Source organism: Nuphar pumila, chromosome 7, assembly GCF_984573655.1.
Source record: "Nuphar pumila chromosome 7, dmNupPumi1.hap1.1, whole genome shotgun sequence".
NCBI lineage: Eukaryota > Viridiplantae > Streptophyta > Magnoliopsida > Nymphaeales > Nymphaeaceae > Nuphar > Nuphar pumila.
In genome coordinates this window covers 90,511,752-90,655,930 of record NC_143255.1, presented here as the reverse complement: position 1 = coordinate 90,655,930, position 144,179 = coordinate 90,511,752, and the positions used below count along the sequence as shown (strand labels likewise).

The following is a 144,179-nucleotide window of genomic DNA, read 5'->3' as shown; positions in this document are numbered from 1 at the left end:
AATTGATTGATTTCATTGATTAAATTGAGATATATATTGCTACTTTACATGAATGTAATTGATTGGTTTGTCATGTATGTGTGAAACATGTACAAAATTCATTGCAATTGATTGATTTTATTGATTAAATTATTGATATACATATTCTATATATGAATGCAATTGATTAGTTTGTCATGTATGTGTGAAACGTGTAGAAATTCATTGTAATTGATTGATTTCATTGACTATATATATATATATATATATATATATATATATATATATATATATGTATGTATGTTTTGCTATTGTTCATGAATGCAATTGATTGATTTCATTAATTAAATTGAGATATAGATATATACATTGCTACTATACATAAATTCATTAAAATTAACTAATTTGAGTAAAATTAATTTAGATTGCATGATTCTCAGTCAATTGATTTAGAAGAGCCAACATCCTATATGCATCGGTTTTATTGGAACCAAGCATACTAATGGTTTTTAACACTGACGGAGGAAGCAAAGGAGTTGTTGGATCGAATGCATTTTTATAAATTCTTGGAGATCACACTATGGAACATCAGTCACCCTCTCTTAAAGGTCGTTATGTAGTTTTGAATTTCTTCAACCAACACATTCCAGTTTAGAGATCTTGAGATGACCAACACGTTGGAGGATGTAGCATGAATCACGAGACTAAAGTGCCATGGAGAGCCAGTGAGTGGCACGAGATGGAGTAATTTCAAGCTGTTATGTGATATTTAGTTGCAAACTGATAATGATGCGTCTGAAGCAGATAAGATCAAGTTTTCATGGCTTAAGAGCAGTTATGACCTCAGTAATGTGAGGAGGATGAAGGCAAAACTACTATGTATTGGTGAAAAGGACAGTAGTAGGGTGGACAAGATTGTGAGAGCATTCATGGTATACTTTTTTGGCTCATGCTTATTCATTGACATTGGTGAGAAGTCGGTTCATGCATCATACATCGAACTATTGGAAGACCTGGATCGTGTCGATCAATACGCTTGGAGAGCAACCGCACTTGCACACCTCTGTATGCAATAAAAAATGTTGGGATATTAGTCGTGTTGGAGGTATTTATTTCTTCATTATACCTAAGCATTTGATTTATAGTTATTCTTATACTTATATATTGTGTTTTAATACTTATTGTGCATTAATCATTATTATGCAGGTTTGGATATGAAAACACATATCCATAAAAAAACCTCAAATGTGTGACAGTGTCCATAAATTTTCACATGCCATAATGTAGAGTCTGTCATGCAACAAAGAGGATCGTGATCGAAGATTGGTGGGTCCTTGCATGTCACGTGCCGACTGTGCTGCATCACTTTGCAGGCTGACTAGGGCAAACATAAGTGTTGTTGATATTTTATATATTTATTTTACTAAATGCATGTATGTAAGCCAAATCATAAAAATATATATATAGGTAAATTGGTGCCCCTATGAAGACGTGTTGGAAGAGCAGCAGAATGCTAATGTGGTTGTGGGGGCGAAGGACTTCACCATGAAGGAGATTTGGATGCATAATATGAATGAAGTTAAGCACCAAATGACTAGCTAAGTTGTTTAATTGTTTGGGTTTGTTCAGCAACCAGTCAGTCATTTTCGCATTGTTAGCAAATTTATATTGCATGTCATGAAGGATTATCCCACGTTATTCCTCTCTAAACTTTAAGGCTGACATGAGGGCGATGAAGACATCGGTTTGTCATTTATGGAATGTGTCACCAATGATAATTTTATAGCTGCCCAGCAGGTTGTATGTTCTTCAATGATAAAGAGGGTCTTTCAGGCGGAGAAAAAAGTTGGAGAGAAGCACATAAAGAGTGTAAGTGGATCATAGGCATAGTTGACTCTTGCACTTGAAGAAATCTGCATGTTGAAAAATATGGTACATACTCAAGAAGATATGATACGCATTCAAACTGACCATCTGTAGAAGGCAAATAAGGTCATCGAGAAACTACAATCGTGGCAATAACAACATCCTCAACCATAGAAACTCATTTGATTATTTTTTATTTTTTGTATATATTCGAATATCAATATTGTAACTCATTGATTTGTATATAATGTCACTTAAATGTTTCTATGAATGAATTTTTATATAAAGTTATTTGTTTTGTCATTGATTTATATAATGTCATTGCTTTAATGTTTAAATAATTTGAAAGCAGTTGAATGTTTAAATTGAAAGCATTGTTAAATGTTTAAATGATTTGAATGTTCAAACTAAAAGCATTGTTGAATTATTTGTATATAATGTCATTGTTTATATGGTTATATTTTTTTAAATCATTTGAATATTTAAATAATTTAAATATTTATTTACTTACATTCATTGTTATTTGGGTTGTTATATGTGAAAATCTATTTAAAAAATTGAAACTACTAAAATCACAAATATTGTATAAATCTGCTTAAACATGTGTACTTAAACTGAAACCACTAAAATTACATATATCATTCTTTTTTACATATTGATTCACAAATTTATAAAAAATTATTTGCAAAAATCCTATTGTTTCTCATAACCACTGAAATAACTAAAATCATAAATAACAAATTCATTTTTAAAAAAGAAGGATTTCTGTAAAACAATAAAATTTTCGTAAATATGTTTATGCACAATTGTAAATTATATGTGAAAAGTGTGATTTATGTGAAACATTAAGATTTTAGGGGCTTTAGTATAAGTGGAGTTTTGCAAATATTTTTATATGAAATATTGATGTATATGCAAAAGAGTAGGATATTTTTTATTATGGTGGTTTCATTTTCACCAAAAAAATTCAAATAAATTAATGTGAGTTCATGAAATCTAAGTTTCTACATCAAAAACTATGATTTTGAATTTAAGTGAAAGTTGAAACTAGCCGACAGACGATACAATTTTATTGCAATAAGGCAAAAATTTGTAATTGTGAAAGGTAAAAACGTCCTAACGATGTCGAATATTTATGATTTTGAACATAAAAAAAAATACAAATTATAGATATTTTAGAGAATCAGGTCAAATTATCCATACAGTACGATCATTTTCCAAAATCTATAATTGTCTCACCAGAGACAAGACTAAGGATGGGCTTATTTCAATTAAACTCTCTCTCTCACACACTCTCTCTCTCTCTCTCACTATTGAGGCAAGGCAAAGCGTTGCACCATTTATGAAGAAAGGTGCAAGTATCGAGGGGATGATGCTTAAGTATCATCACATATAATTAAAATATATTAGAAATAAAATAATAAAGAAAACAGACAAACAATTTTTTTACTCGTTCTTATTTATTTTTGTGGAAGACAGTATTAAGAAATGAATTTTCTTAGTATATTATCAGTTGTCTTGTGCATGATTTGTTCCTATGTTGACTCCACAAGTTTAATTGCATTTACACTAACTGATTTTTAATACTAACGTCCACCATGAGCTACAATAAGATTTTTTATAAAAAAATTGAAAATTTAGTTTAGAGACAAAGGCTAGGTTTGCAGTACAAACAAATTATAAAAATAGAGAAGCAAAAACATGAAGAAATTCCAATACTGTGTTCATAAATTATATGTCAAATTGTAACTGTTCTTCAGATAAAAAAAGAAAGGGTTATCTTCGTTTAATATAGGCCTCTCCCCATGATTCCAGACATAACTAAGGGATCCCATAAGGAACAGATTAGTCGAGCAACCATCAAATTCTTTACCGATATGGTTATGAAATTCATATGCTAAATCACATAGACTACATAAAGCATGCTACGAAATCAATTATTTATCCCATAAAGAAATTCAAGACACCATTGATTATATGTAACAGAAAGTTTTTTGACAGAGAAAGCTGGGGTTAGGCATGCAGACTCCTGCCACTTATACAACCATACCGTTTAGGGGTCCAACTTGGAGCGTTCCAACACAAGGTAACACACTAATCAATCAAGAATTAATATAATCTGACAATTAAAAAAAAATTCAAAAAAAAACAATTATAATGATGATGATAGAAATATGAAATTCAAAAAGATATCCACTTCAAACACACTTAGATTTGTCAAATCATAATGGGGCATGTGGTGTTATAGTGCAAGTCCTCACAAATTTGACCAATCACTATAAAAAGATACTCTTGTTTTGTAACGCCCCAAAATTTCAACTTGTAATTTTAAAAATATTTAGAGAAAACCTTTCAAAGCTCAGAATTTTGATCTTTCAAATTGTAAGCGGAAGCAATTTTCATTTAGAGAGAAAAACAAGTTGACAATTATGGGCATGTTAGCCTACAAATCAATCTTACTTACAGAGAATAGCCAGAATGTCAGCAGAAAGAAGGGAAAATCTCGAGCCATATTGCATCGTGTCATCGGTCGCCTGTAAAGTCCTACTCGCCACCTGCTCATGAAATAGGTCAATTTCATAACAAACTGGTAGGTGCACCAATAAATAATGTATAATAAATAAAGTAGGACATCACGAGATAAACAATTTATTTTATTGAAAGCAGTAATAGCATTTGTAATTGCGAGAAATTAAATCTGAGCAACATATGCAAAGAACATATAAAACTGAAGGAAATAGACAACACAAGATATAAACAACATTGTGTGTAGTTAACTAGCATAGTTGGATAATTAATAAAAGTAAAGGAAAAGCCATCATTAGTCATATTCATCTACATGTACTGTGACGCCCCAAACCCCGACCTTGAAAAAACCTTTGGCTTTTTAGCAATTTTTTTTTATAGATAGTGTTAAATCAAACAACAAAAATATAAAAGAAAGGGATTAGCAAAGGCCGCAAGTCTGAGCGGGCCACAGAAGTGATACATACCACAAGTTAAGTCCAAATATATATACAATGCCATAATGTTTCAAAATTATAAAATGAGACATTATACATCAATTCAAAAAGTCTCTCAAAACAAGAGGAAAACTCCCCTCAAACCCCAAAACAAGAAGCCAAGATCTGCAGACTAAGTGTGGGTCACAAGCCTCCAACCGTGCACCGTCGCATCGCCACTGAACCTATTCATCACCTGTATCCCTATAAAACGTGGTCAAAACTCTTGTGAGTTGGTAAGATAAAACATTCATACAATATCATTTTAAAGGGGAAGCATCCAGTATAAAGCACGATACAAATATGACACAACTCAAAAACTACGAGTAACAGACTATAGCTAACATGATGGCACAATTAGAAACATTTAAATTAAAGTACATGTGTGTGTGTCAGGTAAGTGCTCATGCTACAAGTCTAAGCAACAAGGAAAGTAATAAGTGTAACAGGCTACTACGAATAGAACAAGAGCAGTACCAAAGCAAGCAAACAACTAAAGTATGTCAGTTTGTTTGGTTAGTATTTTATGTTCTTCTGATTACTCCTTCGGGTACGCAAAGAAACCTCGCATTCTGTGAGACATTCCTCCGGCGTCTGTTATTCAAATTCTAGTGTGGTAACCAAGGATGCTATAGACCGAGTAACCTCCAGCGGGCAGCGCGTAACTGGGAGAAACCTTTCGCAGAGGTGAAGGATTGCAATCTGTACTACTGCAGTAGTAAAGGTTCCTTAAAAAGGTAATCTCGACCTCCCTAACTCTGAGTGACTGGAGGTCCAAGGATGCTACAACTCCTACAAAAAGTGTTGTAGTAACAACGTGTCACTCAGGGTTGTCATCCACCCTCTCTCTGGGTGAATCATTTTATGAATGGGGCGTGGTGGTTTATCTTTCTTAGACTGGTTTGATACTCACACCTCCTTTCGAGGTGTATATGCCTCGTGGTCCCCGCGGGGTACACAAACGAAGACTTGGCCTACCCATTCACATGCTCGGCCTCACACGGCCAATAAAAGAGCACATTGTCGGTGAAGGCGATCACAACACCATTTTTATCCATTACTAGGGTATCACAATATGTAAGCTCTCTCACGAACATGGGGTCATTGCCCAAAGACTCTAGTAGAGTCGCAAACCTCAATAGGTGTTATGTGTTAATACCCTTACGGTGTTCAAGTCTCAATCATTATATCAACTGTGTAATGTGCACTTGGTGCACTTTTCAATGTCTCGAGCATGAGACTAAGGTGTACCACTCGAGGTACGTACTAAACAGTACAAGTGTCAAAATATGCCAATGTGTATGTGTGAAGCAATATTATACATGAATTCAGTCTTTCGCACAAGTCTCGTAATTGAAACAATGACACTTACGCATATTTCTAAAACACGTTTCAATACATGAGAATGTGCAAGTGAGTGTATCATTCAACATTCGTATGCGATACAATATTCAAATATGCATAATTGAATCATGATTGCATGTACGTTAATCGCACACTTTAAACACGAGTCATGATTGCAATTTCCAAGGAGGTGTATTTGTGATATCTTACATTAGGCGAATATGCATATCGCAGCCACAAGCATGTGGGTTTTGCAATATCAGTACACATACAAGCATTGAGATTGAATATAAAACATTCCCGCACGTATGGGAATTATATTGGCATTCCCAAGTGGGTCGCCGCATTTTGTCAAACTATTGATGCAAGAACGACAAAATTTGATGAAACAGCCAACGGAAGTAGGGACGTACACGTGAGCATAACACTAGCCATTTGCTCAACACTTCGCTGCCATGACGGATAGCGAAGCACGAGGCATCAAACACCCACTATGTAACTTTCTTTTTCAATTAATTTTCCTTTTTCGTATTTGAAGTTGTTACTTTGCTTTGCAGGTGGGTGTCAAGGAGAAGGAGTTGTAGCGGCTTGCCGAGCTCCTAAGGGGAGCTCAGCTAGGTCTGGTCCCAGTGGGATCAGACCCAGTTGGGCTCACCCATACTCTGGTCTGATTCCGGGGTGGTCCGGACCAGGTGGGTGCCGCACAAAGAAAGAACTGGCTGGTGGTGTTCCAGTCGATCCAAAGACCGTAAGGTCTGGTCCAGACCTCACATGGTCTGAAAGAAACCAAGCCTGAGCCCGAAAATGGCTCAAACCATGGGCTGCTAACTGGGTGCAGCTTAGCCCAAAGGCTGCAAACGGGGAAGCAAGACTGCCCGGGTGCTCTAGCACCTGACGCCTCCACTGCGCCAAGGTGAAATTGAGGACAAGGTGGGGTCTGGTCTTAGGGACCAGATTGTGAGCTTGTCACCACCCTGGTCTGAACCAAGTGTTCAGACCAAGTGTTGCACTTAGCAGCAGACCCTCAGTACGGCACCCAGGCCGGTTGGTTACCCGGGTGTTGTGCTGAGGTGGACGCGGCTAGGGCATCGCTCGGGTGAGCTGGGCAAAAAAGGGCTAGCTTGGTCTGGTCCATGATGGACCAGACCTAGCTGGGTCAATAGTGGTAACCCTGGTCTGAACCAGGGTTGCAGGCCACGACCTGCACCCATGGAGTGCACCAAGCTAACAGTCTGGGTGCAGCCTACACCCGGTTGATGTTTAATGAGGGGGCCAAAGGGAGTGTGCCCCAACCGAGTCCCTGCTCGGTGAGGGACACCCTGGAAAGTTTGAACTGAGGGTGGTTCAGACCAGACAGGCTGATCAAGAGAAGGAGTCGTAGCGAACCCCCGGACTAGGGTGCTGCGGTGGTTCGGTAAAGGGCGCAACAAGGGAGTAAGGCAAGAGGGGGCCCCAACCGAAAGACTGACGAATCTGGGATATTTGTGCACAATTTCAGCCATGGTTCTGAACATGAAAAGTGTGGAGCTACATGTTATCTTTCTACATAAATAGAAAAATCAGGTTTTCATGGAGAGAGCCGGAAAATATTTTGAAAATATCAGACATTGTCCGGGACATTCTGGACTGCTGACAAAAAACTGGTTGTCCGCCATTGATAGGGATTTTTGATGGCTCTGCGGGCCGAACTAGGAATAATCCTCAACTACAAAGTTAAAGGACTATGTCTAAGCTTTCCATAATGTTTAAGAACACCTTGATCTGATCTGTAGCCATGGAGATACAGTCATTTTGTCAGAGGTGTCTCTGACAACTCGATGAATCAGAAAAACGAAAGAGTCATTTCATGCAAAAACACGTAGTGCATGTGTGAGCATGCTAGTGTGCATAACATTGGTTCACAACACTCATCTTACTAGCTAAATCCACGGATAAACCCCTTGCATACGACGGATGCAAGGTGGTCTCAGGCTTCATGCCCATCAAAATGCGAAAAGCTTCAAAAGGATGCCATATGAATCGAAAATCTCACCTTGCTCGATTCGGGAAGGAGGTAGAAGAAGGTGTGCTTCTTGTGCTTGGGATGGGGATTCACCACACACACTTACACACTCACTCACTCACTCTCACACTTAGGAAAAATCAGTGGAATGAAATGCATAGAAAGAGTGGAAGAGAGAAGAACTTTCTCTCTCCTCCCCCTTTCTCAAACTTAAATAGGGATAAATGAGAAATGGTGGGCTGATAATTGGAGAGGGAGATGGATGGTTCTCCCATCCCATCCCCCCCCCCCCCTCCCTAGTCCTCTCTAGGTTTGACTCAAAGGCCAACCACTCCCAACTACTCACTACCCACTCCCCTTGATTTAAGGGCTCTTGTTCCCTTACCTTTTTTACTTTTCAAAAATCCATTTTTAATGCCTTTTTAATTCATTTTTTTTTCCTTGAAGTAGCATGGGTTGGACCCATGCCAACTACTTTGCTTAAACCCCTCCCAAATTTTGGGGCTCAAGTCTTTACTTTTTGCCTTTTTTCAAAATCATTCATTTTTTTTAGTCAATATTAATTTAGCATGGGCTGCACCCTAGAGTGCGCCCAAGCTCTTTGAAAAATCATTGGCTCATGCCAACTACTTTTTAAAATTTCTAAAACCAACCTCCTTTTCAAAATTTTTGGAAACCTTCCATTGATTTTGTAAAATTCAAATTCGGCACTTTTTCAAAAAATCTAATTGTTTTTCATTTTAAAGTTAGGCTTTAATTTTTTAATGCATTATTTCTAACTTACATTTTATGAAATTAAACTTAAGTTTTAAATTCATTTCTTAAGTGTCTGACATTATTAAATCATTTTAAAAAGAAACTCTTTTAATAAAATCAATTCTTAAAAGATTTCAAGGGTTTACAATTAATCAAATATATATATATATATATATATATATATATATATATATATATATATATATATGTGTGTGTGTGTGTGTGTGTGTGTGTGTGTGTGTGTGCTCTAGGCTTACACATACGTATACATATATTTTTATGTTCGCATTCATATATGTATATCGACATATAGGCTCATACATGAAATTTGGAATTTTCATTATAATTTGAATATTTTTCTCAGAAAATTCACGGATCTTACATCCTACCCTCATTAAAAAGTATTTCGTTTACGAAATCACAAACATCAGTAAACAAAAAGATCAGGGTATTTCTCCCTCATGCCCGCTTCAAGCTCCCATGTGCATTCTTCGATGCCATAGTGTTGCCAACGTACTTTAACCAATAGAATGGTTTTAGTATGCAAAACTTGATCTCGGCGATCAACGAGCTCGATAGGCTTCTCGGGTATCGTTAAATCTTCTTGCACTTCTACGTCTTCGTATCGGATGATGTGTGATGGATCAGAAATGCACTTCTTCAACATCGATACATGAAAAATATTATAAATCTGGGCATATTGCTGAGGTAGTTCAACCCGATAACTTGCTCTTTCGATTCTCTCGAGAATCTTGAACGATCCGACGTATCTAGGACTCAACTTTCCTTTTTTTTGAAACGAAAGACACTCTTCGTTGGTGACACCTTCACGAAAATCTTGTCGCTAACATTAAAATGAAGCTCTCGTCACCCCTTATCGGCATAACTTTTTTGTCTATCTTGAGCTGCCTTTAAACACTCTCGAATCTTCTGCACTTGCAGAGTGTAGTGCTAAAGATTAATCGATGATTCGTTGGATCTATCGCTGATATCATCCCAATATGACAGTAATCGGCAAGGTCTTCCGTACAATGTTTCCTACGGAGCCATCCTGATACTAGCGTGATAATTGTTGTAGGCAAACTCGACCAAACATAAGTGTGTATCTCATTCACCCTTCCAATCGAGCATACAAGCTCGTAACATATTTTCTAATGTCTGAATCATTGTTTCTGATTGACCATCAGTTTGAGGGTGAAAGGCAGTACTAAACTTCAACCTTGTTCCCAAAACTGATTGTAACTGTCCCCCATAATCGCAACGTGAATATGGGATCACGATCCAAAATAATAGACATTGGTACACTATGTAACCGTACGAACTCTCGGATGTACAAGTCGGCTAAACTTTCAAGTGATTGACTAATCCGAATAGGTAAGAAATGAGCAAACTTGGTGAGTTTGTCCACAATTACTCAAATCGCATTGTGCTTTCGTCGGGTTCGTGGTAAACCTACCATGAAATCCATAGTAATATCTTCTCATTTCCATTAAGGAATCTCGATCCTCTGCATGGAACCTCCGGGACATTGGTACTCGATCTTGATTTGTTGACAAGTCAAATACCTTGATACATATGCTGCTACTTCTCACTTCATCTCGTTCCACCAATACTTTCGTTGAAGATCTTTGAACATCTTAGTACCACCAGGATGAATTGTTTACTTCGATAGATGTGCCTCATCAAGGATCTCTTTCTTCAACTCAGGGTCATCTGGCACCCAAAGTCGATGCTTCATACAGATACTACTGTCATCATCAACATAAAAAAATGAGCCCTCTTCCCGAGCTCGATCTACGAACTTCTTATAATGTGTGTTTTGCTTCTGTGCCTCAAAGATCTTAGGCAAAAATTCTGATTGAATGGTCAAACCAGACAATCTGATAGTTTTGCCTCCAATCAAAAACTGTTTCCAAGCTACAAAATTTTTAATCAACTTCTGGCTTCATACGAGACTAGCTAGAACACTGCTCGATTTGTGACTAAGCGCATCTGTTACGACGTTCGCCTTACCAGGGTGGTAAGACAACGTAAATTCGTAATCCTTGGTAAACTTGAGTCAATGACATTGTCTCATATTTAATTCTTTTTGGAAAAATAAATATTTGAGACTCTTGTGGTCAGAAAAAACCTTGAATGTATCTTCATACAGATAATGTCGTCATGACTTCAAGGCGAACACTACAGCTGTTAACTCCAAGTCGTGAGTTGGATAATTCCTCTCATGAATCTTCAGCTGTCTCAATGCATACTTAATAACTTGGCTATGCTATATTAGCACGCATCTCAATCTTGTTACTAAGGTGTCTATGTACACCACAAAACCACCTCTGCTAGAAGGTAAAGCTAACACCGGAGAGGTAATCAGTTTTGTCTTCAAAATCTGAAAGCTCTCTTCACATGAGTCAGTCCATTCAAACTTGATTCTCTTACGCAAAAGCTTCGTCAACGGTAGTGTAATTCTGGAGAAATCCTGAATGAAACGCTGGTAATACCCAGTTAATCCAAGAAAACTGCGGATATCGGTAACAGACTAAGGCTGCTTCCAATCTAACACGACTTCAATTTTCGCTGGATCAACTGACACTCCATCACTCGATATCACATGACCTAGAAACATGACTCGCTCGAGCCAAAACTCACATTTGGAACTTGGCAAACAATCTGGGCTCTCGAAGTACTCCCAAATGATATGCAAATGCTCTTGATGCTGCTCAGAATTCTCTGAGTAGATCAAGATGTCACCAATGAATATGATCACAAAAGTATTCACGTACGGACGGAATATACGATTCATCAAATCCATGAATGTTGCTGGAGCATTTGTGAGCCCAAAAGGCATCACAACGAACTCATACAACCTGTATCTAGTCCGAAATGTTGTCTTCAAAACATCTTTCTCTTTGATCCAGAGTTGATGATAACCCAATCTGAGGTCGATCTTCGAGAATATATTCGCTCTCTGCAACTGATCGAAGAGATCTTCGATTCTCGGTAACGGATATTTGTTCTTAATCATTGCTTGGTTGAGCATTTTGTAATCAATGCACAACCTCATGGACTGTCTTTCTTCTTTATGAACAAAACAGTTTCACCCCATGGAGATGCACTATTTTTTATGAATCCTTGCTCCATCAACTCTTCCAACAGACGCTTCAGTTCTTCGAGTTCTGCTGGATCCATACGATATGGTGCCTTCAAAATCAGAATCGTTTCAGGCAATAACTCGATACAAAACTCGATCTCACGCTTTGGAGGTAATCTGGGCAATTCCTTAGGAAACACATCAGAAAACTCCCGAACTACGTCTAAGTTCTTGATAGAAACTATCTCTGGTTCAACTGGGGTGATACTGACTAAGAATGCAGTATCCTCATTTTGCAAGTACTTATGCGCCTTGAATGATGAAATCAAACGACTGTCTCGAATAGGCCGAGAGAGTCTGATCTTCAAATGGGACGATCAGGAGGGTATAAAATCACCTTGCCTTCTCTGCACAAGACTTGAGCGTGATACTCAAACAACCAATCTATGCCTAGAATGACATCAAACTCAATCATGTCTTGCAGGATTACATCAGCTAGCAAGTTTTGTCCTGCCATTGACACATCAATGCTCAGAATATACGAAACACACAAAGATTGATCATCAGTCAGAGTACAAACTTCCAATGGGTAATTCAATTATTCAATAGTCATAGGTAATGTTCTAACAAATCTAAAAGCAATAAACGAATGAGAAGCACCACAATCAAATAGAGTGGAAGTCATTTGTTCAGTGACTGGAATAGTACCTTGGACCAATTCTCCCTTGGTCACTTGCTCCAGAGTGGCCGCATAGGCTCGCTCTGCCACTGTTCTTTGATTACCCGCCTTCTGCTGATAGGATTGCTGCTACTGCTGCTGAGGTGGTCGTTGATACGCTGACTGAGATGTTCTTAGAACATTCATCTTCAAATCGTCTGATTGCTTCTTCCAGCAGTCCTTGATGTAGTGGTTCATCTTGCCACAATAAAGACATCCTTCGGTGTCACAAGGACACGGTCGGCCAGGATGGTCAGTGAGACACTTTGGACAACCTGGGGTTGCCACTATCTGCTTCTACAGTTGCTGGTATGGCTGAGGCTGATAGTACTGTTGTCGCTGATGGTTGTTGTTGTTGTTGCCTTGATGTCGGTTTCTCTTTGCTGGTGGAGTGAATTTTTTTCTATCAGGATTCTTCTGGAAATGTCTCTTTTTAGGCCAACTCTTTTGGCCAGAATGCTAATTTCCTCTGAAAGATTGCATCTTCTGTGACTCAGACCAATCCTGCTCTAAAAGAGTAGCAGTCTCTAAGGCCTCATCAAGAGTCATAGGGGCACGAGTGTACATCCTGATACAGAGAGCAGGCTTTAATCCGTGAGCAAATTTTATCGCACGATTCTTCTTGATGACATAGACATTAGGACAATAGTGCTCCAGGCTTCGGAACTTCGAAACATATTCAGCCATAGTAGAGTTCCCTTGCTGAAGGTCAATGAACTCTTGCATCTTACGGCTTCGCTCATGCATTAGTAAGTATGCAGCATAGAAGCCTTCCATGAAATGTTCCCACATAACTGCTCCATCTGCGAATTTGACTTCTAAGGTGGTCGCCCACCACCTTTCAGCATCTTTACTGAGTCGATATGTTTCAAAGTCCACCTTGCGATCGTCATTGACTTATAGCACACGAAAGATTCGCTCGATCTCCCAAACCCAATCTTCGACTGCTTCGGGAGTAGACCTTCCATCGAAGGATGGAGGGTTCATGCTCATGAACTGTTTATATGGTACCATCATAACTAGAGCTGGAGTAGGAGTCTTGCGTCCCTCGATGGCTTGCTAAAGGTTGTCACCCATGGCGCGCATTGTCTTTGCTTATCGACCAACAACCTCTGCCAGGTTGTTGAGGGTATCCATAATGTTGTTGTAACGTTCTTGCCAAGCCTTCTTAAACATAAAAAGATTCGTATAAGCGAAAGAACAAGTCTATAACACGATTTCCTTGCACAAAACAAAAGATTCATACATTTTAGTACATATCAAGCCAAAATTCCCACTTTACTATAACAGGGTTACACAAAGCATATCGAACCGCATTGGAAAACTAAAAATGAACACTGACTCAGTGTTCCAACAAAATGTTCACATTAAGCAGTCATCTTTACTTCCTACTAGTGTAGAGGTCGCGGTAATCGTTCCAGTTTCCACACCATCTCTGCTTCGGATGAGGAGGAGATACAGGTGTGTACTCAGAGGAACTCGGAGCTTGAGATAACGGAGGTGAAACTTGCACGTTCTGAGGGAAAACAGAACGTGAGTAGGAAGCTGGCGTGTACTCGGGAGAATCTGGCGAAGTGTGTGAATCTTCCATAGGGTCAACTGCTATCTGTGCCTGGCCGATCTCAGAAGCCACGTCTTCCACGATCTCAGCATTACCCTTCGCAAGTTCATCACCCAGTTTACGCTGGCACTCGATCTCGATATGCCCTCTAAGGCCACAATAGGGGAAATCACTCAATGCACATGGGAAAATTTGTCCCACATGATACAACTTACATCTCCCACACGGAGGTGTTGGATATGCAATCACTTGTGCACTCCACACTATCTGTTGAACGACTTGATCTAGCGCTTCTACGCCACAAACCAAGTCGAGTAGGGCATAAAGAATTCTTTCATGTCTCAGATCCAATGGCATCTAACAAGTCATATGTCTAATTATGCATGCAGAACTAATTAAAACAGTAATCAGCATTAATTAGCGAAATTCACTAAGTAAGATGTACTTATATTGCGATGGACGATACACGTTGAAGTCTTGGATCACACTTAACACAACTCTAATACCAATCTCTGTGATGCCCCAAACCCCGACCTTAGAAAAACCTTTGGTTTTTGAGAAAATTTTTTTTGATAAATAGTGTTAAATCAAATAGCGGAAATACAAAAGAAAGGGTACGCAAAGGCCCCAAGTCTGAGAGGGCCACAGAAGTGATACATACCACATGTTAAGTCCAAATATATATACAATGTCATAATGTTTCAAAATTATAAAATAAGACATTATACATCAATTCAAACAGTCTCTCAAAATGAGAGAAAAACTCCCCTCAAACCCCAAAACAAGAAGCCAGGATCTGCAGACTAAGTGTGGGTCCCAAGCCCCCAACCGTACACCGTCGTATTGCCACTGAACCTATTCATCACCTGTGTCCCTATAAAACGTGGTCAAAACTCTTGCGAGTTGGTGAGATAAAACATTCATACAATATCATTTTAAAGGGGAAGCATCCAGTATGAAGCATGATACAAATATGACACAACTCAAAAACTACGAGTAACAGACTATAGCTAACATGATGGCACAGTTAGAAATATTTAAATTAAAGTACATGTGCATGTGTCAGGTAAGTGCTCGTGCTACAAGTCTAAGCAACAAGGAAAGTAATAAGCGTAACAAGCTACTGCAAAAAGAACAAGAGCAGTATCAAAGCAAGCAAACAACTAAAGTATGTTAGTCTGTTTGGTTAGTAATTTATGTTCTTCTGATTACTCCTTCGGGTACGCAAAGAAACCTCGTATTCTGTGAGACATTCTCCCGGTGTCTGTTATTCAAATTCTAGTGTGGTAACCGGGGATGCTACAGACTGAGTAACCTCTTGCGGGCAGCGCGCAACTGGGAGAAATCTTTCGCAAAGGTGAAGGATTGCAATCCGTACTACTGCAGTTGTAAAGGTTTCTTAAAAAGGTAACCTCGAGCTCCCTAACTTTGAGTGACTGGAGGTCTAAGGATGCTACAGATCCTACAAAAAGTATCATAGAAACGATGTGTCACTCAAGGTTGTACCATCCACCATCTCCGTAGGTGAACCATTTTATGAATGGGGCGCAACAGTTTATCTTTCTTAGGCTGGTTTGAAACTCACACATCCTTCCGAGGTGTATATGTTCCATGGTCCTAGCAGAATACGCAAACGAGGACTTGGCCTGCCCATTCATGTGCTCGGCTTCACACGACCAACAAAAGAGCACATCGCTGGTGAAGACGATCATAACACCATTTTTTTTTCATTTTCATTACTAGGGTATCACAATACGTGAGCTCTCTCGCGAACATGGGGCCATTGTTTAAAGACTTCAGTAGAGTCGCAAACCTCAACAGGTGTTTTGTGCTAATACCCTTATGGTGTTCAAGTCTCAAACATTATATCAACTGTGTAATGTGCACTTGGTTCACATTTCAATGTCTCAAGCACGAGACCACGGTGTACCACTCGAGGTACGTATTGAACAGTACAAGTGTCAAAATATGTCAATGTGTACGTGTGAAGCAATATTACACGCAATTTTAGTCTTTCGCACAAGTCTCGTAATTGAAACAATGACACTTACGCATATTTCTAAAACACGTTCTAATACATGATAATGTGCACGTGAGTGTATCAATCAACATTCGTATGCGATACAATATTCAAATATGCATGATTGAATCATGATTGCATGTACGTTAATCGCATACTTTGAACACGGCCATGATTGCAATTTCCAAGGAAGTGCATTTGTGATATCTTACATTAGGCAAATATGCATATCGCGGCCACAAGCATGTGGGTTTCGCAATATCAATACACATACAAGCATTGAGAATGAATGTAAAACATTTCCGCACGTATGGAAATTATATTGGCATTCCCAAGTGGGTCGTCGCATTTTGTCAAAACTATTAATGCAAGAACAATAATATTTGATGAAACGGCCAACGAAAGTAGGGACGTACACGTGAGCATAACACTTGCCATTTGCTCAACACTTTTTTGCCATGACAGACAGCGAAGCACGGGGCATCAAATGCCCACTATGTAACTTTCTTTTTCTTTAATTAATTTCCCTTTTTATTTTTGAAGCTATTTACTTTGCTTTGCAGGTGGGCGGCAAGGAGAAGGAGTTGTAGCGGCCTGCTGAGCTCCTAAGGGGAGCTCGGCTAGGTCTGGTCCCAATGGGATCAGACCCAGTTGGGCGCAGCCATACCCTAGTCTGATCCAGGGGTGGTTCGGACGAAGTGGGTGCCGCACAAAGTAGGAACCGACTGGTGGTGTTCCAGCCTATCCAAAGACCATAAGGTCTGGTCCAGACCTCACATGGTCTGAAAGAAACCAGGTCTAAGCCCGAAAATGGCTCAGACCAAGGGCTGCTAACTGGGTGCAGCTCAGCCCAAAGGCTGCAAACGAGGCAGCAAGACCGCCCGGGTGCTCTAGCACCCGGCGCCACCACTGCGCCAAGGTAAAACCGAGGAGAAGGTGGGGTCTGGTCCTCAAGACCAGACTGTGAGCATGTCACCACCCTGGTCTGAACTGAGTGTTAAGACCATGTGTTGCACTTAGCAGCAGGCCCTCAGCACGGCACCCAGACCAGTTGGCTACCAGGGTGTTTTGCCGAGGTGGGCGTGGCTAGAGCATCGCCCGGATGAGCTGGGCAAAAACGGTCCAGCTTGGTCTGGTCCATGATGGACCAGACCAAGCTGGGTCAATGGTGGTTACCCTGATATGAACCTAGGGGGTTTGGACTAGGGTTGCAGGCCACGGCCTGCACCCATGTAGTGCACCAAGCTAACAGTCTGGGTGCAGCCTGCACCCGATTGTTGTTTAATGAGGGGACCAAAGGGGGTGTGCCCCAATCGAGTCCCTGCTCAGTTAGGGACACCCTGGCAGGTCTAAACCCAAGGTGGTTCATACCATCCAGGATGATCAAGAGAAGGAGTCGCAGTGAACCCCTGGATTGGGGTGCTGCGGTGGTTCGATGAAGGACAAGGGAGTAAGGCAAGAGGGGGTCCCAACCGAAACACTGATGAATCTGGGATAGTTGCGCACAATTTCAGCTATGATGCTGAACATGAAAAGTGTGGAGCTACGTGTTAGCTTTCCACAAAAATAGAAAAATTAGGTTTTCATGGAAAGAGCCGGAAAATATCTCAAAAATACTGAACACTATCCGGGACATTCTGGACTGCTGACAAAAATCTGATTATCCGCCAAGGACACAAATTTTTGATAGCTCTGCGTGCCGAACTAGGGAAAATCTTCAACTGAAAAGTTAAAGGACTATATCTAAGTTTTCCAGAATGTCCAAGAACACCTTGACTCGATTTGTATCCAGGCAGATACAATCATTTTGTTAGAGGTGTCTTTGACAACTCGGCGAATCAGAAAAACGAAAGAGAGTCATTTCATGCAAAAACACGTAGTGCGTGTGTGAGCATGCTAGTGTGCATAACATTGGTTCACAACAGTCATCTTACTAGCTAAATCTGCCAATAAACACCTTGCATACGATGAATGCAAGGTGGTCTCGGGCTTCATACCCTCCGAAATGTGAAAACCTTTAAAAGGATGTCATATGGATCGAAAATCTCACCTTGCTCGATTCAGGAAGGAGGTAGGAGAAGGTGTGTTTATTGTGCTTGGGTTGGGGCTTCACCACACACACTTACACACTCACTCACTCACTCTCACACTTAAGAAAAATCGGTGGAAGGAAATGGAGAGAAAGAGTGGAGGAGATGAGAGAATAGAAGAACTTTCTCTCTCCTCCCCCTTTCTCAAACTTAAATAGGGATGATTAAGAGATGGAGGGATGATAATTGGAGAGGGAGATGGATGGTTCTCCCATCCCATGCCCCCCCTAGTCCTCTCTAGGTTTGACTTCAAGGCCAATCACTCCCAACTACTCACTACCCACTCCCCTTGATTTAAGGGCTCTTGTTCCCTTACCTTTTTTACTTTTCAAAAATCCATTTTTAATGCCTTTTTGAATTCATTTTTTTTCCTTAAAGTAGCATGGGCTGGACCCATGCTCATGTGAGCCCCATGCCAACTACTCTCCTTAAACCCCTCCCTATATTTCGGGGCTCAAGTCTTTACTTTTTGACTTTTTTCAAAATCATTCATTTTTTTTAGTCAATATTAATTTAGCATGGGTTGCACCCTCAAGTGCGCCCAAGCTCTTTGAAAAATCGTTCGCTCATGCCAACTACTTTTTAGAATTCCTAAAACCAACCTCCTTTTCAAAAATTTCCAAAACCTTCCATTGATTTTGTAAAATTCCAATTTGGCACTTTTCCAAAAAACCTTATTATTTTTCATTTTAAAGTCAGGCTTTAATTTTTTGAATGCATTATTTTTAACTTACTTTTTATGAAAATTAAACTTAAGTTTTAAATTCATTTCTTAAGTTTCTAACATTATTAAATCATTTTAAAAAGAAACTCTTTTAATAAAATCAATTCTTAAAAGATTTCAAGGGTTTACAATTAATCGAATATATATATATATATATATATATATATATATTCTAGGATTACACCTACGTATACATATATTTTTACGTTGGCATTCATATATGTATATCGACATATAGGCTCATACATGAAATTTGAAATTTTTATTATAATTTGAATATTTTTCTCAAAAAATTCGCGGATCTTACATGTACGCATGCATAAAAATACCAGTTGTTCTTATCTCAAGATTCAACTACTTTATTTAATTCATCCAGAGTCCTCGTGCAACTTTCTCCTACCTCGGGAGGTTGCGTCGCTGAATGCACCTACGAGTGTCGGTGATGCGGAGCTCGGGCCGTAGAGCACAAGCGGGACTTGTCATGCAATCTGCGTAAACGAGGAACATTTAGTAGGCCAGCAAACGAAAAAGAAAAGGTAGGGCATTGCCCTTGCCCGCCAATCCACAAGGAGAGAGGGAGCAGGGTTGCACCCCTACCTGCTATAAACAGGCGCAATAAGGGCCAGCCTCCTACCTGACGGTAGGTCACATCGACAGAGAAGACAAATGGTTGCAGGGGCTAAATCCCCTGTCAACCTTCTATTATCGCAAACAAGGGTAGGGGCTTGGCCCCTGCTGACCTTCCAGAAAGGCAGAAAAATGGCAAGGCTTGACCCTTGCTATCTCGATGGCGAACATAGAAGGCGACAAGGGCTCAACCCCTACCGATCTACCAAGAAACGCAGAGTGGCAGGGGCTTGTCCCCTGCCGACCTACCGCATGAAAGAAGGTGGCAGCGATGGTAGGGGCATCGCTCCTACAAGCGCACAGGTCAAGGAGAAACAAGGGGTGTCGACCCCACGCAGTGGAAGTAGGGTGCGGCATGTGTGGGCTCGGCAACCAGGCGAGCCCAGACCTGCTCGGCTAACCTGAAGGATGAGGTTAAGCAAACCCTCACCAGCTATACAACCATACCATTTAGAATTTGAACTTGCAGCGTCCCAACATAAGGTGATAGTGCACTAATTGTATCTGCCAGACAAGTGAAAACCTTGTTAGTCTTACCGAAAAGGGGGATCTGGCAAGGGCATCGCCCCTGCCTATCGGCCAGAACAGAGAGGTGGCAGAGAGGGGGAGGGCACGGCAGGTGGCCGTCGGCCTCCTGCCAGCCCTCCAGCAACAAAAGAGAGAGGGAAGGCACGACAAGGGCCGACGGCCTCTGTCGGCCTTCCGGCAAGCTCAAAGGGGAAGGAAAAGTTGCGGCAGGAGCCGCCAGTCCCCTATCGACCTAATAGACAGCCACAGAGAGAGTAGGAGAGCACGTCATGGATTGCCAGCCTCGTGTTGGCCCTCCGACAGCAGAGGGAAACAAAGAAGGAGAGAAAGAAGATGGAGGAAGAAGAAAACATAGATCGAGAGAGAGAGATGTAGGCGTACCTATGAGGTTGTCGATGATGGCGGCGCTGAGCGCAATGAGAGGGAGGAGGTGACGCTGGAGTTACGGTCACACACAGGGAATTGGTGCCTTTGGGGCTCGTCGGAGGTGCAGCAGAGAGGGGGACGTGAGAGGAGAGGAGTTAAGAGGGAGGAGGAGACGATGGAAGCCCTCCTCCCTTCTGTGCTGATTTAAAGAGAGTTCGAGAGCATCGAATAGGGAAACCCCAGAGGGGTTTCCTCTTTCTTAATATGGAAGGAGGGAGTGTGATTCGGGAAACCCTCAAAGGGTTTCCCTTTTCATAAGGGGGGGGGGGGAGAAGAGGGTTTTAAAAACCCGTGCCCCCTACGTCGAGTGTTATAACCCTAATGGGTTACCGGACCTGGATCGGATCCGGATCTAACCCGAGTCTGAATTTTTTTCATGGATTTTACAACCTACCCCTCTTAAAAGAATTTCGTCCGCGAAATTTTATTGAATGAATATCTGTAGATATTGTAGTATGAGTTAATCGGTATTGACGAAGATACACAACCTGTGTGTGTGATCCCAACATGTATGCTTTTAAAGTGATCAGGACAACTCATAATGAGTTCTTAAGAAATGTTTCAGTTGAACAAAATATATGTGTGATAAACTTTTGTTTCTTGAATGGGGTCTCTGTATTTTATCATAATCAGGTTATCATTTGTTGTCCTTGCTATTTCTAACAGACTCTTTGTTTGAAATAACCTTAACTTATTCTCATATCTCAAGGTCTTGTGCGGCCAACTGTCATGACTTTACTTAAGGTGTCATTCTTAGAATGACCCCATCTTTCTTCAAAAGACCCAAGCATAACCTCATATCAAGATCTAAGATCAATAAAGATTTGATTCTTTAATCGTTCTACAGTAGAAGCAAAATCTATAAATTCATAACTAGCTATCCCAATCAACCTTAGAAGGTCATCACAACTCACCATAACTTTTTACGTAATCAAAATTGACATGATCCATGCCGGATTACCTTGTCTGAGAAATGTACAACCTCACAAGGAATTTCTGCCCTAGATGGTTTACCTAGTCTTGGATAATACACTTTTTCACAAGAATTTACCGTCCTTGAGGCTACCCGCTTTTGGACAATGTACTTTCGCACAAAGATCTATCACTCTAGCCGGATTACCTGATCTTGATCATACATACTCTCACAGAATCTTTTGCAGATAAGGTTTTCAATAGAAAGCCAAAACTATATATTCATAACTGGATATATCAATCAATATCAAAAGATCATCACAGCTCACCATAACACTTTATTTAATCAAAATTCACAAGTCTTCTACCAGATCACCTAGTTTGGGAAATTTACAACCTCACAAGGAATTACCGCTCTAGATGATATATCTGGTCTTGGACAATATACTTTCTCACAGGAGTTCACCATCTTTGTAGCTACCCGCTCTTGGACAGTGTATTTTTACAGAGATCTACCGCTCTAGCCGAATTACCTGATCTTGATCATACACACCCACACATAGAATCTTTTGAGAACAGGTCCCCAACAAGGTACCATATTTAGTGATGCATGTTTCAAAACAAAGGACCGCTCTCAGGGTCGATAGCCACTAATATAGGCATAAGCATACATATCATCAATACACATCACATCGCTTCATATGATACTTAAATCACAAGATCACACTTGTAACCAACAAAGTTCCATGAATCATGGTTACTATTGAACTTAAACATTTATCGCATGCTTTCATAATTTCAGATCATGTGACATCTCAATCATACAGAAGCATATTATAAAAGGCATCGTATTATTGCCACCATTGCTCCGAGGAACATTGGATTTCGAAAATAGAACCTCGAAGCATGTGTAAACAAAGCATGAGTTCTCTGCACAGGTGAACATGCCAATATCATAACACAAAGCAATTAAACTTCAACATACATAACTCTTACGTAGTTCAAGTTATGTATATAGGATTCAAGTTTATATATCTCTAAGTCATTCAGATCATTGCATCATCTTCATAAGCATTCATAATTCTTACATCAAATTACATTCGATTATATTCAGCGTAAAACACACGCACATACCACCTATGTAATTTAGTTAAACATTCATAATGCCCTTCAATCATGCTATACAAGTATGATATACTTACTCAGATAATCATAATATGATCATTCGCAATAAAACTATGTAGGCGTGATATATCATTCACCTAATAAGGAAAATCTAATCATTTGTAGGCGTGATATGTTATCCACCTAATAAGTCAAAACTAATCATTTATAGGTGTGAGGTGGCATTCACCTAAATACTAATATAAGCATCACAATCATAAGAATCTCAGTGGCTCAAAATTTATACATGATTTCATTGATAAACTTTTGCTTGACAAAATCTGTACTGAAAAATAACAAGTCTTAACCCAAGACTATCAGAGTGTCTATTCGCTAAGTTTCTACCTAATCTGTCATGGTGAAATAGACATGGTCTGCCACTTCTCGTTGCGACTACCATTTGGTCAAGCAGACAGACAAAACAAGGATATTACTTTTAGTTTAGGCATGAAAATCAAACACAAAAGACTTACAGCGTGATGGGATGCTCGACAATCAAGATTCACCTCTTTCTTAACTGCTCTGATACCAAGTTGTAACGCCCCAAAATTTCAACTTATAATTTTGAAAATATTTAGAGAAAACCTTTCAAAGTTCAGGATTTTGATCTTTCAAATCATTAGCGGAAGCAATTTTCTTTTAGAGAGAAAAACAAGTTGACAATTGCGGGCATGTTAGCTTACAAATCAATCTTACTTACAGAGAATAGCCAGGATGCCAGCAGAAAGAGGAAAAAATCTCGAGCCATGTTGCATCGTGTCATCGGCCGTCTGTAAAGTCCTACTCGTCACATGCCCATGAAATGTGTTAATTTAATAACAAACTAGTAGGTGCACAAATAAACAATATAGAATAAATAAAGTAGGACATCACAAGATAAGCAATTTATTTCATTGAAAGCAGTAATAGCATTTGTAATTGCGAGAAATTAAATCTAAGCAACATATGCAAAGAACATCTAAACTGAAGGAAAGAGACAACACATGATATAAACAACATTGTGTGTAATTAACTAGCATAATTAGCTAATTAATACAAGTAAATGGCAAGTCATCATCAGTCATATTCATCTACATGTACGCATGCATGAAAATATAAATTGTTCTTATCTCAAGATTCAACTACTTTATTTAATTCATCCAGAGTCCTCGTGCAACTTTTCCCTACCTCGAGAGGTTGCGTCGCTGCATGCGCCTACGAGTGTCGGTGATATGGAGCTCGGGACGTGGAGCACAAGCGGGACCTGTCGTGCACTTTGTGTAAACGAAGAACACTTAGTAGGCCATCAAACAAAAAAGAAAAGGCAGGGCACCGCCCTTGCCCGCCAATCCACAAGGAGAGAGGGAGCAGGTTTGCACCCCTGTCTGCCGTAAACAGGCGCAAGAAGAGCCTGCCTCCTACCTGACGGTAGGTCACAATGGCAGAGAAGATAGATGGTTGTAGAGGCTATGTCCCCTGCCAACCTTCTGTTATCGCAAACAAGGGCAGGGGCTTGGCCCCTGCCGACCTTCCATAAAGGCGGAAAAATGATAGGGCTCTACCCCTGTCGTCTCGCTGACGAACACAGGAGGCGCCAAGGGCTCAGCCGTTGTCGATCTACCAGGAAACGCAGAGTAGCAGAGGCTCGACCCCTGCCAACCTACCGCATGAAAGAAGATGGCAATGGTGGAAAGGGCCGACCGATCAAGGGGAAACAGGGGGTGTCGACCCCACGTAGTGGAAGTAGGGAGAAGCATGTGTGGGCTCGGCAACCAGGCGAGCCCAGACCTGCTCGACTAAACTAAATGTAAGGTCCACGATAATTTTGAGGTAATATATTATGCGAAGTATTGCTGTGAATAGAAATTTCTTATTTGATTCGTGAGTTTTTCATTTTTGTACCTTTATGGAGATACGAGTCGAAAATCATGTAAGTCTAAGATAAATAGCAATTGAAGAAAATCTGTGACGAATTAACCTCCAAAATTTTTAAGAAAAGTTTATTATGTGTATATTTGGGTTGTCCGCAAATTTGAGGCCCGAATGACAGAAAAACCCTCTCAGTTCATGTGATTTACGGGAGACCGCTTAGTGAATTAGCGAGGGCCCAAACGAGAGCCATTTCGTATATAGAGGAGATTTTTCTCTTGATTAGGCTTAGAAATTCTAATTACATTAAAAACATAAAATAAAAATAAATATACATGATGAAGAACATTTAAAACTCATTTAATAAAAAAAGAATTGTAAAAAGATTTCTTTTTTTTTAAGTTGGTCAAGGGTCGACCAAGCCTATGGTCGACCACTTAGGACCTACTTGAGACAATTTTGGCCATGAGATCAGCTGGTCAAGTTGACCAGCTAGGAGGATGGCAGGTCTGTAATTTGTGTAAAGGATGGATTTCAATGGAGGGCCACGATTGGCCCTACCCAAATCAAAAAAAAAATAACAATAAGTAAAAAGAAAAATTTATGAGAGGAAGGGTGGTCGACCTTTTTTTTCTTGGAGGGTGCGTGGAGGCCATGATGACCTTGAAAGTATCCTTGGCTTTGGGATTCAAGGAAATCCCAATGACACTTCCCAAGGGGAAGGTCATTATGAGGCTTGAAACACCTCATTGGGTGCATGGGGCGACAGCCCATGGCACCCTTGTAAGTTTTAAACACCTATTCAAATTCTCAGAAACGATTGGAGGAGCTGGGCGGCAGTGGGAAACCGTGATCCACTCCCAGCCCCTCATCTTGGTAGAGTGAATCCTCACCGTCCATATCTCACCTACCACCTTTAAAACTCTCTTTGGAAAAATCGAGAGCCTAAAGAGGGCGATTTTTTTTCTCTCACATACTCTCACTCTCTCTCTCCCATTCTCTCTTCTCTCACACTCTTCAGCCGGGAGGTGTGGTTCAGCCATTGTTGGAAAAAGAACCTTGCAATCGATCCATTCCTCCTTCAAACATTGAAGTTGAAGGTTCAATATACGTATATCTTGTTTGTTCCTTGTTTTTTTTTTTAAATTTTAAGAAGTTGAACTATGAAGATGTGAAGTCATGGCATCCGTGCATGCATGCTTCACCGGTGGATTTATCTCCTTGTTGCACTTAGGCTAGGTTCTGTGGGTTTGAAAAAAAAAAGAGAAAAAGAAAACGGATGAAAACTTTGCATTTTTTTTAGTCATGGCTTACCTTAATTTCTAGTTGGAAACCACCATTATTTTCTTCTTAGTTTTTCTTTTTCCCAATCCTTATGTAATGTTTCCTTCCTTCTGTAAATATGTTTTTTTCTTTCTTTTGGTTCTCGGTTTGTTGGCTGGGGAAGGGTCGCCCCTTGTGCATGTTTGAGCTCTGTTGGGTGCACCCTGGACCGAGCTGGGCTCATCCGGGTGCACCCATACCCTCGGCGCTCCCTCTTGGCGTGGGGTGGGTTGCTAGTCGCAACCAGCAACCATCTTAGTGGGTTGCTTCGATGAGATGTGCTCAGACCTAGTCCCAAAGAATTTGGGACTGGCATGGCCTCCCTTGGCACCATGACCAGGGTCACGGGGTGGCCAGATCTCATCTGGAAGGGGGCCCTTGGCCCTCTGTTTTTTTTTTTTTTTTGGGGGGGGGGGGAGATTTGGCGCATCGGGTCACTCGTAAGCCAAAGGTGCCTGGGTTGGCCAGGCTTTTGGGGGAGGGTGCTGGTCACCTAACCAGGGCGCATGGTCTGAATCGTGGGTTCAGACCAGAGCCCTGCTAGGACCCTTTTGGTCTGGTTCTGTGGACCAAACCCGAGTTCCTTGGGGTCGATTCTGCTTTGACACCAAGGCCGCCACCCAAGTGTGGGCCGCTTCAGATTTTTTTTTACCCCTCCGTACCTCTTTGGGGTTGGTCTGAACCGTGGGTTCAGACCTGAGTGGTCTGGTCCAAAGGACTAGACCCACGTCAACCTCTTTCCTTTTCCCCTTGGCACCGTGATTTCCTACCGGGTGCTAGCCACCTTGGTAGCCCATTTTGGGCTCACCCGATTTACCCAAGAGTCTGGTCTGAATCGTGGGTTCAGACAAAGACTCTTAACAGTCCTAGTGGTCTGGTCCGGAGGACCAGACCCGCATACTCCTAGCCCCTTTTTGCGGCATGACCGCAATAGGCTACCGGGTGCCAATTGCACCCGGGTCCCTTGTAGTTTTGGTGCCCCATTAGCTTGTTGTCACCATCGGTGATCACTTGACCCTTGTCAAGGCCCTTGAGTATAGCCGAACAACAGCCTTGGTCTGGTCCAAATGACCAGACACGAATTCCCCTTTTGCCCCGCATCTTGTTGCAATCCGTTTATGGCTCTAGATGCGTATAAGATACGTATATATATATATATATATATATATATATATATATATATATAGGGTTGGACAAAGCGGGTCGATTACCTACGGGATACTAGTTGGACACATGGCACCTTTGCGCTTTGTCCAGATGTTTCTGCGATAACCTTTAAACTCTGATGTGAGTTGTGCCACATAGGTATTTTACCTTGTGACTGTCCAGTCGGATGGCCAAAATTGATTATGAATTGTAGTAAATCTTGTATTCTTCCTTGATTCCAGCTCCAACAGTAATACGTGTAAATGGGTGAGCATTGTTACAAAACCCCACCTATATAAAGCCTTACATTCGTTACAAGTTGTTGACGATGTGTCATACCTTTGTATCGGGTCCGCAGGCGCAGCACCCAATCCGTGGAAATGCTAATGTTATTCCCATAAGTTGGGAATATCCTAGATTTCACTCTTGACACGTAAGTGTGTCAAGCTTCGTAGATGAAATACTTATACATATCTTCAGTGATTGTAAATGGTTTGGTTCTTCGTCAGAACGATGACACACCGTATAACGATGATATGAGTCACACACAAATGGGAATCACCTAGATTTCCATCTTAATACTTGAATGGACCAAGATCATGGAACTTTTCGATGTGAGTGGCCTCTGTGTAAGATTTACCAAATCTTATCATGGTAGTTCCAACAATTTGAAAGATGAAATTAAAGATTTGCGATATCTACTTACAGACTAAAGAACTTGCAAATATATTCATAGCATGTGCATGCCTCTTGAAATTGAAGAATTGTACACTCACACGCACATTGTCACGTAATTGCATTATGTTACTCAGTTATGCAGTTGTATCATGCCTCTGTTTCTTATGTTGTACAATTGACGTAAAATCATGTGGTACCTGGTTACACTTCGCACGTAGCACATCCTGACACTTGTACTGTGTAGTACGTACCTCGACTAGTGCATTGCAAGACTCGTGCTTGAGGCATTGATGAGCGCACAAAGTGCACCTGATTCATGTAATAAAAAGATGTATACACAAAACTTGAACACCATAGGGTATGAGTAGTACTGTTGCGGTTTGGACTCTGTTGGAGTCTCTGGGCGATGGCCCTTACTCGTAAGCGAACTCACTTGTGACTATACCCAAATGATGAAAGAAAATAATATAGTGTTATGATCGCTTTCATGAACGATGTGCTCTTGTTAGCCATGTGAGGCTGAGCACGTGGATGGGCAGGCTAAGTCCTCGTTTGCGTACCCCACAGGGACCACGAGGCACAAATTCCTCGAATGGAGGTAAGACTGAATTATGAGCCTAAGAAAGATAAACCCTGCTTTGTCCCATTCACAGACGGTTCACCTTGGAGAGGGTGGATGGTACAACTCTGTGTTACTTGTTACTACGACACTTGTTTTGACAGGAGCTGTAGCGTCCTTTGACCTCCAGTCACTCGAAGTTAGGGAGGTCGAGGTGATCTTTCAAGATACCTCACTACTGCAGTAGAATGGATTGCAATCCTTACCTATGCGAGAGTTTCTCTTAGCTGCGGCTGCTCGCATGAGGTTTACTCGGTCTGTAGCATCCCCGGTTATCACATTAAAAAATTACATAACAGACGTCGGGTGCATGACTCACAGAATGTGAGGATTCCTTTACGTACCCGAAAGAGTAATAAGAAGAACTTAAAGACTAACCGATCACAACTGACATACTGCAGTTGCTACTTTACTTGCTCTCTTGTTCAGTTCTTGTTATGTTCTCTTACTGCTCTTAATTACTTGTTCGACAGTTGTTTTAGTTCAGTTACCTGTTTTACTTGGTTAGCACTTATCACATATACACTTACCTGACACAAACACATATCTGTTGTTTCATGTTATGTTTCATGTTTCTTCTTATAGAGATGAGATACATTGTTATTGATTCTTCACCACCTCGCAAGAGGACTGACCCCGTTATATAGGGATGCAGGTGATGAATAGGTACAGCAGCGATACAACAACACACGATGGAGGCTTGGGGACCCACACTTAGCTGCAGATTCTGCTCCTGTTTTTTTTGGGGTTTTGAGGGGATGTTTTCCCTATATTTTTGACAGACTTGTAGTACTTTGTCTCATTTTGTAAATTTTTAAACTGATGGGTTGTATGCCTCTTTAAACTGGAGATTTGTACTTGTTTTGTATGATACATGTATGCTTTACTTACCTGTGGCCCGCTCAGGTTTGCGGCCTTGTTACCCTTTTCCCCCTTGCTTTCCGTTGTTTTCGTAAAACCATTCAAAAATAAAAAAATTCCCAGAATTTTTCAAGGTCGGAGTTTGGGGTGCCACACTAAAGGCTGGGGTTAAGCAAACCCTGACCAGCTATACAACCATACCATTTGGGATTCGAACTTGCAGCGTCCCAACACAAGGTGACATTGCACTAACTGCATCTGCCAGACAAGCGGAGCCCTCGTTGGTCTTACCGAAAAGGGCGATCTAGCAGGGGCATCGCCCCTACCTGTTGGCCGGAACAGATAGGCGACAGAGAGGGGGAGGGCACGACAGGCAATCACTGACCTCCTGCCAACCCTCCGGCAACAAAAAAGAGAGGGAAGGCATGGCATGGGCCGACAACCTTCCAGCATGCTCAGGGGGGAAGGAAAAGTTGCGGCAAGGGTCGCCAGTCCCCTGCCAACCTAATAGACAACCACAAAGAGAGTGGGAAGGTACAACATGGATTGCCAACCTCCTGTTGGCCCTCCTGCAGCAGAGGGAAACAAAGGAGAGAAAGAAGATGGAGGAAGAAGAAAACAGAGATCGAGAAAGAGATGGAGGCAAAACTATGAGGTTGTCGACAACAACGACGTTGAGCGCAACGAGAGGGAGGAGGCAGCGTTGGGGTTGCGATCACACACAAGGAGCTGGTGCCTCTGGTGCTCGTCGAAGGCACAACAGAGAGGAGGATGTGAGAGGAGGGGAGTGAAGAGGGAGGAGGAGACGATGGAAGCCCTCCTCCCTTCTGCACTGATTTAAAGAGAGTTCGAGGGCTTTGAATAGGGAAACCTCAGAGGGGTTTCCTCTTTCGTAAAATGGAAGGGGGGAGTGTGATTCAAGAAACCCTTGAAGGGTTTCCTTTTTCATAAGGGAGAGTGCGGCACACGGGGGAGGGGGAGAAGAGGGTTTTAAAAACATGTGCCCCCTTGCGTCAGGTGTTATAACCCTAATGGGTTATCGAACTTGAATCATATCCAGATCCAACCCGGGTCCAAATTTTTTTCTTGGGTTTTACATGTTTGCTCTGAAGGGCTCTATGTTCCTAGCTAGGGGCAACTGCAGTTTGTCAGGGACAACCACAGTTCAAAAGCCACTTAGGGCATCCTTGCAGCAAAGTTGAAGTTGAGCGTACTCTCAAATGGACGAAAGAGAAGCTCAAGGGTGGAAGCTTGCCAATGTGTGATCATGAATGACGGCTTGGCCTAGCCACACACACAAAAGAAAAAGATGCAACAGGTTATGTTGAACAAAAAATATGGCATTTGAGTTATTCCAAGCATGAGCTTAGCTTAGTTTTGTTCACTAGGTTTTATATCACATTGAAAAGCAAGCCTCACTAGCCAAGCGTGAATATAATTTTATTTTGTTCGTAAGCTTTATATCACATTCAATCTTGGTTTTTACCTTAAATTCGATAGAAGTTTAAGAAGAAAGGAAGTACAATTGACCAATCGAAGAGAAATAACACATAACAAAAAAAGTATAGAAAAGAAACCCTAGAGGGGTTTACTTTAATTTTTCACATGCTCTCCCCCCTCTTTTTTTGTGTGTGCACGTGTTGCCTCATGCATGAGGCTCAAGAAAGCAGGTTTGTGCATAATTTTTGTATGGTGACATACCCTCGTATATGTATGCATAAAACAGGAATATGCATGTGTACACAAGCAAAAATAAAAAGACTAGATTTGAAATTAAAAACACAAATGTGGTGTTTTCAAGTAATGTTTTTCTAAAACTTTATTAAAAGAAGCATACAAATTTCTCTCTTGATCATCCTTCACCCAGCAAATGGCATATGATCAAGATAATGACACAAATTGTTTAAACATACCCCTCGAGCCGTTGCTTTAATTAAAGACATTGATGTGTGTTAGTACCTACAAATTTATCGAAATAAGTGTGCATTTAGTTGACATTGCATGTATCACTTAAGCCAGAAAACCAAAAAAAAAAAAGAGATGTTAAAGTGAAGATGTTTAATTCAAACTAGTAAGAAAATAATATTTAACTGTTTATGCATGATTACAACATTTGCACCAGTAGAAGTGCCACTCACCATAAGAAAACCAATGCAAGCCAGTGCTAGTCACTGGTTTATGGTGTCAGACAAGAAACTAAAAAAGGACGCCTCATCAACCGTATTGCCTCAGCAATGCGCTTAGAGGCATGAAGCATGTGCCTCGCTTTGAAACATACAGATTCATGCCTCGAAGCGAAAGTACTTCCAACTCTCGTGGTTCAAAATCAAATATCCAAACGTCTTAAGATCCAATAGGGCAGCATCTTTGCACCCAAAAACTATCAGATGCAAGAACAAAGTTACCAAATAAAGAAAATATGACTGAGCCATTAAACCTAGAAAACAACAGATCAGATAACCAGAAGACAAACTAATGATGGGAGGTAATAAACAGCAGGCCACAAAATGTTTAGAATACTTGGATGCATAAATACAAAAACTGTGTTTCATTACACGAACAAAGGTCAACATGATATATTCCGTAGCGTGTTGGCTGCATGGACAAAACAAAAAAGTACTCTCTCTCTCTCTCTCTCTCTCTCTCTCTCTCTCTCTCTCTCTCTCTCTCTCTCTCTCTCTCTCTCTCTCTCTCTCTCAAACAATAGAGCAAATTAGCGACATCAACCACAGGAGCTAGCAAGTGGCAACCAACAAAAATCTCCTAAATTTCAAACCAATGAAATGGTTTTCCTTTGATATGGCACACAATGGCCACAGTACCAAAGGCACAATCAAATTTAGGAGGAATAAGCTGGAAAACAAAAATGGTTAGAAGTCAGATCATTTGCCTTACAATGTTACAGATAGCATGTATATAGATTATGAACAAAATTTCTCCATTGACAGCAGTAATAAACATGATGAACCCGCCTGGACTGATTCTTTTGGGCTGAGGCCGAGATCAACTGTTTCTTGACGATGGAGATGAAGGCTGTGAAAAAACAGGAGGCTGCGATGGAGACTCTTTCCCAACTGGAGATCGTGGACCACTAGCTACAGAATGCAAAGGCCTTTCCACAGGTAAAACTGGTTCATCCTTGATCTCAGTCCTGACACAAAATAATTACCCAGGCAAGAGAAACCTCAGCCAAAAACCAGACAATCTTGGGACTCTGATAAAGCTCTCTTTTAACAATGGAGAACCTGTGTAAAGGCCTAGTCTACCCACTCAAACCCCCTTATACGTAGATGGTGTTTTATCACAAGCAGAAAAAGAAAAGGCTCAACTTCAATTCGTGCCCAAATTTTAGGTTCATCAAACCACAATTGGTCAAACTCAATCCAAGGTCAATGAGGCCACGACTTTACCAGGAGCAGCAATGAACCAATTTAATAGAAAAAAATCCCTTTTTGATATTTTAAAGTATAAAAAATTTTATTATCGAAATTATTATTAAAACTATTAAAAATTAATAATAATAAAATGCTGACTCTGCGTGTCATGGTTGTGTCACGTAGCAAAAAAGTAAATATAAATGCCCCCATCACCAACTAGGAATTACTTCTAAAAATCATCTCTTCGTGAAACCAAAATATGTCCAAAACAACAGTTCTTGTTAAAACATCTATCACATAAACCCCTGCCAATCTGATCAAATTCAAAAAGAATAGATAAATGACTACAAGAATAGTAAATAATATTTGAAATTCAAGAACATGAAAGGGAAAAGAAAATGCAATTTGCAATATGCCAACCAGTTTTACAAAAGCCCTAGCCAGAAAAGGAAACACAATGGCAATAGCAACTCACGTGGGGCACACAGCTTGGTTGTCACATATCTCCATATCCTTCACTGCTTTCCTAACCGCATGCAAAATCATCTTCTTTACCTGGTAGAAAAAGGGAGTTACATATTAAAAAACAAAAAATAATAATTTGATAAAAAAGAGTAAAGACAATGAAAACCAAATGCAGCTGCACAAGTGTACCTTTAATTTGTCACAGTTTGATAAAAAAGAATAAAGACAAAAGGAAACAAAATGAAGCTGCAAATGCATACCTCTAATTTGTCTTCTTTTGCTCTGTGGTTCGTTGGGAGTGATCGAAACTCATTAGTCAAGCGGATGCACTCATGCAGATTTTCTGGTGAGACAAAGTCCAGTGCAACCTTGATGCATGACTACACGAAGCCAGAGAGCATGATATTAATATGATATATATATATAGGATGTAAATCATAGGATAAAGGTTGGGTAGATGAAATGAAAAAGTGCAACTGGAGTGTTGTGCGATCGTAGAATGCCATTGCGGTTGAAGGGAAAGTTTTATAGGACGACAATTAAGCCCGCTTTACTATATGGTACGGAATGTTGGGCTGCCAAGAGACATCATATTCAAAAAATGAGTGTAGTTGAGATGCATATGCTTAGATGGATGTGTGGAAATACAATAAAAGATAAGATTCGAAATGAGGAGATACGTAAGAAGGTAGGCATTGCATCCATTGAAAATAAGATGAGAGAGAATCGTTTACGGTGGTTTGGGCATATTTGGTGAAGGCCTAATGATGCTCCAGTTAGAAGGATGAGAAATGGAAAAATATATTAGTTAAAAGAGGTCGGGGTAGGCCTAAGAAGACTTGGATGGAGATGATAGGAAAGGATATGAATGCTTTGAACCTCACCGAGGACATGGCATTGGATAGAAATGATTGGAGAAGAAGGATTCATGTGGAAGACCCAGAATGATTTTCTTTTTTGGTTCATATCGTTGACCCCAATTGTTTTGGGATGAAGGCATAGTTGTTGTTGTTGTTGTTGTATATATACATATGGAGAGAGAGAGAGAGATTAGTCTCCAACACAACAAATACTAAAACAGGCTAAGCACACTAGCGAGTTAGATAGTTGAGACCATTGGCATAATACAGTAAGAACATTTGAAGTAAAAATGACACCAGTAATTTTTGGAAGGATGGATCATGTGTCATAACTTAAAGTTAGCCTCATCAAGTCAAGCAACTCACTCTTTGCTAGATAATTTCAAATGGGCATACACGTTAAGAACCTGATCATAAATATGCACAAGTGTTTCCCGGACAAGGTAAACTGTGTTGACAGACACAGTTAAGGGCATCAACAGCAAACTGTCTGCCATTAATATTGAAACCATGGAAAATGCTAACATACAAGCATAGACATATATAAAGCACCCACACCACATACATTTATATTAGTACAATAAAGGATATTCAAAATCATCTTGGCAAAGATCAAGAGCATGCCAAATTTATTACAAGAAAGCTCTGCGATTGCTACTGTTGATCAGATGTGGTTATCTGTGTGTTTATGCTTGTGTAAGACGTGTGTCCAGAGAGAGAGAGAGAGACCATGCCCATAGTGATATACAACTACAGCAGTTGATTGAACATTCTCTTTTGCTTGACTTCTACCAGCGGATGCACAACCTTTGTGAAACAGGAATACAATGCAGTCCAAGCATAATTTCACCAATCTTTAAGAAGTTGTGCAGCCGACAATTAGATGTTATGTCAAAGTCAACATATTCAGCTATTTCCTACAGGCATGATATTTTTAGTAATTTTGTCTGTCACAAACTTAGGATATACTTTGAAGATGTCACTATTAGATACCATTCTGAAAAATAAAGATATATCAGATTTCAGAATATCACCAATCAAGCCAACTTCAGTTACACTAAATTTCAAGCATTAAGTAAATGAATAACAATTGTGGGTGCAAATAAGCTGTGCATTAAAACAATGTCTTAGAAAACAGGGTGCATCATTGTTAATTTAGAAACTAAGTCACATGGGTGCGGGTGCGGGGATTCGGCACTTCCAAAAAACCCGGGTGCGGGGGTGCGGCAAAATATATATAAGGGGTCTGGGTTCCCCCGACGCGGGTCCTGGGCAAGGCTGTTCTGTTCCGGGCAAGGCCTAATCAATACCACCACCAGCTACGCTCATGTCACGTTCTAGCAAAATAATTAACTGGCCGGGCAAGGCCTTGACCTTAGCTGCCTGCCCTTTCCCCTCTAACCCACAAACCTCATTTCACCATGTCAAGTGCTCACGTCATTTTTTTATTGTAATGATTATAAAGAAGATCAAACCAAGACCCATTAGTTTAATTTAAGTAGAATATCATTGTATCTCCTTGGTTAGGATGTAATTACTCAGGCTTTAAAATCACCAGTCAATATCTTATTAGTTTTGACCTCTGTTTCCGTGACCGTACCTCCTCCAGCCATCTTTTCTTCCTTTACATTTTTAGATTTCTTTATGACATATAATAAGATATTGGGAGATTTTGTGTTTTGCGCTTTTTCCTTCTGGAAGTGGAGGGGAGACTAGTTGGGGGCAATTAGTTAGTGCATCACGTGAAGTAACTTTGGTTAGAATCCCCAACCCTGGTTGGGTGCAACACTCGAGACATGTAAAGGGTTAGTGTGATGTGATTTGAAGTAATAAGAGGCAGCAGCGTTAGCTTTACTAATTTGTCCCAAAGGCCGAATGTCGGAAGCATGGGAAGCAGCGAAGGATGAAAGGGGGAGATTGGTTGCGCATCAGAGACCAGGGCAGTAGTAGTGCAGGCACAGCAGGGAGCTTTGCAGGCGCAGCAGCAGCAGCCATGGCCGTGAATGATTCCCCTTAGGTTGGTGGCTTCAGAGGGGAGCTGTTTTCCGTTTGTGGTCTGGTTTGCTGACTTTTGATAAAAAGAAAAAACAAGGTTTTTTTGTGTATTTTCCTTAAGAAAAAAGTAGTATTTTTCTTCTTTTTTTGGTGGTTTTAATGGAGGTGGGTGGTGGTGTTCTTGAGATGGTAGACAAGAGAAATGTTCGTGTTGGTGTTGATGGTGGTGGTTTTGAGGACGGGGAGAGAGGAGTTGGTGGTGAAGAGAGGGAAGGTATTAGTCCGACGCCTCAAAAGCTGTCTCGCACCGACGCGTTCCCCTTTAGGATGCCTCCCTTCTCCCGTTGTGACAACAGCCCCACCTTTTATAACAGTGAGGGCAGGTCGAGCGATTTATACGATGTCCCTGGTAGTGCAGTTGCAGCAGGAGCTACTGCAACCTTTTCCTATTGCCTTCAAATCCCCAGGTATCAACTCTAAAACAACACCCCTTCCAAAACACCCTTTGCATTTTTCCGGCACCTCTGATTTGTCCAAAGAATCACACTTATACCATTTCATAGGGAAAAATTTAAAAAAAAATCAAAAAATGGATCAAAATGACCCTGGGTGCATTGACCGCACCCAGGGTCGGGTTGACCGCACCGGGTGCCACACCCGTGTTGCGTCACGCCGACGCGGGTGCGGTACCTGTCTGGCCGAATCCCTGTGATATAGTTTAGAAATTATTTGACATTTAGACTGGGGGTGGTAGACCAAGGTCCCAGGCAATTCCAGGGTCATCTGCTAAGCCACACTTTAAACAAAGAAGGTCCTGCCTGCAATAACTTAAGTATGGACAGGGTCCAACTTCCGGGATGGTTTAGCTTACAAGTTGGCCTTCACTATTGCCCACACTGGATCACCTTAGTGGTTTACATTTGGAAAAGACGCCATCACTTTTTAAGAATTTATGGTTGACATTGCTACAGCAAAGTCTCCAAGTATCATCTGTGTCAGAGTCTCAGAGGATCTGATACAAGTATGCAAGTATGACATTTGCTATAAAAAAAGCAGGTAGAACAAGCAGCAGATGTAAATCTATGGAAAAGTAGCCAAGCTAAAACAAAAGTACCTGCAGGTTTCTAACTTGATGAGGGCAACCAGCAGGAATAAAGACTGCCTCTCCAAGATTTTGCTCAAAAGTCCACGGCTCAATCCCTGCATAAAACAACAAAAATTCACAGTTATGTGCTTCAAATTCAATCAACTGGAATAACACACTTATGAGAATTGCTGTGCAGTTTGAAATATACGAACCAAATTCCTTCTTCAGCTTTTGCTTGTGAGCTAGATTCAAGTAGAAACTTTGGTCATGAATGGGATGAAAAACCTGAAAATAATAATTGTTAATGAGTGATAGTTGCAATTAAAAACTTAGACCCACCAAAATAAAAAATGTTGTTACCTTTTTGACTTGAGAACAATGGACATGTCTAAACTCCTTTGAGTGGCGTCTCAGGTATGCCTCCAACTTTGGAACATCTTCTCTACGAAATATGTCCCACAGTGCACCACCCACTTCATGATTACCATCACCTTTGCTTTCAGAACTTTCGGGACTGCCACATTTCATAGCACAACTATGTTCACCTTTCTTGGTAAATTTTCCAGAAACTTCAGAAATGCTTCCAAAGTCATTGTCTCCCTCACTAGCATTTTCTTTGGGCAGATCAATCGCAAGCTTAGCATTTTGGACTTTTCCTGCATCAGCAACAGTAGTAGTGGCCTTGAACTCTTGTTCCCCAACTTCAACACTAGCCTTTCGATCAGAAGGACAACTGGAATTTTTCAATTCATCAGTTAGTTCCATTCCAGCTTCCTCAATAGAATTACTGCCCTTGACTTCTAGCCCACCGACTTCACAACTGGAATTTTTCAACTGATCAGTTTGTTCTACTCCAGCTTCATCATGATTGCCATTTTCTTTTCCAACCTCATAAGAAGCAGTTGACCTACATGATTTCTTCCTGAACACCTTGCCAGAAACACAACTACCAACTGTGGAAGCAACAGAAAGAGACTCCACATCATTTCTTTCTTTCATGTTGCTGCAAGTAGCCATCATCTCATTTTTGAGGTCACCAATACCAATATCTCCCATTTGCTTGTGGTCATCTTCTCCATCCATTGGTTCTTTAGCACCAATGAGAAGTTCCTTTACTGCAGGTGCATTGTCAGATAAAATACGTTGGTCTATGGAAGGTTGAGATACTAATGAATTCCCATCAGCCATGAAATGTGACTCCACAGTGTTAACACTGGGTACATGCTTATTAGAAGCGCAACCTTCTTGTTCCTCAAGACCCACGGCAGTTTCCCTTGTGACATCCACCTTAGGACCAACAAAATCACTTGACTCCTCATTCGGACTTCCAGAATATTCTTCATCAGTTTCAGTTTTTATTGCAGTAATAACACTAGCCTCCAAATGTTGGTCAACCATGGCCTGACCATTACATCCAATTTCTAAAGAAACCAGATGAGATTCGCCATTTTCCATTTCTTGCTTCACAAAAGGTCCAATAAATGTTTCAGTTTTGATGCCATTGACACCCATACATCCCTTTTGTCCGACATTGTTGCTGTAGGCATTGAGTTGTTCAGTTACTACAGAAATATTATCTGAGAAAGGAATTTCCACTGTGGAAGGTTGACCTTCTAACGGCTGCTCATCAGTGACAAAATGTGACTCAGTAATGTTTGATGCCAACATGCCCTCAGCAACAGAAGGTTTTCCGCCATTTACTTTATCTCTTTTATCTTCATCTGCAAATTTCTTCTTGAGTTTTTTAATTTTGGAAAGCTGTTGCTTACCAAGTGCAATTTCTGCAGTATGTGTCAACACATTCACCTGAAAAAAAACAGCATCTCGTAAAACAATGAAGGCAGAAATCTTAAATGCCTACAGAGAATTCAAGCATTGAACCAGCCAAGGACCTAGAAGGATGCCAACTTAAAGGAAATAAATTGAAGGAACAGAAATTTCTTTTTACGATAGCAAAACAAGCAAAATTTGTGGCATCAAACACAGACAAGAGGGAACACATAATAAAATAGTAGAGAAGGAGAGTTCAGTTGAACATGTGCTTGGCGTGAACAAAATGTCAGAATCACTAAATTCAAAACTACAAAGCTTTCATTCCAATTCACTTCCTTGACAATCAGCACTTATATTTCCCCTGGGCTACCTAAAACTGAATCATTATCCAAACGGAAATGTTGTCTTATGGCACTCACCAGCAAAACTAACAAGCTGCTTGTAAGTATCAAGCTTCACTATCTATCAAGAATAAGAGAACCAGTAAGTGGTAGCAGTGGATATATTGAAGACCTGAACCACTGAATAATAATTGAACAAATCACTCTTGTAAAAAAGCCACAGGCCACAGGTAGCACCAACAAGTCCCCAAGTTTTCACACTAGATGTAGGAAGGTTTTATCAACCCAAAACCCACTACAAGCCACCAATCCATTTCCTTCAGTTAGGCTACTCTTAGATGTAGAGAGGCCAATAACTGTAAAAGATAGCTGATAGGAAGAAGAGCAGAACCAGAAACAATGAAAAGAGCAGAGGATACATGCATGGACTTATGAAGCCCAGTGCTTTTGTGTGCAACCGTACCCTTAAATGGAAGAATTGTGTGTCCAGATCCATGTGAGGGAGGAAAACAACAATTGGTAAACAGTGAAGAAAACAGAGGCTAGATGCATAGACTTCTGAGGCCTCATGGGGAAACTTTTTTGGCTCACAACATCCAGAACAGACACAACCCATATCTACTCCTTTTCCCTTCCCAGTCATATCAATATGAGTGATACTACCACCACCTCAACACTCTCCAGATGGCACTTATCGGCCACATAAAGCATGTCACCAGCACATACTTTCATTTCTCGTAAAGAAGAAAGGAAATTCTGATTAAGCCCAATAATAAAAATGTTTTTTATATGGCTTGAAGACGTACTTATGTCTAGACAACTAGACTTGTTATGTCCTAACTCAAGAAACAACCTAGTGATGAAATTAACTTTCAATGTTCCATTAATTTCTATTTTACATTATATTATAATATTAGAAAAATATTTATACACACAATCAATCATAACTATTAGTTTTCCCCAACCTCGATATGTGTGTCAGCAATAGAAAGGAAGCACAAGGACGAAAAAGGAGCAGCCAAGAGGAATGTAGTGAAAGCAGAAAGATACAAGTAGGTGTCTCTTATGGGCTTCCAAGAACACGACCAAACAAAGACCACTTATGGGTCAATACATAAACACTTGCACACAAACCACATAAGGGCTAAAACACAAGTAAAAAAATATAGATGTTATTGAGAGCGAGGATGCTTGAGAAAGCCCAACCAAGGGGGAATACCCCTTTATATACACACTTGAGGCTCGTTGGGAGCTCCCAACGGCAATAGGTGGCATTTTATAATAATGCCAATTACAAAAATATAATATACAAAAACAAAAAAATAATGAAAAAGAAAAACATAAAATGACATATATGCCACTAATTGGCACAGCCTATTACATATCAATAAAATGACTAAAACACCCCTAACGGATATTACCTATTACAATAATAAGCACATATATATGTTGGACTGGGCAGATATCGTGCATTTGTATTTGTATTTAAGTTTGGATCCGGATTCGGATCCAAACTACTTGTAACATGTCCAGCCAATATTGGGGCATACTTGTAACATATTGGAGTTACTTGTAAAGTACCATGTATTAGGTTTTGTTTTATAAACTAAAGGAAGAGATCACGATTTTTCCAATTTGGAAAAACGTGATCAGTTGCAGCCCCATTATCTTTCTTCCCTGCAATTTCTTGTTCATCGTTCTAAAGAATTCTGACATGGTATCAGAGCGGCTCTGATCCGAGGGTTGAAGGTTTTTCCAAGGTACGTCTCTAAGAGATCTTACTCCCCTCCTTATTTCTTTTCTACCTGTTCACCGTTATGCGTCTTTCCCTTTCTAAATATCCTATTCTATTCCCCATCTACTATTTCTTCCTCCAGATTACTCCGTTCTAATTTGCGTTAAATTTATTCCCTAATCTTCATTTCTTTGAAACTGGATTGGGTCTGTTTTCAAACCAGTTTCACGGTAACCATTATCTCCCTCAAACCAGTTGGGTCTGGGACAAACCTGTTTCACGATCCACGATCCCTTTGTTTCCTGAAACTGATTTGGGCCGAATTTTTTTTTTCTTTCCAGTTTCACGATTCCATATTGAGTTTGTTCACTACAAACATGTTTCACGATTCCTTTGTTTCCTGAAACTGATTTGGGTTTGCGTCAAATCAGTTTTGTTCAAGAAGAGAAGAGATGCCCCGAACCCTAGGTAGAGAGAGAGAGAGACGGCTGCAAAGAATAGAACTCGTTAACTTTGTATTAGGGCATCTCTCTATATTAAATAGAGAGGCTAAAAAGAATAATTACATTTAAGCCTACTATAAAATCAAAAATTCAAACAGCCTCTAATATAAAAAAACTTAACTTAAAACCACCTATTCTCAACACTCCCCCTCAAGCTGAAGCATAGATATCAATCATGCTCAGCTTGTCACAACATTTTGAGAAATTTGGTCTAGCAAGAGGTTTTGTAAACATATTTGCAACTTAGTCTTCAGACTTTAGGTATTTGGTAGTGATATGACCAGCTTGAACCATGTCTCTTATATAGTGGCAATCAACCTCAATGTGCTTTGTTCTCTCATGAAATACAGGATTGTTCGCTATATATGTTGCCGCTTTATTATCGCACATCATTGTCATGGGAGAGGAAACTTTCACCTGAAGATCATTAAGAATAGTACGAACCCATATCAATTCAGCAGTTGTTTGGGCCATAGCCCGATATTCTGATTCTGCACTCGACCTAGAAACAACATTTTGTTCCTTACTTCTCCAAGAAATCAAGTTGTCTCCCAGAAACACACAGAATCCTGTGGTAGATTTTCTATCCACTACAGATCCTGCATAGTCAGCATCAGAATAGGTCACTATCTCCAGAGTTCCACCTTTTTTGAATAATAACCCCTTTCCAAGAGAAGATTTTAGGTATCTAAGAATCATAATAGCTGCATTCCAGTGTACCTCAGTTGGTTTATCCATAAACTGACTAACTTTGCTTACTGCTAAAGCAATATCTGGCCTGGTCACAGTTACATACAGTAGCTTTCCTACTAGGGAGCGATAGCTTTTGCTATCAACCGGTTTTGACCCTTCTTCAAACAACTGAACTTTATGGTCCATGGGAATATTTGTTGGTTTAGCTCCCAACATTCTCGTTTCCTTTAATAAATCAAGAACATACTTCCGTTGAGACAAAACCATCCCTTCACGGCTCCTGGCAACTTCTATACCCAGAAAATACCTGAGTGAACCAAGGTCTTTTGTAACAAAGTGTTTTTGAAGATGAGCCTTTGTGGCTTTAATAGCTTTCACATCATCTCCTGTAAGAATGATGTCATCCACATATACCACTATGTCACAGGGATTCGGCTAGGAGGGTGCCGCACCCGCATCGACGCGACTCGACGCGGGTGCGGGTGCCGCACCGGGTGCAGTCAACCCGATCCTGGGTGCGTTGACCGCACCCAGGATCATTATGGTCCATTTTTTTTAAAAAAAAAAATTTGCCCAAATGGACTTCGAAATTTTTTTAAAAAAAAATTATGCAGCTGACAGGATCATTAAGGTCCATTAATGCTGTCAGCTGCTGACAGCAGCTGGCTGTCAGCAGCTGCTGACAGCTGCAAAAAAAAAAAAACCCCGCCTATTCCCCTGACTCCCTATATATATATATTACATTTTTGCCCATGCCGCACCCCCGCCCCCGCACCCGCACCCATGTGACATAGATATACCACCATAACAACTATGCCAGAGCTAGTTTTCTTGATAAATAGTGTATGATCTGTTGCTGACCTGTTAAAGCCAAAGCATGACATTACTTCAAACCACTTGTGAAACCATGCTCGAGGACTCTGTTTCAAGCCATAAATCGCCTTTCTCAATCTACACACCTTCTGACACTCCCCCTCAACCTCGAAACCAAGAGGTTGGTGCATGTAAACGGTCTCAGATAGATCCCCATATAGAAAGGCATTTTTCACATCTAACTGACACAAGTTCCAACCATGCTGAACAGCTACTGAGCGAAGAAGACGAATGGTACCCATCCGTGCAACAGGAGAAAAAGTTTCAAAGAAATCAATACCATATGTCTAAGTATACCCTTTCGCGACTAATCTAGCCTTGTACCTTTCAATAGAACCATCAGATTTGTACTTTATTGTATATACCCATTTACATCCAACAATGTCGGCATCTGCTAGGGAATCAACTAGATCCCATGTATGCTGAGATACTAAAGCATCCATTTCTTCTTGCATAGCCAGCTTCCAGCAATTATCAAGTGCTGCTTGTTGATAGTTCAGAGGAACGGTTTCAACAGATAAGGCTGAAATAAAAGACTTCATCTGATTTCCAATTCTGTCATCGGAGATAAAATGAGATATGGGATATAAGGTACATTGTCTTGTCCCCTTTCGTAGAGCAATAGGCTTGTTATCATCATCCTGAAGATCACGAGTGTCAGTAGAACTTACCTCAAGAGAAGAAGAAGATGAAGGCTCTTGCGACGGTGGAGCTCTACGCACATATATCAAAGGAGGATTATTAAATCTGGAAGCGGATGAAGTTTGGTTCGGTAATGAGGGCATAGATTCCAAAGGAAAAGGAGGTATAGGTAATGGAAAAGACTCAGCTGGATCAATCTGTAGCGGGAAACCAGTACTGGAGTAATATGGAGTGGATTCCAAGAAAGATACATCCGCACTGACATACTCTCGGCGAGAAATAGGATCATAACATTGATATCCTTTTTGATTTTTGGGATAACCTATAAATATGCATTTTGTAGCTTGAGCAGCTAATTTATCACGGTCAGGGCCAAGTTTGTGTACAAAACAAACACATCCAAATATTTTTGGTGAGACAGAAAAGAGCGGGGCATTAGGGTTTAGGATATGTAATGGAATTTGATCACCCACAGAAGACGAAGGCATGCGATTGATCAAATAGCAAGCAATGGTAATCGCATCTCCCCAATATAACGCAAGAACATTGGATTGAATCATAATAGTCCTGGCAATATCAAGCAGGGGTCGATGTTTTCGCTCAGCCACCCCATTTTGTTGAGATGAATAGGCACAGGAAGTTTGGGGTTGGATGCCATTATCTTGGTAAAATTGTAACAGACCTTTTGATTTAAACTCGAGAGCATTATCAGTGCGAACAATCTTGACAATAGATTCAAACTGAGTTTTTATTTCAAGAATTAAGGATTTGATAATAGTTGGAACTTCAAATCGTTCCTTTATTAAAAACACCCATGACAACTTAGAGAAATCATCAACAATAACAAGATAGTAACGACACTGAGTCCTAGTAGGAATCTTACTAGGACCCCATACATCTGCATGAAGAAGTTCAAAAACTTTATTACTAGACTGACTCTGACTCGAAGGGAACGAACTTCGATGATGCTTTCCCAACTGACAGGCTTCACACTGAAATGATGTGGTGGAAGGAATTTGAGGAAAAACCGAACGAAGCTTTGACAATGAAGGATGACCAAGACGACGATGCCACTGAACAGGACTGAATGAGTGTTCTACTACAGCATGAACATTACCCATTGGATGATGTAGGTAGTAAACTCCATTTTCTTCATAGCCTCCACCAATCTTCTTCCCCGTCAGCAAATCCTGAAAATGACAACCCATCGGATCAAATATTACTCTACAGTTTTGTTCTCTTATAAGGCAACTAACAGAGAGTAAACTTTGAGGAAAGTTTGGAGCATGAAGAACATTTTTTAACTGTAATGAGGAGGATATAGAAATATTTCCCTGACCAACAACCGGGGAGGAACTCTCATCGGCTAATGAGACTCCTCGATGAGCATTAATATCCTTTATATCTGAAAAAACAAGTGAATTTCCACACAAATGTCTGGATGCACCAGAGTCAATAATCCACTTACTGTCAGTCGGATGAAGTTGATTTCCAGTAGAATAGGCAACACCAGCTACAGGAGGAGTGGAACTCAAAGGACGAAGAGCTATCAACTCATCATATTCAGCACGACTGATTGTGATACTACTGTTACTTGCAGAGATATTATCCTGTACACTGGTGGCCTCAATAGTAGTAATATTTGCTTTAGGAGCATATGACTTTGATGAAGAAGAGGTTGGCGGATCATGCTTATCCCAGCAACGATCTTCTAAGTGTCCAGATTTTCCACAGAATGTACATTGAAGCTTTCCTCTGCCTCCCATACCACGACCTCGTCCTCTGATATTTTGAGTATTTCCACGCCCATAACCAGATGAGACAACAAGGGCAGATGACTGAGTCACAGGCTGAGATTGTGGAAGAGAGATCGCTAGTCTACTCAGACGATTGTATGCATCAGCAAGAGTAGGAACATCTGATCCAGTCAACATCTGAACTTTTGCAACAGAAAAATCTGAAGAGAGACCTGTAAAAAATGAGCAACCATGGTTTGTTCTTGATGATCCTCCTGCTTCGAGCAACACAGAGGCCTGTGAGCATTAAGTCGTTCAAACACAGCTTTTACAGAGGCATAGTACTGGGCTAAGGTCTGTTCTCCCTGCTGCAAATTATATATCTCATGTTCGACTTGCAGGACACGACTCACATTCGTTTCTTCTGAGTATGTATCACGAAGATTGTCCCACATCAGTTTGGTTGTATTATAGTAGATCAATCCATCTGCAATATGGGGTTCGACACTATTCATGATCCATGACATAACTATGTCATTATCTTCATCTCAAGTAACATATTTTCCCAATTTTTCAGTGGGTTCATCTTCCAACAAAATATGTTTTCGACGATGTCTAGATACCGACATCATAAACGTTCTGGACCATCTGGCATAGTTGATTTCATTCAACCTTACAGAAGAGCCGTACGAAAAAGGATTGGCAAATGCTTTATATTCTCCAATATGTTCCAATTTGGAATCACATTTTGAAGTTTCAGCCATACTAAAAATATATTTCTGTTTCAGCAGAGATAAAAAGTCTGGACAAATTTCAAGCAACCCAGCAGTTGTTCACAAAAAGAAACCACGACAGTAAGGAACAGCAGGCCACAAAAAGAGTATTTTCCCAGCACCGCATGGAATCAAGCCTGCAATTTCCACGACAGTAGTGGACAGCAGCCCACACACATGAATCTTGAATAGCAGCCCACACACATGACAATCACGCATCAACCAGAACCAACGACCAGCATCTATACTCAACACAAACTCCCTCGACAAAAAAACCTTCACATAAACATGATAATTTTCAACACAGCAGAGAAAACAAGCTTGTTGTTTCCACTACAGAACTTCTGATGCTGAAACTAATCACGACAGCATGAAAAACCAATAACGACAGCATGAAGAATCACGGCAGATACTGAAATCACGACAGATGTTGAAGTCACGACAACAATTGCAATCACGACAGCAAAAAAAAACAAATAACGACAGCATGAAGAATCACGGCAGATGCTGAAATCACGACAGAGGCTGAAATCACGACAGCAGTTGCTTAAATCATATTGACAGATGTTGTAAATCACGACAGCCAAAAACAGGAAGTTCATTTCTTCAAAGGACAAAAGCAATCACGACAGGGACACGATAAACAAATCATTACAGCAGATCTCGATCACAAATAGCCATACGAAGTTAGGATCTGTTATCAGCTGCCACACCCAGAAGTCACGGCATGTGAAACTCAAGAGAAAAAAAAAGGGGGTTATGACTGCTAGACCTGAGGGCTCACTCCCACGATGCTCCTCAGGTCTGATAACAGATCTGGGCCAGATCTGTCATCAGATCTCAAAAAAAATTGAATCCACACCTGGTTCGAGTGCTGGATGTTTGGTGTAGATCACGCTCCTGAGATCGTTGGCTCTGATACCATGTTCAAGAAGAGAAGAGATGCCCCGAACCCTAGGTAGAGAGAGAGAAAAGAGAGAGAGAGAGAGAGAGACGGCTGCAAAGAATAGAACTCGTTAACTTTGTATTAGGGCTTCTCTCTATATTAAATAGAGAGAGGCTAAAAAGAATAATTACATTTAAGCCTACTATAAAATCAAAAATTCAAATAGCCTCTAATATAAAAAGACTTAACTTAAAACCACCTATTCTCAACAAGTTTCACGAAAACCCAAATCAGCTTAGATTTGTTTTTCTTCCCTAATCCTCGATTTATGCCGCAGCTTACTTGTATTCGTTACTGTTGTGTGCAATCATAAAAAAATTGAAATCAGATTACATCTGTACACCAGGCCTATGATTTCTCATTCACGTTAAGTACTCGAGCTTTCTCCTGTAAAAAAAAACAAATCAAAACAAAAAAAAAGGAGACAAGTCTTATTCTATAGCATCGTGATTGCACACGCCAAAAAAAAATTATTCATGGATTCTCCTTTTCAGTCATTTCTCTCATCTAATTTTCTTGGTCAGCTCATTTTTGAAAAACTTACCAATTCGAATTTCCTGATCTGGAAAAGACAAATTCTTCCCTTTATTAAAAGTCAAGGTCGCTCTGGACATCTCACTGGATCAATCCCAGTCCCTCCAAAACTTATTAAACAAGGAACTAAGGATGGAAATGAGGCTGATTCTATACAACAAATTCCAAATCCCCAGTACGAGATTTGGATGAAGTGTGATCAGGCTGCAGTTGCTTTTATTTTCTCTACTATCTCTCACGAAGTATTGGTGGGGATTCCAAACGAATGCTCAACAAAAGAATTGTGGGATAGACTAGTGAAGACGTACTCTTAGATATCAGAGGCTAGCATTTCCTTTCTTCAGCGTGAATTTTAACTTCTGACTAAGGGCTCCATGTCTGTCATGGAGTACTTGAACAAGGTTAAGACTATCAGTGACCAACTTGCCGTTGTAGGGTATGAAGTGACAGATAAAGACAAGGTCAGGCAAACCTTGAATGGATTGGGACCGAAATTTCATGTTCTCTCTGTTAAGAAGACACATTTGGATTGGATCAGATCTTGATCCAATCCATAACACCGCCTAAGGCACGCGCCTCTAGGCGGTGGCATACTTGTAATTACATTCTTTTTTATTATGTATTTTGTAAAATGTACATTTTGAGTATAAATAGAATGATACAAAGGGGGAGAAGCATTCTGCGCCCCTACTTTATCTATCCTCTCTTTCTCTCTCTCAGGTTTTCCTATTTCCCTCTCTATCTCTCTCTTTTGTTACAGCCCACATATATCAAAATCTTACATGGTATCAAAGCCAGGTTCGGGCTGAAGACATATCGTGCGGGATCTCTCTCTTGATCGTAAGTTCCTCTCTCCCAAAATCCTTAAACCTCTCTCCTTCTTGCCGTGAATCCCTCTTTCTCCCAAATAACCCTATTTCTCCTCTTCTTCTTCTTTCTTACAGTGAAGATCTCCTTTTACTCCGAAAACACCATCTGTTTTTGTCTCTACTGTGCCCTAATTTCTGCCCTAATTTTCAATCCGCCCCTAATTTTCTCAAATTTTGCCCTAATTTTGCCCTAAATCCCAAATTCGTCTGATTTTATCTTAAATCCCTCTATGGCTGCCCTCTCTTCCAGCTTTCTTTCTCAACTTATCTCTCAAAAACTCAATCAAACCAATTATTTGACGTGGAAACGTCAAATCATCCCCTTTATCAAGAGTCATCGGCTTTATGGCCACATTGATGGCTCTCTTCCTGCACCACCTGAGTTCAATGTGACTGATGTGAAGAATGCTGCCGGGGAAGTTGAAAGCACATTAACTGAGCCTAATCCGAATTATGATACATGGACGGCACGTGATCAAGCTCTTGTTGCTTATATTACATCAACCCTTTCAGATGAAGTGCTCGCAGGGATTGATGATGATCTCACTGCAATGGAGTTGTGGCAGGCCTTAGCCACAACATATTCCCAAATTTCTGAAGCCCGATTTCTTCAACTTAAGAGGCAATTTCAAGATTGCAAGCGTGGTACTAGATCAGTTTTGGAGTTTATGACTGAACTGAAGAATATTAGCGATCAACTGGCCATTGTGGGACACCCTATTAACGATAAAGACAAAGTTCAACAAGTCCTAAGTGGGTTGGGACCTGATTTCGATGTCTTCTGTACTGCTTTAGAGGTGTTTCCTTCCCTTCCCTCATTTGAAGATCTCAAGGCAAAACTGCTTCAACATGAAGTCAGCCGATTGCAACGTCAGGACTTATTGCCGCATGGTCAACACAATGTTCTTGTTACAAACACTTATTCTCATCCAGGGAATCGTGCTAGAGGGTTCCATGTGCAACCAGGGACGGGAAGAGGAATCCTTCCTACTCCTCAGGCTACCACACAGGGCAATATACCACGGAGGATCCCTACTTGTTTTTATTGTAACAAAAAGGGACACGTAAAGTCTGAGTGTTGGCACAATCCGCAGAACAAAGGCAAAGGGGTTCGACGCGATAACACGCAGACGAGTTCACATGTGCCAGGCAACCATATTCCTCCAGATGTGCAACAAATTCTTATGACTACTATGTCCAAGATCAATTTTAAACAGAATGAGGAAGGAACTTGGTATGTGGACTCTGGTGCAGCAACTCATGTGACTGATAATGCAGGTAAACTTTCTAGTGCTCTCCCTTATTTAGCTCAAGGCTCAGTTGTTACAGGAGATGGATCCCATCATAAGATATCCCACATTGGAAATGCACAAGTGTCTTTGTCTCACTGTTCTTTACCCTTGAAAAATGTTCTAGTTGTTCCAAATATCAAGAAAAATATTATTTCTGTCTCTAAGCTTATTGATGATTCTAATTCCTCTGTTGAATTTACTCCATCTTCTGTTTATGTCAAGGATGCTCGAACCAAGAAGACATTCGCTGAGGGTGTTCGCAAGGGCAACATGTACGTTCTTGAGGAAGCTCCAACAGTGTCTTCATCAAGTGTCTCTGTTCCGTCTTCTCCTAGTCCTCATCTTGTTGCTTTAACAGAGTATGATAGGTCATTCATTTGGCATGGCCGTTTAGGTCATTGCAGTCATTCTTTTATTCGTGATCTTGTTAAGAATGGGTTCATCCCCAAGTCCAGTCTGAGTCCTGCCAATGAGTCAGACATGTGCTCTAATTGTCATATTTGTAAGAGCCATGCCTTGCCTTTTCAGTTGATAAATAAACGAGCTTCCAAATTATTTGAGACAATATATTCTGATGTTTGGGGACCAGCTCCTCTTTCTTCTTCTTCTGGGAGAAAATATTATGTTGTTTTTATTGATTCTTACTCTCGATACACTTGGATTTATTTTATGAAGCATAAATCCGAAGTGTTTCACTTGTTTACTCAATTTCATGCCTTAGTCCGTAACAAATACTCCTCTAATATTGTGCATTTCCAATGTGATGGTGGGGGAGAATTTATCTCAAAAGAATTTACTGAGTACTTACTAAATCATGGGATCACTAGACAGATTTCCTGTTCACATACACCTCAACAAAATGGCATAGCAGAGAGAAAACACAGACATATAGTTGAATCTGCATTAAGCATGTTACATAATACTGGCATCCCCATGACTCTTTGGACTGAAGCTTTCCATACTGCCGTATATATCATCAATCGTTTGCCATTGTCATTACTTGAAGGAAACTCTCCATATATTCTTTTACATCATGAACACCCTGATTACAATATGCTGCGGGTTTTTGGGTGTATTTGTTATGTTCATGTTGATGTCTCTTTACGAAACAAATTTCAGGATCGGGCTATTATGTGCAGATTTATTGGTTATTCTGACAGTTATAAAGGGTATAGATGTTACAATCCCAAAACTGGGCGTGTACACATTTCCCGTCATGTTGTTTTTGATGAACTCAGATTCAAGGACTCGACAGACACACTTGTGGAATCCAATGCTGATCCTCAGTCTTATGATCCATGGCTAAGTGCTGAAATCTTATCTCCACAGGGTGATCCACATCAATCTTCGGCTCCAATATGTCATGACACTTCCTTTGCCTCATCCCAAGTTGATTCAGAACCATCCACATGTGATCCTCGACCATCTGGTTATTTTTCAGGGATGACTTATAGTAGAAGGCTTCCCTCTATCCGTGCTTCAGACACAACCGATGTTCTTCCACGCAGATCAAAACGGGTGAGACATCCAATTGACAGGTGGGTCAGCTATGACAATTTTTCTTTAGATTTTCAGATCTTTATGACAGAGGTGAACAAAAATGAGGAGCCCAAGAGTTATGATCAAGCCTCTCAAGATAGACGTTGGATTGATGCCATGAATGAGGAGATGTCTGCCTTGCATGAATGTCAAACTTGGGCTCTTGTTCCTCGACCAGACGGGAAAAATGTAGTGAGTTCCAAATGGGTTTATAAGATTAAATATAAACCCGATGGCAGTGTTGATCGATACAAAGCCCGTCTTGTTGCCAGAGGATTCACTCAACAGTATGGTGAGGATTATGATGAAACTTTCAGTCCAGTTGTCAAGATGAGGACAATACGAGTTATTCTTTCACTGGCAGTGTCACATGGATGGCCTTTATATCAGTTGGATGTGAAGAATGCATTTCTTCATGGCTATTTGAAAGAAGAAGTATATATGGAGCAACCTCCAGGGTATGCATCAAGTGATCCTACTCAATGGGTTTGCAAACTACAGAAGTCATTATATGGGCTCAAACAAGCATCTAGATCATGGTTTGACAGGTTCTCTCTCCATATTCAGCAGGCTGGTTTCACTCGAAGCGCTCTTGATCATTCTTTATTCTTATATCGGTCAGGTGAAACTGTAACTTGGCTTCTCATATATGTGGATGATATAGTACTCACGGGAAACTCTTCCTCTCATATCGCTCATGTTAAGAGGTCCTACAAGAGGCTTTTAAAATGAAAGATCTTGGCGAGCTACGATACTTCTTGGGGGTTGAACCTGATAGAAAAGATAATGAGATGACTCTCACTCAACATAAGTATGCTCTTGACATATTAAACAAGGCAGGGATGTCGCAGTGCAAACCCATAAATACTCCCAGTGTTCTTAACTCCAAGTTGCGTGCTCTTGATGGAAGTGATGCATATCCTAATCCTCGGTTTTATCGAAGTATTGTTGGCATGTTGCAATACCTCACTTTTACCCGTCCTGACATAGTATATGCAGTGAACCAGGTCTCTCAATTCATGCATGCTCCCACAGAAGAGCATATGGAAGCAGTTAAGCGGATTTTACGCTATCTCAAAGCTACTATTGGAGATGGCCTCGTTTACACAAGGTCCTCAAATGTCTTGGATGGACATCATCTTTATACCTATACTGATGCTGACTGGGGGGGTGATCCAGATGAGAGACGGTCTGTTTCGGGTTATTGTGTTTTTCTTGACTCCAATCTCGTCTGTTGGAGTAGCAAAAGACAACGGGCCATTTGCAAGTCAAGCACAGAAGCAGAATATAGAGCCATGGCTGCCGGCACTGCTGAAGTTGCATGGTTACGACATCTCCTTGGAGAACTCTTACTTCCCATTGCCAGCTCCTCCTTCCTTTGTGATAATCAGAGTGCTATTAAAATGGCTTTCAATCCCATCTCTCACAGTCGTACCAAGCACATAGAGATTGATCAACATTTCATTCGTCAAAAGGTTGAAGACGGGGTCATTTCTCCAACATATATTCCTACATCACAACAGGTGGCGGACTTGTTTACTAAAGGACTTACAGGCGAGCACTTCTGGACTTTGAAGAACAAGTTGTGCATGATTCATCCCCATGCCCAACTTGAGGGGGGCTGTTAAGAAGACACATTTGGATTGGATCAGATCTTGATCCAATCCATAACACCGCCTAAGGCACGCGCCTCTAGGCGGTGGCATACTTGTAATTACATTCTTTTTTATTATGTATTTTGTAAAATGTACATTTTGAGTATAAATAGAATGATACAAAGGGGGAGAAGCATTCTGCGCCCCTACTTTATCTCTCCTCTCTTTCTCTCTCTCAGGTTTTCCTATTTCCCTCTCTATCTCTCTCTTTTGTTACAGCCCACATATATCAAAATCTTACACTCTCAACTTCACTGCTATGCCTACCTGATCTACCATCATTTGAGGACTTGCAAGCAAAATTACTTTGCTACCGGTGTTTCCTTTAGTCAGGGACATGGTGATAATAATTTTGGTGGCGGCAGAGGACGAGGTACTCCAGGGGGCGTGGGCTATTGACTACCCCGAATGCTTCACCTCTTTATAATATGAAAAACGTACTCGCATGTTATATTTGCAACAAGCAAGGCCACATAAAAGCCAACTGTTGGCACAATCCGCAGAACAAAGGAAAGTTTCAAAAGGGTGAGAGCTCGTCAGGACGCAAGGATAATTCTTCAAAGTTTGGTGGATATGAGAAAGAACTTCTCTTGGCAACGTTGTTCGAACTTGATTTGAAACACGATGATAAAGGAGTATGGTATATTGATTCTGGGCTATGTCACAGGGACTCGGCAAAACAGATGCCGCACTCGCGTCGACGCGACGCGGGATCGCGTGCGGGTGCGGCACCGGGTGCGGTCAACGCACCCAGGGTCATTTTTGTCCATAATTTTGGGCGAAAAAAAAATCCCCCGATGAAAAGGAGGAGGATTAGGGCAAAAAAAATTTTTTGCCCTAATCTCTCCTCTCTCTCCCCCTGAGCTCGAACTCTCCCATCGCCGCCCCAGCTCCACCTCCCAGACTCCTCCTCTCGGCTCCTCCTCTCCTTTCACAGGTATGTCTCTCACTCTCTTCTTGGGTCGGCTGGGGAGGGGCCGAGCACCCCCCCCCCCCCCTCTCTCGGTCTCTTGTTGGGTCGGCAGGGGAGGGGCTGAGCCTCCCCTGCTCCCTCATTTTTCGGCATAGGAGGGGTCGAGCCCCTCCCCCATCTACCTCTTTTTTGGGTCGACAGGGGAGGGGCCGAGCCCCTCCCCTTTATGTTTTCCATGTTATCTTTCTTTTTGCTGTCTTTGTTTTTCCTTTCATTTGGTGGGTTTGCAGTAGTGGGAGATATATGCCTGGGAGATTAATACATGGGAGGTATATAGTCTTCTTAATTTCGTGCAAATCTTTGTTTGCTGCAATATATTTATCTTTTTTTTCTCATATAATTCCTTTTCGTTTAAGTTAATATTCCTTTAATTCCTGGTATAATCAAAGTTTTCCTTTGTGCGTCCAATATTTCGATGGTTTTGTTTTTCATTTCTGTTTCACTTGAATATTTGTTGTAGTAAAAATTACCTTTTAAAAGACGTAATTTTGCAATTTTTTGTCTTCATATGGTTTATATACCCATTCTTAGTTTAAATTATTTTTCTTAACTGATGGTTGCAGTTAATGAAATAGATTTAGTGCCTCAAATTTACTTATTTTGTGTATATTTTTGTAGTAATTAGGTTCTCGATAAATTCATGATATATACAGCCGATATGTGCTATGAGTAGAAAAGGATAAGTTGCCGATATATTAACTTGTGACCATGGTCTTGATCATCTAAATATTTAGGGTTCAAAAGCATGCAACCATGTGCTTCTTTAAATATACAATTAATTATTATTTTTATTAAAACGAACCACCAAAAAGACAGCATTTAATGATGAAGAAGAAAATTATTAGCATCCATTACTTCATCAGGATATACTTTGGAATGTAATTTAGTTCTTTTATGCAATACTTATTTGATTGATATTTAGGTCGATTTATGTAATTGCTTTACTTATTTGATTGATAATTTGATATTTAGGTTGATATACTGCATGCATGATGAATCATATTATGAGTTTATGACAATGTTTACTGTTAAATGTTAAACGGTTAAAACTTCAAAATTATATATATATAAAAATTACATTTTTGCCCCTGCCGCACCCCCGCACCCGGGTTTTTTGGAAGTGCTGAATCCCCACACCCGCACCCGCTCCCGCACCCGCACCCATGTGACATAGATTCTGGGGCAACTACTCATATCACAGGTAATGCAGGTAAATTCTCTACTTTAACTCCCTATTTTGGAAAAAGTAACATAGTCACTGAAGATGGGTCACACCATCCCATCACACACATTGGAAATGTTTCTATTCCCTTGCCTAAATTTCCACTTCATCTTTCCAATGTTCTTCATGCCCCAGATATTACAAAAAATATTATTTCCGTTTCTAAGCTTGTTGATCATACCAATTCTTCCGTTGAATTTACTTTGTCTTCTATTTATGTCAAGGATATACAAACGAAAGAGACATTCGCTAGAGGGGAACGTCGGGGAAATATGTATGTCTTCCAAGAGGATCCTTCTACTTGTGTTCGACCTACCTTGAAGTCCTCTCCTCAGTCTATGTCGTCAAAGAATGTTCATGTGTTCAGTTTGCAATCTTCGAATAAATGTAATAAGCCTGATTTTTGGCATTCGCGTCTTGGTCATTGTGGTCAAGTCTTTGTTGAGCGATTAGTATCTGATGGTCTTATTCCTGAATCTAGCTTGATTCCTAGTTCAGTTAATAAAATGTGTTCAAGTTGTCAAATGTGTAAAAGTCATGTTCTTCATTTCCATTCAATAAATGAGAGAGCTTCAAGGCCTTTTGAAATCGTCTGTTCTGATGTGTGGGGACCAGCCCCTAATCCCTCTAACTTTGGCAGCAAATATTATGTTATCTTCATCGATAATTTCTCCTGTTTCACTTGGATATATTTTATAAAGAATAAATCGAAAGTTTTCTCTATTTTTCGTTGCTTTCATGCATTTGTCAAAACTCATTTTTCTTGTAATATTTTGCATTTCCAATGTGATGGTGGGGAAAGAATACTCCTCTAGGGATTTTATCAATTATCTCCAAGATAGTGGGATAAATCGTAGAGTATCTTGTCCGCATACGCCCCAACAGAATGGAGTTGCAGAACAGAAACATCGTCATATTGTGGAGAGCGCTATGAGCATGATGCACGGAAGTCGTACTCCCATAGGACTCTAGACAGAGGCCTTTCACTCAGTTGTTTACATTATTAATCGCCTGCCCATGAAGCTTTTAGAAAATAAATTCCCTTATTTCGTCCTATTTGGGAAACATCCTAATTATGATGAACTAAAAATTTTTGGCTGCACGTGATATGTTCATATTGACTCTCTCTGCGAAACAAGTTTCAAGCTAAGGCATCAAAGTGCAAATTTGTCGAATATGCAGATCATCACAAAGGGTACAGGTATTATGATCCTGACAGCAGAAAAATCAAGATATCTAGGAATGTAGTTTTTTATGAAAGTGATTTTGAAGATGGAGAACATGTTTCTGCCCAAACCAATATGAGTGCGCTATTTTATGATCCATGGCTCAGTGCAGAGCTTTTTCCTGAAACAAACAATGAGTGCTCTTCCTCCTGTAATCAAGGAATATCCTATCAAGATGGAAACAATAGCATACAGGAACTTGAAATAGAACATCCTCCAAAGATTAACAAGTTTGATGGACAAGTTTATAGGAGAACAGAAAGGGACTCACTCTTGACTCCGGATGGTATTGAACAAGAAGCTCCTACGCTTCATTCATCCAATGACGTTACTTCTCCAGTATCTAATACAATAGCACTTCCAATCAGGCGATCTGAAAGAGCTCGGCATCCCATTGAAAGATGAGTCAGTTATGAGAATTTTACCATGGACTTTCAGTTATTTTTATCATAGGTTAAGAAAGAGACTAAGCCTAGACATTTTCATCAAGTCATTAACTCCAAAAAATGGATTCAAGCCATGAATGAAGAGATGTAAGCTTTGTACCAGTGTTAAACATGGACAGTTGTTCCTCAACCCTCAGATAAAAATGTTGTTGGGTCACAATGGGTCTACAAAATCAAATACAAACCGGATGAGAGTGTTGAACGATACAAAGCTCGTCTCGTAGCAAAGGGATTCACCCAAGAGTTTGGACAGGACTATGATGAAACTTTTAGTCCAATTGTGAAAATGGGCACAATCCGTATAGGTCATAAGCGGCATCGAAAATGGGATTGTGGGAGACACCGAGACGAGAAGTGGGAGACGAGTGACGGATTGTGAGAGAGAGGCGAGTAAGGGACAGCATGCGAGAGAGAGAGAGAGAGAGAGAGAGAGATGAGCGAGAGACGAGCGAGAGATGAGAGAGAAACGGCAAGAGACGAGAGAGAGACTACTACGAAACAAAATGAGAAATTAGGGCCCCCGACCCTAATTAGGGTCGGGGCCCTGATTTAATAGCATCTAGTTTTTGGTCAAATGGGGGCTTTGACCCCCATTTGACCAACAAAAAGAGGCGCATACGCCTCACATTGAGGCGCATTTCACCCTGAGGCGTGTGAGGCTTATGCCTCAAGGCTTTTACGCTTTATACCAGCGCCTTAAGGCACAAAGGCCCTCGCCTTGAGGCAAGGCACGCTTTTTGCGCCTTGAGGCGCGTTTTTAATAACACTGCATGTAGATTATGGTTGGAGAATAAGTCAGCTAGATGTGAAGAATGCTTTCCTTCATGGGGATTTGAAGGAAGTACACATGGAACAACCGCCAGGATATACAGAAGGAGATTCAAAGGAGTATGTATGCAGACTAAATCGAGCACTCTATAGACTGAAACAAGCGTCTCGATCGTGGTTTGAGAGCTTCTCCCTAGAAATTCAAAGACATGGTTTTTATCGATCACAATTGGACCATTCTTTCTTCATTCTTCAAGGTAAGGAGTTTACTACCTTCTTGTTGATATATGTTGATGATATAATTATTACAGGAAACAGTGAGAACCATGTTCAAGAAACTAAGGATCTTCTGAGTCAAAGGTTCAAAATGAAAGACCTTGGAAATCTTTGGTACTTTCTTGGAGTAGAGGTGGATAATCAAGAAAATAAACATACTTTGACTCAACATAAATACACTCTGGATCTGTTAGAAAAGGGTGGGATGAAAGATTACAAGCCACTTGCTACTCCTAGTGTAATTAACTAGAAACTAAGTGCGCGAGACAGAAACTTGTATCATGGTCCCACCAAATATTGGAGTCTAGTGGGAATGCTTCAATATCTCACCTTTACCAGGCCCGATATCACATATTCAGTCAATCAAGTTTCTCAATTCATGCATGAGCCAAGGACAGGGCACATGAATACAGTAAAAAGGATATTGCGATACTTAAAGAGTATTGTTGGAGATGGACTTTTGTATACCAAAAGCGAATCCGTGAATAATGCTCATGACATCATTGCTTATTCAAATGCAGACTGAGTCGGAGATCCTGATGATCGAAAGTCAGTTTCAAGATATGGGGTTTACATTGGTGTCAATTTTGTTTCTTGGAGTAGTAAAAAACAAAAGGCAGTGGCTAGATCTAGCACGGAAGCCGAATACAGGGTGATGGTTGCTGCTACGGCAGAAATAACATAGACTAAACATTTGTTAACAGAATTAAAGAAACCGATTGCTAGTTGTTTCCCTCTTTGTGACAACCAAAGTGCTATTCAAATATCTCTTAATCATATTCATCACAGCAAGACCAAACACATTGAGATTGATCAGCATTTTATCAGGCAAAAGATTGAAGAAAAAGAGATTGAGCCTCGTTATGTTAAAACAGAAGACCAAGTGGCTTATTTGTTCACTAAGGGACTCACAAAGTATAGTTTTTGGTTCCTAAAGAGCAAGTTGTCCATGATTCAAAATCATGCACAACTTGAGGGGGACTGTTAGGCAGGGCAGACATCGTGCATTTGTACTTGTATTTAAGTTTGGATCAAGATCCGGATCCAAACTACTTGTAAATACTTGTAACCTATTGGAGTTACTTGTAAAGTACCATGTATTAGGTTTTGTTTTATAAACTAAAGGAAGAGATCACGATTTTTCCAATTTGGAAAAACATGAGCAGTTGCAGCCCCATTAACTTTCTTCCCTGCAGTTTCTTGTTCATCGTTCTAAAGAATTCTGACAATATATACACATGAAAAATAGAATATATATATATATATATATATATGTCACATGGGTGCGGGTGCGACACGGGTGGAGAGCAATTTCAAAAATTTTGAATACGGGGACAAAGCTATATATATATAATAAGATTGTAAATTTTAAAGCAATAAGTTGACCGGTCAAAGTTGACAAAATATATATATAACAATAATAACAATAAATATATATATATATATAACAATCATAAATGGACAAAAATAGACTCGGTCAAAGTTGACCAAGTCCAAAATTAATTTTAATAAATGGACAAAAATATACTGTCAAAGTTGATCGAGTCCAAAATGTGGATGCACTTGGCCCCGATGCGTTGATCGAGTCTAACACTTTGTTGACTGTGTCTGCCCCGTGTCCGAAGCCACACCCGTGTCGGGGCATGTCGATGCACGTGCGTCGACCTTTTAGCCGAGTCCGTGTGACTTAGATGTATACACTTATGTTACAACTTAATACTCCCCCCTCAATCTTACGGTGTGATCGTCCAAATTTTGTCAAGTAAGAAATGAAACCAGAAAGAAAGAAGCATTTTTGTGAAAAAATCAGCAAGTTGGAACTTAGATGCTACATAAAGCAAGATGATAGCTTTCTTAAGATATTCTTCACGAACATAATGGCAATTCATCTCGAAATGCTTTGTTCGTTCATGGAATGTGTGATCGAAGGTTATGTAGATGGCATTTTTATTGTCACAACATAACCTTAAAAGTGACAGAATATGCACCCTCATGTCCTCCAACAATCTTCTCAACCACACGATTTCATATGTTGTGATAACAATGGCACGATACTCAGGTTTTGTTGATGATAAAGACATTTTTTATTGCTTCTTGCATTTTCAGAATACTAGTGAATCACATATAAACAAAAGAAAACTCGTAGTTGAACGTCTATCATTAGTATTTCTCACTCAATCAAAGTATATACAATTAATTTAAGTGAGGAGGAGGAAGATAACAAAAATCCTTTAGAAACAAAAACTTATAAATATTTAATAATGTGAATAACAACACTCATATGCACAGTTGTAAGTGAATGTTGAAATTAGTCATCATCAATCTTCAGCTTTACATTAATAACTTCAAGAGTATCCACCCTCTTTTCATCTATAATGTCAGATCTGTCAATAATCTAAGTGGCAAACTTGGATTGAATTAGTAAATAACCACGTGCAGAATATGTTACCTCAATCCCTAAAAAATATCTAAAAAAACCTAGATCAGTCATTTCAAAATTTTGCTTTAAAATATTTTTTATATAACTAACTCCTTGTTTATCTCCTCCATTAATGATCAGTGTAATGAAATGAGAAAGATAATGCAAGAGAATGCCTCTTATGGGCTTACAAAAACACAATATCAAAGAACTTCAAACCCATTTATGGGTTAATACAAAAACACATGCACATAGGCCACTTAAGGGCCACAAACACACTTAAAAATATAAGATTTTATATAATAAAATGCTTGAAAAAGCATTACCTTTACAAAAGGGGAAATACCCACAACAAAGGGGCCATAGAGCCATTCGGACACTCCCCAACGCCTAGAAATAGAGCCGTTGAGGAGGTCCCAACTACTCTATGTATTGATTACCAAAGTGCCCTCAACAACAAACTAAATGCCTAGTTTGTACAAAAAGAAATAAAAAGAATGTGGGCACAACATATTAAAAATTGTAAAAAGATAAAAATATCTCTAGTAGGTGTTTACCTATTACAATGACAAAGTATATAATATATATACATTATATATATATATATATATCTTAATAATCATGTCATCAATATAGAGAAGAAGTATAATGATACATGCATTAAATCTCTTAACAAAATGTCAGTATCACAAGATCTAAAACCAAGTTTAATCATAACAGAGCTAAATTTATCTTATCATGTCTTAGGAGTATGTTTCAAACCATACAAAGCCTCTTTCAAGTGAAAAACCTTTCTTGTTGCAATTTTATATCCTAATGGAGGATCCATGTAGACATCTTCCATTAACTCCCCATTTAATAAGGCATTTTGTTGAGGTTCTTTCCACAAAGACTCTTTTGTATCTTTAAAAAGTAATTCAAACAACAAAGAAATAATTACTAGCTTTCTTAGGCACATTTTGATTAACTGAATTTTCTTTTACCAAAAATGCCAATTTCTAGAAATAAAGTTTATGATTTTTGAGATCATAACATCTATGTGTTTCACCGTATTCGAGAAAAACACAAGGTATATCTCTAGGAAAAACTTGGCCATTTTTATTGGTAAGAACAAAACATTTACAACCAACAGTTCTTAATCTAAAGTAATCAAAGGAAACTTTGTAAAGTTTTCAAGATGTGCAATGTTTTAAAATTTGACAAATAGCATTTTGTTCATAAGATAGATAGAGGTAAGTGCATCTTTGGCCCAGAAACCTTTAGAACATTTTTCAAAATGAGTATAGTTCTAGCCATTTTTATAATATGCATATGCTTTCTTTAGGTCAATCCATTTTGTTGAAGGGTGTGGGCACAAGAGCTTAAGTGTATAATACCATTAAGTTTCAAATATTTTTTGAAATCATTTAACGTAAATTTTTTCCCTGAATCAGAGAGAAAAAAACAACTATAATGGTCTTAAATAAGTTTTTGACTAAGTTGTGAAAAGATTTGAAATTTTCAAATGCTTCATTTTTGTTCTTAAGAAAATAAATCCATATATATCAAGAATAGTCATCAACAAAGGTCACATAATAAGCATAACTACCACTCTTAGATACAATTGGTGTCGGTCCACATATATCAATGTATTAATTCAAATGGTTTAGTAGCAAAAAATCTATTTTTAAAAAGAATGATCTTCATGTTACCATGAATGCAATCAGTACAATCAAAATCTTTATTACAAAATTTAATAAAATGAGGCACATTGAATATGAATCAATATGAGAATTTCGTTGGAGCATTCCCTAATGAGTGATGTGTTGTACTCTATAAGCTGGGAGGCAGTGATAAATGGCCAAGGGTTGTTAGGTCATCGCCCAGGAACGCCGGGTCACACCAGTGCCCGAGTGTGGTGTCAAATAGGCAAGGGTTCCCTCACTTTGTTGGACGGGTGAAGATAAAGACGATAGTTCAAGACCATATAATTAGGTTAGCCACTTGGAACATAGGGTCTTTAACTGGTAAGTTGGCAAAGTTAGTAGATGTTATGTGTAGGAGAAAGATTGATATTTTATGTTTACAAGAGACCAAATGGGTAGGTGAGAAGGCAAAAGTGATAGACCCTTGAGGATATAAGATTTGGTATACATGAATAAATAGGAATAGGAATGGAGTAGGGATTGTTATTAGTCGTGAGTTTATAGATAATATAGTTGAGGTCCGTAGGAAGGGTGATAGGATTTTACTTATTAAATTAGTAGTAAGTACGGATATCATTAATATTATTAGTGTTTATGCACCTCAAGTAGGTTTAGATGATTCTATTAAGCATCAATTTTGGGAAGATTTAGGCGAAGTAGTCCAAGGGATATCTCATGGAGATAAGATTTTCATCGGCAGTGACCTTAATGGACATGTAGCCATTAGTAGGGATGGATTTGAGAGTATCCATGGAGGTTATGGTATAGGAGAAAGAAACGAAAGTGGAGAAAGGATTTTAGATTTTGGTTTGTCCTATGATATGATCTTAGCCAACACTTGGTTTAGGAAGAGGGAGTCTCACCTAGTAACATTTAAAAGTGGAGTTAATACGAGTCAGATAGATTTTTTCCTACTTAAAAAGAGAGATAGGGGTTGTTGCATCGATTGCAAGGTTATACCAGGAGAAAGTGTAGCTACACAACATAGAGTCTTAATTTTAGATCTTAGAATTAAAAAAGGTCACAAAAGGGATAGACATAAGATAGATCCTAGAATTAAGTGGTGGGCACTGAAAGAAGCTAAACAAGGAATGTTTGTAGAGCAGGTAGTTAAGGAAGCTGATTGGTGTTTCGAGGAGGATTCAGAATAAATGTAGAATAAGATAGTGGGTTGCATGAGAAAGATGGCTAAGGAGGTATTGGGTGAGTCTAAAGGCGGTGCACTGCTAGGTAAATATACACCACAGTGGAACGAGGATGTAAAATTAGCTATTAAGGTTAAAAGAGAGTGTTATAAAAATCTAAGTAAAAGTCATGATAATGAGAATTTGGAAAAGTATATGATAGCAAAGAAGGAAGCTAAGAAAGTAGTTCGAAACGCGAGGGATAAGGTATATAAGGAAGTTTATGACAAGTTGGATACCAAAGAGGGAGAGAAAGATATTTATAGGCTTGCAAAGATGAAAGATAGGAAATCGAGGGATCTGGTTATGGTTAGATGTATCAAAAATAAAACGCAAAGGGTTTTAGTCAAAGATAAGAATTGAGGAGAGATGGAAAGATTATTTTGATAAGCTATTTAATGGAAGTCATGTTCAGGATCTTGGAGACTTCTCTATTCCTTTTCATGAGATGAATTGTGACTTCATGTGCAAGATTCAAAAGAAAGAAATTGCGGAGGCTTTGAAGAAAATAAAATCAAGAAAGGCAGTTGGCCCAGATGGTATACCTATCGAGGCTTGGAAATGTTTGGGTGAGAAAGGTTTAGAATGGTTGACAAATCTTTTTAACAAGATTTGGCGGACAAATAAGATGCCTAATGAGTGGAGGAAGAGTACTTTGGTGCCTCTATATAAAAATAAGGGTGACATACAAGATTGCAAAAACTATCGTGGTATAAAACTCATGAGTCATACTATGAAACTTTGGGAGAGGGTGATTGAGCATAGGTTGAGGAAGGTTGTGATGATATCGGAGAATCAATTTGGTTTTATGCCTAGAAGATCAACTATGGAAGCTATACATCTTCTTAGACAAATTATTGAGAGATATAGAAAGAGGAACAAAGATTTGCATATGATTTTTATTGATTTAGAGAAGGCATCCGATAGAGTACCTAGGGATGTTCTCTGGTGGACAATGATGAAGAAAGGTGTTTCTCTCAAGTACATTAGTATAATTAAAGATATGTATGAAGGAGTGGTAACCAATGTTCGCACTTGTGGAGGGGTGACAAACAATTTTCCTATAAAAGTTGGGTTACATCAAGGATGTACATTAAGCCCTTTCCTGTTTGCTATAGTGATGGATGAGCTTACGAAATCAATTCAAGAAAATGTGCCATGGTGTATGTTGTTTGCTGATGATATTGTTTTGATTAATGAGTCTAGAGTTGGGGTTAATGCTAAGTTAGAATTATGGAGACAGACATTGGAAGCAAAAGGTTTTACGTTGAGTAAGAGTAAGACAGAATATATGGAATGTCGGTTTAGTAAGCAACGCAATAGTGATGAGAGTGTAGTAAAGCTTGGCGAGCAAGAAATATTGGTGGATGACTGTTTCAAATATTTGGGATCTATCATTCGAAATGATGGAGAAATTGATGGAGATGTAAACCATAGGATAAAGGTTGGGTGGATGAAATGAAAAAGTGCAACTGGAGTGTTGTGCGATCGTAGAATGCCATTGCGGTTGAAGGGAAAGTTTTATAGGACGACAATTAGGCCCGCTTTATTATATGGTACGGAATGCTAGGCTGCCAAGAGACATCATATTCAAAAAACGAGTGTAGCTGAGATGTGTATGCTTCGATGGATGTGTGAAAATACAATAAAAGATAAGATTCGAAACGAGAAGATACGTAAGAAGGTAGGCGTTGCATCCATTGAAAATAAGATGAGACAAAATCGTTTAAGGTGGTTTGGACATATTCGGCGAAGGCCTAATGATGCTCCAGTTCGAAGGATGGACAAATGGAAAAATATATTAGTCAAAAGAGGTCGAGGTAGGCCTAAGAAGACTTGGATGGAGATGATAGGAAAGGATATGAATGCTTTGAACCTCACCGAGGACATGGCATTGGATAGAAATGATTGGAGGAGAAAAATTCATGTGGAGGACCCAGAATGATTTTTTTTTGTTCATATCGCCGACCCCAATTGTTTTGGGATGAAGGTGTAGTTGTTGTTGTTGTTGAGGCACATTGGATAATTTAAATAAGCTAGGATGACCTAGTCATTGATGCCACAAAAAGATATCGAAATCTTGTACATTTTAACAAAAAGTATTCTTAGGAACAATCAATCGATCCATATAGTAAAGATCGCATCCTCTATGGTCTTACCCAATCTGCAGCCTGAACTAGAAATCTTGCATCAACCATTGGTCCGATGAAAAGAAGATTTTACAACCATGATCAGCTATTTGAGAAACATAAAGAAGACTTAAATTGAGTTTTGAAACAAATCTAATTTTAGGTATAGAAAAAATTGAAGAATTTTTAAAATCAATAATTCATATTATGTCAAGAGAAGAACCATCGACGGTAAAAACATTAGATCTACTTGAATTACATCTACTTTTGAAAATTAAACAAATATTGGAGGTCATATGAAAAAATGCACCAGAGTCCAAGAGCCAAACAAATTACCTGGAAGAGAAGAGTAGATCACGACACTCGAGATGGAAGAAAGTGATCCCTTGAGAAGTAGTTGTAGGGCCTCCACTACTTTGGACAAGAACATGGTTCAAATGAATTTGTAATCTTCATTGGTTTCATTCTTATCATCATGTGATGCATCTACACTTGTCGCTCTTTAGTCTTCACTCATCCTTTATTTTTAATTTAGGGCAATAGTGCTTAATGTGCATCAATTCTCCACAATTATGGCATATAATCTTTTTGATCCCTTCATCGGTACATTGGCTCCCGAAATTTGGTTTAGTGAAGTGAAGAGGCCTATAAGTGTTAGTGTTAGCTTTGGGTCCTAAGACGACCAACACATTGTCTTTTGATTCTTTGGGCTTGGAGATAGTCTTCAATCTTATTTCTTCCATACATCAGCCAAAACTTCATGTATGGGTGGAATCTCATCTTTATTTTGATGAATGGCAGTAACCCTCATTCAAATTCAGGCCTAAGACCCTTCATAAATTAGAAGAATTGCTCTTCAAGGATTTAATTCCACCTAAGATGAGCATCATTGGGTGTCTATGTAGTCAAAAGAGCTAGGCGGTGCCTAGTCGGTACCCCAATTAAATATAAAAAGGTACATATATATATATATATATATATTCAATTATTCATAACATATTCAGTTTAATCAACAAAACGTGCTTTCAACCTTTCACATAAGCATAATAACACGTACATATATAAATAACATATTACATAATGCTAAACATGCTCTCAGGATTTTGTAGAAAAATTCATCAAAAACAAACTACCACGCACATATATAAAAAACATAATCAATTAAAATTAAATATGCATGCTTTAAATGTTTCACAAAAAAAAAAATCTCAAAAGCAAAGTAGCACACATATATAAATCATGGTTTTAAAACTCGTTGACTCATCACTCAGCTTGTCCTTGAATGACCCGTGACTCGGCCGGGTCAACTCGTGACTCGGTCGGGTCATGTTAACTTTATATTTTATATAAAAAAATATAAATATACGTATATATTATGTATATATTATAATATTTTATCAATATATTATATATAATATACATTATATGATATTTTTATAATATATTTAATGTATAATTTTATTAATATATGTATGATCATATTTTTATATATAATATACATAATATTTATATTATATTTCATATAATATATGTAATTATATATATAATATATTATATACGAATATATATATATATGCATGACTCGGCTGACTCCTCCATGACTCAGCTGACTCGCCCCATGACTCGGTTGACTCGTCTATGACTCGGTCGGGTTTTGTTCAAAACGAGTTTGTACTCGTTTTTGACCCAGTGATTGGGTAATCCGGGCTGGGTCAACCGAGTCAACGGGTTGACCAGATGAGTTTTTAAACTATGATATAAATATAATAACTAAGCATGTTTTCATAGAACAAATCACACAAACACACACATACATATAATTATATTTATAAAAAAATAACAAAATATATATATAATATGAATAATAAATAACTAAATTGCCCTCATGCCTATGCGGAGGCAGCTTAGTCACCGACTAGGTGCCATAATTGGTGCCTAGTAGTTAAAATTGTTACCTTTTAAGGTACCCACCAAGGAATTGCAAAGCCAAAACATTTTACTTATGCCTAGACCGACTAGACAGACTAGTCGGTACCTAGTCGGGGCATTTGACTACATAGTTGGGTGTATCCCAAATAGGCTCCAATTTAATAATTTGGTCCTCAAATCTTTTGAGAGTTTCAGAATACTCAACACGTTTATCCCCTTGTTTACAATTATGGATCTTATCTCGTAATTACCATTTATGGGCAGCATCTCTTTGAGTATATGTTTGCTTGATGAAGGTCCATGATTCATCCGTTCTTTCAAACTCTAGAATATTTTCACATGGATCTTCACAAATGATCAAAGTGAAGAGGGAGAGCATTTTTGCACGACCTACTTCTCATGCCTTCAGGTTTTTTTATAATATATTCTCTATCATTCCCTTTAAGGGTTTCTTCTTTAGATTCATCATTTTCTCCCACAACAACCTTTATAAGGATAGGTTGAGGTTCCGAAGTAAAATCATCAACAAAGTGCCACAAGTCCTTTCCTACTAGAATTCTTTTAATCGCGATGGCCCACATGATGTAGTTGGTCCCATCAACTTTGATGGAAACAACGGGTAGTTATATACCTAATCAATTTTTTAGTAGCTGGTTACACAATAATTTGGTAACTATATTATTTACCTAATTAGTTAGGTTGGTTATACGAGAAATAGAAAGATAATTAGATAGGTGCATTAAGCTTTCATTTAATGCAATGCTTTTAGCATTATAGGAATTAATTTATGAACTTATTCGAAAATAACCTATAAATGGGTTTGGGCGAGGCTAGACTGACCTACTAATCATTGGCCTATTGAGCCAATGGGTTGGGTCATGGGCTGCTCTTCAAACACGAGACCGTTAAGAACCGAGCCAAAACCCGGCCCATTAATAAATGGGTGAAACCATCTCCGGGTCGGGCCGCACTTAAAACTCGATGGGTCGGGCCGTCCCTTAACAATAAATACGCTAGAGAATTAAAACAAAATTAAAATGATCTGAAATTTTCAACCAAAGAAAAATCTACATATAATCTTTCCCAAAACCACCAAAAATGCAAGGACAGCTTTGCAATAGACATTTAAAATAAAATGATATTAAATTCTCATATAGAACCCCAATTAAACAAATAATCAACTACTAAAAATCAAACCAAGAAGAGAAAAGCATATGTTTTTTATGGAAATTCTTATCACAAAAAACGAAGTTAAAAAAGGAACAAAGGGTGAAAAACACTTTTACCTTTAGTGTTGAAACTTGTTTGTAAAGAGCAATGGTGACCGTCGCAAGCCACACGCCTTGGTGGCCCTCTTATCATCAATCATCCTTCTCAAGTTTTTGGTGGACATCCTTGGAGGGCAGATGATCGAAGGCTAAAAGACTTTTGGGAACTCTCCCTTCCTCTAAGGACCCCTGCACAAAGGAGCTGAAGTGTGTGCCTTGCTATTCTCAAGAAGGCACTTGTCACTCAGTCAAACCCCATGCCTCAAATGCATAACAATGCTAAGAAACACAATATTCTTCTAGCCAAACAATGGCAACATCGGTTGTCAAGAGTCTTCATTTTGGGTTTTGACGATAGTAAAGAGATGAAAGCAAATGTTGACAACTACAAGAGAGAAAAAGGTAGGAATTTGGGTTGCTTTTGGAAAAATCAGGCCTTGTCAAATTCTTGGAACTAGAGCTACCACTTAGGAAGGTAGGAGCTCAAGACCAAGAATTTGCATGTGTTAGAAATTCTAAAATAATTTCCTAAGAGAAGCCAAAACAAGAGAATCTAAAATAGCAAGGGTACGTGACAGACAATAATCCTCCCCTCACCAAGACAAAGTTGATTTTCTTAAGGCTATGAATGATGTTTCAATGTTTTTATAGAAATAGGTAGAGTTATTGATGGTTATAGACTTATAGAGATGGAATCAAAATTCTGCAAACCTAGAAAACCACATGCTTCAGGTGTCTTGGAAGCTAGTATAGTTAAATGACCAAAGAATCTAGGAAATCAAGTGTAATGTAATAGTGCATGAACCTGAAAGTTTGAAATTGGAAACTGAAGGCCTAAGGTAACAATTTGTGGAAACAACAAGGGCCTTTAGCCTGACTCTCCCGTTATGCTCAATAAACAACAATGTTGCTTGAAATAGTGGACTACATTTCCTCCATTTGCTAAAGTTTTATTAGAAGGAAAAAGATAAAGAGTAATGTAACACAATGGCTGACACAAAGTGAACTCATACAACCATACACCCACAAATGCTAATGAAACTCAAGCAAGAGCTAATCAGATTAGCCAGGGTCATAAGCTCTCAATCAAAACTACAGGTTTCAGCTTAACTTATTCATTCTTTGGGGTTAGGATGGTCTCTGATCGCAAAACATACCTGTGACTAGAAGTTATATAGCCATTGCAGTACAGTCAGTCCAAGCCTATTACACCACAGAACTGAGAACTAACACTAGTACATAAAAAAAATGGCAACACCATGGGGCCAGCAATTAAGAAATTAAATGAAATATTAGATACAACAATTATGATAGTGCTGCGAAAACCTTCCTTAAAAGAGTTCACAATTAAGAAAGCTTTAAAACCTGAAGATGCAGTTGTAATGAGACAAAGAGTCTTTACACACCTCACTCAAGAGGCACAAATCAAACCTACAAATGGTCCAAAATACAAAAACCAATAAGACCTTATGAAGAACGCAATAACAAAGTGCATATGCACAGGTCCACTATGGGACAATCCAAAAAGCACAAAGGCTTATACAAGCACAAGAGTGCATACAATATCAAAAGAGAGAACACAAAAAAATAATGAATTTATTCATCCCGGAGCTTCAAAGAAGCTTACAAATACAAGGGGCCCGAAGCTCTTATTTATAGACAAGAAGATGCCAAGAGAGAGCCTCCAAATAGACGTTGGGAAGTACTCCCAACGACTATATGGAGGCATTTTACAAGAATGCCCTTACACAAAAAGATAAAATAAAAAAATTAAAAGAAGAAAATAAAGAAACACCTATTTTCTAACATATACAAAATGACCATAATGCCTCTGGTAGACAACCTAAATTACATTATTAATTATAGTTATATATACATATATCTTGAATATATATATATAAGGAATTATACATATAACTTAACACCCCACCCCCCTCAAACTTACAATGATGTAACCGTAAGTATGCAAATACAAAAGAACCCAAGTCTTTAAAAGTCTTCATAGTATCCATCATGTTTCTTCATTGGTTCCTTCCATTAAAGGGTGTATAGAGTCTTCAATATTTTTTTTCAATCATTTGCTCGAAAACTGCTCTTCAATACTTGAGAACATGTAAATAGATGAGCAAGCCAAATATCTCAACTATACAAAAGAACATATATATTACAAAAACAAAAAACATTTTAAAATATTATTTGTTCAAAATATATTGATATTATAGGAGGAATGCTCACAAACCATTAATCACTTTAAACATTTATGGAAATATGCACAATACCCCAATACTTCGAAATAAGAAAGTAAAACCATCTAGGAAAACTTCATAGTCATGCATTAGATGTGAAAAACTCAAGAAACAGAAAACAAATAAAAAAAGTTAACTTTAGGATAATCAATACATATATTTATCAAGAAAAGCACATCAATGCATGCAAGACATGGAATAGGATTTGTCGAGTAATATTAATATCATAAATAACTCACAAAAAAGTGTTTAAATCATAAAATCCCACAAAGAAGAGTATTTGACTCATAAATAGATTTCTTTTTTAAAACAAGCCATTTTTACACAGCGGAAGATATAAGAAATAATTCAAATAGTACAATAAAGGTTAAGATAAGACAAATATAACAAACATGGATCAATCAAACATTATGTTTTAGAAGCAATATTAATCATACAACTAATTCATATATGAATGAATCATGCAATAGTTTAGATCCAATAAAAGAGTTACTTATGGATCAATAAAAACTTTTCTAAGAGAAAATAACTTATAAAAGATTTAAAATTCCATAAATCTCACAAAATAATATTTTGCAAATAGTAATATATATACAAAACACAGGGTAGCCTATCATGAAACAAATTTTAAGTATTGATCATGCAATTAAAGAATATTCGATGCAAAATTCTTGAAAATATTTCAATAATTATTTTTTAAATAAAGATAAATGAGTAATAAAAATTCAAAAATTTTGTTGAGAGATTTAAAAAATCTCATATAACACAATGAATGATGTTTGTAAATCTCAACAATAGTTTGACCATTAAAAGCAATCACCTCACTAGACCTTCAATCATCAAAATCAAGTGTATCAGTGACTAGAACAAGAGCATAAACATAAAGTCATTAAAGGACCAAAGACACACATGAAGGTGTGTATAAACATCTTGTGTCTACATATAATGACACTAAAAAACAAGTGTATCAGCGACTAGAACAAGAGTATAATCACAACGCTAACAATAGGCTAAAATCGCACACAAAAGAGTGGATAAACATCTTTTGCCTACACATAATGACACTAAAAAAAGAAGTGCATCAACTATTAAATCAAGAGCATAAGCATAAAGTCACTAAAGGGCCAAAGACACACGAAAGTGTGTATAAACATCTATTGTCTACAAACATCTCTTGTCTACGTATAATGACACTAAGATAAAAAGCATAAAAATGAGAAGTCACTCGAGGTAAGAAAGCTTGTAATGGAAGCACACTAATGTCACCAAAAAGAACATCAATTTTAACAATCCTTCAAAAACCACGGTTTCAAACAATAGATTGTCATCAGAGATAAATAGAGTTATAATCATTCATAATAATAACAATGGTCAATCAACAAATGAGTGATACTAACAAATCCAGGGATCAATCAACTGTCGGTTAGAGCCAAACCACAAGTTGACATTCTAAACTGACATAAAACGAGGTGCACACAACTCACCCCAACAAACATCTCTAAACAAATAACAAGGCCAAGAGAATGATGCATCATATAAAATTGTGATGGACAATCCAAATGCCTCAAAAGGCAATATATACTCACATAATTCAATTTTCAAATAGGTGAGTTCATATCAAATATTTGATTTGAAAAAGCAAGTTTCAAATCAAGTCCAATAAAGTTAAGTAAAAACCTTGTAAAGATTTATGTAATCATATGCACACAAGATATTAACTTATAATTTTTTCATAAACCATGTAAGTAAAGACAATCAAGGTTACATCAATAACAATGAAGAATGAGTATGGATAAACAAGCTATAAAGAGATAGCTCAATCTAGATTATAAGTCTATTATGAAACAACAATGGTATACGACATAAAAAGGGGGGTCAAAACTTACAAAGATTCTTAATGAATCATACTCAAGACCAAGAGCATACCCAAGCACAATCAATCATCGATATTCGCAAAGAGATTAAAAGATGATGCATATCCAATAATCTAATAACTTTAAGGCCACATAAAATCCATTATAATATTTAATATTTTATAAATAACAAGAACCATTAATCAAGAAAATTAGTGTTCTTAAGAAACCACATATTTACTTAGAACATAAATTTTAATATATTATAAAAATATACATAAATAATCATAAAGACATTATTATACCCAAAATATACTTTGAATTAATATGCAAGGAAATGAAAGTCTCCAAAGATGTTCATTAATGAAAGGAAACAAGGTCCTCTAAAAGATATTTACCAAAACAACAAAGTGGACGCTCAAAAAGTTTCACCAAAGTACCAAAGAACATTCAGAAGCCACAAAATGGGCATAAAGACAAACAGCCACGAAAGGGGCAAACACACGGAATAAAAATAGTATTTTATTGATCAAGCCTATGCAATAAGTGCAATACACAAGAACAAGTGTCAACAAGGACACAATAAAAAATGCTACAAAGAGCACATCAAAAGTGCTACGAAGAGCACAACCATAAGTGCCACTAAGGGCATACACAAAAGATAAAAATAAAATCTTTTATTGAAGAAACAAGTATGCAAGAAGCATTAAAACTCTACATAGATTTCAACGAACATGAAATTACCAATAATTATAAAAGTGTTCAGAAATTTTCAAATAAATATATATACTTTGAATGAACATGTATACAAATTTACTAATGGGTATACACCAGAGCATATAAAATATATATTTTCAAAAAACTAAAAGATGGAGGATTTTGATAGAAAGGAGCCTTCGATCTCCACGCTTGCCTGTCACAGAGAAAAAGAGAGAGGGGAGAGAGAGAGAGAGAGATTTCAGAGAAAAGGGGTTCAGTCAATGATCGGCTGACCCTATCATTCTATTTAATGTATTAAGTAAAATAAAACTAGGGTACAAAAATACCCCTTTGAATATGTTAATTTACATATACACCAATTGGGTCTGGACCCGATCCAATATATAAATGGATCGGGTCAGACATATACACGGTGATGACTTCTTTTTAGCCTCCCTCAAGTTGTGCATGGTGATGAACCATGTACAACTTTCTTTTCAGAAACCAAAATATGTCCTTCGTCAACCCTTTAGTGAGAATGTCAACAACTTGTTTTTCAGTTGGCACATACATAGGCTCAATCTCTTTATCTTCAACCTTTTTTCTAATAAAATGTTGATCTATTTCAATGTGCTTTGCTCGGCTATGGTGGATGGGATTGAAGGACATGTTGATGGCACTTTGATTGTTACACAACAACAGTGATCGAGCAGTCGGTTCTCCCATTTCTATTAGGAGATGTCTTATCCATGTAGCCTCGGTCGTGGCAGTGGCCATGGATCTGTATTCAGCCTCCGTGCTCGATCTAGCAACCGCCTTTTGTTTTCTACTGCTCCAGGATATCAAGTTTGGCCCAATGAAGCTGCAATAACCGGATACTGATCGTCGTTCGTCTGGATCACCCGCCCAATCAGCATCAGCATAAGTGACGATCTCATGGCCCTCATGGCCCCCGCCTGGATCTAATTCCCTTTTCTTGTATACCAGCCCATCACCAATTGTACCCTTCAGGTAACGAAGTATACGTTTGACTACCTCCATATGTGACATATGAGGTTCATGCATAAACTGGAATACCTGATTAACCGAATATACTATATCAGGTCTAGTAAAAGTCAGATATTGCAACATGCCAACTAAGCTGCGATACTTAGTGGGATCTTCATATATGTCCCCTTCTTTTGAACTCAGTTTCTGATGAATGACACTTGGAGTTGTCAACGGCTTACAATCTGTCATGCCTGCTCTACTGAGAATGTCCAACGTGTATTTGTGTTGAGTAAGGGTGAGTGTATCATTTCTTTTATCAACTTCTACCCCAAGAAAATATCGCAGCTCTCCCAAATCTTTCATCTTAAATCTCTGATTTAATAACTTCTTCACCTGCTCAATGTGACTTTTACAGTTCCCTGTGATGATGATGTCATCTACATATATTAATAGGAAAGTAGTGACTCCTTGTTCATTGTGAATAAATAATGAGTGATCCAGAAGGGACCGAGAGAAGCCATGTTGTTGTATCTCTAGAGAAAAATTATCGAACCAGGAACGAGAGGCTTGTTTCAAACCATAGAGTGCTCTCTTTAACTTGCATACATATTCTTTGGCTTCTCGTTCTGCATATCCAGTGGGTTGTTCCATGTAAACTTCTTCTTTTAAATCCCCGTGAAGAAAAGCATTTTTTACATCCAGTTGGCTCAATGTCCATCCATATTTAATGGCTAGACCCAACACAATGCGGATGGTCCCCATTTTAACTACAGGACTGAAAGTTTCATCAAAGTCTTGGCCTTCCTCTTGTGTAAATCCCTTGGCTACAAGTCTAGCCTTGTACCTTTCAATGCTCCCGTCTGGTTTATACTTTATCTTGTACACCCATTTCGACCCAACAACATTTCTGTTTTGTGGCCTGGGTACAATCTCCCATGTTCCACATTCATGTAGAGCTTCCATTTCTTCATTCATGGCTTCTACCCATCTTCTAGAACTCGCAGCTTGATAGAACATAAGGGGCTCTTCCTCTTTACTTATGGATGTCAAGAACAACTGAAAATCCAATGAAAATTTTTTATAACTTATCCACCTGTCAAGTGGATGTCGAATCCGTGAGGATCTTCAGATATCCATTGTCTGTGAAGATGGATTTCTACTCGTACAAGAGACGAATGAGGGCTCTTTCTCTCGCCGGGTGTACACAATACATTTATACCTTGCTGGTTCCAAGACATGTGGAACAGTTTCTTCCGTTTGAGTTTCATTTGTTGATTCCTCATGTGTCTCCTTCTGACTGCAATTTTCTGGACAGTCTACTTTACCATTTGAAAAAAGTTTTGAATTTAACCATGGGTAGTATACCTCAATGTTGGGGCTTGAGTTATCAGCATGAAGGGTTGAATTAGCATCCTGAGCATCAAAGTTCATCTCATCGAAAATTACATTCCTTGATATCTTGACACGCCTACTTAGAGGATCATAGCACATGTACCCTTTGTAGTCTTCTGCATATCCTATAAACCTGCATTTTAAGGCTTTATCTTGGAACTTGTGTCTGAGTGAGTTGTCAATGTGAACATAGCAAACAGACCCAAAAACACGTAATGCATGGTAATCAGGTTGTATGCCAAAAAAAGAGAAATATGGTGACTTATTTTCTAAGATACTCATGGGCAATCGATTTATCACATGGACTGTGGAGTGAAAGGTCTCAGTCCATAATGATACAGGAAGATTGCTCCCGTGCATCATGCTCATTGCAGTCTCTATAATATGTCGATGCTTCCTCTCAGCAATCTCATTTTGTTGAGGTGTATGCGGGCAAGACACTCTTCTCTTTATCCCATTATGTTGAAGGAAACCAACAAAGTCATTCGAGGAGAATTCACCTCCTCCATCACACTAGAAGTTGAGAATGTTAGTAGAGAAATGATTCTGAACAAAAGAATGAAATCTTTGGAACAATCCAAAAACTTCTGATTTGTGCTTCATAAAAAATATCCAAGTATAACGTGAGTAACTATCAATGAAAATAAGATAGTATTTACTGCCAGAAAGAGAAGTAATTGGAGCAGGCCCCCAGACATCTGAACAAATGACCTCAAATGGCCTTGAAGCTCTTTTATTGATGGAAGCAAATGGTAAGACATGACTCATACATAAAAGACAACTAGAACACTTTGTATCAACGACCTCTGAACTCAGACTGGACTTAGAAATAAAATTATTCAAGACAAGTTTTTCAATAAAATGACGACCACAATGGCCAAGACGACTATGCCAAAGTATTGGCTTATTACAATCAAAAATATTAAATATAAAATCAGAATCAAAAAATTGGTGTTGGTGAGGCTTCAAGGATGAATAGCCGGAATGAATGGAGGAAGGATCTTCTTGAAAGATATGCATGGTGCCCCATCGTTTTCCTTCAGCGAATGTCTTCCTCGTGCGAAGATCCTTGACATAAACAGAAGAGGGAGTAAATTCAACTGAAGCATTGGTATCATCAACAAGTTTTGAGACAGAAACAATGTTCTTTTGAATATTAGGTGCATGGATGACACTTGAAAGTTTAAGAGAGGACTTTGACATTGGTATAATGGCATTTCCAGTATGTGAGATTGAGTGATGAGATCCATCCCCTGTGACTATGTTATTCTTACCAACATAAGGAATAAGAGTCAAGAGTTTACCTGCATCACCTGTGACATGAGTAGTTGCTCCAGAGTCAACATACCAAATTCCTTTATCATTTTGCTTCATATTCAATACTACCAAAGCTGCCAACAGCAACTCTTTTACTTCTTCATCCTTCCTAGACTCTGTTTGTGGAGCTTTTCCTTTGTTTTGAGGATTAAACCAACAATTTGCTTTAATGTGTCCTTTCTTGTTGCATAGAAAACAAGTGGGAATGGGTCTTTGTCCTTGTATATTGGGTGTCGGAAGTATGCCACGACCTCCATAGGTGTTTCTCCCTTGGCCTCCTTTTCCTCGAAAAGAACTTCCTTGTCCTCGGCCATAATTCATTCCCATAGCCAGCACATCTTGTGTTCCTGAATTCCCATGAGAATCTTCAGAAGATCCTTTCAGAGTCATCTCATATTGCAATAATTTCGCACGAAGATCTTAAAACTTTGGAAGTTCTGGTAAACATAATAAGGTAGTCATCATAACATGATAGTCTGACCCCAATCCACTCAAGGTTTGTTGTACTTTATCCTTTTCACTGACAAGACACCCAACAACAGCCAGTTGGTCCGTGATGCCTTTCATTTTGTTCAAGTATTCCATAACATACATGGAATCTTTCTTCAGCATTTGAAACTCTCGCTTAAGATACATAATTCTTGACTCAGAAATTTGTGAATACGTCTGAACTAACTCATCCCACAGTTCCTTGGCCGAACAATCATCAGGAACAGCAATAAGGACTTCCTGTGAGAGGGTTGAAGTGATGTAGGCCACTAACGATTGATCCCTCTTCATCCAAGTAACATATTTTGGGTTCTTAAGAAGAACAACAGATTGTTCTCCTTTATTGTCCGCCTTTTCCTTTGAGAAGAATTCTGAAGGCGGTGGAACAGATCCATCCAGATGACCAGAGAGGTCCTGACTCTTTATAAATGGAATGATCTGTCTTTTCCAGATTAAGAAATTAGATTTTTCAGAGACTAGTTGACCGAGAAAGCTTGAGGACAGACATGACTGTCCATAAGAGGAATCCATGAAAACCTGGACTGACACTTAGGTATATCACAGCAGCGGACTCGACTAACAGAGTTTTAGGTATATCACAACCGAGGTCTCGGATGACAGGGCACTTGGCTGACACTTAGGTATAGATCAGCAGAGATGGGAGATACAGCAGTTCCAGAACCCACGAAAATAGCAGTTTTAGAATCATGCACAGCAGTTCCAAGATGAGAGATACAGCAGTTCCAGAACCCACAAAACAGCAGTTTCAGAATCACGAACTCAGAAATATTTTTCACATAGCAGAAATACTTCCAGAACCCACGAAACAGCAGTTTCAGAATCACGAACTCAGAGATATATTTTTCAGAATCACGAACTCACCGTGAATACTTCCAGAAAGGGTCGATTTCCAGAACCCACGAAACAGCAGTTTCAGAATCACGAACTCAGAAATATATATTTCAGAATCACGAACTCACCGTGAATACTTCCAAAAAGGGGATCGACTGTCACGGTGTCACGAACTCACCGTGAAAAACTTTCAGAAAGGGGATAGACTGTCACGGTGAAACAGTCACAGTGAAAAGGATTTGTCTTCTACCGTGAAATCGAGCCACCGTGAAACGAAAGTCAGTTCTTCACGCACAGTCGTCACGCTGCTCTAATACCATGATAGAAAGGAGCCTCCGATCTCCACGCTTGCCTGTCACAGAGAAAGAGAGAGAGGGGAGAGAGAGAGAGAGAGAAGAGAGAGATTTTAGAGAAAAGGGGTTCAGTCAATGATCGGTTGGCCCTATCATTCTATTCAATGTATTAAGTAAAATAAAACTAGGGTACAAAAATACCCCTTTGAATATGTTAATTTACATATACACCAATTGGGTCTGGACTCGATCCAATATATAAATGGATTGGGTCAGACATATACATGATGATGACTTCTTTTCAGATTTATCATGAAGAGCTAAACAGTATGCTACTTATGAGTTAATATCAAAACACAAACTCTAGATCCAATTTAATTTTTAAAGAAAACACATTTTACAAAATTAAGAAATAACCATAATATTTCAAACAAAAATTTCAAAAATATATAAATACCTTTTTAAAGATAGAGAACTGAAAAATAGTAATATATATAAGGATTTTTAGTATACATACTTTAACCCACATCATGTGGCTCTATTTAACTTGAAAGATTACAAGAGAGAGAAAGATGTAGACAACACAACCTCTTGGGTACCACAATCACCATGATCATACGGGTACCACGATCACGTGATAATCACACTTCAAAGGTCTACAAACACCCTCGCTCTGATACCATGTAATGAGAAAAAGAGTCTTCACACACCTCACTCAAGAGGCACAAATCACATCCATAAATGATCCAAAGTACAAAAACCACTAAGGACTCATAAAGAATGTAATCACAAAGTGCATATGCACAAGTCCACTATGAGACAATCCAAAAAGCACTAAGGTTTACATAAGCACAAGAGATAAACTGTCACGGGCCTATTTCCTTCAATGGGCCAACGCGGCGCGACGGTCCTTCCTTACCGCCGCAAGCCTACTCGTCAGCTCGCTTGCCGGTCGCGGAAGCTTATGATCATAGTGCAAGAGAGCAAGAGAGAATAGAGGGAGAGAAGTTGCAATCACAAGAAGCAATCACAACGAGGGTGAACAAAAGAAAGCTCAACGCATTTAATTCATTCACAATTTTGCCCGCAGGCTATTACAGTTCAAGTATACGGGCTGCCCCTTCGGGGTATTGATTCACCTGAACCGGGCAGCTTACATCAGACTCAACAAAAGCAAAACAGACTCTAGCGCAACTGTACATTGTAAGTCGCAAGGGAACATGCTCCCCCCTTCAAATCATGCGCCGTCCTCGGCGCCATCTATTTCGTGGTAAGCTCTGACTTCAGCCAGGTAGCGGCTGTTCATTCGAAATGCAGGCTCCCACGTTGGTTCCGCTGTTTCCTCCCACTGCACCAAGTATTTCTTCGCTTGCCCCAAGTAGTTTACCTTGTGGCGAAGGATCTGACTGAGGTGCTTCTCGGCCCGTTGTGCTGTCGGGGCCCTCTGCATGATGGGAGCGCGTTGCGGCACATTGCGTTCCGGGTCTCCATCATCTGGATGGAACTGCTTGAGGTTGCACACGTGGAACACCGGGTGCACCTTGAAGTCTGGGGGCAACTCCAGCTTATATGCCAGCTTGCCCACCTTCTTTGTGATGGTGAAGGGTCCCTCATACTTTCTGAGTAGTCCGCGGTGCCGCCCGCGGAAGATGCCTGTGCGACCAGGATATAACTTCACCAACACTTGGTCCCCAACCTGGAACCCTGCGGGCCGACGGTGTTTGTCCGCCCACTTCTTCATTCTCTTCGCCGCTTTGTGTAAGAATGCCTTCGCCAACTCATTCTGCTCGTGCCAGTCGCGAACAAACTGATAGGCGAAGGATGGCCTTCCCTTTTCTTGTGCGGCAAGAGTGTGCGGGGTCAGTGGCTGCTGCCCCGAGGCTATCTCAAACGGGTTGTGGCCTGAAGATTCGCTCTTCTGCAGATTATAACAAAACTGTGCCACATCAAGGAGCTTCACCCAATTTTTTTGATTGGCACTAACAAAGTGCCTAAGGTACTGCTCCAGTATCCCGTTGATGCGCTCTGTCTGCCCATCTGTCTGCGGATGGAAGCTTGTGGAAAACAGCAAATCAGAGCCAAGTAACCGAAATACCTCACGCCAGAACTTGCCCGTGAAGCGAGCATCGCGATCGCTCACAATGCTCTTTGGTATGCCCCAGTGCTTCACCACATGCTTTACGAACAACTCTGCAGTCTTCTCTGCAGGGCACTCCTTGGAAGCTGAGATGAAGGTGGCATACTTTGAGAAACGATCCACCACGACTAAAATAGAACTGAGGCCCTCTACCTTTGGCAGACTAACAATGAAGTCCATAGAGATGCTTTCCCAAGGACGTTCTGGAATTGGTAGAGGCTCAAGGAGACTGGCAGCCTTCTGGTTTGTCCGCTTATCTTGCTGGCAGATGAGGCATGTCCCCACATACCCCTCAACATCGTCTCTCATCTGCGGCCAATAGTAGCCGCGCTCAAGGAGTGCTAAGGTCCGCTCCTGACCAGGATGGTCGGCCCATAGTATATCATGGCACTCCTTGAGTAGCTCTCGGCGAAGGCTTCCCCACCGTGGTACAAAGATGCATCCCCCTTTTGTTACAAGGAGGCCATCTTGTAGCCAAAATCGCCGAGTCTTCCCTGCCTGCGCAGAGAAACAAGGTGTTGTGCGGTCGGATCCTGCTGTGTACCCTTGCGGATGCGGCTCAGCAATGCACCCTCCAAATGCACTTCAGAAGGCTCTGCGCGCGCAGCAGCTAATTCAGCCCTACGGCTCAGGGCATCCGCCACAACATTGGTTTTTCCAACCTTGTACTCTAAGGCAAAGTCGAACTCAGCCAAAAACATCTGCCATCGAGCTTGCTTGGGCGTCAGCTTCTTTTGCGTCTGAAAATAGCTCGTGGCCACATTGTCCGTCTTGACGACGAACTCGGCACCCAAAAGGTAGTGCCGCCAGGTCCTGAAGCAATACACAATGGCGGGCATCTCACGTTCGTGCACTGTGTACCGCCTCTCTGCATCCTTCAGCTTACGACTCTCATATGCGATCGGATGCCCGTCTTGCATAATAACTCCGCCAATGGCAAAGTCTGAGGCATCAGTGTGGACTTCGAAGGGTCTCGAATGATCAGGCAGTCGCAGCACTGGCTCTCTCACTAAGGCTTTCTTCAAGCCCTCGAAGGCATCTTGGCACGCTCCTGTCCAGAGCCATACCCGATTCTTCTTCAACAAATTTGTGAGGGGCGCAGCAATGAGGGAATAACCTTCGATGAAACGCCGATAATAATTTGCCAAGCCGAGGAATGACCGCAATTCTGGAACTTTGCTTGGCGGAACCCATTCCTGGATGGCCCTTATCTTCTGCCCATCCATACGCAGCACACCACGCCCCACAACATGGCCAAGGAAGCTGATCTCCTCCTGCCCGAAGAGACACTTCTCTCGTTTAACACAGAGGTCATTCTCCTTCAGCACCTGAAACACTGTTCGCAAGTGCCCGACATGTTCCTCCATGTTACTGCTGTAGATCACGATATCATCCAGATAGACTACCACAAACTTGTCTAAGTAAGGGTAGAAAATCTGGTTCATTAAAGTCGTGAACGTGGCTGGAGCATTTGTAAACCCGAATGGCATTACTAAAAATTCGTAAACACCATAGCGGGTGACACAAGTTGTTTTCGGCTCATCACCTTCGGCAATCCTCACCTGCCAGTAACCCGATCGCAGATCTAGCTTGGAAAAGATACGGGCACTGCCTAGCTGATCGAACAAGTCTGCTATCAATGGCAATGGGTACTTGTTCTTCACCGTGACCTTGTTCAAGACCCGATAATCCACACATAACCGTTTAGAGCCATCATGTTTCGTCTGAAAAAGGACAGGGGCACCAAATGGGGCTTTTGATGGACGAACAATGCCTGCGTCCAACATCTCGTCTAGCTGCCTGCGCATCTCCTTCAACTCTGCTGGCCCCATACGGTATGGAACCATTGCGGGAGGCTTTGCTCCCGGGGTCAACTCAATCTTGTGGTCGACCTCGCGTCTTGGCGGAAGACGCTTTGGCAATTCCGGAGGCATCACCCCCCGAAACTCCTCCAATAGAGGGGCTAGGGTCGGCGGCACTGCTGCTTCTACCTTCCCTTCATCTGCACGCACTGCAACTAAGAATGTCTGCTCCCCATGCTTGACACCCTTCTTCAGTTGCATTGCTGATAACACTGAAGACTTGCCTTTCTGCGTAAGGCACTGCACTGTGTGGGACAGGTCTGATCCCATGATCGTCAACGTGTTAAACTTTGGCAGCAGCATCACATTCTGGCTTCGCAGAAACTCCATACCCAGAATCACCTTGAAATCGTCCAGGGGCACCACAGAGAAGTTGGCTTTGCCGACCCAACTCCCCACTTGAGTAGCCACATCTCTTGATTCACCAAGAATGGGCTTGGCCTCAGAGTTTACTGTTTTGATAGTCCTCTGCTTTGGCCCAGTTTTCAAGCCCAACCGCTCTGCCTCTTCCCGCGAGACAAAGTTGTGTGTGGCCCCGGAGTCTACCATTACCGAAGTAGACTTTCCATTCATAATGACTTCTACGTACATAAGTTCCTTACTGACCTGCATGTTCTTAGCTGCGCAACTTCTAGCTGCGTTAATCGATCGCATGGCGCCCATCCTCGGTTGCATGGTCTCAGTGTCACTGCCTTCAGTATCGCTGCATTCTTCCTGTGCAGCATTGGCTTGCCCGTCGTCCTTTACAAGGCGCTTTGGGCATTGCCGGGCGATATGTCTATCACCACAGAACCAACATGTCACAACCGCACCCTTGTTGTTGTTGTTGTGCTTTGTGTAGTTCTGTTTCTTTTCGGATTGATGGCGTGTCGACGCCTCACCTTTATCGTTGCGCTGCTCATCCTTCTTGCCTCCGTGGTCAGGCTTCTTCCCAACTTTGGTTGATGGGGTGAAAGGTTTGCGCTGAGTATCAACTAAGCGCTCAGCCGCCACATATGCATCTTCCAAAATACGGGAGTTGCTCCTTTCCACTTCGGACTGTGCCCATGGTTGAAGTCCCACAATGAACCAATTGAGCATGTCGTCTTCTGGCATGTTAGGTATCTCCAGCATAAGCTTCTGGAACGTTCGGACATAGTCCTGCAACGAACCAGTATGTTTGAGTTCACGAACCATTCGGTAAGCCTGTCTCTGCGCATTTCTTGGCATGAAGTAGTTGCGCAACTCTACTTTGAAGTCGTCAAAGGTGTCTATCACACATTGACCCCTCTCCATGTCATTGCGCTTCCGCCTCCACCAAGCGATAGCATCACCATCAAGTAAGGCCGCTGCAGCCTTGATCCTCAGATCTTCAAGGGTCACATTTTGGATATCCAAGTAGTCTTCTACTTGGAACAAGAAGTTCTCAATGGCCTTGCTGTCGCGAGAACCATTGAATTTTACGGGTCTAGGTACATCAATCCTTGATGGTCTCTCACCATTTCCGTCATTCAGGGTCACCGTCCGCTGCAACGTACGGTTCCTCAACTCAAGATCGGTCACTGTAGTCGTCAACGAAGTGACCTGCCCCATTAGTAAGTTCACCTGCTCTTGCAGGCTCGCCACCACATCATTCAATCCATTGAATGATTCACATGCGCGTGAAATCGCTTCATCATGCGAAGTCACATCTTCCACCAACTTGTTAACAGTTGCAGCCAACTCTTCTTGGCCCCGAGGTGAACTCATCTCCTCAGCTTCGGCAACTGCCTTGCCTCTGGTGTTGCGCAAGTGTTGATAAGGCGCCACGATGTCTTGCTCAAAAATCGCAGTCTGTCGGCGTGTCTGTCGACACCGACTCCGGAGTCCCTTCCCCAGCACGAGAACGGGCTCTGGTACAACTTGTCACGGGCCTATTTCCTTCAATGGGCCAGCGCGGCGCGACGGTCCTTCCTTACCGCCGCAAGCCTACTCGTCAGCTCGCTTGCCGGTCGCGGAAGCTTATGATCAGAGTGCAAGAGAGCAAGAGAGAATAGAGGGAGAGAAGTTGCAATCACAAGAAACAATCACAACGAGGGTGAACAAAAGAAAGCTCAACGCATTTAATTCATTCACAATTTTGCCCGCAAGCTATTACAGTTCAAGTATACGGGCTGCCCCTTCGGGGTATTGATTCACCTGAACCGGGCAGCTTACATTAGACTCAACAAAAGCAAAACAGACTCTAGCGCAACTGTACACTGTAAGTCGCAAGGGAACATAAACAACACTTGAAAATAATGAATTTATCCATCAAGGATCGTCAAATAAGCTTACAAATACAAGGGGCCTTAAGCCCTTATTTATAGACAAGAAGAGGCCAAGAGGGAGTCTCCAAATAGTAGTTGGGAAGCTCCCAAAGGTCATATTTGTGAATGTTGGTATTACTCCCAATGACTATATAGAAACATTTTACAAGAATGCACATACACAAAGAGATAAAATACAAAAAATTAAAAGAAAATAAAGAAATACCTATTTTCTAATGTGCACAAAATGCCCCTGGTGGGCAACCTAAATTACATTATTAATTATAGTTATATATACATATAACTTAACAACAGTTTCATTGTTCAATAGACACAATTGTGACAAAAAACATATCCTCCACACAAATTCATATATAAACAAACCCATTCTATAAAAAAATATGAACAATGTAAAGTGCACCATTCAGGGGCAAAGATTGGAAAACTGAACATAGAAAGAATTTTGGCTGGAGAAACACCACACAGACAGAATCGGTGGTGTTTGTGAAATAAAATGGATTAAATCTGATACACATGCAAGAACACACTTTCAATCAAGTAGAATACTTGATTGAATCAACAAAACCACCTACACAAGGGTCATAACAAATTGTTATTGCATAAAAAGCACTCAAAAGAGTAGTAGAGAATACATGGCCCATTGGGGCTATTTATAATACAATTGGGGGAATAAGGGGCTGAACATGTGATTGTTGGGGCTGCACCCAACGGTCACATTTGTGCCCGTTGGGGCAGCTCCAACAGTCATATGAGCTGCTCCTTTTGCATAAAAGACAAAAGGAAAAAAAACAAAAAAAAAGTGCTCCTTTTGCATAAAAGACAAAAGGAAAAAAAACAAAAAAAAAGTGCTTCTTTTGCATAAAACACAAAAGGAAAAAAACAAAAAAAAAGGAAAAGTACAAAAGACAATAAAATGTCAGCCAATTAGGGACTGATGCCTATTTGGTGAAAAGACCAAAATACCCCTAATGGATATTTCAGTTTATATATATATATATATATATATATATATATATATATATATATATTAACACCCCCCCCCTTAAACTCATGGTGGAACAACCGAGAGTTTGCCAAGTAGAAAGTGAAATCTGGGTGACGGAAGCACTTTGGTGAAAAAATCCTCTAGTTGATACCGTGATGGAACATAAGGAAATATGATAGTCTTTCGCAGAAATTTTTCAAGGACATGGTGACAATCCATTTCAATATATTTTGTCCTCTCATGTAACGTATGATTGCTTGCAATATACACAACGCTCTTATTATCACAACATAATTTAGAGGGTTCTTTGATGTGGATTCCCAAGTCCTCCAGCAATTGAAGGAGCCATATTAACTCTGACGTGATCATTGTCATGGCGTGATACTCAACTTCAGTTGAGGAGAGACACTTTCTGTTGCTTTTTGCATCGTCATGAGATTAGAAAGTCACCTACAAAAACACATAAACCAGTAGATGAGCATCTATCATTCACATCCCCTCCCAAGTCAGAATCTGAGTATGCAATGACTTCTAACGAAAGAGAGGATGACAAAAACAGTCCATGACTTATAGAGTTATTAATATATCTAAGAATTCTCATTACAACACTCATATGTACTATAGTGTGAGCATGTTGAAATTGACTGACTTAATGAATAACATGAAAAATATCAGGAGGAGTAATAGAAAGATAAGACAAAGCTCCAATCATTTGTCTGTATGGGGTTGGATCTTGCAGAGATTCTCCAGCATACTTCCTCATTTTTGCATTTATAACCTCTGGAGTATCAACATGTTTCTCATCTGAGAGTCCTGATCTCTAAATAATCTATGTTGCATACTTAGTTTTTGACAAAAAATAACCACGAGGTGAGTAAGTCACTTCAATACCAAAAAAATGTCTTAAAAAACCAAAATTTGTAATATCAAAGTTGTCTTTAAACACATCTTTTATATGATTTACTCTCTGCTTATCACCTCCTGTGATTATCATATCGTCCACGTAGAGTAGCAATATGATTATCCCTGCATTAAAAGACTTAACAAACAATGCATTGTCATTAAAACAAGAATTAAAATAAAGTTGAGTCATTAGATTACTGAATCTATCATACCAAACTTTGAGAGTTTGTTTTAATCCATACAAGGCTTTTCGTAGCCTAAGAGTTTTTCCATGTGCTAAATTAAAACTTGGTGGATGATCCATGTAGACCTCTTCATCTACATAGGCATTTTTTACATCCATTTAAAAGATACCTCATTTTTGAATTGATGCTATAGATATAAGGGTTCTGACAGTCGTCAGTCAAACTGGAGCAAAGGTCTCATCATAGTCAATTCCATATTCATGACTATATCCCTTAGCTACTAATCGAGCTTTATATGATTTTAACGTTCCGTCCCATTTGGTTTTAATTTTGTAAACCCATCTACACCCTATAGTTTTCCGTCCTTTGGGTAATGTTTGAATTTCCCAAATTTTAGCTTTTTGTAAAGCTTCTAATTCATCATTCATTGCTTTAACTCATTCTTGATGGTTTTTTGCTTCATAATAGGATGATGGTTCAGTATATGAGTGTATAGCTATTAAACATGCTCGGTATCTTGGTTCAAAGGAATCATAAGATACAAATCTATTAGGGGCCTTAGAAATTCTTATTGATTTTCTAATACTAGCAGAGTCTACATCTTGATTTTGTGAGTATCTTTCTAAGGCACATGGTGGGTGATCTTCGGTCCGCCGAGTGCATGTTTGTATGGTCGTATAAAGCGGGTCGATATTATCAAGACCATTGTCTACATTTTCATTTATATCATGAGTGTCTTCATTTTCACTCTCATGCTCATTACGAATGTTTTCACACCTATTATGTTCATTAATAAGATAAAAAAGAAACGAATAATCATAGTTTTCTTAAATTTTTTCTTTGCTAAAACCATCTTCATTTTTTCAGAAATATAACATTTCGTGAAACATATAACTTGTTTCTTTCCACATCATAGCATCTATATCCCTTTTGATTTTCAGCATAGCCTAGAAAAACACAAGGAATTGCTCTTGGAAAAAGTTTGTCATTTCTATGGGTAAGAATAAAACATTTACATCCAAAGACTCTCAACCTTTTATAATCATGGCAGATTTTAAACAATTTTGCAATGGGAGATATATTTTCAATAGTTTTTGAAGGCATTCTATTTATCAAATAAACTATCGTAAGAGCGGCTTCAACTCAAAACATTTTTTGGAACATTTCTTGATATAAGAAGTGTTCTAGTGGTTTCAACAATATGTCTATGCTTTCTTTCAGCTAGACTATTTTGTTGAGTGTATGGGCAAGATTTTTTTATGTATAATCCCATTTAGGTCAAGAAATTCTTTTGAATTCTTTTGATACAAATCCCCTCCCCGGATCAGATCTAAAAATTTGAATATTGGTTTTGAATTGCGTCTTTGCATAAAAATAAAAAAATTTAAAGCATTCAAATACTTATGATTTTTGCTTAAGAAAAAAGATCTAAGCATGTCTGCTATAGTCATCTATAAACACAACATAATATGATACCTCACCTTTGGATATAACAGAAGTCGGTCCCCATACATCCAAATGTATTAACTCAAAAGGATTTTTTTGGTATAAAATATCTTTGTTTAAAGGGCAAAGCTTTCATTTTGCCAAGAATGCAATCTTCACAAACCAAATTCTTTTCTTTATAACTATTAAGAAATGTAAACAAATATAATTTGGTCACACTAGAATGTCCTAGTCTTTTGTGTCAATTTTCTATATCTTTCTTTTCCACCAAATTACAAAAAGATTGTTTTGATAACTCAATATTGTCCATTACATAGAGATCTCCTCTTCTATGGCCTTGCCCAATCGGCTTCCCGGACTGAATATCCTATATTAAACAATCATTAGAAGAAAATAAAACTTTGCAACCATAATCCGTAATTTGTGAAACTGATAAAAGGTTTAAATTTAGTTTTGGCACAACTCTAATACTTGTTATGTGAAAGTTTGGTTGTTTTCGAAAAGTTCCAAAACTTTTGATCTTTAAAAATGTTCAATCGGCGGTTGAAACATAAGAATTATTTGGGTTAGAATGACATTCGGATAATATAGAGTCATTTGGAGTCATATGAAATGAGGCACCGAAATCTAAGATCCAAGAAGTCTTACGAGGGTCACCACTTATGGATACAGCCGCCCCGATAAGGAAGAAGCTTCACCTTTGAACATTGGTTGTAGTGCCTCCATTAATTGAGGTAAAAACAGTGAGCCAATGCATTTAGAGTTGTCTACATCATTTCTTTCCACCAACGCAACTCGCTTATCATCACAGTGATCTTCTTTCTTTCTTTTGGGACAAAAAGGCTTGATGTGATTTTGCCACCTTTTTTATACTCACAATCTCCTCTTTTATCATTTCTTTCATAGTTATTGGAATTTCTCCCATTCTCATTCTTCACAAAGTGAGGAGGCTTGTAACTCCTAGTGTGATTACCGGGCTTGGACATAGCAAGAACGGTTTCATCATCTTTTGAAGCGGATGGCTTCTTTAATCTATTCTCTTCCATAGTCAATTCTTCAAGAGTTTCGACTATGGATGGCACACCTCCTCTATGAAGGATAGCCGATTTTGTTCCGTGAAATTTGGGCCTAAGCTCATTCACAAATTGGTAGAAATGCTTCATTTTAATATGAAAATTAATTTGATTTTCACAGAGTTCTACATCTTGAGGACAATATCATTTTGGCTCAATAAGAGCCAATTTATCACATAGAAGAGAGAGAGAGAGCATTGTAATATTCTCTAATATGCATCTCTCTTTTAGTCATTACTTTATTTTAGACATTGAATATGTGGGCAATATCTTTACATGTCCTTAAGATAATTCCAAGCATCATTAGCAAAATCAAATTTTGTTAAGCTAGAGCATTTAGGAATATCTACACTATTGATGAGTCATCCAATAATTTTGGAATAGTCAATCCTCCACTCTTTCCATTTTTTCTCATAATCGAAAACGGTTTTACTCATTTCCTCACCTTGAACAGCAACCTCCTTCTAATTCTCAATTTTCGTAAGAATGAGCTTGGGCTTTTTTCGGTACCATCCACCAAACCCCATAAACTCCTTTCTCATATCTTGTGTTTTACTATGGATGCCCACATCACATAGTTGGTATCGTTTAGGCATACGGGAATGGAGATTATAACTTCTCTCTCATTCTCCATTACTTTACAATGTGAAGAGAAATGGTAGAGAAAAAGATAGTGAAAAGAAGGGAGAAAGATAGAGATACAAGACTTGTTTGAGAAATGGCACGTTTTTTGATGCAACAATCCTTCATTTGGTGTATCCGCTAATCCCACGATCCTCCTCTTGATATCGTCACGATCTTTCTTTTAGAAATGTGCCTTTGAATCACCAAGGCTCTGATACCATGAAATGAAGTGGATTGAATCTGATACACATGCAAAAACACACTTTTAATCAAGTAGAATACTTGATTGAATCAACTAAACCACCCAAACAAGGGTCATAACAAATTGTTATTCCATAAAAGGCACTCAAAAGAGTAGTAGAGAATGCATGGCTCATTGGGGATATTTATAATACAATGGGGGAATAAGGGGTTGAACATGTGACTGTTGGGGCAGCTCCAACAGCCATATGAGCTGCTCCTTTTGCATAAAAGACAAAAGGAAAAAAACAAAAAAAAAGTTCTCCTTTTGCATAAAAGACAAAAGAAAAAAAAACAATAAAAAAGTAAAAGTACAAAAGACAAAATAAATGTCAACCCATTAGGGATTGACGCCTATTTGGTGAAAAGACCAAAATGCCCCTGATGGGTGTGTGTATATATATATATATATATATATATATATATATATATATATATATATATATATATATATATATATATATATATATATATATATATATATATTAACAGTTTGTCCACAATGCACCAGTCATACCCCTAAGAGTGCAACCGGTGTGTCCCGCACTGGCATGTTGTAATGCATTGCATGGGACATGTGTTGTCCCATGCATCCCATGCTGTCCTGCACATATCAAATACAGGACTCCCATTTTGTGCCCACAGCAAGGTTTTGTCTAGACACTAGCATGTCAAACAAACCCTAACATAATCCCAAGCTGCAAATGAGTAACATGTTGCAACAATAAAGAAATATACAATCATGAGACATAATGAGAGGGAAAACGCAATACTAATTAGCAAAACAACCATGTAACAAAATAGCTATGAAGAGCATAAACATTTAAGCTATGTTTGGGAACGTTGTACTGGAGTGCATGGGCAGTGGGATGAAGAATCCTCAACGCATTCTGATCTTTGGAAGCACCATTTTAGCAAATCAAGGGTGATGGGGAGTGTTTTGGGGGTGATGGGGAGTGTTTTGGCAGCCCCAAAACCCTCCCCAATGCATAAAATGGACACCCTACCTAAAGAGGTAGTTTTTGTAGATTCCACAGAACGCCCAGCCCAATGCCCTGCCCTATGCACAGGTATTTTCACCCACCCTCTCTTTGCAACGGACTCTTCATCCCTCTATTTAAACCTACCTAAACCAACAACCATTGATTCTCCACCCAACCCACCAGCCTTTTTTTCCTCCATTGATAAGCCCTCTTTTATTTGGCTTAAAGCTTCAATTTTGCAGAGGACTACAGAGCAGCTTCAACCAACAAAACAGAGGTACAGTGTTTCCTTTTTTCGATTTTATGTTGTAATTAAGTGTGTTTTCTGCTCTTGCAAAGAGGGTTTTCGGTCTTTTTTGTTTTCTATTTTCTTTTTGGCTTAAACCCTAGTTTTTGTTCTTTTGCAAAGAGGGTTGGAGAGGAGCACCACCAAATCCACCAATTGTCATTCATCCCAATATCCTTCTTTTGCCTTGTTTTTCTTTTTCTTTATCTTTTTTTTGCATGGAGTAGATTGTGTTTCATCCCAGTCCCTCCCTTTCATGGGTAGTTTTTTCCTTTTTTTTCTAGCACACACTGACTTTGTTTTCTGTGTACAGTTGATCAATCTTTGAAGAAGGTGATCAGGAATCTCACATTCAGGTATGTCATCTCTATACCTCGTTAACTCCTAGATGCATTACACTGTTTATGGAAAAATCTTAGTTTTAAAGAGAAACAAAAATCTTTTATCTAGGTTTTTCCATGGTAGATACAAGAGAGATCAAAAAGGGCATAGGTGAAAATACAGAAGCTGCTAATGGAGATCACTCATAGCAAGTGTTATGGCATGGAAATAGGGAGAAGTGTTTAGTTGTCTTGAGTTGGGATATAAAGTAATGCTTGTTTGGTAGCCAATAGCAATTCCTTGTGTTGGCAAAACCATGAGAAAACCAAGAAGAGTTCTCAAACACTTATGGAATTGGAAGTACCATAATTTTTCAAAACCATGTACCAATGCATGGAAATGGCTTCTCCCGACCTAATGCAAGGATCCCAAACACAGCCTTATAACTTTTCAAACCATCAGTTGACCAGATTTAACAAAATTTGCATCCTCAAATCTGTCACATAGGCATGAGAACAGGTACGACAAAATTTGTAAAATTATAGGTATGGGGGTAGGGCCATTTCTGGACATCTTGCCATGAAGTAGGAACACATCAATCTTTTTATTTTTTCATTTTTTTTTTGTTTCTCATTAATCTAACCTTACAAATAAGGTCTACATGTTTTGTTTAGTGGGAAACAATTCTTAGATGGTCCAATTGTGACATGCAGGCAGGTTTTGGGGGGGAATGCTTCAAAAAACCAATGGCCCAGAATGTACCACATTTTCAAAATCACCACCACTCCAAAAGGACCAAAACATGTAGTGAAAGAGCAAAAAATATAAATAGATGTCTCTTATGGACTTATAAGAACACAATGACCACCTATGGGTCAATACAAAACTCATACACATAAGCCACTGATGGGCTTGAATCAGAAGTAAAAATAATGAATACTATTGACAGATTAGGTGCTTGAGAAAGCAATACCCATCTAAGGGGAAGCACTCCTATATACACAAAGGAGAGCCAATATAGCTGTTGGGAGCATCCAAACTACTATAAACATTGCTATTGGGATCTCCCTACAGCTATATTTGGGCAATGACAATATTATCCATTACAAAAACAGGACAAAACAGAAAATAAATAAAGAAAACAAAAAAATATGCAAAGACACTAGGGCCCTAGTGGCACAGCCTATACAGTGAAAAGACTGAAATACCCCCATTGGGTATTACCTATTACAAATTTACAAATTACAATGATATGAACACATGTATCATATGTATATTTATATGTATATACTATGTATGTATATACATATAAGATCATATACATATACATATATATATATATGATACAACTTAACAAAACACACACATGCATATTGTAGCCTTTTTTTAGAAAAGTACGTAATATGCAAGTGCTTGTGCATCAAACACCACACAAGAATGGATGGAAACAACACTTTATGCACCATAAAAATGGATGCAAATGATCCCAGATAAGCAGTTGGGTCTAGATCAAGTCAGATCCAAAATTTGTCTAACCCATGCCCATCAAGTACTACCAGTACACATACTCATGCGGACACGAGTACACATGTGTACAGAACCCTTCCAGAAGTATCCACGTTACATATCCTCAAATTTGAAAGTGTGAAGACAAATACTGAAACAAGCAAGCATACCGCATCAGACATGTCGAAATGAAGCTTAGTTACAGAATCACCCCTGCCAAGCTCTTCAACAAGCCCATATGCAATATATGTCTTTGGTCCCAGGTCTGGCCTCAAGATCCCCTCTGGAAGACTTGCAGCAAGATTAAGAATACCACTTCTTGGGTTAGTGTACTCCTGGAAAGGCAAGGAACTAATGAACTCAGCACCATGGCGTGGTAGGCGTTCTTCAAAGAAATTTGAAGGCGGCCAATCTTTCAACTTCAGCATTTCTGGCCAAAAATTCATGTGTGCTCTTCCATCTGTATAACCTTTAAAAAATTGGTGAATGTTGATCTCAACCTGCAGATTATATGACAAACCATTATATCAAAAACAACAAATGAAATAAAGCCTAACAAGTGAAAACAAGTAACAGGTTACACTTACACATGTAAAAATACCCATAAACCTTGAAAGAAAAATATTGCACAATACAAACAGACAAAAACATCTACAACAGGGCTTTAAGTTATAAACTCAACGAACACACCAACCATATAAGAAAAAAAAACATTTGTGAAAAAATTGTGAAAAAATAAGAGGAATATCCTATAATGACTTGAGAAGGATAATTACGCAACTATGACACACACAGAGAATTTTCAAGTTCGCCACTTGTTTGTGAATAAACTTCGAAATGATCTCTTAAGAAGGATTATTAGAAAATCACTGCAACAGACAGCAAGTTCTTTTCTGGTGTCAAAGCAAACCATAATACATAAGACAGCCTCATCAGCTCCCAAGACAACAGTAGTCCTTAATAAAAAAGTGGCAGGAAAAACAACACCAGGTAGGGGGGGGGGGGGGGGGGGGGGGGGGGGATTAAAAGAAAGAAAGAAAAAAACAAAGCACTGGCCACAGGCTATAAAAATCCAGGAATTGAACCCAACAGCAATACCCCATCCCAGACATAATAAACTTCTAAGCCAATTGAAAAACTAACCTCACACCAATCAAGACAATCAATAGCCTTCACTTCTCTATGATCAGTACCCTTAGAATTATGAACTTCACGAAGAGCACGCCACATAACCATTGGTTCCCAGCTCAAACCAGATGTCATATTGAGAACATTGCGTACAATCACTGGCTCACCTTTCGACCAATGCCACTGGAAATGCTTGAGATCTTCATGCTGAATGTCTCTCGCATCAGGGCAATATAAATAGTTGTCATCAGAACCATCTCTCTCAGCTGTTTTTCTTAATATTTTCTTTCCATCACCAGCTAGGATATCCATTTCATCACAAAAAAGGCACCGAGAAGAAGAATCTGACATCAAAGAAAATACATTGCCATCAGATATTTTTTCAGCTTCTCTTAACAGCTCAGCAACCTCTGTTTCTGGGAGAATATGCTTCAACTCCATAAGACAATCTCCACAACCACCCATTTCCTTTGATGGGCAAGGAATCGGTCCTTCATTGTTAGCCTTCCATTCAGGCAGTTGAATGGTACCATCAATTGCACAGGCATCAATGACACATGTTTTGTCAGAACAGGATTTTGTTCTATCTGATTTTTCCTCCTTCACCAGAATCCCTGAAAGGTCTTCATTGTGTGCACTAGATTCTTGCATTTTGGAACGGTTCAATGCTGCTACTGAACCTTTACCAACCAACTGCCCCTCACGTATCTCTCTGCAACAACTTAAACAGAGATCATAGGAGCACTTTGGACAGTTCCTGTGAAAATCCATTATAGAAGTACTGCACTTGTCACTGCACCAAAACCATAAAAAAGAAAGTCACGTTAATCAACCAATTACAAGACTGCACTAAAATCTAAGCAGCAAATCAATGAACAGCTACAAAGGAGGTACAGATAGGAAGGAAGAATAACCACCAGTACAAGCGTTCATCATCGGAACAAACTGCCTTTTTTAGCTGCACCTCAGATAATGGAACACCTGTTGGAACAGAGTAAAAGTTAAAAAATATATATTGAACAAAACTAAAAAAATAACTCATACCTTGAATTTTTGCTTCAACCTCCTTCTCAACATTTTGTTCCCGCTTCATTTGCCTCAGCAATGGAAGAACCACACTTACTAAATAGCGAATATGCAGAGATTTATCATCAGGACTCTGCTTTCTGAGAGAAGCCTGCAGACCAATAAGAGATGAGTTAGATGACATAAGGCAACGTATTCAGGCATCCCAGTTAAAGTGCATATAATGGAACCATATATCAATTACCATGTAACTCAGCTTTCCATCAGTGCGCAAGCATGCTTTGCAGTTGCAGTTCCCACAACAGAAAGGACAGCACATTGCAATCTCATCCTCTGACACCTTAGGATACCTGTAGTTGACAACCAAAAGGAAAGGTTGTGAGATCAGAAATTCTGATGGCAAGAAGATGGAACTAAAATTTTAAGCCATTGATTTATCAATAATAAAGAATGCATAGAAGGGCAAAAATACAAGTTAGTTTCAATTTTGAAGTTTGTCTTAAGAAAACTTAATTTATAGCTCAACTAAGAGAACTGTCAAGTGCTTGAGAAAACGCTGGTTTGACCAAAGTTGCTTAATGTCCACAGCCTCGAGAAAGAAATGGCTACTTCAAATGTAAAAAATAAGAGGGAAAAAACACACAAATAAATGAAGGCATCAACAGGGACGAAATAGAGAACCTACAGCTAATTTCACTTACCAACTTAACCATTATATAAATACATTTGGGATGACTGGATAAGCCAGTATCCTAAAGGACCAGAATAGTTAAATATGTGAAAGACTGCCCAATCAAGAGGTAATACCAATCTATCATATGATGGGTTTCAGCAACAAAGATCCAACAACTCATGCCCCAGACTGTACCAAATAGGCTGGGTTGGATGGGAAGCCATCTAGTGATAAATGCAGGGATAATTGGCAAAAACAAAACCAATCAGATACCAAGTGGTAGTTTCTATGATAAATGTAAGATATACATGGTAACCAGGGACCAAGTAAGATTGGCAAGCTTCCGCTCAAGCATTGAGAGGAGAAACATTCATATAAGCATGGACAAAAATGGAAAGGGCCAGTATTCATCAGGAACTTCCACAAACGACTATTTAACAAATAATGTTTTCATGCAACAGATGAAACATATTCTCTTGATCAGGTAAAAAATTTCATCAAGCAGTGGGGTGGATGAAATAGCGTGCAGAGTAAGATCCCCAACAAAAGAAACTCCCTGAACACTGAGGACATGTTGGCATCTCTGTGAATAATCGCATATTGTTTATGGAAAGTGCTACTTCATTCATGGGCCTTTTTTTGTGTGATGTAACGGCAGACAAACACAAGAACAACTTTCACTTCATAAAATAGCTCCCACAGAAACCTCTGATCTCTTTATATGAAACTTCATTGAAACACTTTACTTGAGTGGACCTCATCTGCACATGTTTTGTGTTCTAGCCACCCATTACCAAAATGTTGAATCAGGCCCATACATTGCAAAACTGCCAAGGCACCTATGACAAAGAATTTCCCCCTTTCTGGCAATTAAAAAATAAATAAATACCATCTTGGATGTTGCAAACTACCTCTTCCTACTCTCTGTAGGGTCTAAGCCAATGAAAACGTGGCCTAACCAAATATGCCATATCCAGTTGGTCAACATGACACCTTTGATTGACATGTATGCTCTTTTATTTGCAATCTCTACCCAAACTCAACTCCCCCCCAAAAAAAAAAAACTCAACTCCACCATCATCACCACCCCACTGCACTGCCAATCCCCTCCAAAACCAACCCCCCACCCACCCACACACACACGTGTGCGCACCCACAAGCCCCCCCCCCCCCCCCCGTCTTACTTGATTTCATGGGCAAAATTAAGATGATAGTTGCATTGGTACTTGATATACCCAAACTTACCACACACCAAGTGTTACGTGTACCAGCACCAGGTAGATGGAGTTCATCTCCACTGATAAGAGTACCAGGTATTTAAGAAACTCATCCCCAAATACTTAAGAAACTTGTACTATGCCTCGTAAAAACTTGATCACAGTGCATTGGTAAAGATTACCAAACTCATTTTTATCAATGTATTCAGACAAATATCACCACCATACTCAAGCAAACCAGTCAAGCTTTCCGATATTATGTGTCATATATAAATTATTATGCAATAAAAGACTAATAAATGTGCCCATAGCAAATAAATGGTGATAAATGATTTAGAATCCACCAGACAAATGATAATAAACTTCGAATTATTCTTGCATAATGATATATCATCTCCAAGCACAAGTCCCAAACTTCATTCACTCATTATCCATTCCAATTATTAGGTTTCTTGGTTAAAAATGAAAAAGAAAATGCAAAAGACACTAATTTGGTATCATTTTATCAGTTTTTTTATAAATTGGCACTTCTGGTAAAAACCACATTAATGAATATCGGAAACCCGTAACCTTATTTTAATCATATCATGCAAGTTAAGACAAGCTTTTTAAACCCTCACTTACTACTGTGTACGGCATAGATATACACGTACCCCATTTTTTACAACTAAGATTCAAATCAAACAAGTCCAAGAGGCTTGCACTATTGATGCCCAAATTCACTGCAGGGACCACCAATGATAAATTCCAATGGCAATATAACAAAACAAAATTCAGAAAACCATTACTCATAATTTAGAAACAAACAATAACAGAAACTACAAAATCTTTTACTGTCAATTTAATGGTAGAAAATAGCCCCAATTCAATGGAAGTTTAGCAAGTAGCCAAAACATATTTACATGTCAAAGGATTTATTTAAAAAAAAAAGGAAGCTGACAAGTTGCTGGCCTATGTCAACTGGGTACAGGTGCAGTTGCGGGTATGGAGGGTACAACACAGCAATTCCAAAAAATGTGTATATATATATATATAATATTTTATATATTGTAAATATAAAGTTATAAACTGAAAATATAATTATAAATTGAATACAAACTTGCATGTACATAAGGTAAAATGGTGTGTCCAGGTGTCGAGTGTGTTGACACGGGGACACACATGTCGACATGGGCATGGAGGGCAAAATGGAGTGTTAGTGTGACATAGCTGCTGGCAGTTAAACATGGCATCAGCAGAATTGATAACAAGCACTCAAAAACGATCTGCTGACAAAATATTATTAAGTTTTGAATTAAAAAGTTTTTGTTCTGATGCACTAATGAGATTACACTGAAAAAGTCATCATTACCAAGAAACGAAATGGATACAAGAAGCAATACATGAACCAAAAACATGGAAGCGAGTGTGAAAAAAGCAGGAAACGGGACAGTTATGAAGCAATTATACAAGTACATGAAGAATACAAAGGAAACACAGAGAGGGCAACATGAAGCACAAGAAGACGCAATTAGGAAGCGAGGTGAATATTGTTAAGTTACACACACACACACACACACACACACACACACACACACACACACACACACACACACACACACACACACACACACAATATACATATGTATATGTATATGTATACATACCTGAATATGTACACATATTTGCATACATTTATACATATGTGTACATATATTATATATGTAAATATGTTGTGACTATTTGTAACTTTTTCCCCTTTTTTTCTTTTTTTTTCTTTTTTTTTTCTTTTTAGCTGGGTTCTCTTTGGACTAGATAGAGCTGTTGGAACAATCCATCAGCTCTATTTATAGCTGTTGGATTGTTCCAACAACTCTATTTGAGACTACCTTTAAGTGTGTGTATAAAGGGGTGCTTCCTAAGCATTCTATCTCAATAAATATTGTTTTTTTTTCTTGTGTTCTTTTGTGTATGCCCTTTGGTTCCACTTGTGATCTCATGTATTAGGCATTGATTGGCTTGTGTATTGTCCCATTGTGGACACGTGCTTGTGCACATTTAGAATGCACTTGGGTGCTTTTGTATTGCCTTTGGAATTCGCAGTGTCCCTTGTATGACTTGCTCTTGTGCTTGTGCACATTATGGTTTGTTTTTCACTTGATTTTGTTACAAATACAAAACCAACATGCAAGCTTATTATAAAAAAATATATAATTTTCCAAAACAAAAACATATAAAGTGAAGGAGAAACGAGTGATAAGTGGCAAGAAGGAAACATTAAAAAAACAAAAAGAAATCATTTTGGAAAATGAGAGGGAATCAAGGTTCCCGCTAAAAGAAATTGAGTTTCCCATAATTCAAAAGTGGTTTTCACAAAGCTTCCCCTCCTTTCGGGGAAGCAGGGAACTTGAAGTGAGCTTCCAAGGAAACAAGCTTCGCAATGTAGCAAGAAGCTTCTGAAAATTATGGAAAAAATGACTAAACAAGCTTAGTTGTCAAAAACTATGCCTAGGCTCCGCCTACGAAGACTAGGTCTAGGCGGTAGGGCCCTGTTTTTCGACCTATATTGCATAGGTTGTCTCCAGCAGGGACATGATTGTCATTTTTTAATTTTTTGCCTCCTTCCTTTCTTTATTTTTCTTCTTTCACCCGCCCCAAAAGCTTTCTTTCTTTCTTTTTTGTTCTTTCCTTTTCTTTTTTATCTTGTTTTTCTTTTCTTTTCTTTCTTCCCTGTTTCTTCTTCATCCTACTTACACCCCTCCGGCTTCTTCTTCTTCTTCCCTTTTCCTTTTTCCTTCTTGTTTTATCTTTTTCCTTTTTTTATTCCTCATCTTACCCGTCCACTATTTTTTTCTTGTGTTTTCTCCCTTTTTATAGTTTTTCCTTCTTTATTTTTGTTGTTTACATGTATGCATGTCACACATATATAAAATATTTTTTTAGTTATATATCGATCTATTTGTATATATGGTTAGTCTAGCATTAAACTACTTATGTTTAACATTAGATAGATTCAACCTTATTAAAATGATGAAAATGCCCTTAAAAGGCATTTTAAAAAATATGTGATTGCTTTTTATATCAAAAAGTTAACTTTGAAAGATTCATAAATTTATTTTTTTGAAAAAATGTGTTTTGACTTTTCAATTCTCTCCAAGTAAAAAAGGCCCTATATTGCCCATAAAAGTATGCATTTTCAAAAATACCATTTTAAAGGTTTTTTAGTGATTTTAATAAGGATTAATCCATCTAATGTTAAACACAACTAGTTTAATGTTAAATTAACCCATATATATATATATATATGAGAAGAGGATTCATCCTATCCCCTTTTTTATGTCATCGTTAAGACTCACCAAATATCAAGGTTTTAAGTGTTTTATGCTCTATTTGAAACATTAGATGTGTTTATCAATACTTATTCATTGAGAAATAAGATTTGTTTTAAATTGGTTTGACGTAAAAATCGCAAATGTTTTATCATAAAATTTTATTGTAATATCAAGAGATGATTTTTTACCCCTTTAGAATACACATCTGAGCATAAAGATGCTTAATCGATTGCATGTTCTCCATTCAGCAACAGTCATAAACAATCTAAGGGTTAAAATTGAGTATAAAACATCCAAAGACAATGATTTTTTGAGGGTCCTAACAATGACCTAAATAATCAGGGACAGGATAACTCTCTCTCTCTCTCTCTCTCTCTCTCTATCTATATATATATATATATATATATATATATATAGTAGGATGGTGTGTCCCAAGTTTTAGTGTATGTTCAATATTATGCAATTTCATGAATTTTGCAACATGTTATACTGAATTGCACATTGCATTCAATCATATGTTTGTTACTTAATTTAACTATTTATTGAAAGAAAAAAATTCTTGGTGTTTTGTTTTTTGTGAGTCCTTTTAAAAGTCTTTCACAAGCTCCGACTAACGCTTTTGACAACTAAGCAAACAAGTAACTTCTAAGAGTGGATTGGTAACAGCATGAACTCAAGAGGAACACTTTGGCCACCATATTTAAATTAATCAACCAAAAACAAAACAAGAAAGAATAATATGAATTTTAACCAAAAAAAAGGAAAAAAGGAAATGCAAAGAAAGAACCATCTTTTCTTGTGCATTAAATAAATAGTGAAAATGCACAATTATATATTTCTAGATTAGAGAATTCGGGTCAAAGTGGCAAGAATGAACGACAGAATATAGACGTACCAGGTTCTTACACAATGTATGCAGTAGCGCTTTCGTTTACATTTCTTGCAATGGACGACCCTCTCCTTGTCGCTCCTTTGGCACTGATGGCACATGTTACTCTCGCCCGGTTTCGCTTTCACACGCTTCACTCCAGAAACCTAAACCAATAACAATTGAACAATCATCACCAATCCAAACCAATTAAAAAAGAAATAACAACAAGACAAGAGAAAAGAGAAAAAAAAAAGGAGCAATAAACAAAATCAAGAAACACAGTCAACAAAACACTGAGCAGCATAAAATAGACTGCGAGAAGATATCCATGACGAAGAAAACAGGAGCTTACCTGGGGCACTTCGGAAACCTTCTTCACCTGATACCGAGTAATTCTCGTCCCGCAGTCGCTCCAATCCATCTCCTTCCCTGCATTCCAACCCGGGTCGGAGTGGACGCCTAATCCCAGCTTCGAACCCTCATCAGCAGCAACCTTCCCTCTCTTCCGTTTCCTCCCCCTTTTCTTTGCATTCTTCCGGTCCTCGCCCTTCTTCGCATTGCCCTCCGAATAGCCCTCCTTCCAAGGGCGCTTGGCCTCTTTACCCGCAGAATCCACGACCGCAGCGACGCCTTCTTCTCTAACCCTAGCCTTCCTCCCCCGCTTCCTCTTCTTCCCCACCCTCTGCAACATCTCCATCGTCTCCGAATCCGTAGCCCTAGTCTTCGCCCTCATCTTCGCCAACATCTTCTGCACGTATAGGTAGTGATCCTGGCAGTACGCTTGCTCGTGGATCCGCCAGTTTTGGCATCGCCACGACTTACCGTCGCTCCTCCTGCAGCGGAGCTCCACCGGTGGGGACATGAAAGAATGGTCGCCGTCCTCCATGACAGAAATCCGGGTAATGGTGCCGGATAACTCTTGTCTTTCCCTCCTTCCTGTGGAGGTCTGCACCGACGGGAACCCTTGTTCTTTCCGGCGGTGTTTTGAATGAAGGGGGAGGGGGGAGAAGGGAGTTTTATAGCGGGAAAGAAGGGCGGTTTTTTTTAAAACCGGCGGAAGAGCGTCGGAAAGCGGGAAACTTTGCACGAAAAGTGGCAGCAAACTGTTTGCGTGCGGAGAAGCGGTTTCCGAGACGCCGGTTTTCCAGTCGGCGTCGGGTCGTCTTCATCCGATATTTGTTGAACCGGACCCGTACTGGCGTCCTGAATTTGTGAAACGGATCAGATCCGGATAGAACTCCGACCGAATTTGAAACGCTGCCCTATGATTTGGCTCTTAAAATAGGCCGGGACGTGTTATGTTACAAAGAAACGTGGACACGAGGACGCGTGGTGCGCCTTCGACTTGTAAATAACACAATTTTTTTTGTAAAATGGGACATGAGGGCACGAGATTTTTTACTTTCTAATCAATAAAAAACTTTTTTTATATTTTTGAAAAATGCATTTTTATTAAAATATATAGTATTAAAATATTATCTGCACGTCAGTGACAGTGTCTACGTGTCTAATCTTGTCCTCTCGTGTCCTATAAAAATGTCTTTTTGGATTTGAAGTTGGGTTCGGGCCAGCACCTTCTGCACGATTTGCATTCGAGTGTGGAACGGGTCCGATCTGTTTGGATTTTTACATATAAACCGTCGTTTTCCAGCTCTTTTTTGTTGGATCCAGATTGATCATTTCCACTTCTGGTCCAAATTAGACTCTGCCGTCTAGATTCGAATTTATGACTACTACGATCCGATCGATGTCTGACCCATTTCCACTCGTAATGCATCATTAGGCAGGGTGCCACAGGGATATTTTTTGGTAGATCCAGATTTGAATCCGAATGTTGGATGCAAGTCCGAATCCAAACCTGTATTTTCGTAGAATTGAATATGCATCTACAGTTTCAGTGATAATGGTAATACTAGATCCGATTAAAAGGGTTGAAAACAAAAGGTTCTGCATGTAATTTGTACGGATATTGATGTAAGGATGTAAACAGTTTGTATTCGGATCAGACGTGGCTAATACCAGATCCAACAACTTGGATGTTGGCCAGACGGGTTCAAATCCAGTTTAGGATTTGGGTGGTGAAATGCTCATATCATGTTCCGATTTTTACATGTAATCGGATTCAGAATTCCATTGAATCCAAATATTTTTCTGATTCAGTACCCAAAAACAGTACCATATCCGCACCTGATTATAATCAGATATCATTTTGGCTTACTAAATCCGACCAAATGGAGTCAGATTTCATTGGATATCGGATAAAATCTGATCCATTGACATCCATATTGGATTTAACAGGAACCCAATATAGATTGCAAAGAAAAAGTGATCTAAATTCCAATGTGATTGCAGGAGAGTTCAGTCTTATAACTCGATATGCAATCCACGTATCCTCTGTATCTTACTTTTGGAGATCCATGTCTTGAAAATAATATATCCCTATGGATCAAATGTCCAGCCAGATCGGACCCATTTTCAAATATAATGCTAAGATTTTTCCTTCTTGGAACCCCATCCATGGTGCGCTCTTGATGTTGTGACCCTTCTTGTAATAGTGGATCAGCCCATTGGATGGGGGGTCTCCATTGGGGTAAGATCTGATGTACTCATTTCAGCACCTTAATATTAATTTTTGTAGTTTTCTTGCTAGAGGGGAGTAGCAGTGGCTGTTAGGTGCATGAAGGGAGGGGAGAGGAAATTCCAAGAAGAAACATGGGGTGTTTTTCCTTTTTTGAAAAAAGTGGTTTTGATGACGTGGAATAGTCTCACATTTATCGTGTTTGAATTTGTTGTGGGATTTATAATCCACATGTAAACTCTTATACTTGTTCCTGAGAACAAGAGGGTGGGATGACTACCACACACACACGCACGCGCGCCCGCCTGTCGTGTCGTGCCATGTTGGTTCGGGTTTGGGTTCTTTAGGGTCATATCCAATCCAAACCAATGTATCTTTTTGCCTCGATTTTATGTTTTTCCTTGGATTATATAAAGGAATGAATAGGCATGCCCTATATAAACGTGGTTAAAGAGATTCCAAGGGGACGGACGTACACTCTATCATCTCTCTCTCTCTTGCTTTGCTAAAACTGTGAGGTCTATAGTAGTAGTTGCTGAGGTTGTTTTCGAAGGGTGATCTACCATAGGCGTGCATCGATCCAGATCGTTGAGGCTATTGTATCCTGGGGGAAGGACGTCAGACCATGTTTGCACTGTATGAGGGGGTGAATCTTCTCTAAGGGGAGTACTTTCGTACGCCTTAGCCGTTTACACAGTATTAACATGTTTCTGTTGTTTATATTATGTTTTATGCATATGTTTGTTCATTTGCATATGTTTGGATTTTGGTATATGGTGGGACCCGACATGTTTGCTCTTTGTTATTGTTTTGATCGTCTGTTGATCATGATGTCTACATTGTTATATTTTCTTATTTGTATCATGTTGTATATCATAATGATGATTGTGAAACTGTGTGATCTGAAAATCGATCCAACAGTCTTAGAGAAGATTCTAAGCATGTCGACCTCTTCCGCTTTTGTACCAAAAGTGAACATGTCCGGGATGTCGGAAAAGTTTGTCGGTCAGAATTTCAAGCGTTGGCAACAACGCATGAAAATCGGGTTCACTACGATAGGGTTGTTGTCGGTTTTGGAACTCGACTGCCCTTCGGTTTCTGATACTGACCCTGACCCTGCTGCGGTCTCTGCGACTGTATAGTGAAAAGAAAAGGACAGTGTGTGTCGTGGTTGCATATTGTTGGCTTTGTCCAACACGTTGTTGACAAGAAGTACAATACCGAAGACCAAGGTCTTGAAAAGTACTTTGTTGCCAAGTTTTTGAAATATCAGATGGTAGAAGACAAGTCAGACACTAAGCAGGCACACGAGTTTCTATTGTTGCTCCATAGTTTGGCTTAGGCTGAGATGAAACTTCCTGAGAAGTTTCAAGTTATGACCATCGTAGAGAAATTTCTTAAGTCTTGGGTGGACTTCGGTATGTCTCTCAAGCACCGTAGAGGGAAGATTTCCCTAGATGATCTTATGGTAGCCATTGCAATTGAAGAAGAGCATAGAAGCCAGAAACAGATCGTGATGCCAATCGAACCGTCTAAAGTGAACATGATGACCGGATCTTTTAAGGGCAAGGAACAAAAACCAAAATCTGCAATGAAAAACCCGTTTAAACCTAAGTCCAAAATCCAGGAAAAGGCAAATAACAAACTATGCTGAAATTGTGGGCAGGTTGGGCACTGGGCTAAGGAATGTCCTTCCAAGAAGACCAAAGTTCTTGGGACCACAGATGGAACGCCTCAAGTCAACATGGTGACTGAGGTCGTTGGGACCAGTACTGGGTATATTTTTGTTAACCCGCAAATCTATCACGTTTATAAGCCGACAGAGTGGTCGGTTGACACTGGGGCTAATGTGCACGCTTGTGATGATAAGTCTGTCTTTGTCTTATACCAGGATACTGCAGGCAAATCTGTGATTATGGGCAATTCAACGGCTGCAAAGGTGTTAGGGATTGGACACGTGGATCTGAAGTTTCCTTCAGAACGAGTTTTGTCTTTACACAGATTGCACCATGTGTCTGTAGTTTGAAGGAACATTCTAAGTGGTTCATGTCTTGTTAGAGAGGGTTATGAATTTAACTTTAAATTTAATAGAGTTGTTATTTTACATTCTGAAACCTTTATTGGCAAGGGGTATTTAGATGATGGTTTGTTTAAACTTCGTGTTGAACATGTTTACAGTGATAAATTAGAAAATAATTTTCTTTTGATTCATTGTCTAATGTTGCATATAACAAATAATCATCTGATTTGTGGCATAATAGATTAGGTCATGTGAATTTCAATTATGTGAAACGCATGATGAACTTGAAAATGATTCTTGAGCATTTCATTGATAACACTAAGAAATGTGAAATTTATGTGCAAGCAAAACAATGTAAGAAACCATTCCATACGATTGTTAGAGATTCTAAAATATTGGATCTGGTGCACACAGATATCTGTGAGTTTAATGGACTGTTAACCAGAAATCATAAAAAATATTTTATCACTTTTATAAATGATGGCACTAAATACTGTTATGTGTATCTGCTAAAATCAAAAAATGAAACTTTTTGATAAGTTTCTTATTTTTAAGAATGAAGCAGAAACACAAACTGGTAGAAAACTTAAAAGGCTGGGGTCTGATAGAGGGGGAGAATATACCTCTAATAAACTTGATGAATATTGCAAATCTGTTGGCATAGTTCATTAGTTTACTGCTCCATATTCTTCTCAATTTAATGGGATTGCAGAAAGAAAAAATATAACCCTAACTGACATGATAAATACTCTACTTGGGAGTTCTAGATTACCTACCTATGTGTGGGGGGATGCTCTAAATACGGCTTGCCATATTCTGAATAGAGTTCCTCAAAAGCATAAGGATAGTAGCCCTTTTGAACTTTGGAGAAATAAGAAATCTAGCTTAAAATAACTTAAAGTGTGGGAGTGTCTTGCAAATGTACTTGTCCCAATGCACAATAGGAAGAAGCTGAGTCCTAAAATAGTAGATGATGTCTTTTGGGGTTATGTAGAGAACATCTATGCCTACAAGTTCTTATTAATTAAGTCTGAGATATCTCGCATAGATGTAAACTCTATTGTTGAGGTTCGAGAAGCTACATTCTTTGAAAATATATTTCCCATGAAAGTTGGTGTACCTCGAAATCTTCCTTCTTTAGATATACCTTCAACTTCTGGTTCTATTCCCGAACATGTGAAAATGATGACAGATGTGAGGGTAAAACCATCTTGTTCTCATCCTAGACCCATTAAGTCTGAGGAAGTGGCTGAACCTAGAAGAAGCAAGCGACCATTGATTATCAAGGATTTGGGGAAGTGATTTTATCACTTACCTTATCAAGAATGATCCTCCCACTTTCCGAGATGCAATGGCTTCACCTAAAGCAAGGCATTGGAAAGACGTCATCAAAAGTGAAATGGACTCTATTATCACTAATGGCACTTGAGAACTGGTTGACCTCCCTCGTGGTAGTTTCACAATTGGGTGCAAATGGATCTTTAAAAAGAAGTTGAAACCAGATGGATCCTTTGACAAGTACAAGGCGAGACTAGATGTCAAGGGGTTCAAACAAAAGGAGGGAATGTATCACTTTGACACCTATTATCTGGTTACTCGAATGACCACAATTAGGGTGCTTATTGCACTGACTTTCATTTATGATCTTTCGGTCCATCAAATAGACGTGAAAACCATTTTCTTGCATGACGATCTTAATGAAGAAATTTATATGGATCAACCTGAGGGTTATGTGGCTCCTGATAATGAAAACAAAGTTTGTAGACTTGTTAAGTCATTATATGGACTAAAACAAGCCCCTAAACAATGACATGAAAAGTTTGATAATGTTATTTTATCATTTGGCTTTATTGTCAATGAATCTGATAAGTGTGTCTATTACAAAGTTAAAAGTAATTGTTGTATTATTTTATACCTATATGTAGATAATATTATATTGTTTGGTTCTAATACTAGAATTGTGAATGAGACAAAGTCGTTTCTTAGTAGTAAGTTTGATATGAAGGATATGGGTATTGCAAATGTGATCTTAGGCTTAAAGCTGACTCGTTCAGCTGAGGAGATAGTCATTTCTCAATCTCACTTTGTTGAGAAATTCTTGAGAATTTTGGCTATAACCAAGGGAGATCTGTAGCAACTCTGTATGACCCTTTTATTACTCTTCATAAGAATACGACTGGTGTTCATGTGTCTCAATTAAGGTATTCCCAGATTATTGGAAGTTTGATGTATCTTACAAATTGCACGAGACCGAATATTTTATTCTCTGTGACAAAATTAAGTAGATACACAAGTTGTCAAAATCACACTCATTGGAAGGCATTTGACAGGGTACTTAAATACCTGAAATGAACCATTTCCTTAAGTTTGCATTACAAGAGATTTCCTACAGTTCTTGAGGGATATAGTGATGCAAGTTGGATAGCCATGAACTCTGGTAGTTATGGCGTGACAGGGTATGTATTTACCTTGGGTGGCGGCGCAGTCGCCTGGAGATCAGTAAAACAGACTATCTTGTCTCGTTCTACTTTTGAGGCTGAACTTTGTGCTTTAGATGTTACAGGATTGGAAGCTGAATGGTTAAAGAGACTTCTTTAAGAACTTCATTTAATGAGCAAACCAATTTCTGCAATATCTGTGTATTGCGACAATATGACCACTATTGCAAATATTACAAGCATAAAATATAATCAAAAGCAGAGGAGACACATCCAAGTCAGAATAAAGTCTGTAAAGGAACTGGTGTCTCAGTTAGTGGTTGTTGTGGACTATGTTGGATCCAAAGAGAACACAACTGATCCATTAACGAAAAGGACTAGATAAGTCATTAGTCCTAAAATCCAGAGAGGGGGTGGAACTGAAACTCATCAGTAGTTTATCTGCAATAGCAACTCAACCTATCTGAGTGGAGATCTCACAAAGTAGGTTCAATGTGGTAATAACAAGTTGTAGGGTGAACTGGATAGTACCTTATTTTTGAGATACTATGTATCTGTGTATGTTCCCCTGATTACTCTGTAAATGTGTTCTAGCTGCTAGTTAAGGAAGAGTTAAAACTCTGAATGGATTCAAAGCCTTATAGGCGAAATGTTACCAGTGCATCTCTGGGGAAGCCCACCTATGTGAGTGTGACTGCAGTTTAAGAAATTGGGTTATTCCTAAAGTCACTCATGAAACAGGATTCAGGCGCATGGCCTTAACGCGTCGCTCATAAATATTACAACCAAAACCTTTATCATGTTGTTGCCAATTGACACTCCTAAACCAAAGGTTCAAGTTCAAGACTTCAGTTCACTTCGTTCCTGTGGGGGTAAAGTTAGTCAACTAAGGTAGTAGTTCGAACCGGAAGGTACCATTACTAAAAGCATGATATGTCCTACTGTAGATTATCTCATCTTGCATCTTGGTTTCCTCTCGTCTCATTCTTTGAATTTGTGGGAGAATGTTAGGTGCAAGAAGGGAGGGGTGAGGAAATTCCAAGAAGAAACGTGGGGTGTTTTTTCTTTTTTGGAAAAGTGGTTTTTATGACGTGGAATAGTCCCACATTGATCGTGTTTGAGTTTGTTGTGGGATTTATAATCCACATGTAAACTCTTACACTTGTTCCTGAGAACAAGAGGGTGTGATGACTACCACACACACACGCGCGCACCCGCAGTGCCATGTCGTGCCATGCCGTGTCGTGTCGGGCTCGGGTTCGGGTTCAGGTTTAGGTAATTGGCCCTTTAGGGCCATATCCAATCAAGATCAATGTATCTTTTTGCCCCGATTTTCTATTTTTCCTTGGATTATATAAAGGAAAAAGAGTCATGCCTTTTGGAACTGGTGACCCTTGGCAGAGTCACACCCGTTCAAAACTGGTGACCCTTGGAAGAGTCACACTTGTTCAAAACTGGTAACTCTTTGTAAGGGTCATGTCTATTCAAAATTGACAACTCTTCAAGAGTCATGTCCTTTCAAGCAGATCTCTTCCACGTCTATATAAACGTGGTTAGAGAGATTCCAAGGGGACGAATGTACACTCTATCATCTCTCTCTCTCTCTTGCTTTGCTAAAACTGTGAGGTCTGCAGTAGTAGTTCCTGAGGTTGTTTTCGAAGGGTGATCTACCATCAGCGTGCACCGATCCAGATCGTCGAGGCTATTGTATCCTGGGGGAAGGACGCCGGACCCTGTTTGCAGTGTATGCGGGGGTGAATATTCTCTAAGGGGAGTACTTTTGTACGCCTTAGCCGTTTACACAATATTAACATGCTTTTGTTGTTTATATTATGTTTTATGCATATGTTTGTTCATTTGCATATGTCTGGATTTTGGTATATGGTGGAACCCGACATGTTTGCTCCCTGTTATTGTTTCGATCGTCTGTTGATCATGATGTCTACACTGCTATATTTCCTTATTTGTATCATGTTTTATATCATGATGATGATTGTGAAACTGTGTGATCTGAAAATCGATCCAACAGTGGCATCATGCATCATCCATAGCTATTGTTGCATTTCTACGCATGTTTTAAAGATAAAAACTTTTATAGGAGATTTTTTTTTTGGCTATGAGAGTTTTTTATATGAAAAGTTTTTCAAAAAAAAGTTTTCACTTGTTTGTGTAGCACGAGAAAAACCGAGTTGGAAAATGTGAAAAAATGAGAGAGAAGAAGAGCAGGGTAGTGGTGGTGATGGTACAATGGTGGGTAGTGGTGGTGGTGAAAATTTAATGTAAAAATAAATATTCTCTTGGTACAAAACATTCCTCCACCCTTTTCATGGAGGAATGTCTCCTATCACAAAAAAGTACTTTTTAGAAAAACTCTGAGTGAAAATAGTCTCACTTGTTTGAAAGAGTTGAAAAATCATACCAATTTTTCCATTTTGCATCATTTTTTTACATCTTTCTCACTTTTAAATGTGTCTTTAGGTAGGAAAATAAAAAAAAAAATGAGAGAGGAGGAGGGTGGTGGTGATATGGATGATGGTAGTAGCGGTGAGATGGGTGGTGGAGAGTAAAAACAAATTCTCTTGGTAAAAAACATTCCTACGCAACCCTTATGGCGGAATGTTTTCTATAAAAAAGTGTACATTTTAAAAAACTCTCAAACAAAAAAGTTTCTCCAATTTAAAAGATTTGAAAAATCAGTAGTACTTTTATATTTTGCATCACTTTTCCTACATCTTTCCATACTGAGGGTGGTGGTTATCGATATGAGACTTAGTTGCATTCAATCAACGTTATCAATGTGAGACTTTGTTGCTCTAAGTCCGTTACAAAAGTGCACGCTACTTTATTGGATGGCACAAATCGACACCAACTCACGCAAAAATTGCTGATCACGACTCGTGCCTGCACTACTTGTAAATTCAAGAAGCAGAGCCCTGCTTTTAACAACGGATGGTAACAATCAGAATAAGCCCTTCCTCAAGTGTTCAAACATGAGTCATTCTTATGGCGAACCCAGACAAGTTCGATCTTATAATAGGCTCAACAAGGTATGTTCGTGTTGGCTTGTTTATATGGTTAATATTGGCTACTTATGAACTAAAAAAAAATATATCCATTTTTTGTTATCAAATGATATCCATGTGATCTACATGGTTTGTTTAGTAAAAATTTTTTTTTGAATCATATGATTATGACAAATAATTAGTTTTTTAAAGGGGTTAAAAAACCAATGACTCACAATTTGACAGAATTTCAAAACTCAAAAAATCACACATTTACATTAAAAAAACATGACCCACAGCTTGACCTGTAGCAAGCAAACCATGATGAACACATATATGTGGTTAGATTGTGTCGATACATGCAGTTATGATTTTTAGCTTATTAGTTTCTAACCTTCACTAGTATATAAAGAGAGAGAGAGAAGATGAGTCTTGGGGGCGGATGGGCATAAGATATCAATGATTAGAAACAATATCATTGAACGTAATCTTTTGAGTCAATTTAGCCTTATAGGTATGATCTATGTGGTCTGTTTGATTGATGAGGATTGACTTTTGAACTACTGGAATACACTAATTTTTTATGGCTTAAAATGTGTATTTTTTTTGTTGAAAAACAAGACCCAAGGGCCGATCTCTAACAAATTGACTTGAGCACATTTGCAGGTCGAGTGGATCAAAATGATTTCAACTCATTGATGCCATATATATAATTATATATGCGTGTGTAGAAAGAGAGCGAGAGAGCAAGAGCGAGAGTTTGTGTGTAAGTGGTAGCTGCCTACCACCAACCTACCAAGCTTTGAAAGAGATTTTTCTAAAACCTGACCATACAAATGTGATTTACATGCTTGATTTTATAAGAACGGATACTTTGATCATCGGATTCTAACATTCAAGTATGCTTTTATAAGATGTAAATATCCATGGTCTATAAGTTTAAAAAATATTTAATACTTAAAAAACAATTTCTTTATCAAAAAAGCATGTTTCAAGTATTATTTCATAACAAACGGCGATGCCAAACACATACACAAGGTCATATTTGCTAAAAACAATCCCAAAACACCTATTTACTGCTGATAGGCTGCCGATAGGCTCGAAAAGTGGTGTAAATGTATTTTATTAAAAAAAAGTGGTGTATATATAGCTCTTAGCATTTAATACTTAAAAATGCTAAGAGCTATGCTTTTATAAGGTCATATTTGCTTTTATAAGATGTAAATATCGATGGTCTATAAGATGGGATTCTAACATTCAAGTATGCTTTTATAAGATGTAAATATCGATGGTCTATAAGTTTAAAAAATATTTATTACTTAAAAAATAAATTCTTCATCAAAAAAGCATGTTTCAAGTATTATTTCATAACAAACGGCCATGCCAAACACATACACAAGGTCATATTTGCTAAAAACAATCCCAAAACACCTATTTACTGCTGATAGGCTGTCGATAGGCTCGAAAAGTGGTGTAAATGTATTTTCTTAAAAAAAAGTGGTGTATATATAGCTCTTAGCTGCCTACCCTTAACTTATTGGGCTTTGTAAGTTTTTTTTTTTTTTTTTTTTTAAATTTGACCATACAGATGTGATCTACATGCTTGGTTTTACAGGAATCGACTCTTGGATCGTCCAATTTTGACACACAAGTTTTTTTAAGTTTTAAAAACCAGTGGTGTATAAATTTTAAAAACATCCAATGCTTAAAAATATAATTTTATAAAAAAAAACATGATCTAAGTTTAGTTTTCTAGCAAATCAACCATGCCGAACACACCTGCAGGGTTAATTTTGCGAAAAACTATACAAAAACACCAACTCATTGGTGGTAGGCAGTTACCACCTTTCCTATATATATATATATATATATATATTGGATCACATGTTCTATACTATATAATGTGTTGTAAAGTATTTTTAGGCTTTATTTAATGTTACTTAACAACCTTATATATTATAAACTAAGCATAACATCTGTTTGCCGAACCTACTTTATGAGTTCAAACAAGATCTTTACAAGCCGAGCCATGGGCGACTGGGCTGGTCCCCATCCCTAATTCATGCAGTTTGACATAAGACCCAAATAGGCCACAAAGTTTGCATGCACAAACGTATATTTTGAAAATCTCTCAAATCAAATGGATCGGTTTTTGCCAAATTCGAGCGTATTCAACAAAGATGTCCGTTTAATTTTAAACTTGAACCTTTCTTTAAAAAAGAAATGTTAAACTTGAACCTGCTAATACCTGAACAGGTCGTATCTGAACCCATTAACCGACATATACCATAACCCAAACTCGGATATGAACAAAAAATAGTTGAATTTGGTTATAATTCTTAGACCCTATTAAAATTCGTGTCTAACCTGACTCTACCTGACGTGATACATAAACCCGTTAAACCATACGAGTCCATATTTCCCAGTTATACCTGTACTTTGATCTGAACCCAGACCCAACTTATTCTTTTAAACCTGATTCAGAATAGGGTCTTACAGGACCCCAGCCAATCGAACCCACTTACACCCCTAGATGTGACTAGGTCCCTGATCTTGTGGCTGTTTGTTCATGTAAATATATAAAAAAGTTATCAAACTTCTTTATACTCACATAATCGTGACCATATAAAATCACCCCATTTTGTTCTTCTGTTTCCCCCACAAAGAATACCTCTCTTTTCCTTTTTTTTTTCTTCTTATGTCATACAAAACTGGATCCAATCTCAAGTCTGTTGGATATAGTTATGTTCCGAATCGGATCATCTGCTTACAAAGTTACAATTTATATCCAAATTCCGGATCGACCACATTCCGTCCCGTATCCGACCCGCCGGCAGGACAACAGTTCCTTTCCCGCATTTCTTGCGTCGGAAGAAAAGATTCACAATAGTTCAATTTCATCTGCTTCGATACCCTTATTTCTCCACAAAATTACAGTAACGCCACTGTTACCGGCTGGCCATGCGCCAGTCGGTCTCGTGTATGGAACCAAGCCATTTTGTTGAGCAACTGAACTAAGAGAAAGCTGATCCGTTCACAGACATAACTCTCTTCATATGCGAACTAATTTTCCAACAAACTGCAGTAGACTGGATAGCCACTCAACTTGTTAATAAGCCTAGTACCAATCTCAAATCTGACTTGGGACTAATTTTTGGCTTGATCTATATTCAGGTCTAATGAACAATTGGGCTGGGAAGCAAGTCAAGATGGTTGTGGCTTGGCTGATGTTTAGCTCGTAAAGAACTTGTTCAAACTCGTAAAATAGAATTAACAAACTGAATATGAACAATGGGTATACAGCTCGTCTCGACGAATATAAACTTGTTAAGTAGTAAGAAATATGTTTCTAATATATTTTTCATGTATCTTTTTGTAATCTTATTTTTTTTAGCTCTAAAACAATGTATTTTTTTTATAAACAAGCCAGCTCGACCTCTACCCCCAAAGGGGTTGACGTAGTGGGGCAGAGCCTCAAGGTTTGATTCCCATGGGCCATGGCTGTCACCTCTCTGCTCAAGCCAATATTTGGCATAGGCCCCGAGGACATAGTTATGAGTCGTATGACAGGCTGAGCCAGCACGATCAGATCTTCGTGCACAGTGCGGTTTCTTCGGGTTATGAATAAAAAAAAGCCAGCTCGGCCTCGGCTACTTTAACTCGAGTAAATATGAGCTCCAACTCCTTGGTTCGTTGAACTCGTTTATTAGTCAATACTATCCAACCTGAAGGGTGACCTAGCAATTTCTAGAAAACTAGGGGCTTTTTGCTAGATACAATACAGAAAGAAATAACTCCTCTAATTCCCTATATGTCCTCTCCCATATAAGTTTGTCGTCTCCCTCGTGCTTTGTTTCTGAATCTCTCTCTCTCTCTCTCTCGATTCGTCGTCGCTCTTTCTCTGGCATTCTCGTTCTTCTCAATCTCTTTAGAGTTGCGATGGGAGACAGCCAGTATTCGTTTTCCCTCACCACGTTCAGGTGCGTACAATTCCGAACCCTAAAACCTTAGATCTTTCTTATACGTATTCGTACGCGTACGCCCTGTTCTTGATCGTATTCTCGTTCTTATCTATGCAGTCCGTCCGGTAAGCTAGTTCAAATCGAGCACGCTCTGATGGCCGTCGGATCTGGCCAGACCTCTCTCGGGATCAAAGGTACAAAGTCCTTCTCGTTCTTCTTCTTCTTGCTCGTTTGTTCACTCAGATCTTAGGGTTTTGCTTTATCACGTATATTTTCGATCAGTAGCTTGTCTCACCGATCTCGGTAGACGCAATACAGAAGATTAATTGATTCTATTCAGGGATTTATGGTCTCTTTAGTTGTATGTAAATGTTTATGGATCAATGATAAGCAGTTATTGTCAAAATGGCTTCGGTTGATTGATTGATGCGAGTTTCGTTGGGATAATAGGTTGTTTACTTTTGATTTAGGCAAAAAATGTAGGGTTTGTAGTAAGAAAAGATTGAATATTTGTAGCATTTTCTTGGAAATCAGGCAGAAGATTGAATTCTCTGGAAGGATTTCGGGGTCAATTGGGGAATAGAACTGGAAAAAACACTCAGACTGCTTAAATGCTTAATGTAACCTTGTTCCACAACGTCACAGTGAAGTATTTGAGCCGCGTGTTATTCGTGATCAAGTTGAAACTTGAAAGTCTTGGTCTTACCTGATTTATGCATGCCCATAAATCCCATGCAGTCAAATGAAATGGAGGGAACTATAAGGAGTCACGTGAAAGGAAAATTAACTGCGAAGAATCTAAACAAAGTATGCTAGAAACGCTTAAGATGGTTGTGACAGGCGTTGTGTCTCCAATCAATGTGCGCGACACTCAAGTAGAAGAATCTGCATACTTGAGCGAAACAGTAAACGTCAAATGTAAATGCATATACCTATTTTGCAAGGGATATACAGTGAAGCCAGAATGATTGTCCAAATAATAAACACAATAACAGTACCTATTTACTCAAGCTGTTGGTTGCTTTATGTGTGTTATACCATGAGAGAACCAGATCCTAAATATGCTACACACATTCTTCCTCGTTGGGTACGATGAGTTGTTGGAAAGTATTGGAAAGAAGTCGGACAATCTCCTTTTCTGGAAAACAGCTTAGAAGTGAGGCCTGAATTTTTGAGGACTACATATGGGAAATAGATGAAATGTCTGTCTTGAGCTGTCAAGCAGAGTGGGAAAAGAAAATATAGGCAACATAAAGTATGTTGTGTAGGATGTGAGCTTGTGTCATTGGAGAATCTTCAACTAGTGGCATAATGGAACATCTTGCTATATTATTGAAGCAAAGGATTATAATTGTTGCAGGTGCATTTATGCGAAGTTTGAAATTGACCTGATGCAAATGTTGCACTTTTCTTTTTTGGTAGGCAAAACAAAAGAAAGCGTTATTAGGACAAAAAAATAAAACAGTGGCAATCAATCACCATGGTGTGAAAAATACAATATTGGCAATGTAATCAGAGTCAAAATAGGCATGATTTTCCTCCTAGGAGGTGTAATTGTTTATTGCTGCTAAATCAAAGAAAAAGCTGCTGCATGATTTGTGTAGTCAAGAAGCAAAATACACAGTTTCTTTTATGGTAGTTTGTTTTATTGTTTCGATAAGTTCTTCATGAAGAAATTGGAGTTGGATATACTAGATTAGCTTTCTTATTTATCAGGCTTCCTGTCTGTCCTACCCTTTCCATCTCATTTTCATTCGCTGCTCTAATTGATCCTCTTTTGTGTTGCCTTTACCTCACAACTTTTACTTTCTTTATCATCCACTGCTTCCCATCTTCATGTACTGGATTATACACCGATTCTCTTTCATTTTATGAAGCGTTTTCATCTTGTCTTTAAATACTGATTGATCACAACATGAAAGGTGTAGATACATAAGATGGTCAACATAATCATTGTGCATCATAACTTGCATTATACAGATAAGAAAGTTCAACTTCTCCTTGAAAGATGTAGTTTATAAAGACAGAGTTGTTGTCGCATTTGTAATACACTCTTTGTATTCACATTAGCTGCAGTGTGTAACAAAACTGGGTGCATGTGCATATATTTGCTTTTATACACTTGTCTGCAGCTGTTATCTCTTTACTTTGTTTTTTGAAAGGACATGCATTATTGTTTTAAGCTCCAGGTTTTGGCTTTCCATTTGTTAGATAATGAGGCTCACAAGCTTTTATACTGTTGTTTGCAGCTGCTAACGGGGTTGTCATTGCCACTGAGAAGAAACTACCATCGATTTTAGTTGATGAGTCATCTGTAAGAATCTGACATTCTTACCAATGTTGTGTTGAATATCATGGAAATTTTTTTCTTTCACTTATAGCTCTGAATCAGCTTTCTCTAGGACAAGCATAACTGATAATTATTGAGTTTTACTTATTTATTCTAGCAGTTTGTTGGTTATTGATGCTAATCACCAGCATGGTTGTGCATGCCTTTTCTATGTTTTGCAGTAAAGGGTTTTTGGCATGTTTAACTGTCCTATGTTTTGGGTTCACATCTTCGCAAAACTTTTCTATTTAAGAAGTGTGCATAACTTCTAGTTGTTTCATGTTGGTCATTGGTGAAATACCATGGTCATTACAAACTGTCTTATTTTCTTACCTACAAGTATCTATTTCATGGTTAGCCTATTTATTTCTGATTAGCAAGAAGCAGTTGATTTTACACGATTTTGAAAGAGAAACTTCTATCCATGTGCTTTCATTATTACCTGGTCGTTAGACTGTTATCTAATTGTATCTGATACTTCTGTTCGAAGAAAGGAAAATTGAACAAGTGGAATGTTGGTAGGGATGTTTACATAAGTTTTTCATTTTGTCTGTTTTATTAAGATTAGTGATTTTATGACTCTATTCAGTTTGGTTTAGACTTTGCTCCTCAGGATGCATATACAGTTCTGTCAAGATTCTACAGAAGCAGCACTTTGATGTTATGCTAAATTCCAACACATGGTATAGCGTTAAGTTTTTCCATCTCAGATGCACAAACATTTTTAGGGACTGATTCTATGGATTTTGGAACCTACTATCAACTATGCGTTAAGTGTATGAAAGCAAATACTTGTGTTTATGTGACAAGGGTGCTTAAAGTAGTCATATGAGACACTTTTTTTTTGGTAGGAGGAGGGGGGCTCCACATAGTATGTACCCATAATGCACCCATATCTTTAAAGTACAATTTGCACCATTATTCTAAAGTTCTCTGGTGGACAATGATGAAGAAAGGTGTTTCTCTCAAGTACATTAGTATAATTAAAGATATGTATGAAGGAGTAGTAACCAATGTCCGCACTTGTGGAGGGGTGACAACCAATTTTCCTATAACAGTTGGGTTACATCAAGGATCTGCTTTAAGCCCTTTCCTATTTGTTATAGTGATGGATGAGCTTACGAGATCAATTCAAGAAAATGTGCCGTGGTGTATGTTGTTTGCTGATGATATTGTTTTGATTGATGAGTCTAGAGTTGGGGTTAATGCTAAGTTAGAATTATGGAGACAGACATTGGAAGCAAGAGGTTTTAAGTTGAGTAAAAGTAAGACAGAATACATGGAATGTCGATTTAGTAAGCAACGAAATAGAGATGGGAGTGTAGTGAAGCTTGGTGAGAAAGAAATACCGGTGGATGATTCTTTCAAATATTTGGGATCTATCATTCAAAAGTATGGAGAAATTGATGGAGATGTAAATCATAGGATAAAGGTTGGGTGGATGAAATGGAAGAGTGCAACTGGAGTGTTGTGCGATCGTAGAATGCCATTGCGGTTGAAGGGAAAGTTTTATAGGACGACTATTAGGCCCGCTTTACTATATGGTACGGAATGTTGGGCTGCCAAGAGACATCATATTCAAAAAATGAGTATAGCTGAGATGCGTATGCTGAGATGGATGTGTGAAAATACAATAAAAGATAAGATTCAGAACGGGGAGATACGTAAGAAGGTAGGCGTTGCACCCATTGAAAATAGGATGAGAGAGAATCGTTTTCGGTGGTTTGGACATATTCGACGAAGGCCTAATGATGCTCCAGTTAGAAGGATGGAGAAATGGGAAAATATATTAGTTAAAAGAGGTCGGGGTAGGCCTAGGAAGACATGGATGGAGGTGATAGGAAAGGATATGAATGCTTTGAACCTCACCGAGGACATGGCATTGGATAGAAATGAATGGAGGAGAAGGATTCATGTGGAAGACCCAGAATGATTTTCTTTGTTGGTTCATATCGCCGACCCCAATTGTTTTGGGATGAAGGCGTAGTTGTTGTTGTATTCTAAAGTTTATTACACTTAAATGACAAAGAAGTACAATCCCTTTTTCGGAAACATATAATATTTTTGATAGATTTTCTCTATACATAGAAGCAAAGAGATTATTGATGGATATTAACTTTTAAGATGTTAATCGCAAGAAACACAATGCTTCCTCAATCTTTCATTTGCCTATAGTCACCTAAGGCTTGTGCAATCTTTAATACCTCCTACACCCTAAATATGCTTTGGATTTAAAAAACAAGAAGATGCACAAATGTCAGCAGAAGTCATATTCTGATTCTTCACCAAGTATGGACACCTAGTGATAGTTTCTCTTTCCATTAAAATATAAATAGTGTTGGTCTATCTAGTTTTTTTTTTCTGGGTTGTTGATAGCAATTTTCAAGGCTTTGGCTCGAGCAAAGTTATATGCCAGTGGAATATTAGAAATCAGATCTGTGTTGAGCCTCAAACACATTAACCAAGAAAAGAAGAGGAGAGAAGAAGAATTAGGGCTGCAGCTTTCCCATGTTGGATCTTTTTTCTTAACTTGGGTTCCATTGGTTTCAAGTACTTATAGTACAACCAATTTTACATTAGGACAATAATACCCTTAAACAAATAAAACATACAAGAGAGTGGAAAAGGGTAATACAGTCCAGCACACATAGAAAGGAAAATACAAATATCGGACCAGATCTTGATCTGGTCCAGAATCATCACGTTCCAACAGCCTCCCTCAAGTTGTACATGTCTATCACCATGGACAACTTGGATTTGAGTAACCAAAACCTGTGCTTTGACAAACCTTTTGTAAATAGATCTGCAATCTGAAACTCAGTGTTAACGAACTTTGCTTCTAGTTCTCCATCCTCAATTTTGTTTCTGATGAAATGTTGATCAACCTCAATATGCTTTGTACGGCCATGATAGACAAGATTTAAAGATATCTTTATTGCACTCTGAATGTCGCAAAATACTTGGGAATCCTTTCTCCCACATCATTCAGCAAATATCTTATCCAAGCCAATTCTGACACATCTGCTGCCATGGATCTATATTCTGCCTCTATGTTTGATCTAGCCACAACTTTTTGTTTCTTACTGGACCAAGAAATAAGATTGCCATTAATGTATATACAATAATCAGAAACCGACCTGCGTTCGTCTGGATCTCCTGCCCAATCAGCATAAAAAAGGCCTTAACAACTAACATTCCTTTATCCTCACATTTTCAGTATTTTAAACTATCACCCAGGGTTCCTTTAAGTTATCTTAGAATTCGCTTTATAGCTTTCATATGAACATTTTTATGGCAATGCATGAATTGTGATACTTGATTCAGAGCATAAACAACATCCGGTCTAGTGAAAGTCAAATATTGTAAACCACCAACAATGCTTCTGAATTCAACATGATTCTGGTATGGCTCACCATCAAACATGCTAAGTTTGTGATGAATTGGACAAGGAGTTAGCAATTGTTTACACTCGGCCATACCTGTTTTCTTCAACACATATCAATAGTGTACTTATGCTGAGTCATAATTAATTCATTCTCCTTTCTGTCGACTTCAACACCAAGAAAATATTTCAGTACCCCTAAATCTTTCATTTTGAACCTTTTGTTTAGGAGGTCTTTCACCGATTGGATATGTGAATCTGAATTACCTGTGACAATTGTGTCATCCACATATATGAGAAGAATAGTAACGAAGTCCTTACCTTGTAAATGAATAGAGAATGATCCAAATGCTATGTAACAGGGATTCGGCTAGCAGGGTGCCGCACCCGTGTCGACGCGATGCGGGTGCGGTCAACCTGACCTTGGGTGCGTTGACCGCACCTAGGGTCATTTCGGTCCATTTTTTGGATTTTTTTTAAATTTGCCCTATGAAATGGGCTGCGGAATTTATAAAAAAATTCTTTGGGGGGGGAGGCTGCCCCCATATAACCCCGTGCCAGGGGAACCCCCCCCCTTCTATATATATATTACATTTTTGCCCCTGCCGCACCCCCGCCCCCGCACCCACACCCACACCCATATGACATAGTCCAAATGTGACCGACAAAAACCATGTTTTTGAATCTCAGAAGAGAAACTTTCAAACCAAGAACGAGATGCTTGTTTAAGCCCATAAATTGCTCTCTTTAACTTGTATACATATTTTTTAGCATCATTTTCAGCATACCTGATGGTTACTTTTTCCTTGAGCTCCTCACGTAGGAAGGCATTCTTGACATCGAGTTGACTTAGGGACCATCCATGATTTACAGCTAGGGATAAAATTATCCGAATTGTCCCCATTTTAACAAATGGGCTGAATGTTTCTTCATAATCAAGACCACATTCCTGTGTAAAATCTTTTTGCCACTAAGCGAGCCTTGTATTTATCAATGTTGTCATCTGGTTTACATTTAATTTTGTAGTCCCATTTAGATCCAACAACATTCTTTTCAAGTGGACGTTTCACTATATGCCAAGTCCCACATTCATGTAATGCATTCATTTCTTCATTCATTGCCTCTATCCATCGCTTATTTTGATAAGCTTCAATGAATGATTTAGGTTCAACTTGCTTTTGAATTTCTGTCAAGAAAATCTGGTGATCAGCCACCTTTGAATTGGATGTCGAACTCTGTCAGACTTTTTGATATCGGCTCATGGAGAGTTGTGACAACTTTGATTTTCAATAGGTTGCTGTTCCTGCTGTTCAGTATCCATTTGATTTAATGTTGACTTTCTTTGGTATACCATACCATCTTTATATCTACCTGGATGTGCCTCCACATTCCCATGATTTGTACTTGAGGTGACACCATCAATATTGACTGGATTATCACTAACATCTCCTGTACTGTGTGATATAAAGTCTCCAAGTATTCGATCACCATTGGCAAAAAGATCATTGCTCAACTAGGGTCTGGAGTATTCTCTCTTGAATATCACTTTCAAGATTTCTAGCAATGGGCTGAAATGATAATTCATCAAAAACAACATTTATGGAAGCATGAATGTTCTTTTTGTTGATATCAAAACATCAATAACCTTTGTGATAATAAGAATATCCAATAAATTTACAGATGTTAGCCTTTGGGTCAAATTTGTTTATGAGACTATCATCAATATGAGCATAACAAGTGCAACCATAAGCTCAAAAATAGTTATAATCATGATGCTTTTCATATAAGACGGAGAATGGAGATTTGATGTCAAGTAGTTGAAATTCCACTAGAGGGGGGGTGAATAGTGAAATATGATAATGATCGATAAAATAAAAATAATTAAGCAATAAGGCACAACACATAAAACACAGAAGTTATACTGGTTCGGTCAGTATCCAGACCTACATCCAGTCCCCAAGCAAACCACTTGAGATTTCCACTATAACATCCGAGTCATCGGATAAATAGTACAACACCCTCTTCCCAAGAGGTCTTCTTCTCTCAACAGAGAAGGGGCACACCCTCTTCCCAAGAGGTCTTCTTCTCTCAACAGAGAAGGGCAACACCCTCTTTCACAGAGGTCTACTTCTTTAAACAAAGAAGGAATACAGTGAATAACAGAGTTACAATACTTCCTATAGAACCTTCAGAATGATATGAATGCACGAATGAAGGATTCTCAGAATGATCTGTTTGTCACTCAGAGGATACTCTTTGTCAAAGAGCTGGACTTGACTTTTTCTCTTTTCTTTCTTTTTTTTTTCTCTTTCTTTTTCAAGGCTCTCTTTTCAAATCACGAATAGAAATTTTTCTCTTTGTAAGCTCACACATCTATTCCATTCCCTTGTTTGAATAGTTTATTTGAGTGTGTTTATATAGCTTATAAAAAGTAGTCGTTACATTTTGGAATTGTAACTTTTTGAAATGTGAAATGTTATGTCATTTCAAAAACATCTTTTAGAGAAGTTCGAGAATGCCTTTTTCCATAAAGGTGAAATAGAGGGTACACTAGTCGTTGTAATATTTTAGGTAATACATATTTTATGTAAAAAGTCTATTTCTTACAGTAGTACATTGAACGTTGGGTTGTAGTTTTGTCTTTATTCTAATTAATGATTTGAGGTACATTAGTACTTCTTTACTTTAAATGAGTGTAAGTACTATGAGTGCTTTGAGATATTTATTTGTACATAGTCATGTCAAGTGTTTTCTTTATGTTGTGTTTTTCAAAGTCTCCAGAGAGAATAAGGACCAAAAGAAGGTCAACATTCTATGGTTATGAAAAAAGGTAACTAGAGTCATTTCAAAAACATATTTTATTTGTTTTTCTTATGTAGTCGATTTTATGTTTTTGTCTTCTTCTTATATTCAAAATATTTCTTTAAAGAAGGAAACTAGAGTCTTTTCAAAAACATATTATATTTGTTTTCTCCATGTAGTCGATGTTATGTTTTTGTCTTTTTCCTACATTCCTTTTTTCATGTTGTCTTGTATATAGTATAAGGTACAATTATTATATGACAAAATATCTTTTTCATGAAAGGTTGTAAGAAGGTACAATTATTAGTTTTCAAAAAGGAGCTTTTTGAAACTATCGTATACTTTTATGATATAGTGTTTATGAATGAGTATGTAATATGCAATATGCAAGTTCCTGAAGGTTCTGTTACATATGACTCTAAAGAAGAAAAAAGTCTTCATCTTGAGGTAGCCGATCTCTTCATTTGAACTTTAGGAAAGCATGACTCATCAAGCTTTTTCTTCAAGGAGTATGATTGCACCATAGTTGTACTTGAACAGGAAGTCTCCATCCTTATTGGGTGAGATATCCTTGCATCAAATACTCGTTAGATTTATGGCAAAACATATTCAGTCATAATATAACATTTTTCAAGATGACATATTATCATATCATATAAAATCAAATGAGACAGTGTATCATATTATGTGACATCAAAACCGAATTTCTCAACAGTAGTTTCATGGGAAGACAATTTATAACATATACTGCTGAATGAAAGGCCTCTGTACATAACCAAAGGGGAACTTTTTCTTCGTGCATCATTGCCAAAGCACTCTCAAGTATATGACGATGTTTTCTCTCAGTGATCCCATTATAAGGGCATGAAACCCTTCGTGTAATTTTGTTATGTTGGAGATAGTCTACAAATTCCTTCGATGAATACTCTCCACCTCCATCACTTTGGAAGTTAACAATAGAAGCAACAAATTGATTTTTGACTATGATATGGAACATACGAAATATTTGGAATACTTCAAGTTTACATTTCATGAAATAGATCCACGTAAACCTGGAGTAACTGTCAATAAAGGTGACATGATATCGACTTTCAGAAGAAGAACTAACAAGAGCATGCCCCCAAATATCAAAATAAACAATCTCAAACAATTTAGATGCTCTTTTATTTAGAATATTAAAAGGTAAAATTTGACTTTTTGGCAGTTGACAACTAGGACAAAGAAAATCAATAATTTCAAAACTAAGACTTTGTTTAGGAATTAAACTGTCTTAAACTAACTTTTCAATAAAAGGACGACTACAATGAGCTAACCGACTATGCTAAACATTTGACTTATTTTCTTTGGATAAGGAACAAAATTCAGAAACAATCTTTATTGCAGGGGCAGTCAATACTTGAGACGGTCGTTCTTTGAAGATGTACATGTTATCAACACGTTCTCCCTCAACGAACGTCTTCTTCATGTGAAGATCCTTGACATATACCAAAGGAGTAAAAATACCACAAAGATTAGAATCATCGACAAGTTTGAAAACAGTAACAAGGTTTTTTGTAATATTGAGAGCTAATAAAACATTAGATAGATTAAGAGTACTAGAATGGGAAAGAGGTATAGAAGAGTTTTCAATATGTGATATTGGATGGTGAGTATCATCTCCAGTAATTATACTAGATTTTCCAGAATAAGGAACCAACATAGAAAGCTTATCCTCATCTCCTGTGATATGGCTAGCAGCTCCAGAATTAGTATATCATACTCCTTGATCATTCTGCTTCAAATTCAGCTCAGAAAGTGCTGTCAGAAGTAAATTCAGATCAGGTTTTGATTGTGAGGACTAACCTTCCAGTCTTTGACTCACTCATTGTCCTTTATTGTTTTGAATTCTGTTTTGACCTGAAAACTGATTATTTTGATTGTTATACCTGTCCCGGGCTGATCTTTCAGAACGGGGCATGTGCAGTGCAGAACTCTACTGAGTGAAAAATGCATCAAGTGTTGGAATGCGCGGTATGCGTTCACTTGATCAGTGACGTACGGTGGTAGCATGACATGCGATAAGCATCGATATCGTCGTTAGTGCATCGTTGTGTGACGGCACAAACGTGGAGCGTTGTTTGGTTAAGCAGTGCCAACGGATCAGAGGATGTTGCCTTTGGAGATTTGGTTAAGGACCTCTCGGCTTGCAAGAGCTCCCATGCGTAGTGGTTGGATGCACAGGGGTGCATGTGGATTAGGGTTAATTCCCTCAAGAATCATCTTAGGTGGTTCCAACCGAGTATGGTGACTCGGGGCTAGGCAAGTGAATGCCTAGGCGTCGACGAATGAGTCTGGGTGGTGCTCTTCGCTATGGTGTCCAATCTTCAACGAATATTTAGACTGGGGGCTGCAAGGTCTTGTTCCTTCAGTGACGAGGTTTTGCTATGTCGTGCACATGGAGCTGCAATACACTTCATGACACACAAGGCTAAGGCAAAGTTTGTGTCTCTTTCGGAAGTGATAGCTGATATGAGACGACTATGCACTAAGCGACATGGACTACATAGAATGCGCATTTGGAAATGTGCTTGATGTGCTTCCGCTAGGCAGTTGTGCACGGGGTGGTGCATAAGGCCAATGAAAATGAGCAAATGGAAACGTGTTGGTACGCGGCTTTTGGCCGTTAGGTTGGGCAACTTAGCGTGTCGTGGGTTTGCGAAGCATTCTATGCCCGTGATAGAGCGATAGATAGGCTTGCGGCGGTAAGGAAGGACCGTCGCGCTGCACTGACTTATTGAAAAAGTAAGCCCGTGACAGTACCAACAATGAGCTTTAATATGTTCAGGCCTTTTATAGAGGAAACAGGTGGGTGGACCACGTCCTTGGGGTAACGAGTTGCGACTACCCTGGGTCTTGCAAAATATGGTACGTTAGGAAGATGTAACAAACCGTGACCTCCATTGCCTCCCTGTTTCCCTGCACCACATGACCTCTATTTCATATCCATCCTTCCCATCCTCTTCCACAGTTGACATTAGTAGAGAGGATTCCATCATCATCTTTAGGGCATTCTCATATCCAAGAAGCTTGGCTTTCATAACATCCAACTTGGGTAACTCATCATGCTCTTGCAGAGTAGTGGAGATGATATGATATTCTGGTCCAAGGCCGATAAAAAGTTGTTCTACAATCTCTTTTTCAGGTATGTCTGCACCCACTAACGCAAGCTGGTCTGTAATATGTTTCATCTTGTTGAAGTATTCCATAATACTCATTGTTCCTTTGTTCACGCCATGGAACTGTCTTTTGAGATTCATGATGCGTGCCTCAGAAATTTGAGAATACGTATGGGCAAGGTGCACCCATAACTGTCCAACAGTGCAGTCATTTGGAATTCCCAAAAGTACCTCCTGTGACAATGTTGATGTAATGTATGCGAATAGTAGTGGTAGACACCACAACCCCTTTCTCATCTTTTTGTTGCCGGATGACGTTTTGGGGTGGGATCGAAATTGATCCGTCAAGGTGGCCTAAAAGATCATGACTCCGAATGAAAGGAATTATTTGGCGTTTCCAGGTGAGAAAATTAGAATTTGTTAACTTTTCAGACACAAGTTGCCCAAGGAAATTGACAGATAAAAGATTAGAAGTGAAATCCATGAGTGAAGAATACAGGAAAATAAAACAAGATCAAAGAATGCAACAGGAATTTCAATATATTGACGTCAGATCAAACATTTTTTTTACGTCGGATCTGATCGAAAATAAGGAATGATTCGTGAATCTAATTCAGTTCTAATTGTCGACAGTTCTGAATCAGTTTTCTTCAACAAAAAATCGTAAATTTTAATTCAGATCTGATTGACGTCAGATATGATCAACAATGAATACCGATCTTGAATTTTGATTCAGATCTGATCAACCACAAATGTTGATCTTTGAAGAAAGAGGAAGAAGAAGATACCAAGAAAAGAAGAAAGGAAAAAATAAGATCTGAGAAGAAATAAGGAAGAGGAAGAGACAGGAAGAAATAAAAGAAGAGAGAGAGACAGAGAGATCGGATGATAGATTTAGTCACCTTTGACGAAGCAATAGTGATCCTGATCAAGTATGCTCTAATACCATATTAGAAATCAGATCTGGGTTGAGCCTCAAACACATTAACCAAGAAAAGAAGAGGAGAGAAGAAGAATTAAGGCTACAGCTTTCCCACATTGAATCTTTTTCCTTAACGTGGGTTCCATTGGTTACAAATACTTATAGTACAACCAATTTTACATTAGGACAATAATACCCTTAAACAAATAAAACATACAAGAGAGTGGAAAAGGGTAATACAGTCCAGCACACATCCAGATCTGGTCCAGAATCATCACGTTCCAACATAAAGTATTGGATGAACATTGGTTTCCCAAAAAATAGATCAATGAAAGATTGATGCTCCTCGTTAAGCTGTCATGTTATGTGTGAGAGGTATTCCATGACATTGATGTGTCTAAAAAATTACTATTCTTAAATACAAGTTGACGGGCTAACATCTAAGAGTAACTTCTAAATCACTGTATATGTGTGTGTTCTCAATGGTATGAAAACAATTACTCGTTTCTTATTTTTATCCCACCCATAGGAGCTTGTTTGCTTCATTTCCTCTTTGCCATCTGAATGAATCATCCTAATGATTTGAATCTTTCCATGTGATGGCCTAGATATCACCTGGGAGCATAGTGTGTGGTGCTTATGTAAGTTTTAAACAGTATTTGCTGTGAAAGTGCTTAAGGAAATATGGCAACAGTAAGTAGCCAGAAAAGAGTATGGGCCAGCCTGGTCATAGTTAATGGAAATAATGCTTGTAAAGTAGGTTGGCAGATGTTTGTAGTTTTCTGTTTTGGATACTGTAGGACAGTACCTCTTCAATGTTTACATAGTGCTTCCTGTAGGGTGCTCGAGGCAGGTGCATTGAGAGTTCTGTCATCTGGCTATTTCAACACAAATTTTTGGAATGAAGAGAAGGATGTCTGTCCTTGGAGATTTGTTTAATCTAAATCTCTTTTGGTAGTCCTTAAATTCTTATTTGTGTTACCAAATTCCAGGTTGGCTGGGTGGGCCTTAAGCAATTTTGGATAGGCAAACAAAAGATTATTAGCATCAAATTTCACTATAAACATATAGCTCTCTCATTAGTGATTGCATATTCTAACAGTTTTTTGTCATTTTTGGCATGAATTGACAGTTGTAGAAGTTTTCTTTGGCTGCTCTTGGAGTGTTTGACATACTTTTTCTTATAGATTTTAGTAACAATATGATTTTAAACTTCATCCTGTCAGGTACAAAAGATTCAGCTTTTGACAGAAAATATTGGAGTTGTTTACAGGTAACTTTGCCCATCTTTCTGCAATTCTGAAAGTTAGGGGTTTTAGTACCTTTAGCATTCCATGCATATACTGTGTGTGTTTGTGTGGAAAAAATAGTTTACGCATGGTTTTTCATCATTAGTCTTTAATTAATTGATCTATGTAGAATATTTGGCACAAGGGTTGCTTATGTCTCACAAGGCCATGGTACAATAAGATAAGCGATAATATGCATGTTAACTGTGATGTTGAAGGTCAATAAAATTTTGTTACCTTAGTGTATGGAGCTAAGCTTTTTGATTCTGGTGCCATTTAAATTGATGCTGCTGATGTTTCTCGGATTCTTCAAATTTTATGAATATACTCATAGGCATTGGTTTAGTTTCTTCAACATGAAAGCTTTCCTTCTAATTTTGAAATTAAGAACAAATGAAAAAAGCGGCTATCAGCAAGTTTTGACTTCACTAGTTGCTTAATGAGGGCTAGTTCAATGTTTTGAACTCCTAAGTGAGATAAACTTTGATGATAATTGGTGTTTTTGCAATGTTAGCATATCCTTCTATGCCCTGATGAACTGTTTTATGTCAAATGTGGCAAGATGGAATAGTTGTGAACTATGTCACAGGGACTCGGCAAAGCAGGTGCCGCACCCGCGTCGACGCGACTCGACGCGGGTGCGCGTGCGGGTGCGGTCAACACGACCCTGGGTGCGGTCAACGCACCCAGGGTCATTTTGATACATTTTTTTGATTTTTTTTTTTAGTTTGCCCTATGAAATGGTACAAGGGTGATTCTTTGGACAAATCAGAGGTGCCGGAAAAATGCAAAGGGTGTTTTGGAAGGGGTGTTGTTTTAGAGTTGATACCTGGGGATTTGAAGGCAATAGGAAAAGGTTGCAGTAGCTCCTGCTGCAACTGCACTACCAGGGACATCGTATAAATCGCTCAACCTGCCCTCACTGTTATAAAAGGTGGGGCTGTTGTCACAACGGGAGAAGGGAGGCATCCTAAAGGGGAACGCGTCGGTGCGAGACAGCTTTTGAGGCGCCGGACTAATACCTTCCCTCTCTTCAGCTCTCCTTTGAAGCCACCAACCTAAAGGGAATCATTCACGGCCAAGGCTGTTGCTGCTGCGCCTGCAAAGCTCCCTGCTGTGCCTGCGCTACTACTGCCCGTCTCTGATGCGCAACCAATCTCCCCACATGCTTCCAACATTCGGCCTTTGGGACAAATTAGTAAAGCTAACGTTGCTGCCCCTTATTACTTCAAATCACATCACATTAACCCTTTACATGTCTCGAGTGTTGCACCCAACCAGGGTTGGGGACTCTAACCAAAGTTCCTTCACGTGATGCACTAACTAATTGCCCCCAACTAGTCTCCCCTCCACTTCCAGAAGGAAAAAGCGCAAAACACAAAATCCCCTCCACTTCACGTGATGCACTGACATTTATTATATGTCATAAAGAACTGACATATCTTATTATATGTCATAAAGAAATCTAAAAATGTAAAAGTAGAAAAGATGGCTGGAGGCGGTACAATCCCTATTGTGGGTAATAAGATATAGAACGGCCTTGCCCAGGACCCGCGTCGGGGGAACCCGGACCCCTTATATATATATATATATATATATTTTTTTTTTAAAATTTTTTTTTGCCGCACCCCCGCACCCGGGTTTTTTGGAAGTGCCGAATCCCCGCACCCGCACCCGCACCCGCACCCGCACCCATGTGACTTAGGTTGTGAAGAATATCATGATCATTGTAGATAAATGTTCTGTTTAATGTTCTTTGTAATTGATGTTCAGGGATGCAGATCTATTGAGTTTGAGAGGTGATTGTTGTTGGGAGTGCATCCACAACTTCTATCTTGCTTTATTAGTGTTACTGTGTCTCTGTGTTTCACATTGAGGAAAAGTAAAATGCTTATTCCTACGTGAGCTTTTTCTTGCTTTTAAAGACATATTTCTTGTCAACTAAAAAATGCGAACCTCCTGCATTATGGCATCGTGAAATATATTCCTTTTCCACTTCTCTGTACATGCAGTTGTAGTTGATATACCTCTAATAAAGCACTGGTTTCTTCTTTGTGTACAGTGGGATGGGCCCGGACTTTCGAGTTTTAGTTCGGAAAAGTAGGAAGCAAGCACAACAATATTACAGACTGTATAAAGTAATCATATGGCATTTCCTTTGTTTATGCAACCTTTTCTTTAAGTTAGTTTTTACTACATTCACAAAACAATTAGTACTTACGTGTGTATGGAGTTGCCTGTTGTAGCTAGAACACAAAAATGAGAAAAATCCCTTATGCAACTTCTGATTTAACAATTGTAGGAGACTATTCCTGTTACACAACTTGTGAGGGAAACTGCAGCTGTCATGCAGGAATTTACTCAATCTGGGTAACTAGCTTGTAACCCTATGGGGTTGTGTTCCTATTTATAAATTGCTGTCTTGATGGCCTCATGCTTGATTGCAGTGGCGTGAGACCGTTTGGAGTTTCATTGCTTGCTGCTGGATATGATGACAATGGCCCACAACTTTACCAGGTACGCAGCTTAGCATCTGATGGATTTCTGTCGCTTGGTTAGTGGTGTCATACGTGAACCCTCATTTCTGACAAAGCTAGTTTGTAAAGTTTAAATTGACCCCATGGAAAATATTGGACACTAGTCCAATTATTGCTATGAAGTTTTTGATGTCTGTGGTACGAATTCCATTTTCTCCTTATGTAACAGGCATGCTTGCTTCTCAGCTTATATACATTCCCCACTCTCTCTCTCTCTTCATATGACTATAAATTCTGCCTTGTGCATTATTCACTATTTCAAGTATTCTTACCTGTAAACCCTTGATACTTTCATGGGTGCTCTTTGCTTCTTACTTTTGGCTGGTAAACCCTTTGAGTTCTCTTTTCTTTGGTTGTAGGTGGATCCATCAGGTTCATATTTCTCTTGGAAAGCATCTGCCATGGGAAAGAATGTTTCCAACGCAAAGACTTTTCTTGAGAAAAGGTAACTTATTTTCTATGTATTTTACTTTTGTAAGTTAGTGATGGTTCTGTAAACACAAGATGGAGGAATATATGCAGAATCAAACCATTTATGGTAAGAAACTTGGACAAGAAAGAGATTGTCATTAAGCTAGTCCCATGAGCACAATTCAACATACCAAGTTGACGAAATATCGACTTGGTTATGTGACCAAACTTGATGAGCCTTTTGTCTATTTTCTGCGAAATAATAAAGGCCATATACTTTCACCGTGCTACTGTAAATTCCCAAAGCCATCCTTGATGCAGTCCATACTCCCTCCCAAGCATGTCTACTAGTGGAGCTCTGACACAGAATCATCATGAATGTCCTGTGTGTCTCCCCTACTTTCTTTCACTATGTAACAAAAGCTACATAACTTTCTGCTGCTTTCAATCACCCTTGGGCATGATATTTACTCTACTTCATGATCGATGCCCCAGTCTAGTTCCATCTGCCCATGTGGCTGTATATTAAGCATTGGTTTATTTCCACTGGTTACTTGGGTTTGTCTGAAAGCCAGCCGTGTCAGGGGTTTGTAACTTGGTAGTCCACTAGTTTGATTCAAGAGATGACACCCATGAGTTTTGAACCTAGACCGCGTGCCCCCATCCCACTACACCAACCCCCTTTGGGGTCTAACCATTCGAGTTTAAAAAATAAAATCTGATAGGTGTCTGATGTGGCCTTTAAGGTGTCATGAGTTTCTCTTCAGATCTTCTTCACTCTTCTGTTAGCTCTAAAACAATCCTGATTATGTAAAATGATAATATAGCATGATAGTAACTTGATTCTTCTGTTCTGTTTGTGGATCATTGTGTCACTACACAATCCAAATCCCAATTTTTTTTGACATGCTATTCTTTTTGTGCTTTTTAGATGCTTAGAAAAGTTGATCCAAAGTTGTGATCGTGTTAATTTCTATCCATTTGAGCAGGTATACAGATGACATGGAGCTGGATGATGCTGTACATACCGCCATATTGACTCTAAAAGAAGGGTGTGCATGATAAGAATGCCTGCTATGCAAATATTTATTTGGATTCTTGCTATTCTGGACTTACCTGCTATATTTTTGCACTCTCTGTAGGTTTGAAGGCCAAATTTCTGGTAAAAATATTGAGATTGGTATAATTGGTGCTGACCGAAAATTCAGGTAGATTGTTGTTTGCCTGTGATTTTCCGAGTATGATGTGAATATGTTCCTTTTCTTCGTGTATATCTTAACAACCTGACCTGAATGCCCTTCCCAATTCCCACATGATATGGCCCTCAAGTAGTTGCATGAACCATAATGTTGCATAAACGTTGTCATTTTCCTGATATATTATGGTGTGGTGCACCTCGGGCAGCAGACATTACACAAATTCATGCATCTATTCACATACAAACATGGCTAATTCAAGATTGTGTGATGCCCCTCGGATAGGAGACATCACACCAATTCTTTATCTCTTCACATCCAAACATGGCAAATTCAAGATTTGCATATCGTGTTAATGTAGAATCTTTGTGTGAAGTTCTTTTGAGGCCACTCCTTGCCCCCCCTGCTATGAAGCCTTTGTTTATGCTATGGTTTTTTTACATGGTGAAAAGATCAGGTGCCATATGATTGGCACAAAATTTTTGTGCCTTATGCACCTGATCATCCTTCATCTTGAGGATAGGGTCTGTCAGTTGTGATGGAGGGCGATCAGGTGCCTAGGGCACAAATTTTGTGCCATGTGATGGCACCTGATTCGGACTCTTACATGCTTGTGCATACTCATGCGGTCATGCATTATCCCGTCCGTGTAGGCATGCACACACACACATGAATGCATACTCATGTCGCTACACTTTTAGTTGGAATTCCAACTGACCGGTTCTGTCAATGTGCTGATGCAGAGTGCTGAAACCATCTGAAATTGATGATTATCTTGCAGAAGTTGAGTAGACGAGTTTCTTTGCTCTTGTTCATCTGTTTTTTTTTTTCGTTGGATCGTTTGTCAGAAGATGGTCATAAATGCTCTTTCATTCAAAAGATAGTTAGAATTGCTAAATTGTTGCTCCACTTACCTGGTTTACACATTTTCCTGTTATATTAGAGAAATTTATCATCTAGTTTTTTTCTTGTCTTAGTTTTTTATTTGCGGGGCTGAGTATCCTTAGGTTTTACATCTGAGGGACGCTTGAGGTCCCTGATGGTGCGTTTGATGGCGCATCCAAGATTGGATGAAACAGCTGAACATAACAGACAACACATGTTCTCTGTTCTTTAACAATTGTATTACATCCAGCATTTGTTTTGACTGGACATGAAATTGTGTTCCTAGTGTCCGAAGTTTGATTTTTACTTTGTGCGAACAACTTGGACACATTTTGGTAATGGGGTCAGATAACTTTTTTTTTTTTTAAGATTCGCCTTAACGTGTTTATTTTGGATTTTATCTTTGGATATGGATCTCAAATCGGATCTGAATACCAAAAAATGTTTAAAATTTTTGTTGTTTGTTGAGAAAAATAAGAATTGATATTATTTTGATATGTAAATACTCTAATCAGTGTCATATTGGATCTAATTACGAAAGTTTATCAAAAAATTATGAATTTTATCCCTGAATATGGATATCAAATTGGATCCAAGTGCTAAAAAGTGTTTAAAATTTGAGAAAAAATTAAGAATTCATGTTTTTATATACAAATGTAAAAATCATAAATAAATTATAAAACTTTAAAATGTAAGTAAATAAATCTTAAATAAACCAAAAAACCCTAAATTATAATTAAAATAAATCATTAAATAAAAAACCACAAAAGTAAATATAAAAACCCTAATTAAAATATTTTGATTCAAAGCCCTAATCAAATTAACTATATTAAGCTTAATTTAAGAACACATTTTATTCAAAGCCTTAGTCAAAGAAACCAAAGAAAAAATTCTAATCAAATCAAAGAAAAACCTTAATCAAACTAATTAATAAGTCTTAATTAAAAAAATTGATTCAAAGCTTTAAACAATGCTCTAATCAAAGCCCTAGTCAGAGAAGAAGAGTACAGAGAGAGAGAGAGAGAGAGAGAGAGAGAGAGACCAGGGTGCTGTCAGAGTGGGATGCTGCTATCTGCACACGTGAGAGAGACCAGGGTGCCATTGTGCAGGAAGCTGCTGGCCTTTCGCCGGTGGCCTCGCTGTCTGGTCACTACCCATGGGTGTGAGAGAGGGCTAGGGGTAGACCCCCTCCCCGACATTTTTATTATATTATTTTATGTTTTTTTATATTCTGTTTTCCCCTCAGCCTGTTCTCATCGTAACAAGGTTGTGGAATGATGTTTCACCATTCCATGGATGTGCGCCTGTCCTGCGATTAAACCCTCCCTGAGGGGGGCTGTGCCTGAATTATTCCGCAACAGCTTCACACTGGTGGTTTCCTTAAAAAAAAGTCAGACTGTTATAGACGTTAATTTAAAACTTGGCTTGGTCTCAGTTAGGCATCATAACCAAACTATGACTTGGGAAGATTTTAACCAACTCTGTCGGAGAACTTAGATCAATAAAGTGCCTGTTATAAACAGTTATCGTGTTCTACTAGAATGGGCTATGGGTTGGGTCAGGTTCTTCTTGATCCCATGGGCTTTTGTTTAAGTCCTGTTTGTGACATGGGCGTCAGGGATACCTTGTTTCCCTTAGAGGTGTAACTTGTCAATTAGGTTTCTGGGTGTCTTTTCACCAGCAGTTGTTTTGAAAGAAGAATTTTGCTTCATTTACCCTTAAATCCTGTCTAACCACCAACTTTGAAAGAGAGGTATATAATCTGGGCATCCCTGGTGAACCACCACCTTGGAGAGAGAGAGAGAGAGAGAGAGAGAGAGAGAGAGAGAGAGAGAGACGCTGATGTTTGGCTTGCGTTACCGATACAATTTTTGCTTAACCCAGACATAACAAGGTAACTTATCTTTGTTTGTTTTTCCTTTTCTTAAGAACGGGAAACCAACCCTAGGATCAGTGACTTAGTCGTGCTGGCTATGCCGGTACTTGCAGTTTCTTTTCAATGGTGTAAACCCGTGGCACACCCCTTGTCCCCAGGGAGTCGCCTTGCTTGAGCACGTGCAAGGGACATAATGCTCTTACCTTTCTTATTTGTGAGGGGCTAGAATGAAATCCTGACCACCCTTCTAGCAGCCAAGGCCCCCTCCTGCTATGACAAATCCCTTGGGGCTGTAACTTATCTTTGCTTTCTGTTGGTAGACGAGTACATGGAGAGTGTGATCGATAATGCTGTTGCTATTTGAAATGAGTTGTGAAATATGGGGTTGCCTTTGGTGCCATCAATGGCACCATAGTATCTTGTAACTCCATTGATTTTCTAATATTGCGTTGAATGTTCTAAGATGCGTAAGAAAGAATTTTAATGAGATTGAGAGTGATGCATAGAATTCTCCTTTGGTTCAGATGCTCTTGGAGAGAGAGAGAGAGAGAGAGAGAGAGAGAGAGAGAGAGAGAGAGAGAGAGAGAGAGAGAGAGAGACTTTCACTAATAGATTGTAGCCTAGCTGGAGAATGCCTGCTCAGGTCGTCCTACTGCTGTGATGTGGTTGCTTGTGGAGTTTACAACTGGTAGGGTTTGATTCAGACTCAGGTGGAACCAGACTAAAACCTGATTTGAAATGATGGTATCTGATCCGAATCTTAGTCTAATTTGACCCATCATAAAAAATTCATACCCGGATCCTATAAGAAGTACATGAACCAGACTTGGACCATACCCGGTAAAGTGATTTTTTTATCATCTTTTATATTGAAAAATTGAGGTTCTTAATCGAAACTTTGGCCGGACCCGGTTCTGGTATGAATTTTTACATACCATACCTGGGTCCATATATCAATTGGACCTTTTGGGTTCGACCCGAATTCTAATCAGTCCTTATTTATCATCAAACCCTGATCCTATAGGGTTTCGTACGGGTCGGGTCTGGGTCAAACCCAACCCATTGGCACCCCTAGAGTTTAGGGAGAAAAGCCGGATGAGAAGAGGTCCTCTGAAAACCGTGGAACCGAAAACCTTATATGTAAAATTTAACGGTATTGAGAAGTGTTAATCCATTTTCCATGTGAAACCCAAACAAGAAACCTGACAGTTCGGTGGTATGAGAGAAATCTGAATACTTAATCCTCAACATTCCCTAGCGGCCTAGACCCCATCCCACTACGCCAAACCCCTTCGGGGCCAGTCCTATTCTTCATGTAAAAACCATGATGCTGACCAAGGAGAGCTCCGCTTTTCTTGTTGGAGGAGCCAGTTCACGTCACATTGTGTTGGGACGTTGCAAGTTAGAATCCCAATGGTATCCTTGTATAACTGGTAGGGGTCTGCCCTAACCCCAGCTTGCCTTTCAAAAAAAAAAAAAACATGATCTTGGGTTTTTAATCTCCAAGCTTGGAGTACAACCTGGAGAATGCCTCGGGCGGTCGGGGTCGGGGCCCTTCTCTGGAACCCGTTCCCCTTATTCCCAGAGGCCGGAGGATACACTGTAGACGAGGGTGCAAAGCTGTCAAATGGGTGTATTCCATTAGTACTGATTGAATGTGTTTCAGAATCCCAAAAAGTCCGATCATGTAATCCGAAAGAGATAAGTATACTTTCTGATCATATTTAAAATCCATATACCATATCCATATTATGTGCCGGATTTAAAAATAAAGTCCCTTAAATCCGACCCGTTTGCACCGTGACGAGTAGCCGGATGGGCACGCGTGCATTTTAATTTGCGGTGGCTGTTTTTTGGGGGCAATGAGACACGACGCCATTCCGTAGCCTTATTGCTCCCTGAAAATACTGTCCTGCTGGTGCATTCCATTTAATCAATCGTATATCACTAAAGGGCCCTTAGGAAATCCTGATATTACAAGATTAGGTCAGACCTTTTTTTAGTGGACAGGAGTAAATCACAGCACTTTCTCTATCGAAAAACGAAATCATGACACTTTCTCAAGGTTTAGCGAAACACTAGAAAAAACAAGTTGTGATTGTTTATTAAAAACCACAGCTTGAACCTTCTCAACTGTTTACTGGCCATCTCACTTGTGATTAAGGGTAGGTTTACATGTCACTAAAGAGGAAGCCACAACACCTTCTTCTACAGAATCAGAAACCCCCACAAGAACACTTTTCATGAAAAAGGGGGTCCAACATTGAAAACAACCTCCTTTTTCATAGAAAAAATGTTTTCCGTGTTTGTTTTGTTAATGTAGGCCTCACAGAAAATACACACCTATGTTAGACTTAGAAATTCATCAAAAACCAAAGATGATCGATTTACATGTTCTCGCTAAATCATTGAAACAAAAATGAAAACCAAACTTGATGCAAAAGCGTACCTGAATCCATTGGTGCTCTGGTAGATCGTTGTCGGGTATGATCTTTTAGAACTTGTATATGTGATCTTTTTTCTTTCTTTAGACCTAATGAGAGAGAGACTAAATTTTCTTTCTAACTTATGGAGAGCCTAGAGAGTGAGCCATTATATAAGGTTTGAGAATCATAACCTAATGTGTTTAGGAGTCTGTCTCCAATTTAGCCTATTACAGAATTGTAAACATGACAGGTCTTTTCACAGTGTACTATACCAAATAAGATATCACATGGCCCAACCAAATTAGATCACATAAACCGGGTCTGAACCTAGGATAATTTTACGATGTGTGACTCAATGTATGTAGGCCCACACGATTTTTTAACAATCTCCCACTTGGGCCACATGCATAACCTTATAATCACACATTGTAACCTTATGAGCTCAAAAATATTGTCTTATCAATTGATATTTCTACCAATCCGGTCTATTGATTATATCAACATAGAACCAAAGCGGTCTTTATTACAAATAACGTAATTGGACCTATCAATGACCACATATATCAATATAACAAAATGACATGGATCAAGTATGGATGTGAAGCATGTAAATTACATGCAATGTGATCAAACATGCCTATTTCCAACTGAGCTTGCCTGAAAACTTTAGTGAGATCACAACATAATGAGTACAAAATGAAACTGAAACTTTAACTTTATACCAAAGTGGCAAAATGAACTTTATTATATCATAGAACGTCCAAATACAAACTCCCACTAAACCAGCATATCATAAAATGATAAAACACTCATACAAGCAATATGCTTGTGAAAGACCTTGGGTGGAAAACTTTTAGTAAGTAGATCCACAATCATGGAGTTTGTGCCAATATGTTCCATCAATATCTGACCATTCTACACTCTTTCTTTAAGAACAAAGAACTTTATGTCAATATGCTTTGACTTCGATGAGCTCCTGTTGTTATTGAAAAACAACACTGCTGAATTATTGTCAAAAAATAACTTTAACGATATCTCAACATTATTCAAAATTCACAGCTCTGTGATAAAATTATGTAGCCATAACCCATGGTTGGATGCCTCATAACAAGCTACGAATTCTGCTGTCATGGTGAAAGAAACAATGAGTGTTTGCTTGGCACTCCTCCAAGAAATAGCTCCTCCGATCAATAGAAAAACATAGCCTGACATGGATTTACGACTGCCTTGGCATATCGCAAAGTCAGAATCAGAATACCCAATGATCTTTAACTGATCTGGCTTCCTGTATATGAGCATGTAACCTTTTGTTCTCTGCAAATACTGCATAACCCGTTTGGCTGCTCTCCAATGATCCATACCTAGGTTACTAAGATATCTGCTTAACATCCCAACAATGTACACTAAATCCGGACACGTACATACCTGAGCATACATAAGACTCCCCACAACAGATGCATAGTGAATCCATTTTATAACCTTAATTTCAGACTGATGTTTGGGGCACTGAGCGAGACTAAACTTGTCTCCTTTAGCAACGGGAGTATCTTCTGGTTTGCAATCTTTCATGCCATATATTTCTAGAATCCTTTCAATATAGCTCTTTTGTGATAATCCAAAAATATCCCGAGAATTGTCTCAATGTATCTGTATCCATAGTATAAAAGCGACATCTCTAAGATCTTTCATTTCAAATTTCTTTTTAAAAAATCTCTTGATTTCATGCAGTATGCCTATATCATTACTGACAAGCAATATGTCATCCACATACAAAACTAGAAAATTAAATTTACTCACACTGAACTTATGGTATATGTCATCCACATTCATTTCAAAACCAAATGAGAGGACAACTTGATGAAATTTATAATACCACTGACGAGAAGCTTTCTTAAGTCCATAGATGAATTTCTTTAATTTACAATCTATTTTATTGACATCGCCTGAGACAAAATATTCTGGTTGGACCATGTATATTGTCTCATCGATATCCTCATTAAGGAATACAGTCTTAACATCCATATGATACAACTCTAAGTTATAATGAGTCATAAGTGCCATCATAATCCTAAAAGAGTCTTTCGTGGAAACCGAAGAGAAAATCTCTGTGTCAATGTTTTTCCTTTGAGTAAACCCTTTTACAACAAGACGAACCTTATATCTTTCCGCATTACCCTTTGAATCCCTGTTTGTTTTAAATATCCATTTGCAACCAATGAGTTTCACACCTTCAGGTAATGAGACAAGATCCTACATGTCATTGTCCCTCATAGATTTAATCCCCTCATGCATTGCTTCAATTCACTTTTGAGAGTTAGAACTTTGTATGGCTTGATGAAGGTTAATTGGATAATCTTCCATTAGGCCAGTATCACCCTCATGTTCTTATAAAAAGGCAATATAATCATCTAAAAATGCCCTTCTTCTCTTTCTAATGTGTTTCCTTAATAACATTGGTTCTTGAGGTTGTTGAATTTGAACCCCTAGAGTAAAAGCTTGATTTTGGATAGGGAGATCTAAAGCATTACCTTAATCCGAATTTGTAGAAACAATGTTAGGAATAAAAATCTAATCATTGTGATTCACAGTTGTAGGAAAAAAAATGACTCTTCTTCAAAAGCAATGTCTTTTACTTTATCACTTCCCCCAAACTCAACACCCATAAAGAAATAAGCATTTTTCATTTCAAAAAATGACTTATTCACAAGACCATAAAACTTATAGCTTCTGAACTTTTCAGAATACCTAATAAAATAACAACTAACCATTTTGGAATCTAGTTTCTTTTCATATGACTTATACGACCTAGCCTCAGTTGTACATCCCCAAATATGAAAATGTTTCATACTATACTTTTGGCCTGTTCACAATTCATATGGGGTCTTTGTTACTACTTTAGAGGGTACCTTATTCAAAACATAAGCTGAAGTGTTTAATGGTTCTCCCTAGAGGAACTCTGGTAAGGTAGAATAAGAAATCATACTCCTTACCATATCCTTAAGAGTCATGTTTCATCTTTCAGCAACATCATTCATGCTAGGGGTGCCTGATATGGTATACTGAGAGATGATCCCACATTTCTCTAAAAATTTAGCAAAAGACCCTGGATGTTGTTTACCTGATCCATCATGTCTGTTTTAATACTCACCACCACAGTAAGATTTGACGGTCTTAATTCTTTTGGCAAGTTGGTTTTCAACTTTGGCCTTAAACGATTTGAACACATCTAAGGACTGAAACTTTTTATGAATTAAATATAGATACCAATAACGAGAATAGTCGTCTATGAACCTAATAAAATATTATTAACCATTCCAAGAAGTTGTAGGGAAGGGTCCACAAATATCAGTATGGATTAGTTTTAAGACGTTTGTTCTCCTTTCGGCACCTAATTTCCTTATGTTTATTCATTTTTCTTTTATACACTCAATACAAACTTGAAAGTCAGTGAAATCAAGAGAATTAAAAATCTCACTCGACACAAGCCTTTCAATTCTTTATTTAGAAATATGACCTAAGCGCTTACGCTATAACAAAACAAAAGTCTCATTTGTCAAATTTTTTGTTGTACCACAAGAACTTAATTGCAAGGTTTGATTAAATGAGGCAATAGTATCATGCAAATAAAGGTTATCAACTGTAAATAAAGAACTTGTCCCAATAAAATTTAAATCAAGAAATAATTTAAATTTATTATTTTTAAATAAACAAGAATAACTGTATTTGTTAAAAATGAAAATATAAATCAAATTTTGCCTAAAAGATGGAACAATAAATGTTACTTTTAAATCTAAATAATTTTCAGTCTTTAAAAGCAACGTAAATGTCCCTACTGCCTCAACTTCAACTGTTTTGTCATTGTCTACATAGATGAATCTTTTAGCATCAATTGACGGTCAACAACTTAAGCAACCCTTTATATTCACACTTATGTGAGTGGTAACATTAGAATCCATCCACCAAGTGTGTTCGGGCACAAAAGTTAAATTAATTTCAGAACAACCAAAGTAAGGAGATTACATTTTTTCTCACGCCAGGCATGATACTTAGTATAATCTTTCTTCATGTGATCCTCCTCTTTGCAAAAGAAATAACTAGACTTTGGGTCCTCATGTCTTTTCTGTTTCTTTTGCGACTGAGGGTCAATTGCAGCTTTCTTTGTCATTTTCTTTTGCTTAAACTTGTTCTTAAAGGTTACTGCCAAATGAGCACTCTCAGTCTTCTCTTGCTTCATCCTATCCTCTTTTTGCAAACAATGTAAAATGAGCTCATTAAGAATTTATTTTTTCTTTTGACAGTTGTAACTGACCTTAAACTAACTGTATTGTGTAGAAAGGGATATCAAAACCAAGTGCACGAGTAAATCCTCAGATAACTCTAACCTTAGTGCATTGAGTTTTGAAGCAAGATGGGACATCTCTATGATATACTCCCGAATATTTTGTTTGCCCTTATACCTCATTGAGACAAGACTCTAAAGAAGAATACTTGTCTTAGCCTTTTCATTTTTCGCAAAACATTTTCAATTTCTTTAAGGAAACGTTTGGCATTTATCTCTTCGGACATGGTGCCCTTCAGGAATTGCATGTTTCATGATCATGAGACTCATGTGATTAGATTGATCCCACCGCTTAGAGTTCTTTTTATCCTCAGTAGAACTCTTATTCGTAACAACAAGGAGTTGATCTTCTCATAGTGTAAGATCCAAATTCATGCATCCGAGAACAACCATAACGTTCTCTTTTCAGTTCTTGAAATTGAAACTCCTCAAAATAGGAATGAAATTAATATTTACAGATATTGTAGAAGCAAGGGTATTAACTGAATAAAGAACACACATGCTCATGATTAATATATATTTCAATATGTAATAACACAAAATAATATATTCAACAGTGTTGAATCTCATCACAAGATACCCAACACAACATTGACACTTTAGTCTTTGGACAAAAGTGTCAACTTATAAGTGGTACTCTCAATACAGTAATCAAAACATGAACAATCAGTCCTGACAAACAACAAGTCTTTCTTTGAACCAACTTGTTATTTATATGAAAAATTAAATAATTGTCTCATATTTATTACTGAAAGTATATATTTAGGCATGTCCAAATAGTAATCTTCCTTTGGGCTGATCACTATTTGCATGAACAGTAAACATATAAATATCACAATATTTCAAAATAAACTAACCTACATAACAAAGGTTACTTTGACAACATATTAATTCAATTAATTCAATTTAAAATATTAAACCCGAGAATAAAATAATACCAAC

The 144,179-nt window shown here is 38.8% G+C and overlaps 2 protein-coding genes across 2 annotated transcripts; one reads left to right on the top strand and one right to left on the bottom strand.

Moving 5' to 3' along the window:
- Nucleotides 1-32,260: 32,260 nt before the first annotated feature.
- LOC149832446 (lysine-specific demethylase JMJ26-like) lies at nucleotides 32,261-102,672 on the bottom strand. Its single transcript, XM_090012459.1, has 13 exons — nucleotides 102,041-102,672; nucleotides 101,713-101,852; nucleotides 95,861-95,966; nucleotides 95,635-95,767; nucleotides 95,508-95,571; nucleotides 94,606-95,383; nucleotides 93,633-93,962; nucleotides 37,424-38,869; nucleotides 37,276-37,348; nucleotides 37,091-37,176; nucleotides 33,382-33,501; nucleotides 33,132-33,211; nucleotides 32,261-32,430 (listed from the first exon to the last, which is right to left on the bottom strand). The coding sequence occupies exons 1-13, from the start codon at nucleotides 102,572-102,574 to the stop codon at nucleotides 32,283-32,285; spliced, it is 4,038 nt and encodes a 1,345-aa protein (XP_089868585.1). The 5' UTR covers nucleotides 102,575-102,672; the 3' UTR covers nucleotides 32,261-32,282.
- Nucleotides 102,673-115,597: 12,925 nt separating this feature from the next.
- On the top strand, nucleotides 115,598-134,670 carry LOC149832445 (proteasome subunit alpha type-2-like). The gene is made up of 11 exons (XM_090012458.1): nucleotides 115,598-115,706; nucleotides 115,806-115,882; nucleotides 117,938-118,002; nucleotides 129,505-129,551; nucleotides 131,630-131,705; nucleotides 131,870-131,937; nucleotides 132,015-132,084; nucleotides 132,464-132,549; nucleotides 133,505-133,567; nucleotides 133,658-133,723; nucleotides 134,455-134,670. Exons 1-11 carry the CDS (start codon nucleotides 115,666-115,668, stop codon nucleotides 134,501-134,503), a joined length of 708 nt encoding a protein of 235 aa, XP_089868584.1. The 5' UTR covers nucleotides 115,598-115,665; the 3' UTR covers nucleotides 134,504-134,670.
- The last annotated feature ends 9,509 nt before the right edge of the window (nucleotides 134,671-144,179 follow it).

Coding starts and splice junctions, on each gene's coding strand:
- LOC149832446 (XM_090012459.1), bottom strand. CDS start 102,574: ATGGAGGACGGCGACCATTCTTTCATGTCCCCACCGGTGGAGCTCCGC. Junction 95,967..101,712: donor ATACATTGTGTAAGAACCTG/GTACGTCTATAT, acceptor TGTCAACTACAG/GTATCCTAAGGTGTCAGAGG. Junction 38,870..93,632: donor ATTTCGACATGTCTGATGCG/GTATGCTTGCTT, acceptor GTTTTTTTTCAG/GTGAATGTGTTGACACATAC.
- LOC149832445 (XM_090012458.1), top strand. CDS start 115,666: ATGGGAGACAGCCAGTATTCGTTTTCCCTCACCACGTTCAG. Junction 131,706..131,869: donor AATATTACAGACTGTATAAA/GTAATCATATGG, acceptor TAACAATTGTAG/GAGACTATTCCTGTTACACA. Junction 133,724..134,454: donor GGTGCTGACCGAAAATTCAG/GTAGATTGTTGT, acceptor GTGCTGATGCAG/AGTGCTGAAACCATCTGAAA.